Source organism: Rhinolophus hipposideros, assembly GCF_964194185.1.
Source record: "Rhinolophus hipposideros genome assembly, chromosome: 5".
Lineage (NCBI taxonomy): Eukaryota > Metazoa > Chordata > Mammalia > Chiroptera > Rhinolophidae > Rhinolophus > Rhinolophus hipposideros.
Window position 1 is genome coordinate 58,079,430 of NC_138051.1, and position 142,737 is coordinate 58,222,166.

General features: G+C 50.4%; 1 protein-coding gene across 1 annotated transcript; it reads left to right on the plus strand.

Moving 5' to 3' along the window:
- Window positions 1–4,065: 4,065 nt before the first annotated feature.
- On the plus strand, window positions 4,066–77,617 carry SMAD6 (SMAD family member 6). Its single transcript, XM_081050554.1, has 4 exons — window positions 4,066–5,120; window positions 12,547–12,603; window positions 16,422–16,499; window positions 75,793–77,617. The coding sequence occupies exons 1-4, from the start codon at window positions 4,307–4,309 to the stop codon at window positions 76,332–76,334; spliced, it is 1,491 nt and encodes a 496-aa protein (XP_080906680.1). The 5' UTR covers window positions 4,066–4,306; the 3' UTR covers window positions 76,335–77,617.
- The last annotated feature ends 65,120 nt before the right edge of the window (window positions 77,618–142,737 follow it).

Below are 142,737 nucleotides of genomic sequence, written 5' to 3' on the forward strand. Positions count from 1 at the left end.
CATCTCTACCCACGTTGGGCTTACATTCCAGAGGTAGAGGAGAACCACAAGGAGTTGTACAGTTACAAACTGTGAGGAGTGCTGTCAAGGGGAAATGCAGGGTGCTTTGGGGGAAATTGGAATAATGGGGAGGGGTTAGATTTGAATCTGAGGGGTTAGACTTACTTCTTTGTGCTTCTACGCCCCGAAGAAACTGGAGCTTGTTTTCCAGGGGCTGTAGCTCCACGGCCCTGTCCTGCTGGGCCCCACCGCACACACCCTCTTGTGGTCACAGTGCAGGCTGGTACTAGGCTGCATGGGCCCTGGGAATCCAAGGACAGTGGGATTGACTGTCACCACCCTTCCCTTCCTGATACTCTTTCCCCTCAGAAGAAGTCTTCCCGTAAGGAGGGATGACTCTGGGTCCTCATGTCCCAGTTTTGGCAACCACCTCAAGCATGATTCCTCCTCCCATTTCACAGATGAGAACCCCGAGGTTTACAGAGCTGAGAAAGGTTAAGTAGGGTCAGTGTGGAACTCAGGCCTAGCAGACTCTGGGTTTACTGCTCTTCAGGTTCATCCAACTAGCCCCTAATGGCACCCCACCCCCAATACCACATCTCTCAATGAGCAAGAGCCGAAGCCAAACTTGGTCCAAATTACTGCTCAGGAAAGAAGGTAGCCCTCCTCGGAAGTCCACTGCTTCAGTCTCTCCTAGGCCTGAGGCCCCAACAGAGGCCAGGCATCTCTCACGGTGCTCCCCAGGAACCCTGCAGAAAAGGATGCCATTGTACCTCAGGGAGGTTTGGAGGATGGAAGGGAAAGAGCCCCGGGTCACACAGTTGCCCCCAGGAGTAGGTGCTGAGCATTTGCCTGCTGGCCCATTAGGGAAGCAAAGAGAATGGGACAGGTAAGGGGTATGCATGTGTATTTAACACACATACCCGTTACCCCAGCCATACTGGCTGGGTTCAAATTCCACCTCTGCCACTAAACAAGTTTGTGGAAGTTACTTAATGTCTTTGTGTCTCAGTGTCCTTATCTGTAAATTTGTGGTAACAACCATACCTACTACCCCCAAAGTGCTGTTCTATGGAGTCCCGGGCCTCCCCTCATAATACTTTGATACAGCAGGGCCCAACGGACCACATTTTGAAAATGACTGCTCTGAAGGCTGTGCTCTAGCAACACAGACCCACACTCCACTTTCTAGCTGCTGGGAGTGAGAGCCCAGACTGGTTTATGCCCCTTGGGTTGTAACATTTCAGCACTTCCAATACTGTCTTCATTTCAATGGCAAATTGAAAGGCAAGATCCTGTGCCTCAGTTTCCTTATCTGTAAAATGGAGGTAATACCTATCTGGGTTGTTGTGAGAACTAAATGACTAAATCTTTGTAATGCTTGGAACATTGCCTTGCCCATAGTAAGGACTCAATACCATGAACTATCGTTGTAATCCACAGCCAAACCAGCAAATACCCTGATAAAAGAAAATACATTACATTAAATTTCTCCTTGTATTTAAAGATGCATTAATTTCCCTGGGGGCGAGAAGTGACTAAAAGAGGCCACAAGAGAGGCTTCTGGGGTGCAGGTCACGTTGTCTCCTGGGTACTGGTTACACAGGTGTGGGTTCACTTGTGAAAATCCATCCTGCCGATCACTTGGGATTTGCCCTCTTAAAATGCACTCTCTCCTAGGGTCTATATGGTTCTGTGAACAACGCAGGGCAGGCATCATCATTCCCATTTTCAAACACAAAACTGAGCCAAAGACAACTATTTTGATTTAGCCAAAGTAGTAGGGGATGAGGGTGGGGAAGCCTCTCAGCTCAATCTTCCATTCGGGAGAGCAACTGCCTCCCCCAGGGAGCGCAGCACGAGCACTACCTGGCTCCAGGTAAAGCTCAAATGGTTCCGAATCCTTCCTGCAAATACTGCTCTTCCCCCAGCGCACACAGACTCAGGGCCGGGGACTCGCACCGCCGCACACTCGGAAGGCCATGCCCACACGTGGGCACCCGGAGGAAGACCCGCTCGCCCGAGCCCCTGCGGCCCCGGCGGGGGGAATGGCGCCCAGCCCCGGGCCAATCGGAGTAGCGGAATTTCTTTCATTCAGCAAGGGGCCGAACTCCGGCTCCTGCCCGGAAAGGGGCGGGGCGCCGTGCCGGGGGCGGGACCGCCGCGCGCAGGGGAGAGGGCGGTGCCCGCCCCGTGGCCCCGCCAATCGGCGCCGCGCCCGGGGGGGAAGGGGGGACCGGGCCTTTTTTCCCTCCGCGCGGGACCAATCCGGACTTTACAAGCTTGAACTTTTGCCACCCTCGGCTGAGCGAGCGCGCCCGAGGAGGTACCCCGCCGCGCCGGCTCCAGGGCCTGGACCGGCCTTAACCCTTCCCGCGCCGAACGGCCTGCTGCTGCCGCCGCGCCCCCCAGCTCGTCCCAGACCCGGAGGGACCCCGTCCCCAAGCCTACCCCTATTTCCGTTGCGAAACGTGGCTGGGGAAAGCACGACCCCCTACCCACATCCCTTTCCGTGGTTCAGAGAACAAATTGGGGAAGGGGGAAGAGGAAGCATCTGCCTGAGGGGGCCCGGGACGGCTGGCGGCCCGCCTGGCTCCCAGGGAAGGCTGTGGCGACTAAGCAATCGGAGAGGAGACACTCCCCGCCTCTACCCCACCCTCTGTAACTCCCTACCTCGGGCAAGCCTGGAGTCCCCGTGCGCGAAGCGTCCCACGCCCTGGGTTTGGCCCAGCAGAGCGACCCCTGACTTTGCGCAGGGGATGTGGAGACCTCGTGCCATCACGGAAGATCCCGCTACCCCAACAAACCAGCTGCCCCCTGCTCCCAAGAGACGCAAGCCAGTAAGGCTCACACGCACACCCATTTTTATTAGCCTTCCTTGCGATGGGGGTTTGGACCAATCTAAAATGCAATGTGTGTTTGTAAGTTTGTGCCCCAGCCAGAGAGAGGCAAGATTCGGTTTGCGTCTGAGTCTCAGTGGGTCCGTGGACCCTTGCGCCGCGAACCCCTGGTTTGTGTAACCGTGTGTTGTGTGTGTGCGCGCGCGCGCGTGTGCTCGCTCGCATCTGTGCCCGCGGCGCAACGCGAGCGGGAGAGCGGGTTGTGGGCGCTGTCAGGTCCCGGGAGGGGGTGCCGTGGCGAGCGCAGGGCGGGAGCCAGGGCTCGGCCCGCCCCGGGAGCCAGCCCCTCGGAGCCGCGGGCCTTGCAATGGGACGTGTTCTCCTTTAAGAGTTAAGAAACTTGAAACCTTGTTTGCGCAACAATCAGCGCCGCGGAGCCGCCAAAGTGTCTAGACTGGCATATGATGGGAGGCAGCCAATGACTCCGCGGCGCTCCTCCGGGGGCCCTCAGTGTGCGTTTGAGGAGAACAAAAAAGAGAGAGAGAGAGCCGAGCGGGGGAGCGAGCGAGGGAGCCGAGCAGAGAGAAAGAGCCGCCGGGCGCTGCCTCGCCAGACCTCGCCGGGACCGCGGGGCCACCGGGAGGCACTTTTTGTGAAGGGGGAGGGGGGCGACCTCTGCAGCCGCGGCGCCCTGGGCGTCCGAGCGCAGCGTGGGGAGGGCTGTGACCTCTACCTTGGTGGATTGCATTTTTAATTAAGGATTCCCAGCGGCTCTTTGGGATTTTTACAGTTTCCACTCATGTGTTGTCACCCGCGTTCGGGAGAAACTCGCTCCAAGTGCATCTAGCGCCTGAGACCTGAGACGGAGTTGGCCTTTCGTGCATGCAATTGCAGGGATTTTGGTTTTGTTTGGGGTTTCTTTTTTCCTTTTTCCTTTTTTTTCTTTTCCAGGGAGTAAGGAAGCTGGGGGTATCAACAAGCCTGTCTTTCGGATCCTGCAGGAAAAGTCCATGTAGTTAAGCGCTTGGGTTTTACAGGCAGGGCTTCCCAGACACATTTGGGGGGTTCGGCGCGAGCGCTTTGTGCTCATGGGCCAGCCGCGCAACTTTTGAAGGGTCGCCGGCCCATGCGGGGACTTTCTGGCGGCGCGTCGCCCGCGGTACCCCTCAAGCGCTGGGGCTGGAGTTGCTGAGTAGCCCGGCCGCCGGGGTCCATGTAGCCGCTGGCCGGGCGCGGACTGTGGCTCGGCGTGCGAGTGTTCCCCGCCGGCCCGCCCCGGCGAGCTCCCTCATGTTGCAGCCCTGCGGCGCCCCTTCGACGATAGGCTGTGCGCGGTCTGCACGGCGCCCGGCGGCGGAGCTTCATGTGGGGCTGCGGCCCGCGCAGCCGGCGCCTCGCTGAAGGAACTGACCCCCGGTAACCGGAGACCGCCTCCCCCCCCCACCCCCGGCGCCAAAGGATATCGTATGTTCAGGTCCAAACGCTCGGGGCTGGTGCGGCGACTTTGGCGAAGTCGTGTGGTCCCTGACCGGGAGGAAGTCAGCGGCGGCGGCGGCGGCGGCGACGAGGATGGGAGCTTGGGCAGCCGAGCTGAGCCGGCCCCGCGGGCACGAGAAGGCGGAGGCTGCGGCCGCTCCGAAGTCCGCCCGGTAGCCCCGCGGCGGCCCCGGGACACAGTGGAACAGCGAGGCGCCCAGGGCGCGGGGAGGCGCCGGCGTGCAGGGGGCCCCCCGAGGCCCATGTCGGAGCCAGGGGCGGGCGCTGGGGGCTCCCCGCTGGATGTGGCGGAGCCGGGAGGCCCGGGCTGGCTGCCGGAAAGTGACTGCGAGACTGTGACTTGCTGTCTCTTCTCGGAGCGGGACGCCGCGGGCGCACCCCAGGACGCCGGCGACCCCCTGGGGGAGGCGGCCCTCGAGCCGGCGGGCAGCGGGCGGAGTCGCGAAGCCCGCTCGCGGCTGCTGCTGCTGGAGCAGGAACTCAAGACGGTCACGTACTCGCTGCTGAAGCGGCTCAAGGAGCGCTCGCTGGACACGCTGTTGGAGGCGGTGGAGTCCCGCGGTGGCGTGCCGGGCGGCTGCGTGCTGGTGCCGCGCGCCGACCTCCGCCTGGGCGGCCAGCCCGCCCCGCCGCAGCTGCTGCTCGGCCGCCTCTTCCGCTGGCCAGACCTGCAGCACGCTGTGGAGCTGAAGCCCCTGTGCGGCTGCCACAGCTTCGCCGCCGCCGCCGACGGCCCTACGGTGTGCTGCAACCCCTACCACTTCAGCCGGCTCTGCGGGCCAGGTGAGCGCGCCGCGCCTGGCGGGGCGCGGGGGGAGGGGGATTGGGGCTCCACCGCCAGCCCCGTTCCGTGGCCGTCTTTCTATCCCAGACACGTAACTAGGGCTGGTGGAACACTGCGGGTGCCCTGGAGGCTGGCAGCCTCACCCTGGTCCTGCCAGGGAGTGGGGATGTGGGCACATACGTCAGATGGCAACTTCATCGAGGCTCCGGCAAACTTAAAAGGCAACACGGTTGAGTTTTCTCTGTGCAGTTTCAGGGACGGAACGTAGGCTCCCAACTTCATAGACAGTGAATGGGAAGGGCAGGCTTAGGAGAAGCCAAAGACTTGTGTGTCCCCCCATCCCCACATTTACCCCCAGTCTGTGCCCAGGCCTGTGGCATTTGTGTGCATGTGCCTATATCTATGTTATACTTTACTATATCCAAGTAGATGTAAGTTGTGAAATTGGGTGGAGACAATCCATGGCTAGAGTCAAAGTGTTTGTAAATTGTTCCTCTTGTTCCTTTTATATTTGGAGCAAAGTTTTTGCAGGGTAACCCGTCTCAAAGTGGAGCCACCCTCTTGCCCTGATTGCGCCCAGCATCCCTTGAGTGTCAAATGCCAGGGCTTTCCGTCATCATCATTCTCAATTCTGTGTCCAGCTTTTGTATAGTTGAGGGTTGTGGGGGCATCTGTGAGTAGGTGAGGAAGCCAGGTATTTTATTACATCTGAGAACTACTCCCCTTCTTTGTTCTCTTCCTGGGACTTCCTGCACACACCCACCCCCAGCCCTGCTTACCTGCGGATGCCCTGGGTTCCTGAGAAGAGGTGAGGACAGGTGGAGGTTCCTGGCAGGCCAGAAGCTTGCAGGAAACACGCTTTAGCTGGCGGCATCTTCGGGGTGTACGTATCTTAGGTGACACGGGGGATTCTGCAGGGGTGTGACAGAGTGTGGGAGGGCTCTGAATTCCTCTAGTGTGGCCCCACTACAGAGAATCAGCACCCAGCGTGGGGGTCCATAGAGGGTCAGATCACAGGTCTGACTCCCGATGTGGAAGTGGAAGGCGGGCCTAGGAGTGTGCGTGGGGTGGTGGCTGCAGTGCAAAGGAAGGTGTCTCTGTGGTGGGTCACCGTTGGGCGCTGGTGGGAGAGGCAGCATTGATCCGCCTGCCCTCTCCCCGCATAGTTACTCCAGGCTGGATTCAGGAGATTTGGGCAGTTCCTGACCAGTGGTGAGCTTTCTGTGCCTCTTGTACCTCTTCCTGACAGTGGTTTCCTCCCGTCTGCCACCCTTTCTCCTTTCTGCCTCTGTGGAAGGAGGCCCGATGTGTGTCCGTAACAGGGTCTCACACACAGGAGCTTGTGGCTCTAACCTGGAGCAAGGCTTTGGAGGGTGGGTAAGGGGGGGTGGGTAAGGGGAGGTGGGTGCTGAGGAGCAGAGGCCACCTGGGAGTCAAGGTGCTAGGGGAACTCAGACATGTGAGTGGGAAGGGGTGGAGTGAAAAAGTTGGAGACCACAGACAGGACCCACTTTTGCCAAGGATGGGTGGGGTCCCTGCTCCTTGGATGAGATGTCAGCTTGGGTGTTGGTTTGAGTTTCTTGCACTTAGGCAGGTACAATTTGAGGAGCAAACCTCAGTAGGATGGTGCTTAACCACAGACTTGATTCTAGGCTCTGCCTGGCCAGTAACACAACTTGACCTTGGACGGGTAACCTCCCTTCTTAGTCTTCCTACTGTCAGTGGCTCCAAGAACATTCTTCATGTCTAATTCTAGATAAAGCATTGGCCCTTGACTCCCTTCCTGCTTCCAGAAGGAGGTGCTATTGCAGGGCCTGTGTCTCTTCTCCCTCTTTGCTAGCCCAGGGGGCCCCCCTTTCAGGTGAGCCTGGGGGCTGTTGGGAGGACTGATGATCTGGGAAGAGTTTCCAGTAGGCTCCAGATTGACCCTCTTGCTTCATTTCCCTGCCTGAGGGTTTGGGCCGTGGGGACTGGGACTGAGAACTGGGGGAGCCCTTTTCTGCCCACCCCACCCCTGCTGCCTGGCTGCCAGCCTGGCCAGCCTGGCTCCCGGAGCTGGGCGGGTACATAGCTGGAGCTCAGCCGTGCGAGTCTTGATAAGGAGACTGCTCCTTCCAGGGCTCTGGGGGAGAGGGCTGGGGCTCTGGGGCAGGCAGGCAGGCAGGCAAGCAGGCAGGCAGACAGACACAGTACACTGGAACCCCCAGAAGGCCAACTGAGGTACACTCACGGGACACCAGTCACCCAGTGCCCCCTGACCTGACCTCAGTGGGAGCCCCAGAGACAGGAGGCCCCTTTCTGGGCCGGGCAGACCCTGTCTGCTCAGAGTAAACCCTGTTTCATCTATGACTTGCTTTGGGGTATTGCGGCCAGTTCCCCTCTTTGGGCCCCTTTCCCCATCTGTAAAGGGGAGGAAGTGGACAGAATCCCCGAGGTCTGCCGGGCATATTCCAGGTTACCAGGCCTGCCTCCCCTCCCCTGCCTTCTCTCTCATGCTTGTCTCAGAAGTGAGGTCCTCTTGCTGTGCCCAGCTCTGCCTCCCACCCATGTGGGAGTCCGGCCCTGGGGCTCCCTCCCTCTGGTGTGTCTTTCTGTCCCAGGAAAAGCCAGTTCGCTGAGCTTGGTGCCTATGTGGACGGAAATGTGGAGAAATACTTTAATCACAGTTCTAACCTGTGTTTATAGAGCTCCTTTCTCCTGAAAGTATCCATTAACTTTGGAATAAATCTCCTGCTCTTTGCTTTACCACTTTTTTTTTTTCTGTAATTATATTCAGTAAATTACTATTATCCAAATTGCGCCAGGGAAAGAGACAGAGTGAGAGAGAACTTCTAAACGACTGGAGGAGGCTGCCTAGGAAAACACAGGGTTCCCAGGCCAGGACTATAGGAATTAGAATGGGCTAGAAAGTTTTCCTTTTATTTGGCCTGGCATTATCCCTTTGAAATGAGATCAATTTCAAGTTGGGCTTCCAAGCCCCCGCCCCACCCCTCTGTCGGCCCCTGGGCCTGGCCTCCCTGCTCCTCCAAGCTCCTCCTTGGAGGTGAGGAAGGGGTGATAATGTGCAGTTTGCCTCTTGCTGGCGCCAGCCGGCTGCGCTGTTTATCTGGCTGCCGGGGGAATCTGGGCAATTAGGCTCAGCCGGTCTTAAAGTGCCAGGAGCTCCTTTTCTGTGTCTCCCACCCTGGGGCCTGGGGTTGAGCCTTCAGGTTCTGGACGTGGAGGGGACCGGAGTCCAGGGAGGCCCCCTCCCCACCCACAGCCAGCCCTTGGTAGGGTGGAAACTGGGAGGCCCGGGGAGGTGAGTAGAGCCTTGCCTAAGCAAGATGCTGGGCTGTGAGGATGGGGGTGGAAGGTAATGTCCCAGACTGAAATTACCCGGCACTGGGAGAGGCTGTGAACTCTTCTGGCTTTAGAATTAGGTCTCAAAAGGCTAAGTAGCCCCTGGAGGCTAACCAGAGGCAGTTGGGGCTGAGTTGAACTGAGCATTAGCCTTCTGGTACACTCAGCCCCTGGCTGACTGCTCTCACTTCTGGAGGAAGTTGGAGGAGATTCCTGAAGTTGATGCCTGAGGCTGGATGTCTGAGGGGACTGGAATTTGTGATGTCTCTTCTCTCCCTCTCTGTGTGTGTGTCTCTCTCTCTGTCACCTTCTCCCTCTCTCCCCTTCTCCCCCCTCCCCCTCTTCTTCTCCCCCTCTCCTTCTCCCCTCTCCCTTTCTCCCTCTCTCCCTTCCACTTTCTGCCTTCCTCTCTCTCCCCCACCCCCCCCATGTTCCTTTCTCTCAGAGGGCCCGGCAGGGTTCTTGTTGTCCCCTTAAAGTTTAGAAAACATCAGTTATTTTAAAATGAACATAACTTCTGCAAGCCCTAAGATAACTTCTAAAAGGGGAGTGAACAGAGGGCCTGGACGCCGCTCACACATTTCTTACGACCTTTTGTCTCACACATGAGTGTCCCACCTGGGTGCCCACCTTGCCCACCTGACTTAGTGTCCTCTGGCTCCATTCGTTCTCCCAGATCCATGGGGCCTGGATATGCAGGAGTGGAGGGGAGGTACCAGTTAAAGGTTCCCCATTGTTGTTTATAGCAGCAGTATTCCTACTAGCCCCAAAGTGGGAATAACCCAAATGTCCATTAGCTGATGAATGGATAAACAAAATGTTGTCTCTTCATCCAGCAGAATATCATTCAGCCATAAAAAAGAACGGTACTCTAATACGGCCTGGATGACCCTTGAAAACATTATGCTAAGGAGCCAGACACAAAGGCAACATTATGTGAATCCATGTGTGTAAAATGTCCAGAATAGGCAAATCCATACAGAGAGAAAGTAGATGTGTGGTTGCTGTAGGGTTTGGGGGTTGGGGAAAATAGGAACTGACAGCTAATGGGGTGACAGGGTTTCTTTTGAGGTGATGCAAATGTCCTGTAATTAGCTGATGGTGTTGGTCTCCCAGCTCTGACTATACTAAAAACCACTGACTTGTACACTTCAGAAGAGAGAATCTCAGCGTATGTGAATGATGACTCAATTTTTTTTTTTTAAAAAGGTAACTTGGTATTGGCCCTCAACTGGCCACCTCCCCCTTTGTTTAGTTGAAATAGGATAACATCTGTCTTCCTGTGTGGCCTTGGGCAGGTCCTTTACCTGGCTGGACCTCAGATACCCCATCGGTGAAAAGAAGTTGGCTTGGGTAAACCTCTGACATTCTAAATCCGCGTGTTGATGGTGAAGTTTATGGGCCCTCAGACTTTTTTACTTGCCTGGAATGGAAGTTAGTGATTAGCTTTTAGTCTCCCCACAGTTGTTAAACAGTCCTGGGCAAAGCCTTTTGCTGGAGCAAATGGGGGCCTGCGAAGCTGTCTCCTAGGAGCTTTGCAGTGTGTCTGACATTTCAAGTTTGTAGATTTGCTTTCTGTGTCACTCACGACCGTAGAACCCAGCCCTCCACCTCCCACCCAGCTCAGGTGTGGCCATGGCTAGTGTGTGTCACAATTCTAAGGCCTACGTGCCACCTGTTGGGGGCACTTCCTGAGCCCTTCCCCGCCTCCACCTTTTGGGTCGCAGGTAAATGGCCACTGAAGGAGATGCCAAGGTTGATTGCAGTACAGTGAGTGGCTTGACTCCAGCCACCACTGCCCATTGCTGCCAAGTTTCACTTTTGAGGACAGATCTGGGGGGCAGATGTCCAGAGCTCCCCACCTTGTGTGGCCTGGGCCTCTGCCAGTCAGATTTTGCCAAAGGAACCCTAACAAAGGAATTGTAGGCCTCCTGATAAATTCGTGGGTGAGTGGAAAGGGCACGAGGCTGGGGGTCAGGAGACCTGGCTTCTGGTTCTGGCTCCGGAACCAGTTCTCTGTCTGGCCCTGAGGGAGTCACTTCCACTGTCCAGGCGTCAGCGTTCTCCGTACAGTGGAGAGCTGGCCTCAATTCTCCCTCCCTGTGGAGCTCTAGCCCTACCTGTGTGCTGCCTCTTGTTCTGAGAGGCTATTCCTCACTCACGTCTGGTCTCTCGCCATGCCAAGGCCTGAGGACTGGTGAATAGGGGGAGTCCTACTGAAGCAAATAGCTCCCCTCCTTGAGTCTTGTTTGGGGTCCCCTGTGGGTCATTCCTTTGGCTCCCCACTTCCTCTTGCTCCACACCTCTTGTCTGCAGATGCCTTCAACGTGACCATCACTATTGTCTGTCCACAAATTTCCTGTGCCCGTGATGGACTGGACCCAGCAGGGATGAAGGGGTGGAAGACGGGGGCCTCTTCATTGCCTATCTCCTTGGCATAGAGCAGAGTCAGGCCTGGGCTGAAATCCCAGCTCCACCATGGTTGGCTGGTGGACACTGGGCAAGTCCGTTTCCTCATCTGTAAAATGAGAATAGTATCGGCCATCTTTTTTTTTTTTTTTTTTGAGAAAGGATGAATTCAAAATAGGTGCCCCATGAGCGTAATTAACCACTCTATACCTAAGGTCCAAGAGAATAAAATACAATCAATGAAACTGAAAATGCCTGGCATGGAGAGAGACAGAGAGGATAGGCGTTCAGCAAATGTGTGCTTCTCTCCAGTGGCTACTCCATGATTCACTTTTCCTTCTCCCTAAATACTGTCCACAAAAGAGTCCCTGTTCCTAGACCTCAGAGCCTTCACTTTGTTGGTAATTTCTGGCTGGAAAAGCCAGGGTGGGGAAGAGCTGAAGTTGCGCTGGGTGTATAGAGCAAAACAAATGCTCCTACAACTAATTGCGCCTTATTATAATTGCGAAAAACACTTATTACCCCTTGTGTCATTACTGATACCTGCCTAATAATAGTTATTACCACTTTACTACCACTGAGAGTTTGTTTTAGTTTGCGATTTGATGGTGTTTAGTTTCATTTAGGGAAAATGAAGGGTCATTTCATTCATGCAAATTGTTACTTAGTTTAGCAAATTGTTACTTCCCCTAAAGCAAGAGGCTAAGGAATTCTTCTGAAGACAAAGTATATGTTTTTAAGGAGGAGTATTTTAGGCAAATGAAAGGAAACCAAAAGAAAAATACCATAGACAATAGGGAATCACAGAGGGTCTGAGCTGGAAGGCAGTGAGAGCACCCCTTCTCCTTACAAAGGAGGAGACAGGCTGAGAGCTGGCAGTGGCTGCTTTAAGGACTCCCATCTCCAGTAGGTAGCTGGGTTTGGCTTCCTGGGGCTCAATGAATCTTGCCCTCCCCATTGCCCCAAAGAATGCTAGTTCTAATGCAGCTTGTTAATGGAAATGAGCTTCTCTGTCTGAGCCTCTGCATTCACACTTTACTACCAAATTTAGCAACTGAAAACACAGAATGCCCAGTTAAGTTTGAATTTCAGGTAAACAGCACATAACTCGTTTAGTATGAGTATGTTCCAAAAATTATAAGGGATATACTTGTATACCAAAAAATTATGCCATGTATGCCCAGAATTCAAATTTACCTGAGCATCTGGTATTTTTTTCAGGCAACCCTGGCTCTGACTTTCTCTGCACCTGTATTTCTTTTGTTATAATAAAAATAGTTACTGTTTGTGGAGGTATTTTTCCACACTACCAAGAGCTGTACTAAGCATTTTACATACATTATCTTCTTTTGCCCTCCTGGCAAACCCTGGAGGTCCATATGATTATTTCCCCCATTTTAGAGCTGAGGTAACGGGCTCAGAGAGGTGAAGTAACTTGCCCAAGTTCACACAACCAAAGAGCAGGGTTTGATCCCAAGTCTGGACCCCAGGCCTGCGGCCTTACTGTTGGGCCATGATGTTCTAGTGGGTCTGAGTAGCAGAGGTAGTGGGAGAAAAAGAGGGCTTCCTGGGGGCTGGGTTATTAGTGGAGAAAACCAATAATCAAAAGCATGTAGAACCCCTAGGTGTGAACTTGCCCACCCTGGTAGTGACATGCTGTCTCCTGTCTTCCAGAATCACCACCACCCCCCTACTCTCGGCTGTCTCCTCGGGACGAGTACAAGCCACTGGGTAAGTGTGTCCTCCTCCTGACCCTTGGGGAGGTGTGTTCATCCTGGGCTCCCCTTTCAGTCCAGAGCTGGTGCCTGCCCGCCCAGCCTCTGTGCTGAAGGGCTGGAGGGGAGGGGGGCCAGCCGCCGGCCTGGTTGCCTTTGAAATGGGTGAAGTTTTACAAGCACACCCTCCGTTGGGCCAAAGCAGACCCAGCCTCTGCAGCAGGCTATTTACATCTTGAAATTCCTCAGCTCATCATTAACCTCTCTGTGACCTTTAAACATGGGCCTGTGGGAGATGAATGGGTTTCGACTTAAGCGTCTCATTGGAGGTGGGTTGGTATTTGTCTCTTTTCCTTTCTCTCCCTCCCTAGCCTTAGATTGTTCTCCGTTAGTGTGTATTAATTATGACTATGGTAAATAGGTTGAGCAAGAAGTCTGTTGAGAGGAACTGAATGTTCCCCCCCTTTTTAAGCCACGAAGTTCACCTGGGCGAGAACACTTACACAGTTTGGTGGAGGTGGGAATGTCATTTTCGACAGGTCCCATTCAGAAGTAGAATGTGCTGTCTGTAAACTTTCTATAAACCTCGGGGCTACAGAAACAGCTCATGTTCCGGAGTAGATGCATGTGGTTTTAGAAGTAGATGTGGCCTGTGTCCTGGCCCTCCTGTTGCCTCTAGGGGAGAATCCTGGTGGTGGGCTGAGTTAGTTTGGCCTCAGTAGGACCAGGAGAGAAGCTTTGTGACCTAGGCCGTTCCCGTGGGACTCAAGCTTTAAAAGTCAGATGGCGTGGCAGTGATGCTAACACATTCCATCAAGCGACCACAAAAAGTGGGTTTTGTTTTGTTTTGGGTAAAGGCCTCTTCCCAGTAGCATGTGTCAGCATCACATGGGAGGTCCCGTCTAAGTGTTGTCGACTCGCAGGCATCCAGTCCAGTTTGCCTTCCAGGCCCCCTGTGGAGTCAGAAGTGCCCATCCGCTCCCTCCAGGAGTTTGACCTCAGTCTAGGCGGACAGAGGCTGTCGTATGACAGGGTGTGAGTCAGAGGGCAGCTTCCTCATTGTTCTTCCCGATGCATGAGCCTCCGTGGATAGAGGAGATGTATTTAGTTCTCTGGGGAACTGGAGAGGTCATCTAGTGGGACCATGTCACTTCGTAGATGAGGAATCAGACCGAGGGACAGGGAGGGACCCCAACTAACCAGCAGCAGGGCTGAGGCAGAAACCCAGAGCAACCCCCTATTCAATGTCCGGTTCTCCATCTTTCCCTCATAGGCCTGTCTCAGCATTTCATAAGTCAGCATTGTTCCACTAGTCATTTAGAAGATCCCTATTTCCATTGGGGGGGGGGACACAAAAAACCCCCTTCAAATATTCTTAGCAAATGTAGCACCTCAGTTTGAATGTCAAGGACCATTGCCCTGAGGAATTATGGGTCAGCCTGTGATAAAGCAGCAAAAATCCAGACACCTTGCAGCCCTGCAGAGTGACCATTTGGAAATCAACAGGTGTCCTGGTGATCTTGTGATTGGGACAACTGAGGCCATAGAAAGAGGAAGTGACATTTGCTGGTGATCATACAGCTCAGGGGTCTGCAACTCCAGACCACCATCTGTTTTTGTACGGCTCGTGAGCTAAGAATGATTTTCACTTTCTTAGAGGCTTAAAAAAAAAATCAAGAGAAGACGAATATTTCATGACATGTGACAATTATATGAAATTCACATTTCCGTGCCTGTAGTAAAGTTCTGCTGGAACGCAGCCACGGTCACCGGTTTCCATATTGTCTGTGGCGGCTCCCACACCACTGTGCAGACTTGAATAATTGCAGCAGAGATTGTATGGCTCGCGAGGCTGCAAATACTTACTATTGGGCCCTTTGCAAAAAATGTTGGTAACTCCTGATTTTGCTAAGAGTGGAGGTAGGATGGACTTGAACCTGGGGCTCCCCAACTTCCAGATGGGGTCCCTTCTTGGGGCTTACGCAGTGATCAAGGTAGGGAGTGTTCTTTTTCTATAACACCCCGAAGACACTTCAGACTTCGAGGGCCTCCCTAGAAGCTCCAATGTGTGAGGGTTTGGAGAGTGCATGGTAGGGACTTACTGTTAGGCTGGTGCAAAAGTAATTGCGGTTTTTGTAATTGTTTTTCACCTTTTAAACCACAATTGCTTTTGCACCAACCTAATAGCTGTGAGAGGTGGAAACTGCCTGTTGTTCCCACTCCTGGGAACCTTACAAAGCTGCCTGTGTTGGCTCCACAGTCTTTCACTGAGAAATAGGGTCCAGCCTGTGATGTTGCTACTTCAAACAAGAAGTGGCAGTGATACTCGGGGTGCTGAACACTTGGGGAACATTAGTTATTAAAAGCAACAATCTTTAAAGAAGTTCCCACGGAGTCATTGAGGTTGTTCCTTTTTTTTTTTTTTTTTTTGAAGAGATTTTTCCATCTGTCCTTATTTTCCTCCAAACACGTTTTAACAGCCGATAACTTTTTCGTGCCCTGATAAATAGTCTGAGTTCTTTTTTGTAGTATTTTCTTTTCCTTGCATTGTTGCTTTCTCATAAACAACAAGTCAGTGCCCTTCTAAGCCTCAGTGATCACATGAGACCAAAAAACAAAATAAAACCCAGAACACCCAGTCAGCATCTGGCAAGTGGGAAATGAAAAAAAAAAAAAAAAAGGCCAAATTGGTTAATGTTTCATCTTCCCGCTCCCGAAGCCATGTGGTAAAAGGGGAAAAACAAAAAATCCTGCAGGATGGAATGGAATTCTAGCTGGTAAAAGCGTAGGCTAACGGTTTTTACCCCAGGAATCCCCAGCCTGGGGTGCCTCTCGGGAGCCAGGTGTGGGACCTGCTGAGCCATACCTGGGTTGTGGTGGGTGAGAAGATGAGACGAAAATGGTGCAGGCCTCCCAGGACATGCCTTGCGACTCCTGGACAGGCCTGTCCCTTCACAGGAATAACACCCCATGGCTGGTGGCAGGAGGCACGGGCCCAGGAAACATTTTCCAAGTCGGCTTGCCCCAAAAGGCATCAGCTTGTCAAGCTAGCAGCTCAGGGTTCAAGAAAAAAACCTGCGAAAGCTTTTCCTTTCCCCATCGAACTGCACTGTAGAGAGGGGAAAACAGATAATGCACGCCATGTGAAGTACTTAAAACTACTTACAAAAAATAAACGCCTTAAAAAAAAACACAACACAACACAAAAAAACAGTCCAGGCATTGAAAGTTGCTCTGTGAACAGGTTTAGATGTGAGGGAGTGGAGGAGAAGAGAGAGAAGAAAAGTTACTCTGGGAGCAAATGCTTGAGCCCTTAATTAGAGGGGTGTAAGCGGGACAGAGTGAGGATGGCTGATAACTTGTTAAAACAGAGTTTCCCCAGCTCCAGCGAGAGGAAGGAAGGAAGGAAGGAAGCAAGAAGGAACAACTTCAAGAATTTTAATGGTTGTAATTAAGTACAGCAACTATGAATTGTTTAGGGGCTTAATTTAACCTTACCCAAGGAGGCTCCAAGTTGCTACTTGCTCAGTCCCCTGAACTTGGGTTATTTCTGTGGTCAGAGCAATTGCAACTTTTTCAGGTGCCAGGGCTGCAGTAGTCAGCATTTTCCAGAAGAGTTCCAGGGCTGGCTGGCCTGGCCTGGTATGATCATGGAACAGAGTTACAGAGTGGCATCAGAAAGTTGGGAGGGACATGCTGCCCTTTGCAAGCACTTGTGTGCACACACGTGCACGTGCACACACGCCCACACAGATGCATGAGAAAGCAGGAAAGGGAGGTGCCCTCCCTGCCCCCCCTCCCCAACTAAATTCTCTTTCTCTTTCCTCCCCATAGATCTATCTGATTCCACATTGTCTTACACTGAAACGGAGGCCACCAACTCCCTCATCACTGCTCCTGGTGAATTCTCAGGTTGGCATTGGTTTTTCTCTGCACGTTGTTGGGGCCATGTTGAGTTTACAGGAGAGGACGGATGGGGGTGGTCCTTGATAGAGGCCTTTTTGATATTCCCCCTCTTTTTCTTTCCCCTTTTCCTCCCACCCCTTCCTGACTGGTGGTGCTGGGGTTAAGAGTCTGTATGAATGAGACCTAACGAGGATAGCTTAAAGTATATGTCAATCCGTGTTTTAACCAGTTGTCTCTACCATGTCTCTTGTAGAAATGAGTAAAGCCCGGCATAATTCTTCATCTCTCATTTTAGCAAGGGGTCTTCTTTTGCCAGCTGCTGGCAGGCAGCAAATAGATGTGCGTGTATACATTTCTCTCGTCATGGGTTTCTCTTCCTGTCCTCACTCTGGGAAGGGTCAGAAGAGGGGGAAATGGAGTGGGTAGACTGGTAAACGGGGTTTGACAGAGGCCAGAGGTTTCTATATCTCTCCCTGAGCAGTAGATGCTGGGCTAGGGAGCAGAAAGAACCCCGGTTTGGAGCTCCCCAATCCCTGCAATTAAATGTTGGCCATAGGGGCATTCCGGGAATACCTAAATCATACTTACCTGAAGAAATGAGACGTTGGTGGTGACCTGGGGGCATCGAGGACTGGGCGGGACTTGGGTGCCAAGGTCTGTGGGGCCCTTTGGGAGCATGGAAGGTTCTGTGCTATGAGAAGAGCGGGGGCTTGTGGCCTGGCTCCTGGAGCACAGTGACAGCCCCTTGGGCTGCAGGTGCTGCCCGAGTGGGCAGGGCTGGATGTCGGGGTGAAGACTTCTGTCTGCATCGCAACTGTCTTTCCCCTGCTGCAGGCCTGTGCCATGAGCAGAGCTGTCGAGTGTTTACTTGGGGCCATGTTGAGTGTTTACTTCGGCCCCTTTACATGCATCTCAGAAGAACGGTGAAGGAACTTCCCCAGGGGCACGTAGTAGCATAGCCATTTGCCACTCTGCTCCTCCATCACCACTGTTTTGCCCTGTACTTTGCAAGGGCTGAGTGTACCTCCTATAAACTTATTTCGCACAGAGTTCGGACTGTCCTCACCATACTCTCCCGGTGACTACACGATGCCGGCTTCTCGTGGTGCCTGGCCATTTCCCACGTCCAGAGCCCTTCGCCATTCATTGTCTATCCCGTCACAGCCGTGGGAGGTGACAGGAGTACATCTGTTTCAAAGACGGAGAAACGAGAAGCAGGAGCAGGAATTGTCTTGTACAGGGTCTCATAGGGGGGCTCATGGCACAGCTGTACTGGGGTCCAGGTCCTCTGGGTCCTACTTACCTTCTCGTCTCGGATGGCCCCTCTACTGGGCTACTTTGTTTTCTTCTCTGCCTTTTGGCCTACTTGGTTATAGTGTCTTTCCCTGAAAGATCTAACCAGATGGACACAAGAAGTGAACATTTTAATCCATTCTTTTTCTTCTGTGCCTATGGGGATGGAAGCCACATATAATCTTGTAGAAGGGGATTGAAAGTATTTCTGAATGCACGATTCTGTGTTCTTGCCAACCCTAAAGGTATTTAATTTAGATGGATCTCATTTGACATTGGTTGGGTGGGTGGGTAAGTTTTTGACATCCCCTTTCCCCCGTCATTAATTGTGGAAACTTCCATGTGTGGAGATGCCTTACGGTTTCACAGTGTGTTCACGGACAGAGTCTCTTTTGATCTCTGTCATCCCATCGTGGGCGTGGTGTGTGGCCCAGGTGGGAAGGAGCAGACCCCAAAGCACCTGTAGGAGGTCCAACCCCCATCTGGTTCCCAGGAGAGAGCATCGTCTGGAGGCTGGGAGCCACGGGGTCTGGCTGCTTTGGGGGCTGTTTGGGATTCCCGCCCAGTTATCCCCGAGCAGTCTTTGGTCCTGGCCACGGAGGAGGCTCTGGTTGATCTACGAGGACTGTGTGGTTCTCGTGAGGAAATTTGGCATCTAGTGGCTTGGCATTCTAAGGGGCTGAAGGAACTCGGAGCAAGTTTGGGATTTTCTGTGGGGAGGAGATTGAATGGCGTCTAGTGGGCTTTGGTCTGAGTGCCAGGAGGTCCTGGTAGGTGAGTGTCATTCCTCGTTGTCGCCACCCCGGCACGACATGCATCTCCTCCTGCTCCAGACGTTCACTGTTCAGGTTTCCCCGTTTACTCGTGCCTGGGGGTCTGAGGACCAATGGGCTGGCACTGCCCCTGCCTCCTGGGAGCTCACAGACCTGGGGTCTTGGTGGCCGTCACACTGGAGGACAGGCTCCGGCAGGGAGCCCCCCTCGGGTGGGGAAAAGGCCCAGAGGGATGGAGGTCTGTGTGGATGAGGAAGGCAGGACTCATCCTGCGCGGATGGAATGCAGGGCTGTGCCTGAGGCCCGGGTGGGAGGTGAGGGCCAGACCATGCCATTGGGTGTTGTAGGACGGATAATGCTGCTGTTGACGACAACAGTTGACATTTTTGACACTCACTACTTAGCGCTTTGCTAAGTGCTGGTCATTCTGCATCTCAGTTAATCTTTATCACAACCCAGTGACATAGACGTGATTCCCCCTATTTCACAGGTGAGGAAACTGAGGCTCATGGCTGGGCCAGCTGCCCAGATTACAAACTGGCAGTGCCAGGTTGAGGATGGGAGCCTGAGCAGTGTGACTGTCCAGCTCTCTCCCCTGTGGGCCCTGCCAGCCTTCCACAGCAAGGGGTCCCATCCCCCACCTGGAGGCACACCCTGGGGGCCAACCTAGAGTGATCAAAAGGAGCCTGGGGGCGGCTGATCCCAATTTAAGTACCAAGGATAGGGGTGGGGGGCTGGCGAGAGACGCTGGCCTCCGTGCTTGTCCACACCACATCAGGCAGAACTTGCAGACCAGACGAGACCACAGCAGACAGCCGCCCCAGGCCTCTCCAGAGCCCCCCCCTTCTCAGTGCCTTGGGATGGGTGACCTGCTAGACCAGCGTGTCTGCAGCCCCAGGACGGAGACCGCCCTTGTTTGTCTTGTACAATGACAATCCCAGCACCCCGCCTGGGGCTGTCTATTTTTATCCAGCTCCAAGGTCTCTGCTTCACTTTCCTGTCCTGTTGTTGAGGCCACTTCAGAAGGAATGGTGGGAATTTTGAGGCTCAGTCACAGCTGGGCAGTCAAGAACATATCGGGGGTGGCAGACAGGGGACTGTCTTATTTCAGCTCTCTTCGGAATGGTTGACACAACATTCATCTGCTCCCTACACCAGCTCCAAATCTAGATACGTGATCCCCTCTGAACAGCCCAGAAAACTGAAGCTCAGAGGGGGCAAGTGACTTCACCAGATCCCTCAGCAAGGAGCAGAGCCTGACACTCTGGGTTCCTGGCTTAACTCAGGGCCTGACGCACTGTCCCCTGACTGTCTAAAGCCCCCCTTGGGCCATCTTCTTCCTCTTCCTCTCTGCAACATCTCCACCTCTCTGCCAGTCCCTGGATTTCAGTTTAGTTTGGGGATGAAAGCAAGATTAGCTGTTTAAATTCATACTAAGGTGTGAGTGGCTGGTAGGATGAAGGGCCACATGGGAATGGCCATCTGAGGAGGGCTGAGGGAAGAGAGCAGGGTTCTCTCTGCTCTACAGTACTCTAGGCTAGTGGAAGAGAATGAGCAGGACACAAGGAGCTTTGTGCCCTGGGTGAGACAAGGAGCAGCCAGGTCAGGCTCGGTACTGGGTGCTGAGTGAGCTCTGGACCATTTAACAAGAGCTTGAGGTGGTGGGGCTGCTTTAGAAGCTGGCTCTGCCTGACTCCGTGCTGTGGGGTTGGGGATGCAGCACTGAGCAGGCCTCTTCAGGAACCAGTGACTCCCCTCTGGTACCCTATTCTAGTGCCTACTGGGTAACTGTTCCAGTGCTTTATTAAGCACCCACTGTATGCAAGGCATGGCATAAGCTGCCTGTCATGGGGACAGGGCTGTCCCTTTTGCTGACCTTGGATGTATGTTCTGGCTTCTCAGTCCTCAGAGCTTGCTGGTTTCTTTCGAGCTCCATCAGCTAGGACAGGCCCCTCATTTTAAAGAGGAGAAGGCCTGGGGAAGAAAGGGAGCTACCCAGCACCACGTGGAGAGTTGGGGGTTCAGCAGGATGTGGGTGTCTTTCCTCCACCAACCAGACTACACTCCTTGAAGGCGTATATCCTTCTCTAGGACCCTTGCATTCTGCAGATTGACAGAGTTTGGGAACAGAGGCTCTGAGAGGTTAGGAGAGTGGCTGAGGGCCACACAGCAAGCATAAGCAAGTAGAGCTAGTTTACAGCCTCAGTGGCTCCCTGCTGCCCACCCACCTGCTTCCTTTCCTCAGTGGTCCCTGTCAGGGTTGGTGCTGTGTGATGTTCACCGTTGGTGCCCACAGACACGGGGAGACGAGTGTGTTGATGCAGTATTGTCTCCCGCCGCTTGCTCATTCCAGGCCCCGATCCTGCCCTCAGATGCCCTCGTCTGACACAGACCCTTGAGCCCCTTGTTCTCCAGAGCGCCCAACCAGTCCAGCCAGTGTTTGCAGAGCCTCTGTAGTAAGGTGGGCAGAAGAGCATGGGCTGTGCACCAATGTACCCTGGGATCAAGTCCCAGCTGTGCCATTTCCTACTTGGACTTTGGGGAATCCACATAACCACACTGTCCCTCAGTTTTCTCACCTGTAAAATGGGGATGATAACACTCTTATCTTATGGTGAGGCTTAAATTAGATGATGCCTGTGAATCAGCCAAGGCCATTACAGTATGTCAGCCTCTGTGCTTAGGTCTGGGGGCACAGAGATAAAAATGACATCATCTGTGCCCTCAAGGAACTCACAGACAGGTAAAGACACAAACAGTAGAAATGAGTAGTGTAAGAGGCAGACTAGAGAAAGAAAGGATTAGTGATCAACTCTTGTTGTGGTGGGGAGATGACCCAGGAAGACTCCCTGGAAGAGGTGATATCCATGTTGAGTTTTACAGGATGAATAGGAGTCTACCAAAGAGATAAGATGTGGGGATAGGAGATGAGTTCAAGGTATAAGGAACAGCAGGTGCAAAGACTTGGAGGTGTGAAGACAGCCTAATGCGTTGGGAAGCGAAAGGAGGTCAGAGGCGTCGGGAAGCAAAGCACCAGGCTTTGGTGGGAGATGAGGCAGAGTGAAGCCAGGGCCTGGATAATGTGTTTTTTTTTAAACTTTGTACTATAATATACAGAGTGCATAGGTAGGTGTCTAGCTCAGTGAAGTTTTGCAAACTGATCACACCTGGGTGACAGGCCTGGATGACATTGCCGTACATGACAGTGCTGAATCCTGACACACGATAATGCATATGCCTCGTGAATGGGCAGAGGGTAACGTTTTAGCTGAAAAGAGGGTTTTATTTGGCTTTGGAGAACAGGAAGGACGTCTTACCTGCTGTCCTGACACAATTAGACTTGAACTTAGATCAGTCTCCATGGTAAGAGCTGGCCCTTGCGTGTGGCCACACCCACTCTGCCTACCCCCGCGGTCAGGCTGCAGCCTGGAGGTGGCAGACAGGTTTCGGGAGGGACCCTGAGCTCCCAGACCAGGACCAGCTTGCCATTTCCAATTCAGAAATGGCCTCAGACTCCTTGCCTTCTCTGCCGGTGGGGGTGACGGAGAAGGAGCACTCACTTCCGCTTTCCAAATCAGCAGCATTTGGAACTTACATTAAGCCTCTGCCTTGCATTTTTTTAGCTTTGACCGAAGACTAAAAAGAGCCTCTTCCCTCCTTAGAACCTCCGGGGTATCTCACAGGGGGACCCATTCTTTCTGGGTTGCTTGTTTGAGGCTGGAGAAGAGGTAGTGAGGGGTGAAGGGTGAGTGACAGAGGTGGCTTCAGCAGCCCTGGGTGTACTGGGCAGTGGTGGAAGGGTTCTGGGCATCCTGGTTGGCCACGAAGCCAGAGTGGGTTCCAGACTTGGCTGTGTCCCTTACCCTGCCGTGTGACCTCAGGCGCTCCTTACATCCCAGTCTCAGTTTGCTCAGCGGTACCTTAGGGCCATTGGGCCCCTGATCTCTGGGACCCCTGGATGCTGATGTGTTCCAGGCAGAAGGTACCAGCTCCTGGGCCGTGAGGGGTTGTGTGGAGAGCTGGGGCTTCTGGCCCACAGAATCTGAGCTTCTCATGATTGTCCCAAAGCAAAATGAAGGCCTCGGACAGCACCACGTGGAGGGAGGTCATCAGTGTCCTGGATACGCCACACCCCAATCCCAGAGCACTAAAGCTTGGGGACTGCAGTGAGAGTATACTTGACCAGTAAAGAACCCAAGGCCCAGAGAGGGCGACTGACTCGCCAGAGATCACCAGCTTTTATACCCTCTGCAGAAGACCCCAGGGCTGGTATGTTTCCTGACTATAGGCTTTGGAGTAACAAGTCAATGTACTGAACATTTATTAAGAATTTACTGCAGGCCAGTATCAGGTAGTACAAAATGATGAAAGCCCGGACCTTCCCGTTGAGGAGCTGATGGTCAGGAGAGGAAGACGTCAAGCAAAGCATGGGGAGTGATTTTGCTAAGTGCTGTGGTACTGTGGGCACGGCTTAGCACTGGCTCAGAAACAGGAGCCAGAAGACTCTTAGGGTGGGAATGGGGTGTTCAGGAAAGCTTCAAGGAGAAAGTGATTCTGAGTTAGGTTTTGTAGGATGACTAGGAGTTCACTGAGAAGCTAACAGGACATAGACAGCCTGTAGAAGGAACAGCTTGTGCAGAACGCTGTGTCTGAGTTTGTTTGTGATGAGAAGGTTAATATGTGAGAGATGGGAGAATAGGGAAAGGTGAATCCGGAGAGGGTGTCTTGAATTTGCAGGAATGGACTGGAACGGACGGACTGTTGTCACTGGGGCAGGGGACCCCTGTGGTACACTTGGTCCTGAAGGGGCTCTGGACCTTGTCTGGCATCCAGCACAGGGCCTAGCCCATAGCCAGAGGTCATTGTGGAATGAATGAATGAATGAATGAATGAATTTTTGCCTGGGAGAAAGATATCCAGAGAGAGAGAACACGTAAAGATAAAAACAAATATCCAAACACATATTTAAGAATCACAGCTAACACAGAGCTCTGCGAGGCACTCTCTAAGTTCTGTGTACATATTCATTCATGGAATCCTCCCCACAACTCTTATGCGGTAGCCATTTTTATTAGCCAAATTAAAGAAGTAACAGAGGCTCAGAGAGGTTAAGTAATTTGCCCAAGATCACCCAGCAAGAAAGCAGTATAACTGGGATCAGTACACAGGCAGTCTGGCCCCTTGGGTTCCCCAGTGTCTGGCACGGTGCCTTCTCTGCCCCCTGGAAGATGTAGGAGTCACATAGTTCTGGCTCCTCGGGGGCCTCTGTGACCCTGGGCATCCAAGATTCGGCATGAACAACTGTCACCAGGCCCCAGAGCAGCTCTGCTCAGGATGGTTGCTGGATGAAGAAAGGAATGACCAGTGAGATGGAGGGTAGATGGGCTTCTGAGAGGAGGCTTGGGCGAAGGGGAGTCCTGTGCTTATCTAGCACTGCTTGACTCAGAGCTAGTGGCACGTGGCCCCTACCCTCACCGTGCCTCGGGTGGCCTGCATCACCGAGGGGAACCGGCAGGTTTTCTCAGAGACCTGAAATTCCAGAAAGTAAACTTGCTTGTATATAGCCTAATCACAACCATGTGTCTGCTGGGTCCCATGGCTCGCTCTCCTCCTAGACTTGCTGGCATGCTTTCTCCGGGCGCCTGCAACAATCGGGAGCCGTGCTCGAAAGTTTCCTGGTCAGGGGAGAGTGGCTGTTGCCAAGAGCTCCTTCTTTGATGCAAAAAATATATCCTGAAGGTACTTTGTCAGATGTTTTTATATTAAACATTCTCCTTCTGTGGCCCTTGGCTGCCAAGGGAAGCAGAGATGCGTGGCTTTTCTAGTTGCCCTGATGGAAAGAATTCCTGAGGTTCACAGGCTTTTCTACGTGCCCCTCGCCCCCACTCAGGGCCTGGTACCCTCAGCCACAGAAGGTCAGGCCTTGGGGGCTGGCACGTGTGCAGAGCAAGGACGCTACCCTCACCTTGGGGTAGAAGTTGTGTGGGTTTGGGAAAGCAGCGGTCTCAGGTCTGGAGTGGACCTCCCAGCCTCTGTCCCAGACTGAGGTGAATCATTGCGGAGACTCAAATTGATCTTTAGAAGGAGAGGTGGGAACTAAGAGATAGGAGCCTAGGAGCCATTTTGATTTCTGAGTTGGCCAGGGTACTGCAAGCACCAGACAGAGCTGGGAGACGGGGCTGTTGGGCCTTCTGGGGCAGGTGGGAGGAGAAGATAGAGATGGGGGCTCCATCACACAAGCTGAAATCAGGAAGAGTGGGGCAGAGCTGGGCTGGGGGCTCCTCAGCCTGGGAAGCAGCTGAGGGAGGGACATTGCTTGGCAGATGTGTTCAGTGGGCATGTTGGGAGAGGGACGGGGGCATAGTACAGCTGTCTGGCTCTGGCTCCAGCTCTGGCCTCTTGGGTTGAATGGGTTGAAATGGGGCATCCCATGGGCACCCTGGTAGACAGGCTGTCCACATCAGCCCATCAGCATGCGTGCGCCCCAGAATGTCCAGACTGTGTATCCCCACCCCTCCACCCTCCTGTCCACAGCCTTATGTTCAGCCCTGAGGCACGACGCTCCTCAGCCCTAGCCGTCCACTCAGTGGCTGTGTGGTCTCCCACCGACCACACGTCCTCTCTGGGCCTCAGGGTCTGCCCTGCTGGGCCAAGGGATGGGCAGGGTCCCTCCCAGGCCTGCCTGCAAGGTCACAGGAGAAGAGGGGCATTGTTTCCCAAGCAAGGACTCTAGGCTTTTCTCAGATGTTGGGAATGGGGCTCAGGGACCTTAATCCTGAGGGCAGGGTCTTTTCCACTGAGCGTCCAGCTCAGGGCCTGGCGTGCTGGCCAGTGGATGTCGGGATTGTGTTTGTGAGTCATAGAGGCTTCTCCACACAACGGGACTCACTCAGTTCATGTTGTCTGTCTCAGGCTCAGAGACCCTGACTTGGGGTGGGGGCGCCCTGCCTTTGGGGCCTCCGCTGCTGTCTGACCCGAGAGAGGAGGGGAGAGCGGGCCCAGGCACTTGGGGAGACAGACCTCGTCTCCTCCTACCTGGCTGCCCGGCTGTGTGTAACTGCCAGCCCTCTTCCTCACGAGACAAAGTCTGGAGAGAGCCCCAGGGGCTTCCTCTGAGTGCAGAGGTAGTGCCGCACCTGGCCTGGGGGTCAAGAGACGCAGCTCCCATCCTGGCTCTCTCCCACATCTCTTGGTAGTCAGCTTCTCCAGCTGTAAAATGGGCCACTGGTCTACCTCATTGGTTCTCAACCCTCTTTTCACAGAGTCCCGTGAAGGCTTTTTAAATAGCTCAGACCCCATTCCAGAAGTGTTTGGGGAGCAACTGGGTATTAGGATTTTTAAAAATTCCCAGCAGATTCGGATATGCAGCCAGAGCTAATGACCCAGGTCTGGATGGACCTAGAAGGGACCTAGCGCATCTAGCCATCTTCTCAAGGCAGGAGCCTTTTCTGTATCTGGGCCCCCAGCCTGTATTTGGTCACTTCTGGGGACAGGCACACATATCCTTTTAAAACAACCTGTTATGTTTGTGAGCTGCCCCCGACTCCAGTCCCTGTAGCTTTGATGTGTATTCTGAGAGCACCAGGGAGGTCACATCTGAATGTCCCTCTGGAGTCACCAGGTGCCTACACACCAGGTCTCTCCATAACCTGATGGAGTGGGTGTTGTAACTTCCAGTTTTCAGGTGAGAAATCTGAGTTTGGGAGGTTAAGTGACTTGCTCTGAGACGCTCAGCGGAAGGCAAGTATCTGGTTGGTTCCATGTGGATGTCGCAGCTTCCGTCCTCAGGAAGGTGGGTTCTCTGTGATTGCTCAAGAAAGCCGGGGGCAGCCCTTCCTGGGTCCTCATGCCTCCCTTGGGTCTGAATAGCTTTACTGAAAAATAAAATGAGCCACTCAGCTCTGTCCACGCTTGCTTTTAGACCTCAGAGTCGGGTGTGGAGTGAGGGGTGTAGATGACACGGGGGTGCTGGGGACCCAAGAAGGCAGGGGTGAAAAGCGCAGGCTTGGAGGCCAGACAGACCTATGCTCTACATGAGGTAGCCTCTGTTTTGCAGCCTTACTTAACTCCACTTCTGACAAGTGGGCTGGGCAACACCATCGACTCCATGGAGATGCCCTGTGTATCATAGGTGGCACAGTGCGTGGCGCACATTGGATTTGTAGAAAATGGTAATGAAGTGAATTGGTCACCACGTAGTAGCATGAGGGATAGCGTAGCAGGAAGGGGAAGATAGTCAAGGGAGGGCCTTCTCAGGGAACTGGGAATCTCATCTCGGCCTAGAGAGGCAGGGCGAGTGCGGTTTCCTGAGTGGGCAGTGTGGGCTGAGACACAGCGCTGCCCAGGGTGGCTGCAGGGATGGAGGGATGCTGGGAGCAGAGCTGGGCGTGAAGGAAGCCGAGGGTTTCACTAGGCTGGAGAGGAAAGGGCACCCAGGCCTGGGGACCTGCTGGGCAAAAGAAAGACGGTGTGAGGATGCCTGTTCTGGGAAGACGAGTGGTCCTGGCAGGGAAGGGAGAAGTGGGGAGGACCTGGAATGGCATTTCAGGGAGGGCAGGACTTTCCTCTGTGGTGGGCCGTGGCTGCAGGCCCCGAAATACTTCTGACTGATAGATGGATTGACTGCAACCTTTGAGGATAGGCTAGTATGGCCCAGGAGTGTAGAGTTTTGTTTGCTTGATGTAAACTTTTTACTGATGTATATAATATGTGTGCAGAAAAGCACATACAAGTGAACAATATTTCCAAACTTCATGTATTTGTGTAACTACTGCCCAGATCAAGAAATAGAAGGTGACATCCAAAGTCCCCTCAGGGGTCTTTCCAGTCACCCTTCACCCCTCACAGGCAACTAAGCTCCATCCTGACTGGGAACAGCACGGACTCCTTTTCCTGGTTTTGAGCCTGGTGCAAATGGAAGTACATAAACACCGGGGCTCTTCTTTTTTGTTTTAATTGATACATAACATTGTATTAATTCAAGGTGGACAACATCATGGTTTGATATATGAATATATCGTGACACGATTACCAGTCTAGTTAACATTATCACTACACAATTAAAATTTTTTTTTCTTGTGATGAGAACTCTTAGGATTTACTCTCTTAACAACGTTTCCGTGTACCATACAGCAGTGTTAACTAAGTCGGGGTGCTGTACATTACATCCCCAGGTCTTATTTATCTTATAACTGGAAGTTTGTATCTTTTGACATCCGCCTTCCCCTCCCCCATGCCCCTCCCCCCAACCTTTGGCAACCCCTAATCCTGTGGGCTCTTCTTTAACTCAACAGAATGTTTGCAAGGCCCATTCATGTTGTTGTGACACCTGTGATCACTCATTCGTTGGATTATTACTATCGCTGGATAATAATTTCTGGGCATAGACCTCGGTTCTCCTAGTCTAATGTATCCATTCCACCACTAATGGGTAGTTCCCAGTTGCTGGCTCCTACCGATGATATACAGTAAATATTCTTGGACAAGCCTTTCTGTGGATATAAGGACATACTTCACCTGGGTATAGACCTGGGAGTGGAATTGCTGGGCTCTATGTTAGTCTGTGGGCAGCTTTATTCCACGCCCTGCCCGACTGCTGTCCGAGGCCACAGCATTCAGTCAGAAACAGTTCAGGGGGCGTTTCGTTCATTCCACCCATTTTACTGAGATCCCGAGAGGGGCAGTGCTTGTCCTTGGTCCCACAACTCCCAAGTGGTAGAGCTCGGTCTAGACCTGAAGTCTCCCCACTTGGTGTCCAGAGCCTCTGCCCACACAGGAATTCAGGTCCCGTACCCCGTCTCCCCCCTTCACCCCTGAGGCAGGATTTTAGCTCAGTATCCTTTTTGAAGGCCCTGGGCAGTGCACTCTGGGAAAAAACAAAACAGAGAAAAGAGTGAAAGGAAACCAAACATTGGAAAAGAAGTGTGTTTCCAATAAACTGGGCCTTTCACCAGTAGCCAAAACATTACATTCCTGGACCCCGGGCGCAGCCGGCTGGCTTTGCCTCTCTGGGCTGTAAATCTTGCTGGGCATTTGGTTGGGACTCTTGCATGGTCCCCGGGACACACAGACAGGCAGTGTCCTTCGGGCTTTGGATCCCTGGACTTGGGGGTGGCATGTCATTTTTTCATTGGGCTGGCTCAGCCCCAGCGGGGCCTCTGACAACAGGCCTCCAAGGCCTTCTGAGGGAGCAGTGTGTGAGTTACCGTCAGAGATTTTCTTCACATGCCCACCCCCTCCCTTTCTTGGGTGCTTTGATCGGTTTGAGGTGTTTATAGGCTTGATTCACAACCGAGTTACCAGGGTTTTCCACGGAAATAACTTATTAAAGGGGCCGTGCACACAGCGACATTGAAGTCTGGGGAGGGGAGCGCATCAAAGTGGTTCACTGGCCTGGCGCTGCAGACCGGCCAGAAGGGGCAGGGAGGGGCGGGCCTGGGCTGCAGGAAAAACACTTGGGCTTAAGAAAACACTCCCAGACAAACCCAAATTCAGGTCCATGGGAAAAAAGGGGGAAAGTGAAAACCCAGCATCCTGGGCCAGCCCTCCGTGGGACCCTCCAGCCCAGATGTGGGGACACATGTGGGTACCCGGCTGACGCATGGTGCCCGGCTTTCTGTTGTCATGCCTGCCCTTCCCCTTGGCCCAGGTCTGTTCCTTGGAAGGAAATTCTAAGGCTTCGGGCTTTCTGCTGCCTTTTGCCAGGGATGGATGGGGGAGAAGTTAGGGGTAGTGGGATTTTCTGGTTCCCTGCCTTCCTGATAGCTTCTTTTCTTTGATTTAATTACATCTGATTTGGCGTTTGAAGCTCACTACAAGCCTTCATTTCCCAGGAAAACTTCAGGGCTTGTTGCACAGCCCACAGTGGCTTTGGTATTTTCTGAACTTTCAGTAGTTTTTATCTCTACCGCTCCCTTGCTGAGAGTTGACTTTGCATTTAGTTTATCCATTGTCCCCACCAGATGGAATGAATGCCTTCTGGGCAGGGTCTGGGTCTGCCTCTGCCCCTCAGGAAAACTGGTGGCCCTGGTACCTGGCATTGTCCACCTCGTGCAGGAAGACATGGATGGAAGTTGGTCTCTGCAACTCAATCCTGGGACCAGCTCACAACTAAATGTGAGTGCATGTTTTGCACTCACATTTTAGCCATTATTGTTACTGCTTCTCCCGCTCTTTTCCAATAATAACGACAAGAGCAGGAGAAGCATTAATAATGACTAAAATGTGAGTGCAAAACATGTGACAGACACTGTGTTTCCTACTCCTTAAGCTCATTCGGTCCCAATAATGTAGGTTCTGTTGTTACTTACCCCCATTTTTCGGATGAGAAAACAGGCTCAGAAGGAAGAAGTAATTTGCCAGGGGCAACAAGCTAATAAGTGGAAGAGGTGGGATTTGAACCCAGATTTACCTGACTCCAGAGCCGTGGGTCCTTGCATAAGTCAGTTTACCTCTCTGGGCGGGAATCATCCCGCATTCTATCAGTGAGGTCACAGGCTGGTTGGAGAAACAAGACAGGTCTTCATGAGGCTGCATAGGGTTTCTTGTTTGTTTTGGTTTATTAAGATACAACATTTTTGGAAAGTGTACTGTTCTGTGAAATTTGTCAGTTGTGTAACCACTTCAGTCAAGATACAGAACACTTCCATTGCCCCAAAAAGTTTCTTGGTGACTCTTTATGGTCAGCCTTTACCCCAGCCCCCAGCTGCTAGCAATCACCCATCTGATTTCTCTCTCTTTGGTTTTGCCTTTTCTAGAATATGCTGTAATCATACAGCAAGTAATCTTTTGTACCTTTTTTTTTTTAAACTCAGAATAATTCTTTGAGATTTATCCATGTTGTTGCATGGATGGACATTTGGGTTATTTCCAGCGTTTTTGGTGATAGACATTTGTGTTAAGGTTTTTGTGTGAATGTAAATTTTCAGTTCACTTGGGTAAATACTAGGAATAGGATTGCTGGGTGTATGGTTAAGGTATGCTTAACTTTATGTTAAAAAACTATCAAATAGTTTTCCAAAGTGGTTGTACCGTTTTGCAATCTCCAGCAATGTAAGACATTTATCCCACGTCCTCACCAGCACTTAGTATGGGCAGCTTAGTTTTCTTTGGGTTATTCTAATAGATGCGTGTTGGTATTTCATTGTGGTTTTAATCCACATTTTACTAATGACTAATGATGTTGAATATCTTTTCATGTGCTTATTTGGTGTCTGTACTGTATATCTTTGGTAAAGTGCCCTTTCAGATCTTTTCACTTCTTTTTTTATATTAGGTTGGTTGCTTTCTTATTAAATTTTGAGAATTCTTTACATACTCCGGCTATCCGTCCTTTAAAAGATATGTATTTTGTAACTATTTTCCCCTAGTCTGTGGCTTGTCTTTTCATTTTCATAATGGAGTCTTTTGAAAAACAGAAGTTCTTAATTTTTCTGAAGTCCAATTTATCAGTTGTGTTTTTATGCTTTTTGTATTATATGAAGAACTCTGCCAAACCCATGGACGCAAAGATTTTCTCCGGTTTTCTTCTGGAAATTTTACAGTTTTAGGTTCTATCTTTAGGTTTATAATGATGTCGAGTTAATTTTTGTGTAAGGTATGAGATAAGGGTTTGGGTTCTTGCCTTTTTTTTTTTTTTTTTTTTTTTTTTTGCATTTGGAGGTACAATTGTTCTAGTACCATTTGTTGAAAAGACTACCCTTCTCTTTCAAGTTATGTTGGTCCTTTTGTCAAAAATCAATTGATCGTATATGTGTGTTCTCTTTCTGGATTCTATTCTGTTTCATTGTCTGTGTGTCTATCCTTTTACCAATACTGCACTGTTTTGAGTATGGTAGCTTCACAGTTTCAAAATCTGGTAGTGTGAGTCCCCTGACTTTGTTCTTTTTCCAAGTTTTTTTGGCTCTTCCAGGCATTTGCATTTATATATTAATTTTAGAATCAGCTGTTAGTTTCTACATAAAGGCCTACTGGGATTTTGATTGGGATTGCGTTAAATCTATAAATCAAGTTTGAGCAGAATTGACATCTTGACAACATCGAGTCTTCCAATCAATCAATATGGCATATCTCTATACCTTTAGGTCTTTGATTTCTCTCTTCAGAAAATACAGATCTTGCCCATTGTTGTTAAATTTATACCAGTGTAGTTCACGTTTCTTGGTTGTATTGTAAATTGTAAAAGATTTTACAATTATTTATTACTAGTATATAGAAATACAATTAATTTTTATATGTTGACCTCATATACATAGGATTTGAATGGCTCCAGTGCTTGGCATGGGCTGCTGTGTTTCAAAGGAAGAGTTGCAAAGTGGAGGATTTTTAGTCCTGGACTTAGACACACTACCTCTGCCCCATGCCATTCCCTAAGATAATCAAGTGTCGGTTTATCCCACTGAGATAGAGGTGACATCTTGGGCAAGTTGCCTAAGCCCTTGGGTGTCAGTTTCCTGTCTGTACAATGGAAGGCAATGGCGAGAACTGGATCAGATGACCTGTGAGATCCCTTCCAGCTCTGAGCCTGCTGTTCATATAAACTACAGGATAGGAGATTTGGGAGAGAGCTGAGGCCTTATCTTAGGGAACCCTTATTTCTCAGAACTGAGAGGGGAGGATACTTGCCTGGGCTTGCACAGTCCTAGCTGCTGAGAGGACAGGACCCCTGATTTGGACAGGGAAAGACAGCCCAGCATGGTGACTGGGAGGTGACACCACGGCCACAGCAGGAGGGAGGGAGGGAGAGAGAAGCTGGAGAGGCCACCATCAGTTCAGAAGTGGCCAGTTTACATTTGGCTGTTTTCAAAGTGTAAAAGCACCATGCTTGGAAATGCGGGTTTTGGCTGACCTTGCCTGGAGTGGGGAGTTTAAAGGCCTTTGTAACTCTGGTTTGGAACAGGGTCTGGGCATGGCTAGGGGAAAACACTGGAACCCATTAGTTCTTGTTCCTGTTGCTCTGCTTCTGGAGGGGGAAGCAACCTCCCCTCCACCTAGTCACTGCAGATGGTGCAGGAACCTGAAAGGGACGGAGCAGGGAGGAGAGGAGAAGGAAGGGAAAGAGCCTCCTCAGCCACAGGGGCTCATGTGGCCTTTACTTAATAGAGCCAGGAGCAGCTCTTAGCATTTAATGTCCATTGGCTTTGATTTTCATGGCACCTCTGTGAGTTATCATACCATTTTACAGATGAAGACACTGAGACTCAGTGTCTTATCTTCTTCACTTATCTACCAGGTAGCAAGGGAGGGAGCTGTGATTCAAAAAGTTGTCTCTGATCTCAAAAGCTGGTGTGATGTGGAGGAGTTACTAATGGGCACATGGTTTCCGTTGGGATGATGAGAAAGTTCTGGAACTCGATAGTGGTAATGGCTGCGCAACATTATAAGTGTATTTAATTCCACTGAACTGTACATTTAAAAATGGTTAATTTTATATACTGTGTATTTCACTACAATTGAAAAAAAGCTGGTGTGCCCTTTCCCCTATCCGTGGCACCTGCCACCAAGTAGGTTCTTTGGCATGGAGATGCCTCCTGGTGGGTGGGACTGCCCAGGGTCCAAGCAGAAGGGTGGGCAGGGGCTTTGGCCAGGGGACAGTCACGCTGGGTCCGCCTTTCCACATCATTCCCCTCTTTAAGGATAGAGAGAAACTTAGACTCTGGCAGCGTCCCCCAAAAGGATGTTGGAACACTGTCCCAGAGCTCTCGGTCCACACGAAAGAGGTGGGACCTGGAGTGCCCACGGCCTGCAGGCCACCAAAGCCTTGCCCTAGCTCAGGGCTGGGCTGGAGCCAGAGTGGGTAGCCTGGTGCCTGCCTGGTTGGCCTCTGGTCTCTTCCCCTTGGAACTGCTCGGAGTTATGACTTTCCCCCACAAGAGCTTTCCCCTTTGGGAGAGCAATCAGAGAGGGAAGTGAAAACCTAAGTGCCCATATTTTTTTCAGAGATGTATAATGAAGGATGTAGAGGGAAATGATATGAGGTACTCTGGCCAAAACAAACAAGCAAATAACGAAACACAGGGGGCTGAATGAAGCCATCTTGGTCATTGTTGAATTGAGTGAGAGTTAGCTGGGCCGGCTTCTTAGAAGCAGAGCCTGAGATGAGGATTTGGATGCATGTGGTTTATTAGGGGATGGGGGGAAGGTGTGCTCAGGAGAAGCTAGTGAGGGAAGCAGGATGGGGCGGAGGATGTGGTCTCAGCTGGAGTCCAGCCTCTGCCTGCCCCACAGCAGCTCCAGCTCTCCTCTTAGGCCTGCACTGCCCCGCAGAGGTGGTCACACCTGGAGGCAAGGGTCAGCCTTTTGTTCCCATGGCAGTTAATCACTGGTTGTTGGCGCGCGCGCGCACACACACACACACACACACACACACACACACACACACACCCATGTTGGGGGGGGTGGCTATAATCACCTGACCCAGGACAATTCTCTCATCAAAGGGCATCTGTGAACCACTGGGAACCAAACCTCGTAGCTGAGGGTAAAGAGGACCTGGGGTGGGGGGGAGGGCCCTGTAACAGCATCTACTACATGGATCGATGGTTTATTGTTACTGTTCTTTTTACTTTTGGTGTAGGCTTGAATTTTTCATAATGAAAAAAATCTCTACTGAAACTAGGTTCTGAGAAGGAAGGAAGGAGAGGGAACTTCACCCACTGGGTGCTGGCTTTATGCCAGGCAGCTCCCTGCCTTCTTTTACCTGGGTTACTTCCCTGAGGCAGATGGGGAAGTTGAGGCTCAGAGAAGTTAAATAACTAGCCCTAGGTCTAAGATTGCCAGATTTAGCAAATAAAAACACAGGGTGTCAGCTATATTTGAATGTCAGATAAACAACAAGAACATTTTAGTCTAAGTGTGTTCCACGTAGTGTTTGGGAAGTACTTATACTAAAACGTTATTCACCATTTAGCGGAAATTTAGATTTTAACAGTGCGTCCTGTATTTTACCTGAGAAACCCCCTGCCCAGGGCATTTGTCTTGTAAGTGGCGGAGTTAAGATTCATACTCAGTTGGGGCTGACACCAAAGCTTATGTTTTCCAACCCCAGTGGGTGCAGCACTCACAAAGGGTTTCTGGAGGCAGTGTCTCCCCAGAGCCTCATTAAGGTGCTGCCTGAGAGCAGCTTCGAAAAATACTGATGCCGGGGCCCCACCCCAGCCCAATGAAATGAGAGCCTCTGTAGGATAACCCCACTCTTCCCCCCAGGAGTTTTTATAGCTTCCGCGGGTGAATCTGACATGTAACCACGGCCAAGGATCATTGGCCCAGCACCGCCCCCCGCCCCCCAGCCCTCATTGTTCGTGAATGTGGGAAGTTGTCCACCAGAGACCAAGAGGGAACCCTCTGGCACCTGGAAAGCACCCAGAGCCTCTGCCTGGCCCGGGCCCAGGACTGGGTGAGGGAGAGGCGGGGAGCCCTTGCTTCGCCCTCCGCAGTTCAGCATCCTCCCACGGCAGGCAGGCGAGAGTTTAGGCCGGTGCAGGCGCTGCCCCAAACCGCCAGCCTGCTGGGCGCTCTCATAGCCCCCAAGCCTTTGCTCCCGCCTCTACTTGGAATGCCTGTCAGGCTGCTTTGTCCACCTGGCCCACTCTTCCTATTCCTGCTAGAGGTCCAGCTCATGTCACCTCCTCTTGGAGCCTGTCCTGCCCCCCACAGCAGAGCTGGCCACCCCATCCTCCATTGCCTCATGGTACAGACTCAACAATAGCAGCTCACTTCTTAGCAGGAATGAGTGAGGGGTCTGCTGCCTCCCTACTTCTCCATGTCTGAAGGTGGGGCCTGGCATGGCGAGGCTTGGGAAATGGGAATTGAACTGAGGGAGAAGGAAGGATTTTGATGTGAGAGTGGGGTCCCATCTTTCCTCCTCACCCTATTGTCTCCAGGAAGGTCCCCTATTCCCACCCCTCCTCTTCTAGGCTGGCACCCCAGTTCATGTACCTGGAGTTTAGGCCCTGTGCAGCCCAAAGGTAAATAGGCTTATAATGACTTGAGGGAAGAAAAAAGCAAGTGAGTCAGGAAGTCGTGCAGTGCCAGCTCTGAGCCTGGGTAGATGGAAAAAGGCCCCTGTGGCAAATCCAGAGCCTTGGAGCCAGGCCCCAGCCAGCCTGGCCGGATCCTCTGCTTCCCAGAACTCCACTCTGGATAAACACGGAAGTGAGGAGCGAAGCCTCCCCCCTTTTGAAAGGGCCCGTGGCTCAGAAGGAGGCCGAGGGGTTGGGGAGGAGAGCTCGGGGACTTGCTGTTCAGGTATTAAAAGAATGTTTTGGTGTTTTTTTTAAATTGTGGTAAATACACATAACACAAAGTTGACCACTTTAACCATTTTTTTAATTGCACAGCTCCGTGGCATCAGGTTCATTTGCATTGTAGTGTAACCATCACCACCACCCATCCACAGAACTCTCTTCATCTTGCAAAAGAATGGCTTTTTAAAGCTTTATATTCAATTTTGTTGAAAATATACACTGAGAGGCTATTTTTACATCCCTGACTGGGAACACAGATAAGTAAAATAGGCCCCTGCCCTCATTCTCGTGGGGAGATAGGGCCAACGAGCCAGGGAAGGTTGGACACAAGAGAACGGGGCTCGGCTGGATGTGTGCAGTGGGGGCGCCTTGCTGGGCTTGGCCCCCACATGGGACGTGGGATGCTGGTGTCCATGGACCACTTATAAATCTATCTGTTTGTGTCATCGCCATGAAAACGGGGCGTCGTGGTGCACGAAACGTGTCACAATGATCCAGGACGTTCAGAAAAGAGAAAAAAATGGCCCGTTACACACTGCCACGCTCGGTTTCCTCTCTTCCTTCACTGTCTTGGCTCATGCGAATTTTCGTGCGGCTGCAATGCAGTGGCATAGACGATAGCATTTTCCTTTCTGCCCTCCTCCTTAGTATTGTATTAGCACCACGTTTCCATGTTGCACCCCCAAGCTTCCCATTGTTCATGAATAAACCTACTTTGTTCAGGGAGCAGTCCTACCATTAACCCTTCCAAGGGGTGGGGCCGGCTGCACTGGGGGAAGAGAACAGGTTCAGCTGGGTGGGCTGACAGGTAGAAGGAGTAGGCCAGATGCTTCTGGCAGCTTGTGGGGCACCTCCTTTTCTGAGAAAAGTTGGGGACAGTGGATGCTGGGGATACTTGTGTGGCGCCTTTGAGTCTATGCATGACATTCACAGGCAGCCCTCTCTCGGTCCTGCATCACCTGTCGGAGCTAAGGCTCTCACCTGGCTGCAAAGGGAACCCAGGTGTGCATTGCTCGACCCGACAGTCTTCCAGACACTGAAGATGGACAGTGCATGTCTGATATACGTGTCTGTCTTTCTGGGGCTTTGTACTGGCACTCCCAGAGCCTCCTGGAGAGAGAGCCTTACCCAGGCCATCTGTTTCCCCGTGGGGTTCCCTCATCCTCCGCACAGATGGTGGGGGAAGCTGGTGGGGAGCTGCTCCAGGACACAGGTGTGCAGTGCTCAGGACCCTTGGAGAGAGACAGGGCACCAGCAGTGGCATCGTTTTGGTTAGCTTAAAACACACCTATTTGCTTTTGTTTCTCAAAGAAGCATGTGGCTCATGATGGAAAATTTGGAAAGCATAGCAAAGTGCAAAAAGATGCAAAGAAGAAACCCATAATCCGACCCTCCAGAGAGAACCACTGTTAACATTTTGGCTTATTCTGTTTAAAAAATTTGTTTTCTGTTAAAAAATACAGTTTTGTATCCTGCCCTTCTCCCTCAGCATTACATAAATATTTTCCCATGTCATTAACGCTCTCCATAAACAGTTTTTGATGGCTGCATTCTATTCTGGCCTATGGATCGACCAGGGCTGACTTACGAGCTCATAAGTGGGACACCTGGCCTCCCAGGTGGGAAGATGGACCCCAGCCATGAGGAGGGCTCGGACCCGGGGCAGGCAGTGGCTCTGGCTCCTTCAGTCCTCCCTGACCTGTCCTCTGGGCTGTTGTGCTCCTGCCTGAGCCTGGCAGGGAGGTGGACACCCGGCATGTGGGCTATAACCACTCCCACCTTTGAGCTTTGGCAGCTCTGGGCATGAATGGGATGGCTCTTCCAGGAAGCCTTCTCTGCTCACTCCAGCTTGGGGTGGCAAGTGGGTGTTTGCCCTCTTCTCTGAGCTCGCATGTACGAAGGACGAGCCTTCCCACGTACTGCCTAGATTCTGTGTGCTCAAGGGTAAGCATCGTCCCTGCCACGCTTAGCCTCCTGGTTTTGCTTGCTTCGCAAAGGACTGGCTTTAAAGGAAGGCCTTGACATTCGTTAGCTGTGTGAATTCTGGCAAGTTCCTTAAACTCTCTGAATCTTGGTATCTGTGAAATGTGAGTGATAAGAATGTCCTGGGTGCTGGTTTATTGTGTAAATGAGAAGAGATCGTCTAGGCCAGGAGCCTAGTACTGTCCATGGACGTGGTGGTGCTTTGTAAGTGGTGGGGGTTACTCCGAGTGTCAACAGCGAGAGTGTCCTATCTGTCATCTCCCCTTTCACTCACAGAAATGAACAACCCAGTAGGGAATGGTTGACCCGAACTAACTCTAGTTGATTCAGCTACAAGTGAATGAACTATCTTTGCTCCCTTTTCTTCTGCCCACACTTTGGTTGGGGAAACTGAGGCCACCCTGAAGGTCCGCCTACACTCTGTGACTCTTGGCAGATCCCTGGAGGGTGGTGTAGGAAACGTCTTTGGAGATTCAGTAACACACTGGATACATCAGTTGGTGAGCCAAGGAAATTAGCAGTAAAGAGCTCATTTCGATAGCAATGAGCTGAGTCTCCCTCCAGCTGCCAGACATTTACGAGGCTGGCTGGGTGCCGACGGCCAGAGGCCTCCAATGGCCCTCATCCCTCTGCCTTCCGGCTGGAAATAATTCGTATTTAAAAAATAACAATAATAATAATAAAAAATCTCCATCTACTCTGACTTTCTGGTTCCTTCAGTCCCAGGTGGGGAGGTGGTGGATGTCCCTGCCCTGTGAACTCCGTATGGGGCCGTCAGACAGGAAGGGTATCCCCTTTCTCAGGGACGAGAAGGTTGGTCCACTCTACCCTCTCTGCAGGATGACCAAGGGTTTTCTTCGCAGGGACCCTCCAGAGCAGAAGGATTTGGGGAATTTCAGTAGGATCCTGCAAGAGCTTTGGGTCCTTTTCCTACTCTGGGTCTCAGTTTCCCCATCTGCAAAATGAGGGAGGAAATTGATGGGAGGATGTGTAACTTTAAGACCCAGCGTTGTGTGGAAACCAGGATCCAGGGTTGAGGGTTTCCAGTGGTGGCAGGGAACCAAGTGTTAAATGCCGATGCCCAGACCTAATGAACTACAATCTCCAGGCCAGAGTCTAGCAGTGAACATTTTGGGGGCAATTTTTTAAATTGACATTAAATTCACATAACATAGACTTCACTGTTTTTAAGTGTATGGTTTAGTGGTTCTTGGTACAGTCTCAGTGTTATGCACCCATCACCACTATGGAATTCCAGAAGGGATGTCCATTATTAACAAATGCCCCAAGAGATTCTGAGGCTCTCCGTTCCTCTGGGGACCTCTGCAAGAGAGTGTCCCTGAGGCATTTGACTGGGATGGACCCCTGGTTACTAGGCAGTGAGGCTGCTCCCTGCTAGAGTTCCCTGCTGAAAGAATCGGGTGTTTGGGACCTCAGTGAATGGAGAGGAGGAGTCTCTGAGAGGAGACTGTTTGGGAGAGGTGGGAGAGGTGATTCTGTTTCCTCACAACTAACCAGGGAAGCAGACACACTTCCCACACTCTGCAAGCCGGTTAGCGGTCACTTACTCAAATCTGGTGACTCTTTAGCCCCCAGCCTGGGATTCTGGGAGCAGCTTGAGCAGCTTTGGGCTCACAGCCAGGATACATGCACAGTAATGGCCCCTCAGGCTCCCACCCTCAGGGATGCCTTTCTCCCCTTTCTCAGCCCAACCCTGGTGGGTGTCAGTGTTCTCTTGCTGCCCTGATCAAGCAACCCTGTTCCAGCCACCACTGGTGAAGTCCTTGTAATCCCACGGATGTCCCACCTTCCTTGAATTCCCCTCTAAGGCACTTGGGGCACTTGCAAATTTCACCCCCTAGCAGAAAGGCCTTTGTGAGTGTCACCGAGTCTGGGTGGGAGGGACAAGTTACTTTATTTCCCGCCTTGTCCATCAGGGAACAAGTTCTTTCCTAGTGTTTCCTCACCTCCTTGCAGATGACCCTGGCGGAGGGTGTGTCCAGTGGTCTTGAGCAGGCTACTCCCCTTCGGGTGCCCTCAGGCGGGGAGACCCTGCACAAGGCCCCCTGCAGCCTCAGTACTTGTGGCCTCAGGTCCAGCCAGCCCACTGGACAGTAATCGGTAGCCACAGAAGGGGACGCAGCCATACCGCTATTGCTGGTTGACCCTTCTCCCACGGAAGCCATGGCTGGTTGGCTCCCTGTCGCTCCTGATGTAGCTCTTGGCTCTCAGGGTCACCACTGGCCTTTCTGACCCCTTCCCAAGCCCCCAGGCTTACTTACGGAGCCCGGTAGGACAGTGGGTATGGCCTTTGCTTTGGATTGCCCAGTGGGCTCCCTGGCCTGCGACCTGCCTTTGCTTCTGGGCTCGGGTGCTTCTCCCGAATTCTTGCCTCAATCCTGGTCCTGAAATTCTTCTCCTTGGATCCGCCCACCTGGAGGTCTGGCATTCCAGAGCTACTGCCTCTCCAACGTCAGCATGTGGTAGGCCATGCCCTGGCTGTGTGGCCTTTCCCTCTTCGGGCCTCAGTTTCCACATCAAGACATACTGGTTCTGTCTAGCCCTGTACTTGGCATGAGTCACCTCTACCCTGGATGTGGCAGCTTCCCAGGGAAGGCTGAGTGATGGCTGGGTACACCTACCTGCCAGAGACTCTGCAGTGCCTCATTCCCGTAGGATTCTAAGAGTCCCCTGCAGTTTGCAGTGAGAATGTAGCAATTGGGAGTTTGCTTTACTAGAAGGGTTAGTGGGTCTGTAACGGGGCAGTTTTCTCCCAGAGTCCCACCCAACCCTCATGACTCCCAGCCAATCCCACTAGATTGATGTGGGCTGTGTTCTCTTGGAGTTGCTGGTGGTGGGGCTTGGATGCTGAGCAGAGGCCTCTGGGCTGGCATGGAGTCAGTTTCTGCATCTGTAAAATGGGTATCTACCCGAAAGGGCTTTTGTGACTGAAATGAAATGATGTATGCTAACACCTGTGCAGGTATTACCTTTCTGGCTGTCAACAGATGAATGAAGGGGGCTACCAAAGACATTAAATAGCTTGTTGATACAGCCAGTTAATGAAGGAGCTAAGCCTCGCCCTAATAGCATTTCTTCTTTTTTTCTAAAGTATTACGTGATTAACACAGAACATTTAGAAAACAAGAAAAGCACAAAGGAAAAACAAATTACCCTCATGTCTACCATTCTGAAAGGAAATCATTATTTTTTGGTTAGCTTAGAATACTAATTTTCTTGTCATCCTCTTAACAAAAGATGGGATGTAGAAATCTGCTCTCTCTCTCAAAATGAAAAGAAGGGAGCTATAAAAAGTACATCTAGCTGTTTTTAGCTCCCTTTTTTCTCTTAGCAGTATTGAGAACATGTCCTCAATTTAAGACACATTCTGTGTGATTTTTAATGGCTGCTTAGTATTCCATTTCATGGATGTGCCATCTTCACTTACCACTGCCCCAGGCCCGGACATTTAGATTTTAACTCTGCCAAACGCTTATGCTTGCTTGGCGAGTATCCTCATGCATACATCTTTGAGCTCATCACTGCTTATTTCCTCAGGATAAATTCCTAGAAGTGGGGCTGCTAGGTCAAAGGCCATGCACACTTAAGGTCGGAGTGCCTCCGGAAAGGCTGTATCCGTTTTCTCTCCCAGTAGCCATGTAAGAGAAGGCCCGGATCTTGTAACTCACAACCCTTGGCTATTTCCAAACCACGAGCCCAGAAAGAGTTGGAAAAAATAAAAAATAAAAACCACCGTGCTGGGAGCAACTTCCTGCCAGAGGAAGGGAGGCATTTGGTAAATAGTCCACTCCTAGTTTCTGAGTGGATGCTCTGCGGCCTGCCTCAGGCCGGGCCATGTGGGAACGTACAGGAGAGAGAGAGCGGAGGCCTGGTCCGTGTCCCTGGCTCCCTCCCGCCTCCTGGATGGGGAGGAGGATGGACACCTGAAAGGCCGCAGGAGCGTGAGCCCGGGGTATGCAGCCAATTCAGGCTATGGGCAGGGCCACGTCTCTTCAGCCACCTCGGCCACCGCTGTCCCTGGCATCTGGTTCAGTGCTCAAGGCACTAGAAGGGCTGTGGATATTTGTTGAATAACAAAAAGCGATTGTGACCAGTGGAGGCCAAAGTGAGCTCTTTGAAGTAGGGTCTGAGTCGTGGACACATCTGGCTGTACCCCGAGCCTAGCACAGTGTACCTTCTCCGTAAATACTGACTGGGAAAATATAGGCTCCATGGGACAAATAAATCCAAGGAAGTGGTGAGGGAGTGGCCCAGATCACCACAAGGACGTGGGATGTGCAGCTTGTGCAGCCTCCACCCCTCGCGTGGGTACTAGAACTGGATACGGAGTCCGGCTGTCAATTTTGTGCCCCTGCTCCTGTAGTTGCCTCACTGTCTGACTCTCAATTTTCTTAAGGGACTATATTTTGTTCTCAGGTCCCCCTTTTTGGCTCTCAGGCCAAGAATCTGGGTGCCTGTGGTCAGGATGGGACCAGGGAGGGTGTCATTTGGCCAGACTCTGGCCCCCACATCCAGCAAGATGCCCCCCACCCCTCCTGTGACCTCTGGACCCAGGGCAGCTGCTGCCCAACCCTGGTCCCTGCTACCGCCTCTCACCCTGCCCCTCAGCTGGGCCCTCAGAGGTGGTTGGTGGCACTGCCCTAGGGAGGGGATATGGAAATAAGGTGATCCAGCTTTTCCCCAGGGTGACCCTCTGTTTTATTATAAGGTTGCAGATTGATTATTTGAGAGGAGAGGCCCCAAACATCCTGCTTTTAAAATCTAGAGCTCCAGCCTCAGTCTCTCCATCCCCTCCCCCTTACTCCCTATCTGCAAGGCCCCTCTTTTGCAGCCCCTGGGCTGGCATGCAGCTTGACTCCTCCACCCCCACCCCACTTCCTGGGCCCCACAATAAAACAGCTCTGATGGCTCCCTTCTACTCATTTTCCTAAACTTTCACTCTGCTTAGAGAAGAAGGGCTTTGTACTCTAGGAGGGCACTTTTACTTTGTCAAAAGACTTTCCCATCTTGAACTTGTATCCTTAGGATCTGAGTGCTGAATCCGTTTTTCAGTGAGGACACTAAGCATCAGAAAAGTTAAGTTAGTTGCCCAGGGGGCATGGCGCAGCAGAGGCCTACCATAGGAAAGTGGGGGCTCCAGCCCCGCCTCTGCCTCCAGCTTGCTGTGTGACCTTTGTCAAATCCCATTTCCTCTCTGGGCCTCAGTGTGCTCATCCACAGAGTGAGTGGGTGGGTGGTGGAGGGTCTTTTGAGTTCCTTTCCTTCCCCCCTCTTTTTCTCTCTCTGGGTGAGGACCGTGAGGCATCGGGTGGCGCAGCCCCTTGCAGTGCCTCCAGGGCCCTCTGGCACCCCCAGCCCTCCCTTGAGCCCCACTATCCGCAGCCAGTTTGGAGCCAGAGACAAAGCCTTGCTCTGGGCGGAAGGTGCGGCCAGCGGGGATGTGTGCTGGTGCCTGGTTGGCGGGCCCTGATAAGAGGCCGAGGCTCCCTGTGAATCAGCTGGAGGTGCTGGGGCCATGGGGAGATAGGGCAAGCTGGCACCAGTCTCACCAGCCTCTGCCCGCCCCAGCTGGGGCCTCCCCAAGCTCTGTCATCCAGGTGAGAGGAGGTTTTGTGCCTGACAAATGCTGGACTTGTAGAGAGAAAGGGACGCAGCAGCTGTGCAACTTCGGTGACTCCTGACCTATTACATGTTTGCAAGGTGCGGGGCGGGGGTGGGGGTGGGGGATGGTTTCTGGCCCCAGCAAACCTGGGACGTTCAAAAGGCCATATGACCCTGAGGCTCCCTCTCGGAATGTGGGACGTGTGCGGTGGGACGTGTGTGATTTCTGGAAGTTAAAGGTCTCCCTTCCCTGCGAGCCAGCTCTTTGTTGCACGTCCTCAAGGACCCTGACTTCAGCCTATTGTTCCTGCTGCTGACACAGAGGCTCCCAGTTCCTCTCTGGATTCACACTGGAGAGGGGGTTCCTGGTGTTGGCAGTGGGGACCTGGGGGTTGGGATCTGTGCAGACCTGCTATGAGCAGTCATTCGCTCGTTCAGGGAAAATGTCACTTTGGGACGCCCTCTCGCTGTATGGGAGGCTTAGGCAGGCAGTGACTGCTACTTCTGGCTGTGGCTGATTTCATGCCCTTGGTGGGCGTGATAATTAAACTACTCAGGTAGCCAGTCAAGGATAAGGTTCGATTTGACGGTAGATGAGAGAGAGAATGCAGAGAGGATTTGCTTCCGATGTGAATGGTTACGAGGACCCACGAGTGAATCCAGGAAGTACCCCCAGTGTGGATTCACAGGACATTGGAGTCAGAGTTAAGTGTGAAGACTCGAATTCCCCAGAGTTAGGGGGATGATCGAAGACACTGGCTCTGAGGGTGACTCTTGTTAAATCATAAATAAGGGAAAGGCGTATGTAAGCTACTCTCTGAGAGATGCTATGCATTTGGACATTTCATATGTCAGTCATTGGTGTGACAACACTAATACCCAAAATTCCTTCTGACCTGATTTTCAGTTTACAAAAAACAGTGCAAATGATCCAGTTGCCCTTCCACAAGAGGACCCAGCCGGGAAGACAGAAATACTTAGCCCCACTTGGCAGGTGGGAAGACTGAGGCTTGGCTGAGATTGCATGGCTCACCCCGCTCATGAGTCACTGACATGTGACTGGGCCTTCTGCCTCTGGCTCCCGAGACCTGGCCCCTGACCCTCACCTGCCCTTCACCTGAGAGACTCGTCTGCCCCTGCTAAGAAGCCCGTCCTTGGTTTGGGTCCCTGTGGTCAGCTCCTCAGGTGCCCTGTAGGGAAGCTAGCCTGTCAGTCCTAGCTCATCTTTGAGGGTCTCTTGTGTGTTCCCTGGGGGATTGAAGGGCTAATGATTAGAGGGGCTGGAGACGCTATTTATAGAGCCCACGGGGCCATTTCATTGGCATCTCCCCATTTCCCCACCAGCATTGTTTCTTCACCTGAAGATTGCTCCTAGATAGTTCTTAATTCCAGGTTATCTTTCTCCCGACGTCACGGTTTCCCCCTTAGTCACATAGTTAAAAAGTGAGCAGTGCAAATGTAATAGAGGTTGAACTAAACACCCCATCTTAGAATGCAAGGCAAAAACAGGTGACTGGGGATCACTGGACATTGGAAGCTATCTGGGGTGGTCACTTCTGCTCCCGCCAGTTTCCTCAGAGGATACTGCAGCCATCTGTGCTGTGTAGGCACTACTACCTCACCCCTCTCACCCCTGCAGAGATGGCCTCCAGTTTTCCCCGAGAGCCCTTCGCCAGAGTGTGAGGCAGTGTTTGGTGGGTACACACAGCCACCCCCCCATCGTAACTTGCCCCCTTGCAACCAGACCCCTCCCTGTAGGATGAATCCTGCCTGGGCTCCATAAATCACCCTAAGAGCACATTCCTTGGGGGATTTGTAAAATAATCAAAATATTTGGGGAAAAGACCTTAAGATTACTTATGGCTATTACTGGGATCCATATATTTTGGCACCAAACATGGCTTAATTGGAAAAATATGTGTGCTTGGTGATTTCTTTCTTTTTTTTTCTTTCTTTTTCTTTCTTTCTTTCTTTTTTAAATAAGGAGTAGGCCCAGAGAGAAAAGTAGTTAGGGAAAAAGCAGGGAGGAATTGAGTATCCAAAGGATTTGTGTGAGGACCTGTTTACAGAATTGTGGAAAATATAATGCTAAATGGAAAGTAAGCCCTGCCTATATAGTCCGAGATTATTAATAGAACGGACTAACCATGCACATAATGAACCTTTTAAGAGACCTGGGACAACTTTCCCCGTTGCAAAACAAGTTTCCTTCGAATAGCACCATTCACGCTGCTAAGGGCATTGGGTTACAACAATAAATAAAAATGAACAGTGCCCTGAGAAATTCAAGGAATGCACAAACGTTTCAGTGATTTAGTATGAGAAAACACTACTTAAACATTTAATTGAATCGCATACTTTCATCTTTAAAATGTGATCGTTTGAACTGCCACCTGAATCCGTCTCTTCGCTTCATTAGACCCCAAGGCTCCTGGGGGAGGGGTCACGCTCCTGCCCCTGCCCAGGTTTTTCCCCCTTCCCTGCTGCGACCTAACTCCCTTTTCCCGGAGATGTCAGGAAAAGGCAACTGAACTAGACTGGAGTTTCCTTGTATAGCTATCAGGAGAGGCCTGCACGAGATGTGCATTTCCAAATGTATTTGCCAGGATATGGCGTGAGCTTTGGAACCCTGAGTTGGTCACCGCCCCTCCCTGAGACTCAGTTTCTCCCCTGGGAAATGAGGGGCTTGGAGGAGAGCCTCAGGCGAACTTTGTCACAGCACACATGCCTGGTGCCCAGTCTGATTCAGCGGGTTCCCCAGGTGCCAATGTTGTGCCTTCCTAGTTAAAAATTACTGGAGTAGGTGTTCCCAGGGGCTCTTCCGGCTCTAGCAATCCAGAGGGCAGGGACACAGTGACCACTGGGCTCCTCCTGGGGCCCGGCCATGTGCTCAGGGCTCCCTGCAAGTTGCCTCGTTGAATCCTCTTGGGTCTAGGGACTTTGTGATTCTAGTCCTGGGGGGTGGGCTGGGGTACCTGTTGAAGGTTGTAGGGGGCCCAGCCCCATGCCACGTCCCGGAATTAAGTCTGTGTGTGTGGACAATGGTTCCGCGCTGCCTAGACAGTAGAGCCTGCAAGGGCTGGCTCACAGGTTGGATTTGGCATCTGAGAGAAAGGGAAGATCATGGGTCTGCAGAGTATTTTCCAGACTTGGCCAGGGGCTGTTCTTCGAGGTTAATGTGTACACATGGGAAGCACACACAGGCACTCCCTCGAAGGTTCACCGAGGCCAGGGCTCCGGGTCTTTCCTCAAAGATTAACCAGTGGCCCTTTATTGATTGCCTGCCCTGTCCAGGGCACGCTGTGAGCTGCTGTGGGGGACACGGAGGGACTCCTCTCAACCCTGCCCTTGAGGGGCTTGTGATCTGTTTTCGCACATAAGACAGAAGAGCCATGGGACCTTGGGCACATCACCTCAGTAAGACTCATGTCCTTTATCTAGACGCCTAGGAAAAACCTCTGGTACCAAATACCTCTCTTTTGTGTGTGAGTCTCTTCCTGAACTGTTTTATGTCTTATCTCCTGCTAGACTGGGGACTCCTCAGGACCAGGATGAGTGTTCCAGTGACTAACAGTGAATGAGGCATCTTAAGTTCATTTGGCTCCATTTACGGGCACCTCCCAGGAGCAGGCACGTGCCTGGTACAGGGGCACAAGCAGAGAAGACCCAGGCCCCTTTGTGGCACTTGCTGTCTCTCTAGGAGCTGGGCTTAGGAACAGCTGCTGTAAGCTACAATTTGTTTGGTGCTAGGGCAAGGTGTTCTTAGTTTGGGTGTTCCCAGAAACAGACCTTGAGACAAAAAATTCGGGTGCACAGTTTAATGGGGCAGGGGGTGGACCCAGGAAACAGCAGGGGTAGAGTGGGGAAGGGAGGGAGGCCAGTGCAGGCACTTTAGAGCTGAACCCTGCTGGGAACTTTGGAAAACAATATCAAGCTCACCTCAGAGATTTCCCACCTGAGTGTGAGGGGAAAGGGAGCTGGGGCATTCATCCCTGGCCCTTCCCGAACTCAGCATGTCCTTGGACAAAAGCAGGTGCTGGCATTTGGAAGCTAGGCCATGCACTGAATTGGCGAGCGCTGCGGGGATGTGGGCAGAGCACCCATAGAGGTGTTCCTTCAGTCCACTCAATCCACCAGTGTGCATTGAGCACCTTCCATGTGCCAGACCACGGGTGGCCCCGAGACCCTGCCACCGATGTCCTAGAGCAGTAGTTTGTTCTAAGCGAAGGAGAGCCTGACAAGCCCCTGCCCTTTGCAGAATGAGGTTGAGAAAGGCCTGTGTTTGAGGTTCTCTGGGTGAAAGTGCTTTGTGAATTGCTGAGTTCCGTTCTGCGGGTGGTCGGAGGATGGTGGTGGTGACCTCAGCTCTGAGGGCACAGAGGGCTCAGACCTGGAGGCTGTTACCATCGTGCTCCAGAATCAGAAGACAGGGCCAGTCAGTAGCCTGTGGCCTTGGGGAACCTACCTTGCTGGTTTATTGACCCTTAAATTAAAGGATAGTCCAAGTACAAGGCTTAGCCTGATGCCTGGCATATAGGCGCTCAAAAAATGGTCCCTCCCATTCCCAGGCCTTCTAGGCTGATGACGCACGCACTTCTTTTTTTTTTTTCTTTTTTTTAATTAATTTTATTGGGGTGACAATTGTTAGTAAATTTACATAGATTTCAGGTGTACAATTCTGTATTACATCGTCTTTAAATCCCATTGTGTGATCACCACCCAGAGTCAGTTCTCCTTCCATCACCATATATTTGATCCCCTTTACCCTCCTCACCCACCCCCCACCCCCTTACCCTCTGGTAACCACTAAATTATTGTCTGTGTCTATGAGTTTTTGTTTCTCATTTGTTTGTCTTGTTCTTTTTGGTTTATATACCACATATCAGTGAAATCATAGGGTTCTCTGCTTTTTCTGTCTGACTTATTTCACTTAGCATTATTCTCTCGAGATCCATCCATGTTGTCACAAATGTTCCTATATCATCTTTCCTTAACGCCGAATAGTATTCCATTGTGTATATGTACCACAACTTCTTTATCCATTCATCAATCGAAGGACATTTTGGTTGTTTCCATGTCTTGGCCACTGTAAACAAAGCTGCAATGAACATTGGCGTACACGTGTCTCTATAGAGAAATGCTTTTATATTTTTGGGGTAGATACCCAGGAGAGCGATTGCTGGGTCATATGGTAATTCTATTCGTAATTTCTTGAGGAACCTCCACACTGCCTTCCATAGCGGCTGCACCAGTCTGCATTCCCACCAACAGTGTATGAGAGTTCCTTTTTCTCCACAGCCTCTCCAACACTTGTTACTATTTGTTTTGTTGATGAAAGCCATTCTGACTGGGGTGAGGTGACATCTCATTGTGGTTTTCATTGACGCACGCACTTCTGTTACCCTCCGGACAGGCTCTGCAGTGGCAGGTGGGACACGGTCAGTTTCACAATAGGAAACTGAGGCTCATAGGAACTAAGACCAAAACCGGGTCTCCCGAGCTCCTGGGCCACACTGCTTTCCTGCTATGGCAGGTGTAGGTCAAGGGCAAAGCGAATTGCAAAGCCAGCCTGGGACAGGGAGGAGGGGAAGCCCTGCTAGAGTGGGCTGGACGGGCCGTGCGCTCTGGCTGTGACTGACTGACACTCACCGCCTTGAGCGGGTTGTTGCAGCAGGATATTTACTGTCTAGAATGTGAGCTCCTGATTTGTGCCCTCTCTATCCTCAGTGCCTAGACAGTGCTGGGCATGAAACAAGATACCAGTGCTAGTGGGGCTGTGGCGGTCACCAGCCCAAACCTTTGTTTTGTTGAGAAGAAGAAACTGTCCCAGAGACACCAGTGCCTTCCCCAAGTCACACCGTTACTTACAACCGGAAGTGCAGCCAGGCCCCTGCTGGCCAGCTTGCTTTTCTTCCTGCTTCTTCCATGGGAGGCTGCTATGTAGAGTATGTTTGAATTATAGTTGCTTATAAACAGAATAAGAAGCCTTTCGGTTCAACGGTGCCTTTTTCAAAGAGCAGTTTACAACCCAGCTTTTCCCTTGCTCCTTAGGAAAACCATTGAAGGGACCGGGGTATCCCCCATTTTCAGGCTAGAGTAACTGAGGTCCGGGAAGCTTGCCTGGGTCTTGGAACTCCCAGGGCTGTCACCTTTCTGCCATAAGGGGACTCGCATGGGTTGTTCAAGGCCACCTCTGGCTCTGGCTCGCTGGTTACTACAGGGAGTCGCATCACTCTTGTGCTTTGAGCTCTTTCATTGGGACGGATGGTCTTTCATCATCTTACCAGCTCGACCCTCTTCTCTCAGAATGCTCACAGTTTATTGGAAGCAGATACCTAATTAAAAATTATGTACAGAAATCTATAATCAAGATCTGAACAGATTGCTGTGGGATCCCAGCAGGGGTCACCAAGGTGAGTGTGGGAAGGCTTCATGGAGGAGGTGGCGTGTAGCCCTGGGCAGGGAACAGTGAGGGACACTCCAGGGAGAAGGGGCAAAGGGATGACAGTAGCATGTGCCAAACACATGCCATGTGCACTGTGCTTTACATGTGTTGTCTAATTGCGTTCTCACAACGGACAGCCCTAGGAAGGTTGTTTCATTATTGCCATTTTGCAGATGGGGTCATGGGGCTCCAGAGAGGGGACACGGCTTGTTTGGAGACTCATGGATCAAGAGGGTTTTAAAGCCTCTTGTCTTCTGTCTACCTCTCCGAAGCCTGCCGTGCCACTGCCACAAATGCTACAAGGCCTGAGCAGACCTTTCCAGCACTTGGAAGATCTGAGATTTGTGCAAAAGGTGATGGGCTGCACAGTCCTGTAGAGGTGGTGCCCAGGGTGGGCGGTCTCAGTGCCCACCTCAGTGCCAGTCTGCCCTCCTGTCATTCCAGCCGTGGGCTCTGGGTAGAGTTGGGTCTTGTGTGACGTGGACATCTCCAAGGATCCTCAGGGGCTCCTTCACAGCGTCTTTTAGGCACCACCCCCTCCTCTCCCTCCTCCTGCCTTGGCTCCCTCGGGAGGCCTCTGACATGCCCCAAGCCAGGGCGCCTCAGCGTGCCTGCTCCTCTCCCAAACCGCTGGGCCGCCTGTGACATCGGGGTCACTCAGCGCAAGCTTTCACTCCACGGATTGGGTAACACAGATGCTCTGAGAGGGAAAATGACTTGCTCACAGTCACACTGCATTAGGGACTGGGCCAGAACTCTTGATGATCACTGGCTAGGAGTGACCGTGGGGGACCCTCTGGCCTCTGCCGTGATGGGATGGTTAACGGGATCCAATACTCGTTCTTGCCCTTGCACAACTCGGGTCCCCCCCGCCCCACCAAAGATCCTCAAACTTGAGGAGGAATTTATAAAAACATTTTCTTCTCTTCTTGCAAGCACTTGCTTCATCACTGTTTTGGAGATTTGTGGGGACAGGGTCTTGCTGAGGGAAGGAGCCCCAGGGGGTGACGCTGAAGCTTCATTTCCTGGCCCAGCTTCCTGGCACTGCCTGCCTTCACCCACACAGGCCCCAAAAGGCAGCGTGTGGGAGGCTGGGAGGCTCCAGCTCTGGGGTCAGATGTCAGCCCCACCACACTCACCACAGGTGGTCACGGGCTCATCTGTCCCCCTTTGTAAAAGTGCAGGTAATGGTAGGCCTACCTCAGGGGAGCGAGTTAATAACGCACATACAGTAAGGGTGCCATACGTGGGTGAAGCCGTCTGGCCCTAACAGACACGGGGGCACTTCTTATCCCTCCTCTCTCCCCATGTGACTCTGTGTGTCCTCAGCCACCGCCATTCTTATGAGCAGGCTGGCTGCCGGCTTGCTCTCTCCTTACATTAAAGGCAGGGCTTGACTTCACACTCATACTCTCAGAGTCCAAGTTTGCCAGGCTCCAGGTACACTGCCTGGGTCTCATGCTGCAGAAAGATGTGGCTGCCGTCGGCAGTTGGCAGGGGTCACGTCCACTTCTCCCTGACTGCCTTCCACTCGCACGTGAACATACGCAGTTCACGCAGATCCCTCGTGTACAGTATGACTGGTGGTACTTGGTAGGAGCTCAGTAAATGCACGTGTCCATTTTATTTTCTGTCCCTCTGCAGTGATGCTACCAGGTGGGTGCCTTCTGTGGTGAGCATTGTAGGGTGGAGTATAGTAAGTGCCTACTAGCCATTCCACAGAGTTTGGGCATTTTACAAAGAGCATCTCCCATAATCCTCATAGCCATGGTGGCGGTGGGGTGGTGGTGTCGGGAGTATAGTTAATTATAATCCCCATTTTACAGGTGGGTCCACTGAGGCTCAGAGAAAAGTCCCTTGTCAACTTAAGGTAACAGTGCAGGGCTTAAAAGTCCATTTCAGAGAACAGTGCAAGGGACCAGATGAGGCCTATGGCTCCCTGCAGAAGCAGCTTGGGGAACTGGGGGGCAGGGTAGACTCTGTAGTTTGGGGTACAGTATATCTCACCTCAACAAGGAGGTAAGACTTCAGTTGGGGCTACGAATGGGCTGCTTTATTCTTGTCTCCAGTCCTCCCTCTGCCGCTTAACTTGCTATTAAGCTGGTGCAAAAGTAATTGCGGTTTAAAAAGTTCAAAATTGCAAAAACCGCAATTACCTTTGCACCAATCTGATACGTGACTTGACGCAAGTTCCTTTCCCTCTCCTGGTCTATTAGACTGCACACTCATTCAGCCCATCTTTGGATTTTCTGGAAACTCCGGCAGCGGATCAGTTGTGTGCAGAAATGAGCTGTCTCTTTATTGATTCCAGCACTGCCCTTACTTTTCCAAAGCTTCTTAGGGGTGTGGGGGTTACCTTTCCTGTTGAGCAGTCCCCACCGGGCTGGGGACCTGACAGAAATTCCTGTTTGCTCACAGGAAGGTACCAGGTAGACCCCTCATGTGAGTGCAGGGCCACACTTCCCAGACCCAGCCTGCCCTGAAACTAGCAAACCACGGCCACTTCCCGTTCCTGGGCCTCACTTTCCCCTTTTGTGGCAGGAGAGGGGAGGAGACAGCTTGGATCCGTAGTTGTCAGACTTTCTCAGGTACTGCTGCAATGCATGAGGCGTGGAGCGGCTGTGCTTTCCCGTTTTAGATCCTGCGTCTAATGGTAAGATTCTCCATGGGAGAGAAAGGGGAATAGGTGTTCCACTGCTAAATAAAGAGAACAAATTTCAAGCACCAAGTAGATGATTCCTTTTAGCTCCAGTCTCTTTATAATGAGGACGTTATTATGCTAAGGTCATCCTTGGGTGACCCCAGGGAACCCCAGAGGGGAAGGATGAGCTGCTGACTAGAGGATATAAAGCAGGGTTCTGGGCATTAAAGGCTATGTCTGTGAGTACTTACCAGGCCATGAAGTTGTCACTGCGGCCATCTGCTTGCTTGCAGACATGGCCCTACCTGGGCTCAAGGTAGAAGAGCCCACAGTGTGTCCCAGAACTTTGGGGGTGCTTCGCGTTTTACAAGGCGCTCACCACGGCTCTCCTAGCACTCCCTTGGTGGGGCAGCCACTGTTACCACCCCATTTTAGGGATGAGGAACTGAGGCTCAGAGAAGGAGGAGCCCTGCCTGAGGTGGGGGGCTGAAGCAGTGGCAGGACCATGCAGGGGGGGTGGCGGGGGGGGGTAATCTCCCCCATCCCTGGGCAAGGCTGGGCTTGGCCCCTACCTCCAAATGGGGCATCAAGCCAGGGGAACCCACAGTGGGGTTAAACTGAAAGGCCTCCTGGAGGAAGGAAAAGATTCCCAGAGTTCTGTGCTTCAAGCCATTTTGGTAAAAAAACCTAATTAGAGGTGACAATGGTGACTTTGTCTGTATGCTCACTTTTTCCTCCCTCGTCCCCACACCTCCCCCTTCTCTCTGTCCCTCATTTGTTATATCCATGGGAAAACTAGGTAACATTATAATTACTGAAAATATTGTGGGTCTGTGGAAGCTAGGGGGAGGGGCAGGCCTGGGAGTGCAGGAGGCCCTTTAAAAATTTTTTTTTTATTTTTTAGGTTTTATTTTTTTCCTTTCATTTGGAAATGGAGCTCTTTGCAGTCATGCTGTCACAGTTAAAATAAGGTTTAAATTACAGGCCAGCCCGTGGCTTTTCCCCTTTCTTTCAGAATTTTTGCCAACTTGCAATTTACTTAATGAAATCCTGCTATTCCGTTTAACGGGGATATTTTTTGCAGATGTTGATTTAACTTAGCTTTGCAAAATATGTGAACTGTACCGTTTCTTTTCCTATTTTTAACGGTTTCAGGATTCTAGTTCAGCAACTCCACCGGCTCTGCCATGCCAACAGCGGTGTTTACTCCCATCCCTTGAACATATTTGTTTTCCATTGCTCTGTCTGCCCTCCCCTGCATCCCACAGACCCGCAAGGGGGAGGGTTCCCGTACACTGCAGAATCTTCCAGTAGGGACTTAAGCAGGTTTGGTAATGGGTGGAATTGGGCTTATGGAGCTGGAAGGGACACCAGAGTTTCTTATAGTTCCACCCACTTGTTTTGGAAATGGGGGGTCAAAGTGGAGGAGTGACTTGCTTAAAGTCACATAGCCACGTAGGAGCAGAGTGGCCTGAGGCCAAAGCGGGGTCCTCTGGACAGAGGTGAGCGTCAAGGGTTGGGGGTATTTTGGCTGTTTCTTCTCCCTAGGAAGATCCTCCCGGGTTGGGAGGGAAGTTCTGCTTCATGTCTACCTGAGGCAGCTATGGCATAATGGAAAACCGCCACCGAGAGTCCTGAGACCTGGGGTGGTAGGGAAGGGCTCTGCTGCTGGCTAGCTTCTGTGACCTGGGTAAATTGTGTGAGCTCCCTGAACATCCATTTCCCCATCTGTACAGCATAGGTGATAGTCCTTGTGTATTGTAAGGAGCTGTTGGGGGCAGGTGGTGGGAGAAGGGCTAGCAATGAGCACAGCAGATGTCCAGGGAATGCTTTTGTCAAATTCTCACAAACTGCCCACTCTGACACCCAGGTTGGGACATGGGAGGAGAGGTGTGACATGTGAGCAAAGCTGGTGTCTGGGTGCCCCAGACCCAGGTCAGACGTAGCAGGAAATGCCCCTTCCCTCTCAGTTAGGGACCTACCTCCTCCAGCCACCCTTCCCTTAATGAGGAGTCACCCAGAATGACAGGGTCTGGAGTGGAGTCAGGAAAGAGTGGACAAATTATTTAGCTTAGCGGGGCAGAGGCCCAGAGATGGCAGGGGACTTGCCAGGGGCAGAGCTTGAACCTAAGACGTCATTCCTGATGGTTCCTCAGGATGGGTCTCTCCTGATTCCCCAGGCTGGGGGGCTAGTCCATCTTGATTCCAGCCCCTTTCAGGGCCTTGCCCCCGTCTCTTGGAGGTCTTGCTTGGCTCTCTCATTCTGGAAAGGGCTAAAGGAAATTCTGGTGGTGGGGCCAGCAGGGAGTGCCCAGGGGTGGGGGTGGGGGTGGGATTCGGTGCAGGAGGGCGCCCTGGCCAGGCCTGCCCTGAGGGCCGCATTCCTTGCACACACGCCCTGGATGCTGGAATGTCCACAGAGCTGTGAAGGAAGTGCTGGCAGGACAACAGAGCCGCTGGTGGAACGCGATGGGCCTGGGCACTGGGGATTAGGCCCTCTGTAAACGTGGAGCTGGCCTGGCTGGGGCCAGGGAGGGAGAGCGGCTGCCTGGGCGCGCTTGGTGACCTCAAGAAGCAGTTTCCCGTGGCCAGAGGGGCTGGTTTCGGGTTAATCTTACCGAGAGGGCTGGGACACTCCTTGAAGCAAACTCCACATTATATAAACTCTATTTATATAAAGTTGTTGTTGTCTTTGTGTGTGTCTGCCGGTGGAGGTGGTAGGAAGGAAAGTGTGACGAGAATGTTTGTTGACTGAAGAACTCATCTCACAGATCCTTATTTATCCATGAGTCTTGGTTCGTTAAAATTCTCCTCTTCAGTATTAAATATAAAGTACTATGTTGTTACACAAATGATATAATTATATTCTCTTTCTGTAAAATTCAAAATATACTGAAAAAGCAGAAGTCTCCTTTTCTTACCCATCCCACTTTCCTCCTGAGTATTAACTACCCTAAAACTCGGTAGGATGGAAAACAACAATACATGGTAGATTTAAAAATATGTATGTATATGTATATATATATATACAGAATAATATGGCAAGTCCAAACACTAGTGACAATACATGTGACAAAAGCTCTCAGACTGTTTTTATAATCCACTACATGCTGGATTTCCAGAAGAGAGACACCTAAACATAATTATATAGGAAGATTGAAACAAAAGAAAATTGGAAAATATATATTAGTTGATGCTAAACAAAAAGACAGATATGCAGCAATAGTAATAGGAGATAAAATAATTTCAGGCAAAGGAGCACTAAAAGGAACAAAGGAAAAAAAAAAGGAACGAAGAGGCAAATTTTACGTAGATCAAGGTTGGCAGACTTTTCTGTAAAGGGCCAGGTAGTAAATAAATATTTTCAGCTTTGCAGGCTGTACAGTTTCTGTCCCAACTGCTCAACATACATTGTGGCATGCACAGACAACGCATAAAACAAGGAGCATGACTGTGTCCCACTAAAACTTTATTTACAAGAACAGTGGCAGGCTGAATTTAGCTTTTGCTGACCCCTGACATAGATTAAAGCTAAAATGATCAGCAAGATAGAATAATCAAGGAGCTTTACACACCTAACAATATAGCATTGAAATATCTAAATCAAAGATGGATAGAAATAAATAGAGAACTTGAGAAACCCCCAGAAGAATGGGACTTGATAACACGTGCTTTCAGACGTTGACAGATCGGAGAGACAGAGAATTAGAAACCCCAGTGTGAAGCTGCTGATACATACATACTTATTGATGCTTGTCCCACTGAACTGTCAGGTCTTTGGTCATCCTTGGGTTTTATTTATTTATTTGCTTTTAACTAGAGGGGTCTGTCTCTACGTGGGCTTGATAAATAAAGATGGGGATGGGGTGAACCTGAGTCTTCAGGGTTGAGTGCTTTGCACTGTCCTAGAGTTGCCGCTCCGAAGACCCACCTGTCACACCCAGTGGTAGGCAGGGTCCCCGCCCTTAATGAGCTAATGGGCACTTGGGGCATGGGGTGTGCACAGTGGAGAATTGGTCGGGCCCTGACCGCCTTTGCCCACCACCTTCCTGTGCCTCCCTGTCCCCAGAACACAGCACACGTGCTCAGCCGCAGTCAGAGAGTCAAGGTCTGGCCGTAGCCAACCTCTGTAGACCCTTCTTTCTCCACAAACCCTTCCGTGTCCTGTGAGCTGGCCACAGGAGACCATTTTCGCCTTGTCTTTTCCTCCCTGTGTGTCTTTGCCGAGGCTGTTCCTAGAGCACCACTTTCCGTCCCCATCCCTGCCACCCCCTCCGTCATGGCACTCAGCCACCCTCCTTTCCTAGATGGATTTGGTGGCCGGCTCTTCCTTGCCTCGCTGCCCCTCATTTGTAACGCTCTTTTGTAATTGTGTCCTTTCTTTCCCTGGACGAGGAGCTCTTGAGGGCAGAAGTGTGTCTGGTCCCCTGGCACCCAGGGGGACAGAGTCGTGTGCAGCTTAGGTTTTAGGCAGTGCCCGTGGAAGGAAGGCAGCATCCGTGGGGAGGCTCCCCAAGTGCAGCACACGTGCCGGGAGCAGAAGGTGGGACTGAATGTTTGGGAACTCCAGCACCACCCCTTTATCAGTGGGTAAGCTTGGATTGGTCAGGAGGCCTCAGGTTTCCTGCTCATCTGTAAAATGGGACAATTAACAATATCCACCAGCTGGGTTGTTGTGGGAACTAGATGTTTCTTTTCCATGGTGAGCTTGCAGAACGTGACAGCTCTCAGCAGGGTAGTCTCCATCCAATGAGTTTTTGTTATGGGTGCTTTTGATCCCATTCCACAGACGGAGAACCCGAGGCCCAGAGAGGCGAAGGCCATTCTTCCCAGACACACAGCTAGAAAGTGGCAGAGTTGGGATTTGAACTGAGGCCCTTGATTCCATGCAGAGGGGCACACTGACCGAAGGGCCTGTCCTCAATCACACCCAGACACACTGAGTCAGGGCCATCCGCGGTGGCTCCAGAGTGTCGCCTTCCCTGCCGGTCTCCTGGCCTGGCGCTGGGACTGCCACGTCCGTCTCATGCTAGGAAGTCGATTTGGTTTGGTCTCCTTCCTTCCCCTGTCATTCCTCCCTCGAGGAAGCCAACCCTTTCGCTAATGTGCCAGGCCGTTGAACTCTCCACTCGTGGGATCGTGGCATATCAGAGCCAGAAAAGGGGCCTCTTAAATCTTGTTAAAAACAGAGATTCCTGGGCTCCACCCAGGACCCATGAATCAGAATCTCCAGGGGTGGGGCCTGGGAATCTGGACTTGAGGGCCCCGAGTAGGGGAATCACTGGTTCTTTTAACCCTTTTTATCTTTCTGTTGAAGAAGCCGGGCCTCAGAGAGGGGTCTGCATTGCGGGCGGCCCAGGGAGTCTGGCCTCTGGAAAGCCCTCTCTGGAATCTCACCTGGGATGTGGCTGCTGCCCCTTCCCAGCACTGGCCCCCACCCTTTGGTCCCTACCCCCCCAGCCTCAAATCTCTAGAAACCCTGTACAATGGAAGTGGTTGCGAATGGGTGTGCAGAGACCTTCTGGAAACACAGGCTCTGCTCGCAGACTTCCTGTGTCTTACAATGTTATCTTCAGAATAGGAAACTTTGCCCCATTTTTGCAACGCACATCCTTTGCCTGAGAGTCTGTGGTGGTGCCGGCCAGCCTGGGCGGGTCACTTCTCAGGCGGAGGCAGGGAGTCGTTCCGACAGCGATGGAGGAAGGACTCTCTCTCTGCTACCCACAAGAACAAACAAACAGACCCTGTTGCAAAAATAATTCATGTTGGCCGGTCTCATCAGGATTATTTGTTCCTTGAGCCCCGTGGTATCGAGGACCAACTCATTCCTCAGAGACAGGAGCCCGAGCCGTGAGGCCCGGCCCTGCTGCCTGAGCTCTGGCAAATGGTTTCTGTTCTCTAAGCCTCAGTTTCCTTTCTTACACAGGGAGGAGGCTGGGCTGAGTGATCTCTAGCCCTGACATTTAGCAATTTCCCAAGAATCCTTTAGATTTCCCTGGCTTCCTGCAAGTTTCTCTTGGAAAGAAACATCATGTTGCTTAGTGTGTTCCACAGCACCCTATAATTTTCAGAGTTTCCACCAATCCAAGAGTGACATCCCCACCCCCACACTCGGAGACATGCACATGACCCACTGTGGGTGGTGGGTGGATTCCCCAGGTGACAGAGTCCCTTCTGACTGGAGAGTCGGGAAATGACCGTCAGAGCTCCCAGGCGTGGGGCTTTCCACAGACTTGCAGTTAGCGACAGGCCCGGGCTCGCGTTGGGCTATAGGCTGCAAAGAATGTTTATGCTGTTTCTTTCATTTCCCTCCGAGTGGAAGTCTCAGGAAGGACTATTTTGGTTTGAGGGAGAAAATGTGTGTGTACAGCCCACTAAAGAACTTGGAACTGACCAGAAGGAATGGTGTTTACAAAAACAAGAGTCTCTCTGATTTCCTTTGACATCTCCGTTACTTTCTCCTGACTTTAGCCTCCGGCACTTCCCTTGCCACAGGATTAACTCCTCCAGGGAGCCTGTGTTGGTTGGTGTATCCCTGCACATAGTAGGCACTTACTGAGCAGGAGAGAGGTGCCTCCTAAGCAAATGTTCTTCTTGCATCTCAGTGGCACGTCTGTTGGCTGGACCCCAAACCCACAATGAGTGGTTCTTGAAAACATCCTACCCACTCTTTCCCTTCAGGGAATTGGCTTTCAGGGTTTCAGGGTGGAGCTCCACATGTTCAAGGCTGAGGCAGAGTAGTTGTTGCAGCTGGGAGGGAGCCATCAGGAGGGGGCGCTTCGGGAAGGTAGAGATGGTCCGAGTCTGAAGTGAGTGACCTGCTAGGATGTGGTTCTTCGTGCGTCTTTATAAATAAGTGAGTCAGTCTGCCTGTTTCACGGTGGAGGCCATGAGGAGGGAGAGGGTTGAACCCAGTGGGTGCTCAGAGTCCATATATGTGGAGAAGCTCCATTTAATCAAACTGCGGGGCAACTCCAGAATTCATGGTGTCTATGGCGGTGCGTCCTTCTGGTCGTGAGAGGCACGTGTATGGCCAGCCCCGGCCTCAGTGTCTTTGTTGGTCTTATCCAACAAAGCGGGAGGGGGTTGGGGAAGGAGAAAAAGCATCCTCCAGAAGACCTGCCTTCTCTGCCTCAAAAAAGTGAACCTCCCCCAAAAGACACAGCAGAGAGGCCTCTGCTAGCCTTGGGGTCATTTCTATCACCAGAGGGTGCTCTCAGGATCTTGGGAATACAGAAGATGTCTGAAATGCTCATAGGGGCAGTAGCAGCAGGCCTCGAGTGGGCTGTGGTCTCGGGGGGCTCTGCCGAACACTCTGAAACTAGGAGATGGAAGGTGGAAGGAGAACAGTCTTCTGGCCTGGAGGCAGGGCCCGGCTCCCTGCCCAAGGTCAGCACCCCTCAGAGAGGCTCCGCATTCATCAGGGGCCTTAGGCCGGGGTGCTGCGGGGTAGCGCCAGGACAGAGGCACCCCGGGGAGACTGGCGGCTCTGGGTCTCCCTGGCACAGCTCCAGCCCCCACGTGCCCAGAGACACAGGCGGTTGCCCCTGACTCGGTGGCCTTGGGGATCCGCCCGGCCGGAACCTGCCATTCCCCTGTCAGTGCCGCCTCCCCAACTTGGCAGGGCCTTCTCCTCGAGCTGGAGCAGCCCTCGGTATTTCCAGCTTGGCCCACTGCCCACCTCACTGGGGCCCTGCAGTCTGTTTCTCACAGGCCAGGACCAACACACCCTCTCAGCTTGGTAGTTGGCTTTCCAACCTCGCCCCAGGACCTCTTCCTGCCACCCTCCACTCCCCACGCTTATCTGTGGGCTCCTCACCTTGCCTGCTGCTCCAAAAATATTATGGATCCCCTGGAGTTGACAGTGTCTCTTCCTCCCTGGGAGAAAACATGGGGCCTGGCTAATTTGTAAATCATCAAGGAGGCCATAAACGTCCTTGGTTCACCTACTGCAGTTGACGCCTGAGGGGGCTCTCACGTGGACACACCCCAGTTGGCTGGATCTCCTGGCCGAAGGCCCTGGGAAACACTTTTTTTAAGGTGGGCATGGAGATGCCTGGGTGGCATGTTAATGTGCCATAGGCCACCACCCTTTCCTGGGCAGCCACTGAAGGATCTGGGAGTCCTGGGGTCGCTGGAGGGTCAGCCATCCAGGTGGCTTCCTTTCCAGATATGCTGAAAGGGAGCTCTGACAACTCGGGGATTCCTCACCAATGCAGGTAAATTCAGTGGGTGATTGGAAAGAAGACTGTGTGAAAAACCAAGTTTTGTGATTTTCAAATACCATAGACGGTGATGCTAATCGGATAATGTTTCCCGTTAGAGGTCATTGGGAGCTGTGCTTTAGTGAACAGATAAGAGCGATTTGGAGTTGGTATGCCAGTTGTTTATATACAGCACTCGTAGGATAAACAGTTCTCTTGAACCTTATTTATATTTTGCATTTGTTTATCGAAACTTTTTTTTTTTTAACTTCAACGCAGCTGCTTTCGGAATTATTACAAACTCTGGATTTATGAGTCCTAATTAATGGTACTTTATTGTATGTGCACAAAAATTTATCTTGGCAGTATGCGCGCTTTATCCGAAAGCCTGAGCGCTTTGGATAAGGGAAGCCAGAAGTGTCCCTTCCGCCCCAGAGCCAATGTTACACGAAGACGTGGGGGAGAAGTCATTTGTCTTACCAGATCAAAAGCAGACGTGGTGGAGTAAATAAAGCATGAGATTTCTAAGATCTTTCCTGGGCTGTAAGGTGTTGAGTCCCGGGGGCTTGACTGGCTCAGTGGACACTGGGTGAGGTTGACAAACTGTGGGGTGTGTGTGGGGCCCATGGCGGGAGGAGGAGAGGCGGAAGAGGACCAAAGGATACTTGATGGAAATTTCCAGCAACAACAAATGTGTATTCCTTTTTATAATCTGATATGTTCCCTCTGTCATGTTTGCCCTACACTGGTCTATGGCTTCTTTTTGACATTCAGCCAGCTAGCATGGGTACCCACCATTCAGCGTTATTTCTAATTGGGAATTAAAGATCCAACTTCACCTAAGCGTTAGACAGTGAAGTTAGAATTGTGCTCTGATTTCACAAGTGGTTCTCACTGTCACGGGAGCTACGTTTCACACCAAGGTTGGTCACTTTGTTCTGTTGATCCCCAAATTTCTTGGGGTGTTTGTCCATGCAAAGGCCTCCCAAAGACTTGACCCAGACCAAGAGAGGCTCACACTTCCATCGTCCCCCTCATTATCCCTAAAGATACTGAATGATTTTAATAAACCTGAACACTCAGCTATGGCCTCTCCTGCCCCCCCCACCCCCCACCCCCACCCTGCTGCCTGTCATTTCCTTCATCCAGTGAGGATGAAGTGAACAGATAAAGTTAGAGGCAGCACCTTTCCTACACACACACACACACACACACACACACACACACACACGCCTTGCATGTTGGGGGAATGTATCCCCATGTCACTGACTGAGACAGGTTGTGGTTTTATGATGATGGCGGCACACAGGTTGGGTTGGTGCTGTGGGAGGTAGGTGGGAAAAGGGGCTTCTGGGTGTTGGGTTTTCTGCAGTTATTTTAAGCTCTGGGTTTAAGTGTCCTTTCTTGCAGCTATGGCCACAAGATAGGCCTGGGATGTTGTGAGACGCTTGATATAACCAAAAGGGCCTGGCCTGCGAGCCCCCCCCCCCCCCAGGAGGAAGTGGTTAGGTGGCCAGGAATGCAACCTGCGCCTCCCAGATTAATTAATAATTGAGAGCTGGCCCCCAGCCAGGCGGAGCTGTGAGAGATACAGTGAACAAAGAGTGGTTAACTAGAGTGGGGGAAGGAAAAGTTTGACTTTGCCTGTGGCTAAAAGGGAAATTCACAATGGCCATGATTTATGGGCTGAATTACTTGGGATCCTCCTTAGTGGCCCCAAGTTGGGCATGTGCTCCAGGAATGCAGACTGGCGGCCTGCAGGGCCATTTGTGCCCACGGGGAAGGGAGGAGGAAGGGGTGGGGGCAGCATGGCAGGCGCCAGCCTCAGTGGAGGAGGTGCGAGTCACACCCGGGGGAGACGTGGGAGATGGCAGGGAGAGGACCTGCACGGACCGCCTGCTGGAAGTAGGTATAGGGTAGAAGTTGTGTGCCCACCAGGACATACTCTGCAAGGAGGAGTAGAAGGAAGAGTGGATGTGGAGTCTGGCTGCCTTGAGTGCAAATTCTGGCTAATTGGCTGTGTGGACTTGGGCAAGGGACTTAACATCCCTGAGCCTTCATTTCCGCCTCTGTAGGATTGTACTTGCCTCCTAGGATAGTTAAATGAGATGGGGTGTATGGACAGAGGTGCTCAGTGGCAGCTGGATTTCCATAGGGTGACTGGAAAGGCCCCTGCAGCAACTCTAAGCAGGGTCATTACTTAGCAAATCTCTGCTGTGTTTGCTAGGCCCATGCATGCCAGGTGTGCAGCTCACCAGGGTCGGCACCCCGTCCCCAAGAGCCTCTTCACCCCAAGCTCCCCTTCAGGCTTCCCGGCGAGTCAGGAAAGGCACTCCTTTCCCCCTCTATCACATGAGGCCCTGTGGCTGCAAACAACCCTCCAGAGGGGGAGGCAGTTCTGGAAGGCACTTGGGCATGGCTGTCAGTTGGGTTCAGCCCAGATGTCTTCCTGGGCCCCCTTGTCTTTTCTAGAAGATATCAAGGATGATGAACTGGATAATGAAAAACAAGCCACATGCCTGTCCTTGCGGAAAACTTAGCCTTGGGAATAGAAGACCAACTAGAAGCACAGCTGACAGTTGTGAGCTTCACGCACATGCTGTGTCACTGACGTGAGTCATGCAGTGTGAGCCCAAGTGTACCCAGACCCAGGCCGAAGAATTGCTTCGAGAAATAGGAAACTGTTACTGAGGGCGTGGTTCACCTTCCCAAGATCTTGGGAGGGGGCAGTGAGAGCGGCAGGGGCATCTCCTACCTCAGAGCACATGGATGGTTCCTACTCCTGCTCCCTCATTAGCCCTGTGGGCCACGGGGCAGTCACCCAGCCTCTCTGAGCTTTCTATGCCATAACCTAAAACAGGGTCATTTATGAATGGACTTCGAGAATGGGAAAATCCTCCACAGATAAAGACAGCCTCCCGCTGTTTGATGGTATGATGGTGACTGGACCACCTTCTTGGCTTAGGCTATAGGTGCTGTGAGAACCCAGCTTGGCCTCCTCCGGCTTTGGAAACCGGTCTTGGACTTGGGGTTGAGGCATGGGGCTCAGGTGTGTGGAGCTGTGTCCACCTGTTAGCCCGGTGGGGTGAATGGACTGGCTGGTTCCGTCCCTCCTCTGCACCTCCCGCTGCAGGTCAAACATGCCGTCCCTTTCCAGGCGTCTTGGAACTTGGGCAAGAGTGGCACTGAGCAGTTGAGGCTGCTTCAACTGTGCACAGTAGCACAGCCACAAACAGGAGACCGGGTCACAGGGGTGAGCTTCTGCCAAGCTGGTGGGTCATTTTGCAACAGTTATGCAGGGAACATTTAAATCTCACGTTACTGCGTTCTTTACAGCAAATATTAGTGTTTGATTGTGGCTTAATGATGTCTCCAGTCAATATTAGCTTTTTTGCTTATTCTAAAGCACTCCTGTTTGTTCCAGAAATACACAAGAATGATCCAGGCAACCCTATTTTCGGAAGATGAAGTATCTAGGACTCTGCATTTGCTAAAGAGGCCTGGATTATGTACCTTTGTAGTATATATAAAAGGAGATTTTAAAGGAAAGGATTTAATGCAAGGTGTATTTTAAAACTGAATGCCCTCACCTCTGGGACTCTAATTTGGGGGTGTTTATCCCAAAGGGCTTCCTGTTCCCTTCACCCTCATAGACTTAGCAAGCCAGAGAAATGAAATCCACCCCCGCCCCCTCCTTGCCAGGTAGGAGTATTTGACTTACAAAGCTCACATGACACTGTCTCCTTGGTAAATAACAACAGGCTGGTGTTAGATGAGGCTTATTTTTGAGAGCTTTGCTAGTAAGAAAACCAGTGCCCCCTCTCTCCGCCACTCTATTCTTTGGCTTTTCCATTCAGAACCATGCTGCCCGTTCCCTTCACCCTCATAGGCTTAGCAAGCCAGAGAAACGAAATCCACCCCCATTGCTGGATGAGATGACTGTAGGCTTTAGATGATTTTTTCTGAGCCACTGAAACAAGCCTCACACATAGTAAGCTTGTCTGGCCCCATTGGCCAGGCTCTATCATGAGAATCAGCACATAGGGACATCGCTCCTTTCTCCCTGCCTCAATGTCCAGGCTTCCGAGCATCAGTGGTGTCACCTGTTAAATGGGAACAGCACTGTCGCTGCACCTTTTTCAGACCCAGGGCAAACCCGACGGTTTCCCAACTGCCCTCCCAGCTCTCAAATGTAAAATTCCATCAGCACCCCACTGTTGAAAGCACCCTTGTCTGGTGGCACAGTGCCAGGTCGCAGGGGAGGAGGGGCAGAGATGAGAGCAGCGTCATCCTAGGTTAGCCTGCTCACAGGTGAATGGGGTGGAGATACACGTCCCCCAATGACATTCATTAGTGTCACAGAGGAGGTTCAGACCCAGGGACTGGGGAAGGCATCAGAGTCTTGACAGTTGAGCCTGGACTCTGGAAACATTGGGGAACGGGAGGACTGTCATATGGCGTCCTCACTAACCCCCTCCACATCCCTCTGAGTGAGCTGTGAAGCGAGAGGAAACCAGTGCTCAGGCCCAGCCTTGTGGGCGTGCGGCCTGTGCCTCGCTCGGGCCCCTGCTCAGAAGGGGCTTCTGCTCAGTTGAATGCTCTGCTTTCACTATGGAAATTCTGGATAAAGTTTGGAGGAGCACTGCGTTTTCATTTTGCTTTGGGCCCCTAAATCAGTAGCTGGTTCTGGTACTCAGAGATACAGTCACCTGTCCACGGTAACAGCCGTTGGTGTTTGCACCAGTTCATCTCTCTGCTGCCTGTGCTCCAGGGAACCTTCCAGATCAACAGAGTGAGGTGGACAGGTACACACAGCGTGGAGCTGTTCGAGGTGCAGAGAGCTAAGGGACCCTGATAGCGGGAAATGGTGAGGCCAGGGCTTTGAGGGGCCCCGGGCTGTGGGGGCCTCATCTGGTCATCCTCTGGGGTGTTTGTGCACCAATGTGGGTTCCTGCCCCTGAAAGTTAAGACAGGCTGATTGAGGGCAATTTTAAGGTACTTTGCTTTTACAGCTTTGTATTGGGTCCAAGTAGAAGTCTGAGGCAGGAGGTTTGCCAATAAAACTCAAGTTGTATTTGGGAAATAAAAGGAAAATGGAGGTACTGCAAATTCTCCCAGCTCTGGGAACCTGCACGTCGGGAATATTCCGTGAAGCACACTGCCATCTGCCACAGACCTGCATCCCTGCCCCTCTGACACGCGCCCAGGCTGCCCCCATCTGAACCCCTAAAGGGCCAGTTTTGTTCTCGGTGGTCTCGGAGTCAACAGCGAGGTCAAGGTTGGGTTGAATCAGCCAACTTGGGTACTTAAAGCCTAAGATGAAAACCCAGACTCGGCTAAGACGCACCCCAAAGACCCGCGAGGGGCCTGGTTTGTCTGTAAACTCAAGAAACCGGTCATTAGCAGTGCAGACGTGCGGGCAGGGAGGATCTGGGGCCCCTTCCCCTCTCCCAGCTGCCACCTCTTTCCTGGGGAGCCAGGTACCCAGCTTCATTATCTTGCACAAATAGTGTTGTTTTAGAATCTTTCCAGGGCCAATATGAAGAGCCAGGCTTTCCCACCCCGGGGGGATCTCTGGGTAAGAAAACAAACAAACACACTGAGTCTGACTTTGCAATTAAACAAAAGAGGACTTGGAATGGGCGCAAAGTTCACAGCCTTTTGTTGCAGAAATGGGTTCCTTCTGCGTATTGCTGTCTCTCCCCACCACATACTCATCACCCTCCCCTCCCAGGACACAGGAACCAGAATTCTCCCACCCAGCTCACCTCCCTGCCAGAGATCTGAGGGGTTTCCCTGCCCTGCTTCCCTGGGTGTCTTGTTCTTTCTGGCGTAGGCTGTGGGGTTTCCCTTACGAGGGCCGGCCAGGCAGGCACACCAGGGTTTCTGGTGTGAAGTCCCCTCCGTCAGCTCTGATGGGGAGATCAGGCTGATGGTGACCTCACGGTAGCTCTGCGAAGCTGTAACTGCCTGCGAGTGGAGATAAGAGGGGAGCATTGAGGCCGAGGGAGACAAGCCACTGCTCCCTGGGCCCAGGAAACGTGGAACAGTCTTGCCAGGGCAGCAGGGCGAGATGAAGGCTCATGGAAGCAGAACCTCGGGTTTCTTCCTCTGGAGGGTCCCCCGCCCACCGGTACAGTCGGCTCTGAGGGAGAGACGCTGAGCAGGCCTGTATGTTAGAGCCTGGGCAAAAGCTTGTTTTATGTCGGTTGCAAGATAAGTTTATCTTTTCAGGATTTGTTTGAATGCTACATGAGATAAAAGAATGGAAACCTTACCCACCTTGGCCCAGGCTGCCACTTGGTTCCACTGGAGACCTGGGGCCGAGCAGGCCGGGCTTAGGGTGCCAAGGCTGAAAGAAAGGTCTTCCTGCGGGGCCCAGCAGGCCTCTCCCAGAGAAGGGCAGTTATGGCTCAGCCAGGCAACCACTGGCTCTCCTTATACCCGTATCCTTCCTAAGCCTCTCGCAGCCCAGGGGCTCTAAGGACTCCCCAAAATAACCTCAGGAGCAGATGAGGCAGCACAAAGGGCCCGAGGAGAGTCAGGCTAGCCGGTTGGGATTCCTACACCGCACTGCTGTGTGGCCTCCACTTTGGAGGCTGTCCTCAGAATGCTGATTCCACCTCCCGGACAACAGGAGTTTGGAAGGGAGAACTGATGACGAGCACAGAACACCCAGCACCTCCCACCCTCCAGCAACTCAGCCAGGGTTAGCAGCCCGGTCCCAAAGATCACTATTCATTATGGCAGCACTTCTAGAAAATGCTCCTTGTGTTTTGGAGGGGTGCTGGGAGTGCATGGGAGAAACTGAAAAACGAAAAAAGAATGTGTTTATAGGGCTGCATAGCTGTGGATAGCTGTGAAAGGCATGCTATTTGAAAACCCCTCTGCCCTCCCGGGAAGGCGGGCAGCGTGCGGTGGGGCAGGGGCCCTACATTGCCCCTTCCAAGGACCCCTTTTAATGTCCAGTCTTTATAGAGCCTCCACATGCTGGCGTGGAATGGGTATGGCTGGGCTATTCTAGCACAGTCCCTGTGCCCTTACCCTGTGTCCTCGGGGGTGGTGTAGCCCACTGGTTGCACCCAGGGGAGTAATGCAGAGCCCCATCTCTAAGCCTAGATAGCCGTGAGATTGAATCCCCGCTTTGCAACTTCCTAGCTGAGGACTGTGGACAAAGCCTGAGCTCTTTGGTCTTAAATGGGAATGACCGAGAGGATTCACAGTAAGTCAAGACAGTGCGTGTAAAGTGCTTCGTATTCTGCCTGGCATTTGGGACAGGTTCATTAAATGTTGGCTGATTTTTATTATTATTGACTGCTCTACCACTGCTACGACTATTGTGATTTCCCCTTGATTCTCAACTCCATTGGCGCTTAATATTTTTGCAGGTATTAGTACCTAATATGAATACTGAGTCAATCTACTAAATAATTTACACATAATATATAGAGGTAAGACTGTACAGTGGTAATAATATTAGTAAAAATAATAATAGCTTTTACTTATGGAGTGCTTATTTTGAACCAGGCATTATTAGACACACTTGAAATGAATCCCAACAGCCCGATGAAGTAAAGCACTGATTGCATCTCCATTTTACAGATTAGGAAACTGAGGTCCAGGGGAGTAAAGTCACTTGCCTAAGAATTCAGAGCTGGTTAGTGGCACAGCTCACATTCATATGCAGGCAGATTTGCTCCTGGGCCCATGCTCTTAAGCCAGCCCTGTGTAGGAGACAATTGACCAGTCCTAGCCATATGGCTAATTTCCACTGTGACCTTGGCAAGTCACTTTAGCTCTTTGGGCCTCAGTTTTTACATCTGCAAAATCGTGAATTTTGGCCTCATGGACTGAGTGTTTCCTGACCTCCCTCCTCTGTTCTCTGTCATTCTCCCTTTGCATTCCTGTCCACTCCCTGTCTTGGGGGTTATTCCCCCAGCAGAGCAGCTGATGGTCTGTCTGGTAAGCACAGTCTTTGGCCTCAGAGACTAGCGGCCGAAAGAGCCCGCGAGGTGGACCCTGTGTAGGCCTTGGTGGTGGCCAGACCGCCCGTGATGTAATGACCGATTAGGAACTTCCTCTTGGAAGCCAGGCTTCCTCTAGGAGCCAAAGGTGCTGGAGCTGAGGTGGGGGCTGGGGAGGGGGGGCGAATAAGAGGAAACTCCTGTCAGCTGGGCTCTGCTCTTGGAAAGAGTTCAGCAGAGAGGCTCCGTCTAAGCGGTTGACCATTAACACGGCCCGTGCACATTCCTTCTCTGCTTTTACTGCCCCGGCCCAGTGGATAAAGGGTTGTTCTCCCCTCCTTAACAAAGGGGGAAAAAGAGCCTCTAATTAATGCTGCATCTCTGGACTTGCTGCAAAACCTGGAGCCATTTCTGCAGCTTAAAATGACAAAGGAAGGTTAAGTGGAAACTCCCCCCCCCCCTTAAGTTTGATAACAAAAACTACTTATCTAATGGGCAAACAAGGCTTTTAAAGGGGTGTTAGGTTAACCAGATGCAGGGCTACATAATTATTCCCAGGCCTGGGAGCCGCAGATGAAAAAGCTGCCGGTTGGACTGGAACTTGAAGCCACAGGAATGACATGGGACAAAAGAAAGGCATTTTCCAGGAGGGCCGGAGGCCCCAGTGTGGCCCTGCTGAAAAGGGGATTAGAAAAGCCAGCCCTGAGCTCCCCTCTGATTCTGCCACCAACTTGCTGGGTGACCCTGGGCAAGTCACTTTACCTCTGCGGGCCTCTGTGTCTCTTGAGTCTCCTTTCCCAGCTCTCATTGGGGTTTGGGGCTGGCTCTGTCTGCCTTTACTTTTTGCTCACTGAGGTGTGCCTGGGCTGGCCCCTTCCATCTAGCCCTAGGAGAGGCAGGAAGGCTGCTGTGGCCCAAGGGGACGTGAAGCAACAGCAGAGGCTTTGAACACATAGGAGCACAGGTGCCCTGGCCAGGCCCCTGGAGACCAAGAGGGTCCCGGACCAGCCTCCTGCAAATGCTCTGAGCCTTCACACCCAGGTCCCTTGGAGTCTAAGGGACCAGAAACGTTTAATCTGGGTATATCTCCGGTTCCCTTAACAGGGTTGCCGAGTCCAAGGCAGTCTGGCCAAATGGAAAGAGGGGAATCACGAGGAAAACAAGCTGCATTGCGTGTGCTCAGGATTTTGGAGCGTGCGGCCCACGGGGGAGCACACAGGAACGTTCCTGCCTTTTGTTTTGACAGAAAACTGCTGATTCGAAGAAGCTAAAGGCTTTTCTTGGGATTTAAGCTCTCCCTTCCTCCCGCAGACTGCAGTTGGCCTCTTTGGTGCCCCAGCACCCCCACAAAATTACACGTTGGGTTCACAGCACCCTCCCTGGGCAGAGAGGCCAAGAGGAAGGAATGCCAACCATTGGAGGGCCTGGCTCCTCCTCCCTCTGGTGGCAGGAATGTGGGCACCACCAGGAGGCCAGGCCATCCCTGTGGGGCCTGGAAACACTGGGGCGGTCCCCTGGGTCACCACCGAGCCCCGCTGAGGCCACTCCAGGACAGCTGCGGGAACCTGGCCTGGCAGCACCTTCCTCCTGCCTTCATTTTAATTCTTTCGAGGCCTCACACCTGCACTGAAATCCACAGCTCTTACGCGTGTAGGTCATGAGTTTTGACCACGTGTACACCCGAGTTCCCATTATACCAGTCAAACTTCTCCATGGCCCCAGAAAGTTCCCTTGTGCCCCTTTCCAGACATCCCCATTCCCCAGAAGTAATTCCTGTTCTGATTTCTATCACTGTAGGTTCGTTTTATCTACTCAAGAATTTCATGTAGCACACGTCTTCTGTGGGCCTCTTGGCAGCTCAGGCTTCTTTCATTCCGCATGATGTATGTTGTTGTGTGTTTGAGTAGTTTGTTCCTTTTTCTTGGTGAGTCATATTCCATCGTATGGATGTACCTTATTCTTGTTTATTCACTGTCTTAGTCCATTTGGGCTGCTACAGCAAAATGCCACAGACGAGGTGGCTTACGTGACACATTTATTTCTCTGGAGGCTGGGAAGTCCAAGATCAAGGTGCCGGCAGATTTGGTGTCTAGTGAGAGCCCATTTCTCGTTTACAGATGGCATCTTCTTGCCGTGTCCTGACATGCTGCAAGGGTTAGAGAGCTCGCTGAGGTCTCTTCTATAAGGGCACTAATCCCGTTCATGAGGGCTCTACCCTCATGACCTAATCACCTGCCAAAGGCCCCACCTACCAGTGCCATCACATTGGGGGTTAGGATTTCAACACAGAACATCTGAAGGTCTATAACATCCATTCTCCTGTTGATGGACATGTGGGCGGTTTTCCAAGATTGGGTGATTATGAGTAGAGCTGCTGTGAACATTCACTAAATCACAGAAATTTAGAGCTCATTGTTTGGATGCGAAGATGAAGGCCAGGAGATGGGAGGTGACCGGCCTTATCAGGGCCCGGAGGAAGGACACCTGCCAGATCAGCGCCAGACTGCGCCTCTCCTCCCCTCCTCCCCCCGGAACCCTCCCAGCCGCAACCCAGAGTCTGGCTGGGAACTAGGCCAGGCCCCAAGCAGGGGGGAGTGAGCAGGAGTTTCGGTCAGAGCGCGGTCATCTTTGATGTTGTTCACTCGGGTCTGACTCGTGGGCATTTATTTGCAATTAAGGAGCTGGTTCCTAATTAGGCTGATGGCAGGACCACAGCCTTGGAGCCACAGAGAGAAAAAGATTCCGCAAGAGACTGTCCCCTCGCACCCTGAGTGGCAGCTCAGGCTGCAGACGAGAGGCATGGTGGGTGGAGTGGGGCTCTGCAACTGCGTGAAGTACAGAGGAGACCTGGGTTTGGGGGTGCCTGCCTTCTCACTGGCAGACAGCGTGTCAGCTTGTTTCAGGCACTGCATGAGATTCAGATATACGTATATACATGTGTGTGTAAATAGTGCCATGGCAGTACTTGTCTTTGTTCTAGACGTTCAGTTATTCGTTGCTTCATTCATTCCTTCACTTCCTGGACACCTCTTTCACCTCAGGTTCCAGGCTAGGAAATAAACCATAACATTCATAAAGTGCTTTACCGTTTGCAAAGGGCATTGCCATCCTTTGTCCTATTGTAACCTTGCATGGTGGTGACCCTGGGTCATGACCCCAACATCCCTAAAGAAACCTAAAGATGGACTGTGTAAGCGAGGCACTCAATTATGATTAAGCCCCATTTCACAGATGGGGAGACTGAGGCTTGAGGACATTCAGTGGCTTGTCCATGGCCACACATCCAGTTAGTGGTGAGAGCCTTAGGTCTGTCTCAGCTCTGAAACCTTTAGATCACATGACAAGCATTAGATTAGAATTCTAAGGTCTCAAGTTCTGGTCCCCGTTCTGCCACCCACGACTGGGTGTCCCTGGGTGAGTCACCCTGTATACCCAGGGCTCCATCTGGGGCACAAGGACATTGGACTCAATTGGTGGTTCCCACAGGCCGGTCTCAGGGCTAAGTTTTCATTGGTCCATGATGAAAGAAATGAGAAAATTTCTTATAATCTAAATGGATTAACTTTTAAATTTCTGGTTTTGTTACTGTATCAGATTATACTTTTCTTGTAATTTTGTTAGTGTCAAATTATACTTCCTTTTGTGCTAGTGATAGTGGATGGTTTAGGGGGTTTGAATAAGTCCGTACATGACAAAATAAATAGTGGTAACCCTGTGGCATTCCCAACCCCTCTGTTAAACATCATATTGGTTTGCAAAAGCGCAGTGTTGGAGCTCCCTAGAGGACGTGCTGTTAGGGAGATCCCTCTCAAGCTCTGGAGTACCCAGACCCTGAGAGCTGCGTGGGGGTGGGGAGGCCCCAGAGCATGGTGATGGCTCACCTGCTGGCTTGCTCTGGGGGTCAGACCTGACACCTAAGTCTTTGCCCACCATTGTCTCGGTCGTGAGGCCATCAGCCCCACCTGCCAGATAGGATTCTGATGCGGGATGGGGTGAGGACAGTGTGCCAACACTTGGGATGTGTCTTAGTTCCTTCCTCCTTCTCTGTTACCGTGTTCCGAAAGCACCGTAGGGATACAGGCAGCACCGTAGGGATACAGGGATACAGGATACAGAGAGGACTGAGACCCGCCCCTTCTTCCTGGATAGGGCCAGCCAGTGGCACTTACTGACCAACTGCACAGACACCTGCTCAGGCCAAGGGAGAGGTTGCATTTAAGGCTGTAGGCGCCCAGGAGGGAGGGGTCAGAGAGGGCTTTTCTGAGGCAGCAGTCCATCTCCTGGAATTTGGAAGACTTGGCCGGGAGCCCAGGCCTGATGAGGTGTTACCCAGGCTGCTCAACCAAAGAGGCCGCAGGAGGCGAGGCCTGGCCCAGGCAGGTCCCTGAGCCAGACATCTGGGCCAGCTGGGCCCTAGGGCAGCTCTGTGGGGTTCGTCCCCAAGCACAGGATACCATACCCAGGAGGGGCACTGAGGGAAGGCTGGGGACACAGGTGTTGATTGGGGGGGCATTTGGCTTGGCCCGAGTGAGAGTAGGGGGACAGGAAGTCCTATCTGGCCTTGGATTAAAAGGCTTATGGGAGCATGGAGAGAGGAACCCTCTACCTCAGTCCCATTACCATCACCCCACCCTCCACAATGGCGTGGCTATACCCTGGGGCAGAGCTGCCACTTAAAGACTAGGCGGCCTTCTATGAACCTTATCTGTGAAAAGGGGATAGCCCTAAGACCTCACTTGGTGGCACTGTGCAACGAGTCCTTAGGGAGTAAAGCCTTTTCGTTTGCGGGGTGGGAATGACTCACCAGCTTGTGGGTAAGCACCTTGAGACTCACAGAAAAGGAAAGCGGTTGTGATTACAGATAGAGGCGTAGAGAAGGGAAGGAGCTAGCTTTGTGCGTGGGTTTTACGGGGGAGTCTTCCCGAAGTATGGAGAAGCGCTCCCCTCTGGAGTGTGGCCTGGCACTGACGCTGGCTCCAGCACTCACTAGTGTGTGCCGTCGCCCAGTTAGGGCACCACCCTGGGCCTCAGTTTCTGCACCTGTGAAATGAGGTGAACCAAGGCTGCTGTGAAGAAGGCACCTAACTCATGCAAGGTACTCGGGCTGCCTGTTGCCTGTCCTGTTGCCCAGTGTTCTCCAGGCTCAGCGTCTTTGCTTCCCCACCTCTGTGCTGAGAGCACTGTTGGAATTCTGTTTGCTTGGTGAGAAGGTTGGTGCTGGAGTTTTGTGGCCCGGCTGGGATAATGCTGTTTTCCTGGCTCTTGGGAACCCCCAGACCAGTGCCAGATGGATGGATGGCAGGAGGGGCTTGGGTGTTCCTGGCTGCCCACATGCTGGGACTGGTCTAGTGCCTGCAGTTGGTCACCCACCCCTTAGGCAGCTGTCTCTCTGCCCGCTGCCTAAGGGGCAAGTCTGGGAGGACAGAGAGTAGTGCCTCTTCTCTCCCCACCGGACGAGCATGAGGGCGCTGGATAGATAGTGACGTGAGGCCAAATGATAGTTCCTCAGGAGCTGGCCTGGGGGCCTGTGGCTGGGATCTAAAGGCAGGCGGAGGGTAAGGGGCGTGCCCGTTGGGGTGTGCCCCCCCCCAAAGCCTCAGCAGAGCCCGCAGCCCACAGGACACCCACAGGATGCCCCTCACACAGACAGTTCCTGCTGGGTGGCAAGGCAGGCCTCCAAGCAGTGCAGAGGATGTCGGGGACCTGTCACCTGCTGCTCTGGGGCTTCTACGTGGTGCCAAGCTGAAGGCAGACAGAGCTGACCTCACCCAGGCTCCCGAATGAACGTGTTCGCAGTGTTTCTTCCCTCGGATTTCGCTGGACTTTGATCGGTTTCTCTTGGAGAACAGGAGCCATAAAGTGCCTTGCTTGCTGTGTTCTTGTCAGGCCGTCTGCAGAATTCTCCCTCTGTGCAAAAGCCCCAGCCGGGGCCTGTGGGAGAACATATCACCTGTCTGGACAGTCATGGGTGTTCACCTGCTCCTCAGAGCTGTGAGCTCAAAGGAAAGAGCAGAATGTCCAAAGGCTTCCGAATCTGAGAAGCCGCCCCCACACGAGAGCAGTGAGCGTGGTGCTGCCCTTTAAGGCAGGCCCCAGCCTGTGTGTTGGGTCTTCGGTCTGGTCTCAGAAAATTGTTAAATTCATCCAGACACACAGAGATGCCCCAAGCCAGAGTGAGAAGGGATTCCAGTAATCCTCTAGGCCACCCCTTTGCTGTCTGTGGGGAAACTGAGGCCCGGAGAGGTGCAGCACCCAATTGTGAGAGCTGGTAAACTCTGAATCCGTTGAGGAGCGGTTTTCTTTAGCTTTAGAGACTTTCAACTTCTCTGTCTCACAGAGGTGGCTGCAGTTCTGGTGAAAACCTACCCTTCCTGCCAAGAGCCAACTCGAGGTGCAGGGGCTAGGAGACTCAGCATAATGCCCCAGGCCAAGGCTGGGAGCAGTCAGTCAGGCAGCCATGATTCCGGGCTGCAAGGGAGCCTGCGGCCAACTCCCCCACCCCCTACCTTCCTAGGCCTGAGTCCCCCAGTGGTGATTACGCGCCCTCTAGCTTAACCTGGCTCTGCTCAGGGGGAGGCTTGGACTGACTGGGTTCAAATGCTGGCCGTGCCCCTCAGTACCTGTGTGGCTTTGGGCAGGTGCTGGTGTCTGGTAAGTCTTGGATCCTCCTCTAAAAGGAGGAAAAAGGAGGTGGCCTCTTCACAGAGTGAGGCCCGCGGCAGTAAGAAGTGCAGTGCCGGGCGCCTGGAGTGCTGTAGCCCCTCAGCGTTGTCAGTGCCGCCTTTGGGGCTGTGGGTTTTCGTCAGGCCCCTAGCTTGTGAAATTCTCTTGCCAGGAGCCGGCTCTGCTTCACGTTTGTGTTCCCACAGAACATAGCACACAGTAGGTGCCTTGCCTTCTCTGCAGGTTCATAGCTTGTTTTCTCTTGTGTGTGTGTGTGTGGGGGGGGGTCCTGCTGTATGTTAAATTTCCTGAGTCCAACCTGGCACCCAGTAGGTGCTGGCATGCGTGTTGATGGCTAGAAACACCAGCGCACCCCTGCCAAGCAGGCAGCAGTGCCACCTGTGCTCCCGTGTGCCACCCGCCTCCCCACCCGGCGTAAACACCCTGTGCCCTGTGCTTGCTCTGCAGACGCCAGCATGTCTCCAGATGCCACCAAGCCGAGCCACTGGTGCAGCGTGGCGTACTGGGAGCACCGGACGCGTGTGGGCCGCCTCTACGCGGTGTACGAGCAGGCCGTCAGCATCTTCTACGACCTACCTCAGGGCAGCGGCTTCTGCCTGGGCCAGCTCCACCTGGAGCCGCGCAGCGAGTCGGTGCGGCGGACGCGCAGCAAGATCGGCTTCGGCATCCTTCTCAGCAAGGAGCCGGACGGCGTGTGGGCCTACAACCGGGGCGAGCACCCCATCTTCGTCAACTCCCCGACGCTGGACGCGCCCGGCGGCCGCACCCTCGTTGTGCGCAAGGTGCCCCCCGGCTACTCCCTCAAGGTGTTCGACTTCGAGCGCTCGGGCCTGCTCCAGCACGGGCCCGAGGCGGACGCTGCCGACGGGCCCTACGACCCCAACAGCGTCCGCATCAGCTTCGCCAAGGGCTGGGGGCCCTGCTACTCCCGGCAGTTTATCACCTCCTGCCCCTGCTGGCTGGAGATTCTGCTCAACAACCACAGATAGCGGCCGCCGAGCAGCCAGCGGCCCACCGGCCGCCCCACCTCCGGGGGAGGCCGTGCCCAGAGACACAGCCCCCACGGACGCAACCCCCCAAATATCATCTACCTAGATTTAATATAAAGTTTTATATATTATATGGAAATATATATTATACTTGTAATTATGGAGTCATTTTTACAATGTAATTATTTATGTATGGTGCAATGTGTGTATATGGACAAAACAAGAAAGACGCACTTTGGCTTATAATTCTTTCAATACAGATATATTTTCTTTCTTTTCCTCCTCCCTCTTTATGTTTTTTTTTTTTTTAAAAGAAAATGATACAGCAGAGCTAGGTGGAAAAGCCTGGGTTTGGTGTATGATTTTAAAAATATTCATGCCCAGCCAAAAAGCTAATACCAGTCACTCGATAATAAAGTATTCGCATTATGGTTTTTTTTTTTTTTTTTAACTGTCTTCTTTTTAACAAAGAGGGACGTGGAGTGCTTCAGTGAGTTTCTGACTCAGGCACCCTACACCTGGTTTCAGTCCTTTGCCAGATAAAGACTAGAGGGAAGAAATTGCAAAGGGAGGAAGGACATATGTTTACTGTTAAGGCCACAGGAGGTTCTGCTGTTCCTTCCTCGCTATGGCTGCAGTGTGTCCCCAGGATGGGGAAGAGGAGGGATGAGTGCATGGCCCACCCATCCTGGGTGAGCTTTCCCGTCTGATGGCTCATGCTCTGTCTCTCCTGAAGGAAGTCAGTCTGACGGTGGAGACTCAGGTCCACGCCTCCCATCTCTAAGCTGTACACAAGCTAGAAGAAGACACTGTTTCTTACCACTTTAGGGAAATGGCCTGAGGAAGAAAGATTGGGAGGCTGGACCTTCGGCTCACCTACCATAGTGTAGAACCCACAGTGAAGTCCTTCTGGCCTCGCCAAGCTACCCTCCCATCCCCCACCAAATAGCTCAGAACCTGTACATCTGGGGCTGCATTTGTGATTTATGCAAAATCCAGTGGTTTCTTTCTACTCTATAAAAGGGAAGAGTTGAGGTTCTGGAAGGGTAAATGGCTAGCTCGTGACAAATCTAGATTAGAAGTTATATTTAATTGTAGGACCAGAGCCATATTAAATCAGTTTTCTCTCGAGAAAACTCAAAAAAGGAGGCCTCGTTGGCCAAATAACTAAGGGGAATGTTACATTATATATCTTCTTTCTTGGAGGTTTATATCAACAGAGTAAATGCCCTGAGAAGTCCTGTGGATTATCTACTGCTGCATAATAAATTATCCTAAAAGTTAGCAGTTTGAAACAACTCACATTTATTATCTCACAGTTTCTGCATTCAGGAATGCAGGAGCAGCTTAGCTGGGTGGTTCTGGTGCAGGGTTTCATGCGGCTGCAGCCAAGCTGTTGGCCAGGGCTGCAGTCACCTGAGGCTTAACGGGGACTGCAGGACCCCAAGCTCACTCCTGGGGCTGTTGGCAGGAGGCCTTAGTTCCTCACTACGGAGGCCTACTCATGACATGGCTTCCCCCGTAGCACATGATGCAAAAGAGGGACACCAAGAACGAAGCTGCCACCTTACGTGACCTTACCTCCGAAGTGACAGGCCATCACTTGTGCCCTATTCTGTTGCTCACACAAACCATTCTTGCTACAATGTGGGAGGAACTACACACTAGTGTGAATGCCAGGAGGTGGGGATCATGGCCGCCATATCCTAGAAATACACCGTTTCATTTTGTTTCTCAAAGTTATTTGTCAATAGACTCTTTCCCCACCTCTGCTCCTTCTCCATACTAAGGTGCATTGGTGCCTGCAGGCTGGCCCCTGCTGACTGCTGGACATGCCAGGGCACTCCAGGCTGAGGCTCTGCTCTGAAGATGCTCATCTGGCATGCCCGCCTCGCTGGTTACTCTTGGGGTGGAGTCTGTGTGGCAGCCCCTCGGGCTCAGGCAGTCAGTGGGGTGTCCAGGAAGGATGGACTCAGGAGCCACTTCTGTGGGAGTGCTGAGGTGAGGAATCGGGAGGCCTCCCAGGAAGGCTCAGTGCTTCAGCTGCGGTCCTCGCAATGAGTGAATGGCACACTGACTGGCTAGAAGTGGTGGAGGGGGCAGGAGTAAAGGGGCAAGGCCATGGGAGTCACAGAAACCAGGAGGTATCCTGTGTGTGGCATACCCAGGAGGCAGGAGAGGGGACACTCGTGCTCTGGATCCAGGCTGCGTGCAAACCCCAGCTTTGCCACTCATAGACTTAGAGATTTCTTAATGTGCCTCAGTGTTAAGAGGATAAAATTGTTCCCACCTGAGAAATAGGTGTGGCCTGGAGAACTAAGCACACACAGCCTGGTCCATCATCAGTGCCTATCGCTGTTATTAATACCGGGCCAGACTGGAAAGGGAGGTTGGGAGCCCTCACGTGCCAAGCTGAGCTGGGGTGACATCCAGCAGGCAGTGGGGAAGGTGGGCTTGTTTCTGAGTGAGAGGAGATCAGATCTGGACTTTAAAGAAGCGACGTGTAGGGGCTTTGTGGTGGGGGGCAGGCTGCAGGAAGGAATGAGTCACCAGAGCCCTGAACCCATCTTGGCTCCCCAGAGCACGGTGGGTGCCCACCAATACCAGCCTCCTGACAGACTCCCTGCCCTTAGAAGAAGCAGCCAGTGTCTGGGTGTGGAAGTGGTGGTCACAATCCCCCTTCATCAGGGAGCAAGAGTGATAGGGATTGACACTCCCATTTGATAGAGATCATAGAGGATGGGATATGATCAGGTTTCCCACCTTCCCCCACAGGGCCTATTCCATGCAGACCAGATGGTGACGTCCTTTCCCTATCTCCCAGATTCTCAGAGGGTGTCCACTTAGGCAGAATACACGGATTCCCTCTAGAGTTAAGCCTCACGAGCTACACTGTCCTGCGGGAAGGAAAACTCGCCTGGTTTCCCTGCCGGTCCAGATTCTTTCACTTCTTCACTCTGCCAGTCTCAGGCCTGACCCTCCAGGGAGACCAGCTCCCTCTGTGGCCCTGCACCTCCCAGGCCCTTGTCCTGTAGCGCAACGAGCAGAGCTGGGCTGCGCTGCAGAAGGATGAGCTGGCAGTAACTGCGTTTTTCTTTTCAAGGCAATCACTAACAACACTTTACTCACCGCTGGTGAGCCTTTCCTGTACCCTAAGTGGTGTTCATGCGTCTAATCTTCACGAGAATCTCTGTGCAGTGTTCTCAGTTATGACATGAATGCTGTCCTTTGCCCAAACTCCCTGGGGGAAAGGAACAAGCCCTCTGTCTCAGATGCCAGCTGGGGGCTCCTCCCATGGGTTGGCTGTGATTGGCTCAGCTGGCATGGGCTTGGCCCTCAGGGAAAGTCGGCAAGCTGGAAGGGCTGAACTCTGGGGACCCAGGGCCATCAATCCCTGACCCACCCTGGCCTGAGGCTGCGGACCTCCCTGAGGAGGAGGGAGGCCCTGTGGGTGCCTTTCTTCATCGGGGTCTGAAATCCAGTTCCTGCCCCGCAGTTTACAGATGGAGAAACCGAGTCCTAGACAGGAAAGGCTGAATTGCTGTCACAAGTGGCAGCAGGACCTGCCATCCTCCTCTCTCTCCCAGTCACGGTACCCCCGTCTTTGTGGTTTCCCCCAGACCACCCAGGGATCTGGTGACTCAGGCTCCAAAGGAGACACTTTCTAAACAAAGCCTGGTCCCTGGAGAGTGTGATGCGAGCCAGGTCCCTGCAGTCCCAGGAAGTGAGGTGGGTGGGGCTTACTGCCCCCAAACCCAAGCTCAGGCCTGGAGAGGGGGAGGGGGCAGCAGGCAGGATTTCCTGCAATTGACTAGGTTTGGAAATAGGTCAGTTCCTCTGGTGCCCACTCTTCTCCATTCCATAGCCCACCCCCATCCCTAGCTCTTCTTCTGCCTCAGTCTCTGGGAGAGTCTGGTGGTATGGGGGTGGAGGGACATGATCTAAGAGTGGGAAGAGTCGAACAGGGAGAGACGGGGCACCCTGGAGATCTTGTGTTCATGCTTCAGGTGAGAAAACCCTAGGCCCAGAGAGGGGTTTGAGTAGCCCAAGGTCACCCAGTAAGTTCAGGGCAGAGCTGAGCCAAAAACTCAGGTGTCAGGATTTCTGGTCTAGCTGCTTCCTCTGTGTCTGGGCACAGATTCCGTCAGTGTTTTGGAGGGTGAGCACACACCTCTATTCACCTCCGGGGACTCCCCCCTCCCTTTTCCTTCTGTCCTGGAAGCTCCCAACCCACACACATATTTCAGGAGGCTTAAAAGTTCCAGCCACCTCTGGCTGCAGCTGCTGAGTTCTAATCCTGATTCTGCCACGTACCAGCTATGTGATCTTAGGCAAATCACTTACCATCTCTGTGCCTCCGTTTCCTCATCTGGATAATAAGAGTCTACCTCCTAAGGTTGTTGGGAAGCAAATGAATTAATGCATGTCAGGCCCTCAGAACTGGCCTGTATGAAGTGCTCAGCAGATGCTCACTAGTATTATTTGGGGCCTGGAAGACAGCTCAAGGAGGTGAGAAAAGCTTTGGTCAGAGACTCAGCAAACACGAGGACTCAAATCCAGATCTCTTAACTGGCTAATGACTTTGGTCAATCTCCTGACCTGTATAAACCTCAGTTTCCTCAGGGGGACAGGAGAGTCGGTGATCTGCTGGGATCACCCAGTCTGCACACGAGGGCCTCCCCCTGCCAGCTGCTGTGGCTTCTTCCCTGGGCCTCCTGCCCCTGTCCTGTCTCCTCTGATTCACTCTCCTCCACCCAGAGTGGGGGTCTGCACCCAAATCGGACAGTGTGCTTCCTCTCTGACATCTCCCTCTACCCTCAGGATAAAGAACTACCTCTTAGGGTGGCCTGTGAAGCCTTGCGGGAGTCTAGCTCTGCCCCATCTCCACCGGGCCAACCCCCTTCAAACACTACGCTCCAAACCTGTCTGTCTTTCTCTTCCAGGTCTTTGTCCAAACTGCACCTACTCTGGACCATGTCCCAGCCTGCTCAGTCCACGCTCTGACCACATCGCTGGCCTTCTCCCACTCCGGGGAATCTCCTGGAAACCAGCGATGTCTCATGTTCCATTCGCTCCCATGGTCCTGGGCCCCTGGATGTTTGTAGAATGAAAGGGTCACAGAGGTAATGGATGTGGGTGTGTTTTATAAATGCTAAAGGACTAAGCAGGCATCAGAGGGGGTGTGTTTATTAGTATCATGTGTCTCCATGACAATCCCCAGCTGGCTTCTCCTTACACGCCCCTAGGAAGCCTCCACCCCTTCCCTATCTTCAGTCCTTGGGCTCTGGGGGCTCCTGTCCTCCAGCCTTATTCTAACCTCTGTGGAGTGTGGTAGCAAGAATTTTGGGGGAGGGTTGAAGGGCGGGGGGAGGTGTCCCTTTGATAATGTAGAGCACAGACTCAGAACGTCGAAGCTGGGAAGGTTCTTAGAGTGCATTTAGTTCTATGAACTATCATAGAGCTGAGGCCCAGAGAGGGCAGGTGCTAACCAGAGTCACACAGCAAGGCAGTGGCCGATGGGAGCCACACCCATGACTTGGGGCTCTCAGTGGTGCTGCAGAGGCTTCTGTGAAGCCATCAGGCCTGAGCAAAGCAGTGAGAAGAAATAAGGGTAGGGGTGCAGATCATTTTTGGTGTTTTTGTTTGTTTGTTTGTTTGTTTTTAATTGTGGTAAAATACATATAACATAACATTGACTGGTTTAACCATTTTTATGTGTACAGCTCCATGGCATTAAGTACATTCCCATTGTTGTACAACCATCACCACCATCCGTCTCTAGAGCCTTTTCTTTTTCCCTATGCTTTTTAAATGTTATTGCGATAAAATAGTCACAACATAAAATTGGCCATTTTAACCCTTTCTAAGGGAACAGTTCTGTGGCAGGACGTGCATTCTCATTGTTGTGTCTGTCCCGTATACTTTGTAATAAAAGGCAAATGCAGACAAAATTTTAAAATTCTTCATTCTTAGATTTTGAGGCCTTTGCTGACTTCCGGCAGCTCTGAGAGCCCAGAGGAAGCTGTGTGTCACGCTGGCCCGGTTGGGCGGTTGGCAGAGGGCGCTAGGGAAGGGGGTGTCCAGTCTAAGCTGACCATCACTGGGGATACAGGCTGGAACAGCCTCTTAGCCTCCCTGACTGTTCTCAAAGCAGGTCACAGTAAGGCGAGCGGGGTGTCGATAAAAGGTCCAGAATTTCTGAACATGAACCCAGGAGGGAGCCCATGGGCTGAGCAACAGAGAGAGATGGTTTTCCATGTGACTTTTTTGGACTTTCTGGGGGCACCGTGGAGACCTGGCTGAGTGATGCTGGGGGAGGCCCCTCCCTTTCTAGGCCTCAATTTCCCCTAAAAAATGAAAGATCTGAACCAGATGGCTACGTGGTGCCTACTGAGAGAGCCTGGGGGCTCTAGAGAGCTCCTGCCCCTTCCCCAAAGGTCTATGTCCCAAGAGAGTGGACTTTCATATTGGACCTGCGGCGGGGAGCCGGGACAATCACTAGCAATAGAACTCGTACTTTGTTTAGCAAAAACAAGAGCAGTTATTTTCCTGAGGGACTTGTATACAGTAGTCCTTCTTGTCCACATTTTCACTTTCCATGATTCCGGTTACCAGCAGTCAACGGTGGTCCAAAAATATTAAATACAAAATTCCAGAATAAACAATTCATCTGTTTAAATGCGAGCTGTTCTGAGTGGCGTGCTGAAATCTCGCAAGTCCTCCTCTGTCCTGCCCGGGACGTGAAGCATCCATTTATCCAGCATCTTCACGCTATAGACGCTTCACTCCCAGTTAGTCACTTAGTCGCCATCTTGGTTACCAGGTTGACTGTTGTGGTATCGCAGTGCTTGTGTTTAAGTAACCCTTATTTTACTTAATAATGGCCCCAAAGGGCAATGTAGTGATGCTAGCAATTTGGATACGCCAAAGAGAAGCTGTAAAGTGCTTGTTACGGATTGTCAGAAGGGCGCTAGTAGCCTCTCCTTAGTGACAATGCTGCGTCATTCACCTCCTTTCAGCTCGCCGTGTAGGCATTGTATCATCTCACACCATCACAAGAAGGGTGAGTACAGTGCAATGAGACATTTTGAGAGAGACCAACATTCACGGAACTTTTATTACAGTATATTGTTCTTAATTGTTCTATTTTTTATTAGTTATCATTTTTAATCTCTTACTGTGCCAAATTTATAAGTTCAACTTTATCATAGGTATGTATGGATAGGAAAAAACATAGGGTTTGGTACCATCTGCAGTTTCAGGCATCTACTGGGGGTCTTGGAACATATTCCCTGTGGATAAGGGGGACTATTGTACGAGGTACCTTGGATCATCTCATTTAGTCCTTATCCTTGTTGTACAGACAAGGCTCAGAGAAGTTCAGCGAGTTGCCCAAGGTCACACAACTACTAAGTATCAGAACTACGATTCCCACCCGGGTCTCTCTGGTTCCAGAACTGGTGTTCCTACCCCACACCCCGCAGGTGGTAGCATTTCTAAACTTGACTTTCCATGGCTTTGGAGGCAACTCCAGGGTCTCCAGGCCCAGTTCTGCCTTTAGCTAAGAGACCCTGGGCAAGATACTTAAAGTCTCTGAGCCTCAGTTTCCTCATTTGGGTGTAAGAATAGAGTGGTTAGGAAGATTAAATTAAATGGGTATATATTTGTGAAGTATTTGAACCCTGGCCTGACTAGTAGTGAGTAACATTTAGCATTTGTTGAATTTGAAAAATATTATGTTGTTGACAAGCTTTAGTTTTATTTTGTTTTGGTCAGTTTTGTTTGAAGCAGCAAATTAATTGGAAAATTGTTTTTAAAGTTTCGCTTTCTATTTCTCATTATTGAGCAATGAACAAAACGGAGCTTTAGGAATGCCTAGAAAAAACACACACAAACAACACTGTATACTTGCACTCCAAGAAGCACTTTCCTTAACATGTTGAGAGAAACATAACTAATCACTAGATTTTTAGAGGACAGAAAACAAATCTCTTGCATCGGCCATTCAGTGTTGGCCAAATGCGTTAAGTTGTCTAAAATGGGCAGCATTTTGATGTTTCCTAAGTCTGTGTATTGGAAACAGACGCTTTGGAAATGACTATGCCACCGCGACCCCTGCCCCTTTTCTTTCCTGCTCTACCCATAGAACGAGGATGGTTAGCATTCCTGATGACAACTATTTTGACTCTTTAAGAATCTCCTGCTTTATGCTACCCAAAATATAACATCAATGAACGTCATAAACCACATCTGATCCCCAGAAAGCTGAGTGGCACCTGGTCTGCCTTGGTGGCAGGCCTTGGCTGGCTCCTGGGCTCTCCTCACTGTGGGGCTGAGGGGCTCCATCCAGGCCTACAGCCAGCATCTCTGCCACACCTGGCCAGCTGTGCTGAGAGAGTCCCCACCACAGCTTGCAGGGAAGAAAAAACACCTTGAGACACAAAGGGTTTTAAATTGCGGAATTGTCAGTCTATGTGTTTGGGTTCCCATTCTGAGTTGGAGTCTGGCGATTCCTAGGGTACTCGGCTAGGGGTGAGGGCTCTGGCTGGCCTGGCTCTAACCCAGATGGGCAATATCATCAGAGTCTTCTGTGACAGTTTCTAGGCCATAGAAATTATCTAATGGGACACTCACAAGGGACACTCACACTAACACTTTTAGTCCCACTTTACAGATATGGAAAAACGAGGCTCAGAGGAGCTCAGTTTTTGCCCAAGTTCTCATGGGAGATAAGGAACAGAGACAGGGTTTGGATGAGATCACTCTTGCCTCAGAGTCTTGTTGCCTTTGAATTCCTTGGTTTTCTATACCTTTGGCTTTCATTCCAGAGAAGCCAAGCACGCTGAGGCTGTGGCCTGGGCAAGGGGCCCCTGGAATCCTGCCCTATGGGTGGGATCCCAAAGTGACCAAAGGCCAGGTGCACATAGGCTGACTTTCTTCCAGGAGAGGCTTCTAGACTGGAAGGCACAGCCCCAGCCCAGATGGCTCTGGGGACATCATCATCGTTCTTTGGTTGTCACAGCTGCTTCATAATGGGTCCCTCCACCTGCCTCCAGGAGCTCCTTTTGTTCTCTCTACTTTGCAGCCAGATGGATCTTCCTAAAATGTAGCCCTGGCCAAGTCATTCCCTGGTATAAAGCCACCAGTTGGCCTCCCATAAGAGGACATATAAGGCGCTCCTTAGTCTGCAGCCCCCACCCACCTAGGCCAAACCAGTCCCCACCCACGTAGGTCCAACGGATTTGTGACTCCTCCAAGCCTTTGCTTTTGCTGTTCCCTCTTTTTAGATGCCCTTCACCCACCCCGTTACTTAATTGTAAAACTCCTTTCTGTTCATTTAAAGGAGTGATCCTTGTGAATATTTAATGTATTTATTACATGCATGTGGCATAAAATGGCATATAGTGACAATTGTCTCCTCCCATCCAGGCCCCAGCCACCCAGACCCCCTTGTGCTCCCTGTGTGATGGGTGTGTTTGTGTCTTTTCATATGTTCATTTCTCAGTCTTCTAGCTTACCTGTCTGTTCCCCTGGGACCCACCCCCTAACAACTGTCTCCTTACCTGGCCCAGGTGAATCCCGCCCGCTGAGTCTCACACAGCATCCAGATGTCCTTCCTTGTTTAAGCCTTTGACACATGTGTGGTGATTGTCTGTTGACTGGCCTATTTTCTCTCTAGCAGGGTGGTCACCGTTGTGTTGATTTCTATGTCCCCAGTGAGAGACAGAGGGCCCTAGTGCATGGTAAATACATGTCAAAGGTATTGCTGGGGGACTGGGGTGTCTTCAGATGGAGCGGGCACACAGTGCCTGGGGCTGCTGCATGTCACAGGGTCCCCTAGAAGGGAAGGTTTGCTTAGTGAGTGGTGCTAGGGAAACCAAGGAGATGGTGGGGGTGGCGGAGGGGAAAAATAGCTACATCTTCACCTCACATTATAGAACAGAATAAATTCCAGATGGATGAGACTGTAAAATGTGAAAACAATGAAACCATGAAATAACTAGAATAAAATATTCGTGATTTTGATCTCTGGATGGACGGGCCTCTCTAAGCACAGCAGTTATGAAAGAAATTATAGAGAAAAAAATGTATATAGGTATTTATATACTTATGAGTGGAAACTTCTGTACATCAAAACGTACCATAAATAGAATTAAATAAAAACAAATATGTGAAGAACACTTGCAAATCAAAAAGAAAAAAAAAAAACTAAAAGCCTCGGGAGAGAAAAATGGGCAGTGGACACACAAAGAAGATTAACAAAAAGGAAATGTAAGTGTGTAAGTATATGAAAACCTGTTTAACCTCAGTAGAAAACAAAAAATTCAATTAAAATAGTGAGATGTTATTTCTCACTTATTACTTTGGCCAAACTATTTTTTTTTTTTTAAAGTAGTGCTTCAGTGGGGCTGAGATAAAGTGAGATGAGCGAGATAACGTTCTCCTTCCGTGCTGATGACTGTAAATGAGGACAGCTTTCAGAGGAACTCAGTTTCTCAGTCGGGATCAAAAGCCTTTAAAACGTTTATTCCCTTTGTTCCAGCCATTTTGCCTCTGGGGATCTTTCCTGAGAAATATTAGCTTTTTATAACAGCAAAATTCTGCAACAGTCTAAGCATCCAATAATGGGGAATTACACAAATGATGGCACATCAATGTGGTAAAATATTATGCAGCCTTTAAAAATCGTGTTTAGTTCATGGCAATTGCTCCTTGGAGAATGGAAGAGGCTATCAAGGTGCAAGTGGGTTTTTTTTGTGTGTGTGTTTTTTTCTTTCCACTTTCTATTTTTCTAGACTATTTACCTTACCATAAGCATGTGTTATTTGTATAAAGAAAAATATCATGTTTTAGGATATTTTAAATTGTAGGTGTCCCCCACCATTGGAAAGGAGAGCATTCCGATGAAATCTTTCTTAAGCTAAAATGGTGTAAAACAAAGAAGCAATTACCATTAATTTATATGGAAATTTTTTGAGTGTTCTTAGACCTGAAATTCAAGGTATGCACAGTATCTTTATTTTTGTTCACCATGATCAAAATACTTAATTACATCCAGTTTTACACTAAGCATCACCCCCTGACGAGCTCTTGTGGACTTTTCTGAGACCTTAGGACACATCTTGCTCATGTATGCACAAAACAAATCGAGGTAAAGCAGAGATGCTCGCAGACCCAGTTCAAAGCTCTGGGGCTGATGCTGAGGGTGGCTCCCAGGGAAGGAGCGCGGCGGGCCACTGTGGCGGCTCTGGGTACCACTGCTTTTATAACGCTTGCGGCAAAACGAATGCTGATCACTATTTTGGCTTTTCACCTTTTTTGATAAAAGTGAAAATCCTCTTCAAATTTCTTTTAGTTAGTGAGAACAAGTACTAATGTAGGTCTTTCATAGAAGTGAACTGGAATAAAGCGAACTTTCAAAAAGAAGGGGATTCTTGTGTATGAAACAGTTATCACGGGATACTTGTGTATGAAAAAGATAATTTAAGCATACACACACACACACACACACACACACACCTACCTACACACACACCTATTATGACCTTGGGTGACTCACCGTCCTCCAGGGCTCCAGTCTCACCTTTAGAGGACTAGGCCATAGCATGGCTTTCTAACTCGGCTTCCTGCCTCTTCAGGGGCCGGTAGGCATAGGTGGGAGTTGGCAGGGCAGGAGGGGAGTTGGGGAGCACGTCCAGTCGTCGAGAGGTGATGGAGCGCATCTCGTCTCTCATTTGGCTTTCAGACTGCTGTCCCTGGAAGACCCCACCCTGACTAGAGAGGCTCCTGCCCTTCCTGATGCCCACAGACCTGCCCTTCTCAGCCCCAAAGTGGGTTTGGCAAAGAGGTGACCTTTCCTTGGAAGAACAAAAGAGAAGGCCATGTCCTGCAAATGCTTCCAGGTAACTGCGTTCTGATCTTTCAGTCATTGGCTTCATGTGTGATTTGTTTCTGGGGTGCTCGGGATACAGCCTCAGGGCAGTTCACAGGTAAACTAAGAAATCCTTGGTGGTGGGGGGAAGAGGACATCGTCAGCAAGATTATGGGGGCAGTTCTGCACTGGACATGTGGGTCATATACACTGGAGGCCAGGTCATAGAAGAGAGTTTAGAAAGAGAATAATAACAATAACAACAATAATAAAATAACTATCATTTATTGAGCACCTATTATGTGCCATCTATTATCTCATTGAAATATCCCATCAGCCCTGTGAAGTAGCTAATGTTATGTTCATTTTACAGATGATGAAACTAAGACTCAGGTAAAATAACCTGTCCAGATACCTGGCAAGTAAACGGCAGAGTTGAAATTCAAATAGGAGGGGTGGTTCTCCCTCCCAAACTAATGTCCAGAACTTACCTGGAATATGGTATTCTCAGGAGAAGTTGTTTGAAATGGATAGATTTAATGAGGACCTACTGAATACAAACCCCTGGCTTCAGTGATCTTTATATGGTATCTTATTTAATCTTCAGAACAGCCTTTGTGGGTATGTGTAATTTATTCTCATTTTACAAATGAGAAAATGGAGGCTCAGAGGTTTGTCCAAGGTCACATTGAGCCAAATAAAGGCCTTTTTAGGGAAGTACTGATGGGGAGAATGAATCTAGAACAACCTGGACCCTGGATCAGAGCCCCAGAGCCGGAAAGGACTAGGGAAAGGATGGGGCAACTGGGTGGGTACTTCTCCACTCACAGGAGGCAGCAGAGGGGCCGGGGATAACTATGATTTTGGACAAGCCACCGCCCCAGCCTCGATTTCCTCATCTGAAAAAGATGGCTGTTGCTACCTATTGTGAAGGGTTGTCACAAGGATGACACGGGATGATGGACATGACCTTTTTAAAGCGATACCAAGCTCACAGGAGATGCCTGACAAATGTGAAGTTTCTCTCCTCACTTTCCCTTCCCTACTGGTCTCTGTCAGTTGGTCAGCGCTGCTAGGGCTCTGTAGAACCAGTCTGGCATTCCACCCTTGCCCTCCCCATCCCTGACCCAGCACTAATGTGTCATAAGCATTTATGGAACAAGAGCCAGTTGAGCTGCTCCCTGGCTCAACTTGCGCAGCTCCCTTACATTCTGGGTCTCAGTCTGCACTGCCTGGGTGGGCTGAGCAGGGGATGCCTATTGGGCCATCTCTGGGCGCCTCTCCATACTACCCAAGTGAGCCCCCTACCCCTGGCCCATGCTTCCTTAGCCTGTACTGGCTGAACCTGCCCGAAAATGATCCAGGACCTGAGGCCGCTGCCCACTGCCTCAGGTACTGTCCCTCAAAGCTTCTCCAGAGGGTTCCTCCTCAACACATTCCAGGTGACAAACCCATCCTTCTTTCTCCCACATCCCCTGGTAGGGTACCTCCCACTCCAGCAGGGGACAGGAAAGTGACTCAACCCCCACAACCCCCTCTTCAGACTCACTCACAGTCTTGCTTTGGAAAAGGGGTGGTTTTCATTTCTTTCCTTTTTTTTTTCTTTTTTTCCCTTCAAGCACTCTTACTTGTCTGTCCCTGAGCTGTCTCTCCCACGGATCTCTGTGGTCTGGGCCAGGAATCTATGGCCACCCCTTTTCTGTCCTCTCCTGGTGGAGGTCCCACCATGAGGGCAGGCTGTGTGGCCCTACTGTGCGTGGTGGGAAAGAGGCCGGCCTCTGAAGGCCCCAGCTGGCCCCCTATTATATTGGCTTCTATTAAATTGAAACACATAGCACATCTATTACACAATAAACCACAGCTATTTCATGGATCAAATTAAGTTTTATTTGGGCAAATTACAACCTTTCCTACAGTCGTGCCTTTGTGAGGCCATTCCTTTTTAATAAAAGCAAGCATTTCTGGGGCTGGCCCTCCTGGACCAAAGCTCCATGGTGGGTTGGGGGCTCAGGCTGAGGCTCGCAAGAAGGTTGGGGGTGTGTGTGTGCAAGTGTGTGTGTGAGTGTGTGGGAGATGGGAATTCTTGGGGCCCCTCTTGGGAATGGATTTGTCCACCTTCTCCTCCTACCTCCCCATCCTAAGGTTGCCATGGAAGTCTGCAGAGAACTTCTCATTACACAAGAAAAAAGCAGCAGCAACAGCAGCAGCAGCAGGAAAGCATTTCCCGGAATCTGGGAGGAAGTGTGAGTCACCAGCCTGCTAAGTGAGCCCTGCGTGGCCACTGCAGCCCTGGCTCGGGAGGGCTGGCGCACAGCGCCTGCCAGCATAGACATGCCTGCTGCCCAGGCTGACGCAGGCGCCAGGAATGCAAACAAAGCTGGGTGGAGGGGCCTTCTGAGAGCTGGGGCGCTGGGCCAGGCAGGGGGGAGCAGGCTTGGAGGAGAGGCCTGTGGCGGGGTCTCTGCCTCAGACAGGCCCCTCTCTGGAGTCCTTGGAGGCCCGGCTGCTGGGAGGACTCCTGCCTCATGTGTGACCTGGCCTCTAGGCTCTGCCTCATGAGGCAGCGGCAGGGCAGGGGCAGGGGTTCCCTAGATCAGAGGTTCTCAGGACTGGTCCCTGGACCAGCAGCCTAAACATCAGCCTCAGCTGGGAACTGGTTCTAAAGGAAGCTCCTCAGGCCCCCTGCCCAGACTATACCAGAAACACCAGGGGTGGAGGTCAGAGATCTGTGTGTCAACAAGCCCTCCAGGCCATTCGGATGGCACACTCAAGTCTGAGGACCCCCGCATTTAATGAACTTTAAGGCAGCTTCACTCACATCTGCTGGCTGTCCGTTCAGAAAACTCGGAGGTAATACTTAAGCGGCGCTTACTGGGTGCTGGGTGCCGAGCTCACTGCTTTCCAGGAGCTGATTCATTTCATCCTCACGTCCACCCTGAGGTCGGATTCTGTGATCATTTCTCCATTGTGACGCGTGACGTAAGTGGTGTTTTTCAGCCAGAAGCCAGCATTCTAGGACTTTGAAAGTGGAGAAAGATGCTGGGCCCAACTCATAGATATGGCCCATGCTGGTTAATTGATTCACGTGGCTGACCTTTCGCTGGGCAGCTTTTCCTAAATGCCTTTCAGAGGCTGCGCTGACCCCTGAGAAGTGGCAGTGGAAAGACTTCTGACTGCAGAACTGGGCTGAGGCATTCAGGCAGGTGGAGTCAGAGATAAAAGAAGAGACCAAAAGAAGCTGGGCCTGAGAGAATCTGGGTCCTGTAGAACCTTGTTTCTCCAAATGTAATCCCTGGACTAGCAGCATCCACCTTACCTAGGAGCCTATTAGAAATTTAGGATTTTGTGCCGGATCCAGACAGACTGAATCTGAATCTGCGTTTTAACGTGGTCATGTGCACTTTCAAGTTCGGGAAGCACGGGGCGGGGCAGGGTCACGGGATCTGGGGTCTGCAGCAGCCGCAGCCCAGCCCCCTGGGGCTTCCACTTCCATGCTAGCACAAACATCCCCTTAGTAAACCCTGGAACCCAGAGCCCTGGAGGGGAAGTCCAGCCCATAAAACCTGCAGTCAAACTAATACAGTGGGAGGGACTCTCCGTGTGCCAGCTTCCCTCTTCCCAAGGTAAAGGATCTCCACTGCCCTTACCTTCTCCCTAGAATGTGGGCTTTGGGGTCAAACTCAAGTTCTGCTGCTTATTGACGATTCTAGTTGTAAGCTTCTTGGTGCCTCAATTTTTCTTTTCTGCAAAGCAGGGCAACAATATTGACTACTAGATCATACATTTTGGGGGGCAGATTAAATCAGTGAATACACATAAAGCCCTTAGAATAGTGGGGTGGGATAGAAAAAAGGCAGTCCTGACCTGTGAAGAGTTGGTGCCAAGTGGGGCTACTGAACTGGATTCCAGAGGTAACAGGCGCTCCTGCTGGGAGAAGAAGGAAATGTGTTTATGTGATACCTGTGATATGCAGGCTCAGTACCAGGGATTTTCCTCTTATCCACAGCTGTACCAGGAAAGCACTTTCATTTTCAGAGCTTGCAGAGGAGAATTGAGGTCTCAGAATTACGGTGACCTGCCCAAGGTCATAGTTAATGAGGGTAGAATTGGTGTTTGCTGGGTCTGCCTGGTCAGCCTGACCTCCACCCACACCTGCTTCACATGACCCCATGCTTTGCTGCCACTGCAGTCCAACCCTTTCCCTAAGGAGACAGAGGGCTCCAGAAGGCCAGAGCTGCCAGAGGAGTGCAGAGTCTCCTGAGGATGTGATCCATGGCTCGTTCCCTTAGGCCTCAGTTTCCCTTGGGTGACGCTTCCTTCTTGCAGGTTGCAGGGCAGGTATGCTGAATGGACCTGAAGTGGGTTTAGCTGCTCCTGGCCTTGTTTTCCCAACAGAGTTTGCCCATCCTTCTGTCCCACAACGGGAAGGCAGGCCTTTGGTAGATGTGTTAACACCCTAGCAAGGGGGGGCCTTCCTGTTTCAGCTCTAATGCATAAAGATCTTAGAAGTTATCACGTCATACACACCACAAGAAAAAGCTAAGCAACCTGAAAGTCAACAGCTTTTCTTAGATGTATCAGAGAGTTAAGATTACAGGGCAAACTGCCACTCTGAAATCTGAAGAAATAGGTGAATACAGAGACTCAGCCAAGATCAGCTTACTGAAGCAGAAGCCACCAGAAGCCACTGTTAGGAACACTTACATGGTAATTTTTAAGACTACATTATTAAGGTATGATTGACATACAAGAAGTTGTACATATTTAATGTTTATAACTTCATGAGGTTACACGTAAGTATATTCTTGTGACACCATCATTACAATCTATGCCATAAATACATCCATCACTTCCAAAAGTTTCTTCCCATACTCTTTATTTATTTATTTATTATTATTATTATTATTAAATGATAATTTTGATGAACTTCTGGAAGCTGAGTGTGAACTAGTTTGAAAGTTAAAAGCTTCTGGGGACCCAGTCTTAAGCCCCTCACACTTTCATGGGCTTTACCCCCCAGCAACTGCACAAGGTTCACATGGTAAATAGTAAAGATCAGAGGGAAAAACACCTCTGTTTTGGGCAGGAAGAGAAGAAAAATAAACATTTTAAAATATGCCCAGAGCTTTCTTCATAACAAAGACCTATCCTTCAGGAGAAACTATTTTACCAGAGTCTTGTCTGACCTGGGGAAGGGCAATTAGATAACTCCAGCCCTCTCTAACCTTCCTGTCTCATTTAAGGGGAGAAACAAAGGGCTAAGCTATGCTTCTGAAAGTCACAGCCCAGGGACTCAGGCCAACTGAAACTCTGAGAAGTAATGAGGAGTATAGAACGCTTCCCCTCCCCAGCGTCTTACCACCAATAACAGGTCTTCAGTAGAATAACAGTGGATTATAACTGAAAGAGCTGTAAGACACAGACTCTTTTTAAGAAGTAGTTCTTAGGGAAACCCAAAGATAATAGGGGAGGAAAATAAACAAACAGGGAGATTCTAGGCAACTGAAGTCTCTGGTACTTGCAGCCACAGCAAACCTTAAACACAGCCCAGCTTCTAGCCAAATTAACATAAAATCTCATGGTCAAAGCCTAATTACCCATAACCAAATATATCATACCTAGCTTTCAACAAAAAATTAAAAGACATGCTAAAAGGAAAGAAAAAACACAGTCTAAGGAGACAAAGCAAACATTAGAACCTGACTCAGATATCACAAAGATTTTTGGAATTAAACAAATGATTTACAATGAGTATGATTAATATTCCAAAGGAAAAGGTAAAAATGTAAATGTAAAAAAAAGTAAAAAAAGTAAACATGTAAAAATACATGGGTAATGTAAGCAGAGAGATGGAAACTAAGAAAAAAATCGAAAGGAAATGTGAGAAATCAAAAACATTGTAACAAAATTGAAGAATGCCTTTGATGGGGCCATCAGTAGACCAGACATGGCCAAGGAGAGAATCAGTGAGCATGAAGATATAGCAATAAACTTCCCAAATGGAAACCAAGAAGTACGGGACAATTACAAAAGGTGTGACATATGTGTAATAGGAATACCAGAGGAAGAAGGAGAGGAAGCAGAAGAAATATTTGAAGTGATAATGGCTGGGAATTTTCCAAAATCAATGACAGACACCAAACCATAGATCTAGGAAGCTCATAGAAAACTGAGCAGGATAAATATAAAAATACCTACACCTAAGCACATCACGTTCAAATCTCAGGAAACCAAAAACAAAGACAATTTTGAAAGAAACCAGAGGAAAAATACATTTTACCCACAGAGGAACAAGGATAAGAATTATATCAGACTTCTCGTTAGAAACCATGCAAAGAAGAGAATGGAGTAAAACTTTTAAAATATTGAAAGAAAAGTACCCATCAACCTAGAATTCTATATCCAGCAAAATTATACTTGAAAGTGAAAGAGAAATAAAGACTTTCTCAGAAGCAAAATTTGAGAGAATTTGTCACTAGCAGGACTGCCTTCCAAAAAATGTTAAAAGGAGTTCTTTGGACAGAAAGAAAATGATGTAGGTCAAAAACTTGAATGTACATAGAGAAAGGAAGAGTATCAGAGGAGCAATACTAAAGACAAAATAAAATCTCTTTTCTTATTCTTAATTGATCTAATAGATAACTGTTTGTTCAAAGTCATAATAGCACGATTATAAAAAAAAAAGTATTGGGTGATTATAGCACGTGGATAAGTGAAATGAATACCACCAATGTTATAAGGGATGGGAAGGAGGAATTGGGAATACGCTGCTGTAAGTTACCATGAAATGGTATAGAGTTATTGGAAGTGGACTTAGGTTAGTTGTAAATGTATATTGCAAACAGTAGGGCAACAACTGAAATTTTTTAAAAGAAATTTAATTGAGATGCTATGAGGGGGGAGAAAATGGAATCATATAAAACCAGATAAGGCAGGAAAAGGGAAAACTTAAAAAAAGAAACAAGTGCAACATATAAAAAACAGTTACAAACATGGTAGGTATGAATCCAACTATTAGTAATCACCTTAAAAATGAATGATGTAAAATACACCAATTAAAAAACAGAGACTACCAGAGAGATTTAAAAAGCAAGACTCAGCTATCTGTTGGCTATCAGAAACCCACTTTAAAAATAAAGACACAGATAGATTAAAAGTAAAGGGATAGAGAAAGATATGCCATGCTAACACTAATCAGAGAAAGCTGAAATAGCTACACTAATTTCAGAAAAGGCAGACTTCCAAACAAGGAAAATTATCTGGGATAAAGTGGGGCATGACATATGATAAAGGGATGAAGTTTCTGAGAAGATATGATAATGCTTAATGTGTATGCATCTAACAAGGAAACATCAAAGCACATGAGGCCAAACCCTGATAGAACTGAAAGGACAAATAGACAAAACCACTATTGTATCTGGAGACTTCAACATCCCCTACCAGAAACTGACAGGTCCTGCGGGCAGAAAATCTGTATGGACATAGATGAACTAAACAGTACCATCATCAACTGGATCTAATTTTTAGACTATATCATCCAACAACAGCAAAATAACACAGTTCTTCTCCAGGTCACATGGAACCTTCATCAAGATAGACTGTGTTCACAAACTGAAAATAACAGAAGTCATACAACGTATGTTCTCAGATCACAAAGAAATAGAACGAGAAATCAGTAACAGAAAGATAGCAGGTCTGTTGGTCTGTTGCAAAATGAAAAAGAAATATACTGATTCATATATATATATATAAGATATATATGATTGTGTGTGTACATGCATATGTGTGTGTATGTGTGTGTGCATGTTTGATTGCAATATAATTGTAGGAGTTTTGGCAATTTACTTTACCAATTTTCTTAATATTTCTAGTTTTGTTTCAGAAGCATAATGGGGAAAAACGAAAAATACATAGCCAAAGGTTTAGAAGAGTTCATTTTAGGCTGGGTCAGGTACCTGAGGACTTTCTTAAAGGCTCCTGTGATGCCGCAGGGAGCCCACATCATTCTGTGCTCCTGAGATGCGACCTGAGCGGCGTAATGTCAAGATTTCCTGATCCTGTTATTCTCTGTTTTGTGCTTTCAGGAGTTTGAGGACGTTTTTATTTCCTCCCTCCCTCCCTCCCTCCCTCCCTCCCTCCCTCCCTCCCTCCCTCCCTCCCTTCCTTCCTTCCTTCTTTTCCTCTTCCTTTTTTATTCTCTTTTTCTTTCTTCCTCTCACTTTCTTTCTTTTTGGGGTGTGCTTGGGAAAGTGGGAGAAGACTCAGCTCTGAAAATATACCCCTTTCTTTCTTGTTTATATAGTACTTTGTTGTGAAGTCTTCTCGGGGTCCAAAGAACAGGCAGACAAACAAAATCAGCTGGCAAGCATTCTGCTGTCTGCCCCTCACCCAGCTGGATCCCAGTGGGGCCCCAGGACAAAGGTCTGGGGTGGGGAGCATTAGGAAGCAGGTGCCCCCCACATGCCCTGGCTTAGGCTCAGAGGTGGAGAGAAGCAGTCAGACTCCTCCCACCCCAGCACAGGTTCCATGCTCAGAGAAGGGAAGCCCAGTGCCCTCTTCTATGAAATGGGACTGCTGTGAGAGCCCGCCAGGATGACACCTGGGCCCCGTGGAAGGAGAATCAGGCTCAGGCCAGGAACTCAGGCAGTGTGGGTGGACCCCACGGTGCACAGATGGGCCTGGGGTGGGGAGAAGCTTTTGCAGGTAAAAAAACATATGTTTTGAGAAACCCTCGTTCTGTTTCTGGCTTGGGAATTCATGCCTTCTGAGAATCATTTCTTCTCCTTGCAGCATTGGTGTTTTCCCCACTCGTCTCAAAGTCATGTGAACCCATAGTGCCAGTTTCTGCTTCTTCCTGGGCTGGCGGCCAGTAGCTGGTGTGAGTGCTGCTGTGAGGCAGCTGAGGGACAGAGGCTGAGGGCCACTGTCCCCCTCCTGGGAGAAGGCCCTGCCCTGGACTTGCCAGGCTTTAAGCATCCGGCATGAGGCAGCAGAAAGAACTTTGGTGTCAGAAGCCCCAAATGCCTCCTGGTTCTGCCTGTGCCACCGCACTTCAGCTTCCACACTAACATACAGGACGTCTGACCTGAATGTCTCAAAGGGCTTCTCACCTTTGTGGTCCTAAGGGAAGGGCTGAGATGGGTGGAGGAAGGCCAGCAGGGAGCTGAGCCCTCTCCTTCAGGGTCCTTCCTCAAGGTCCCCCTGACCTGGCCCTGATCCCCAACAGGGTTTGAGGCAGGGGCAGCTACTGGTTAGCAGACCAGACACAGCCCTTTCCCCAGGCATGCTCAGTGCTCTTCCTCCTGGGAGGCCTTGGGGGTATTTGAAACTCCATGGAGTTTGGCTTCAGAGCCGAGTGGAAAACACAGCTCTGTTACATGGTCACATATAATATCCCTGGGAGGAGAGGGGCAACTGGCCTCAGAAAATGAGAGGCAAGTCAGAGGCTACTGCTCTACGGAGAACACTTGGATAATGTGTGGGAGCCCCAGAAAGGGCAAGTCCAGCATGCTTGGCCAGAAGCAGGGAGTGACCTCAGCGGCTATGGGCCCCCTAATACCAGAGGATGGGAGCAAAGGCCAGGGGCCTTTAGAGAGGAGACTTGAGTCCTGTATGAAAGCTAGACATCCACCAAGGGGCCATTCTACCTTCCCCATAATATGATCACGGATTTTGAAAGCATTTTGTCTGCCCGGCAAATCCTTGAAGAACAATTCCATTGAAAGGAAACAACCCCCTGCGCCTCCCCATCCCCAGGGCAGACCCAGCAACTAAGTTTGCACAAAGGAGTAGGAAATGATCCCAAAGTCACTGACAGTTAAGATACCCCCACTTCTACCTACTTGGGTAACTTTGGGCCAACAATTTAATATCTCCAGCCTCAGATTCCCATTTGCCCAGTGGAAATAATTAGCCTCACCTGGGATGTGGGGGTGTGCCACAGGTATGCATAAAGGGGCCAGGCCAAGCCTCAGGAGAGGCAAGTCAGTGTTATTCCCAAATAATATTGAGTAAATCTTTAGTTCCTGTTTAGAAATAATCCAAGACCATCATAACTGCCCATCAGCACTGTGGTCAGCAGAAATCACCGAGACACCACCTGGGGATGGCCAGTCCGAGGGCTTCATGAGGGCAACACCTCTCGGCTTGTGTGGTGGGCTGGGCTGGGCACTTTAAATACTGCTGACATGACTTTCGCTTTTTTAATTGAGAACACTGATGTACAACATTATGTATGTTAATTATAATGCACCATCTACATGCCGTACTTCGTACTCACCACCAAAAGTCTGGTTTCCATCCATCACCTTGCAGTTGACCCCCTTTACCCATTTTGCCCTCTCTTCACCCCCCGCATCCCCTCTGGTCACCAATGATCTTTTGTTTACATATGGGAGTTTGTTTTGGTTTTGTGTTTAGATTCCACATATGAGTGAAATCATACAATAGTAGTCTTTCTCCACCTGACCTATTTCACGCAGCATAATAACCTCAAGGTCTGTCCACGTTGTTGCAATGGCAAGATTCCGTCTTTTTTTATGTTTAAGTAGTATTCCATTGTGTGTGTGTGTGAATACATACGACTTGTATGTATGATAAGTGATGTGGAGCATCTTGTCATGTGCCTGTTGGCCACATGTGTGTCTGCTTTAGAAAAATGTCTATTCGGATTCTCTGTCCATTTTCTAATCCAGTAGGGTTTTTTTTGTTATTGTTGTGGAGTTGCATGTGTTCTATTTTTTTTTCAGTCTTTTTTTTTTATTAGTTTCAGGTGCACAAGACAAAGTAATACTTAGATGTTTATCTTTGCACGAGTTCTTTATATAATTTGGATATTAGCCCCTTATCAGATATATAATTTGCAAATAGCTTTTCCCATTCGGTGGGTTGCCTTTTTGTTTTGTTGATGGTTTCCTTTGCTGTGCAGAAGCTTTTCAGTTTGATGTAGTCCCATTTGTTTATTTTTGCTTTTGTTCCCATTCCTGTTGGAGTCAAATCCACAAAAACATCGCTAAGACCAACGTCAAGGAGCTTACTGCCTATGTATTTTATGGTTTCTGGTCTGACACTCAAGTCCTTAATCCTTTTTGAGTTAATTTTTGTGTATCTGACATGACTCTTAAGGGCAAACTGGGACTGAGACCATGTCTGCTGGCCCTTCTAGCCTGAGGTGAAGGCTCACGAAGGGGGGTATATCCCTAAGCTTTGGTTCTGCTCAGTGTCCATTCACGTGGGGTGCTCTCAGGTGTCCATTTCTGTGAGGTGCAGAACTGACTTGCTTGGTCCCTTAGCAACCCCACTTTCCTACTCCATGAGATGGGAACAACAGCCGTGTTAGCTCCCTGTTGTGAGGGGTAGAGGGACTGGCAGTGGGTTTGGTAATGTGATCCTTCCCACTATGGGAGAGACCGCAGGCTCAGGGCTCCCAGGAGTGAGAATGCAGAGCGGCCAGCTGCCTTCCATGACCAACATGGAAAGGTGCATTCTCTGCCACAGGGTTTCGGAGTGACTGGAGCAGGTTCCCTTTCAATTTAAGATCAGTGGATGGAAAGAGATTGGACTTGGTAATGGACCTTGAAATGGGCCACCCTGGCCAAAGATAATGAAGCTTTTTCTACCCCTGCCAGATGCCCAAGTGCGTCTCCATCCATGCCCTCTCTCATCCATCTGTTCATTCACGCAGCCACTTGTTCCACAAATACTTCATAAGCACCCTCTTTGTGTCTGGTGCTGGGGATACAGCGCTGAGCTGAGCGTGGTGCCTTCCTTCAAGGAGCTTTCACTTCCCGTGCGGGGGGGAAGACCTTAAGTAACTGCACACATCAATGCAACATTGCGTTGAACAAGTGTCAGGAAGGAAAAGAACGCGGTACTGCAAGAGTGCATAATAAAGGCCAACTCCTCTTGAAGGCCAGCACTTCCTTAAGCCCTCGATGTTGACTCCCTGGATCCTTGCCACGTCCCTATGGGACCTGTGGGGTGTACCCATTGCATCTCTATTTTACAGATGAGGAAACTGGGCAGAGCTCAGATCTCAAATGTTCTCCCTAATTCTGTGTCATAGGAGGGCAGGCTTCTCTCTTCCTTTTTTCATAAATGAGGAAACAGAGACTTTGAGGGCAAGTCAGTGTTTTTCTCAAGGTCACAGAGGTAGGAATGGCTGACGTTCCTGGCCCTTTTTCTCCTACCAAAATCCAACCAATCTGGGGCAGAAAAGATAATCAGCCCTTGAGAAATAAATGCGTGGCCTAGTGGAGAAGATGGGCCTTGTGGAAGATCAGTTGTAGTCATGGCCCTACAATTCTTCACCCCTCCCTGTATCCACATCCGTTTCCAGTAGCTCTGCTATGCCCTCCTGGGGTAGAATGTTCTGCCCAATCCTTGGCTCTGGGCTCAGCTCTGGGCTCAGCTCCGTGATTTGCTTTTGCTGACAGGACGTTAGCAGACTTGGTTCAGAGGCTTGACGACGTACTCACACATTTCCCTTTTTGCTCTTTCTCTTCTGCCACCGTCATAGGAACATAGCAGCCAGCTTGCTGAAGGACTAGATATGTGTCCCCGAGCAAGTCACCCTCGTCATCCCAGTGAGAGACCCCACCCCAGATCCGCTGCTCTCCACAAACTTGTAAGCTAGACCAGTGTTTGCCACTGAGGTCGGGGCGCTTGTCATGTGGCATTATCACGGCAATCAATGACATAAGCAGATGTGTATGCAACCAACTGGACTGTAGATTGCAGGTAATAAGGGCTCTATGGGGGCGTCCGAAAGAAGCAGGGGAAGAACAATGAGTTCCGAGCTGAGACGTCAGGGAATGAGTCACAGAATAAATAGTAACACAGCGCGGAATCTTGAAGAAGAAGGTGTCCCAGGCAGATGAAGCAGGCACAAGCCTGGAGATGTACTCCCACCAGGTGTGTTTGGGGATGGTCACCCAGTATGACTGGCACTGTGGGAAACGAGACTGGACTGCTCCATCAAGGAGCCTGATGGCGGCAAACTCTGAATGCCAGGCTCTGTAAATGGGCAACAGAGAGCCATTCAAGGTTGATTAGCTGGGAGGGAGTGCATGTCCCCTCAAAATTCGTATGTTGAAATCCTAACCCCCACTGTGACAGTACTAGTATGTGGAGCCTTTGGGAGGTGATTAGGTCATGGCGGTGGAGGCCTCATGAATGGGTTTAGTTCCCTTATAAAAGAGGCTCCAGAGAACTGTCACACTCTCCTTCTGCCGTACAGGGATACAGTGAGAAGTTGATAGTCTGCAACCCAGAAGAAAGCTCTCACCAGAGCCCAGCCATACTGGCACCCTGGTCTCGGACTTCCAGCCCCCAAAACTGTGAGAAATAAATTTCTGTTGTTTTTCAGTCCCCCACTCTATACTTCTTATAGCAGCTCAGACCCGCTGAAAGAGGGGGGTTGACCTTTGTTCTTTTATCTTTCCCTTCTAATCGGGTGCCAAGTCTGTTCCATCCTTTGTGCTCCAGCCCCATCTCCGTACTCTATTCTGACCCTCTCACTGGGGCTTTTGCTCATCCTCCACATGGAAACCCAGACCTATCTCAATAGTTTTTCCTTAGAATAATGATAATTAGAGCCTTTCTAGCATCACAGTCAAGGAAACTATTTCTGAAGTTTCTCTAGACCTTGGCATCTGGGGAGGCTGTGACCTTTGGAACCTGGCTACCTGGGTTCCAAAACCATGTTACCATGTACTGAGGGTATGACCTGGGGGAGCCACATCCCCCTTTAGAGCTCCCCTATCCTGCACTGTCTCGGATCCTCACTGTACCCTGTGAGGTTAGGATCCCTGAGCCTTAGAGGCTTGGTGGGGGACGGGGTGGGGGGGCTGCCTTCCTAGAGTCACAGGGCTAGAATGTGCCCCAGGCAGGATGGAAACCAGTCTGTCCAACAGAGGGAAATCTTGTCTGTCCTGCACCAATCTGTCCAAGTGCCATGTCCTTTTGGGACCACTTTAGAAAATCTTGTGAGGTAGGATGGCACATTTATTCCAAAGGTGGTTGCCAACAATTTCTCTGTACCTGAACCCACATGATGCTCTTCCCAGAAAGGGGAGGAGCTGTTTCCCCTCCCCTTGAATCTTCACTGGCCTTGTGACTTTCTTTGATGAAGAGAATATGGCAGAAGTGATTCTGTGCCAGTTCCAGGCATAGCCTTAAATGGCCTAGGGCCTTCTGCTCTCTCTCCGCCACCCCCCCTCCTGAGGCCAGCTGCCATGAACAGAAGCTTGGGCAGACTGGCCAGTGATGAGGAACCGCACAGACAGACAGACCAGGGAGAGGAGAGCCGAGGAGTAGCAGCACAGGCACGTGAGGAGTCCCCTCGGATGGTCCAGCCCAGCTGAGCTCCCAGCTGGACACAGCCGCGCTGATCCCACATGGAGCAGAGGACCCGCACAGCGGACCCACGCAACTGGGAGAAGTACTACAGCACTGTTATTTCAAGCCACTAAGTTGTGGTTTGGTTTGTTACACAGCATAGATAACGGAAACAGATGGCCTGGCAAATGCCTAGGGTCTAGTCCCTGGGACCGCTAACCTCCCTGAGTCCTGGTTCCCATGGTTACTGAACAACTGGCAAGGGCTTTCCTTCTTTTTTAATCCCCTTGTGCTGGGGAAGAATAAGGGGCTCATGTAGTTCCCCCACCTCCCATTTTGAAGGCACTCCTAAGACAAGTTAACGGAGCTCAAACGGCAAGAATGATAAGCTAAGAGCTCAGACTCTGGGGTCAGATCCCTGGGATTTAAGTCCAGCTCTGCCAAATTCTAGCTGTGTGACCTTGGGCAACTTACTTAACCTTTCTGTGCATCAGTTTCTTCATCTGTAAAATGAAGTTAATGCTTGTGCCTATCACATGGAGTTACTTGAGGATTAAATGAGGCAATATGTACAAATTCTTAAAATAGTACCTGACTCGTGGTAGGTGCTCAGTAAATCTGATCTAGTTCCATTACTACTATTACCCTTCTTTCTCTGCCACTACTTTTACTAAGTTCCGAGCTGGATGTTTCAGTGTTCTTCACCTGAGGGAGCTCACAGTCTCACAAACTAGAAGGATAACTGACATATAAACAGGTAAGGTGCAATACAGAGGGATCAAAATAAAAATAAGAGAATGGTCAAGTCTGGAAGCAGTTTACTGTCTGGGAATTAGGAAGGCTTCCTGAGGGAGGTGACAACTGAGCTGGGTTTTCAAGACTGACTAGGTGTTTGCTGGCTTTTCCCCTTCGGTTTACATTTGGCACTGAGTCAAAGCAACACCACTATCACCAAACAAAAACCGTAAGTACAAAAATAAAAGCTTAAACAAGCAGACACCTGGGGGTGGAAGGCCCAGGGCTCGTAGGGTGCTCTGCAGGGCATGGCACAAAGTAGTTGCAGGAGCTCCAGCTGTTTTGTCTCTTTAAGGATTCTCCTGGAAGTTGTACTACTTATAAGCCATTGTCAGGACTTTATCCCATGGCCAGTTAACTTCGAGGGAGACTGAGAAGCATATTCTTTATTTTGGGTGGCCCTGTGGCCAGCCAGCTAAGAATTGGGGGTTCTGCTACCAAGGAGGACTTGGGGAATGGAGTCTGGAGGTCATAACTGGCCAAGTTTGCACACTCAGCACTGATGATAGGAAAGGTGTTCCCAGTAGGAAGAATTTGGAATGGCCAGTTCTGTCTCCACACAGCCTTCACTCTTCCCTCCTGAGGTTCAGCTTGGCTACTTCTGTGGTGTGGGGACAAAACCCCAAAAAACAGTTTCCAGGCTCTCGGCCTCACATAGAAAGGTGCTGGCTCGGGTAGTAAATGGCCATCAACTGTGATCAGATGCCAGCAGCTGTGGCTAGTTGGCCGTCAGCTGTAACCCGTAGGCCATTGGCCACTAATATAACGGCTGTGGCTACGCTAGCAAAAAGAAAGGAATGGGGGCTAGCAAGAAGATGGTGGCTGGCAAGCGCGGACTGCTGTTAGGCAGATTATGTAGATCCTGCTTCCTGTGTCTCCAGCCAAGCCTCCAGCGAGAATATATTGGTTTGACTCCCCTATCTATGGCTCCGTGGGTGTTCCTGTTTGGCCTTACCGTGTCCTGCGTTCTTGGGCGGGGAGTGGGAGCTGAGACCCTGCACGACAAATGGCGCAGCGAGCAGGGTCCCCCGCGTGACACATGGCGTAGTCGGCAGGATACGGTGCTGGCCAAAGCTTTCCGAAGGGCAGTGGAGCAGTTTGTGCGTATGAAAGCTCAGTCTGAGGAAGACCAGGAGGAGCAGCTGCCGGAGAGCTCGATTCCCGTGGAGGGGTGGAAAGACGTGGATGGTTCCCCAACCAGCAGAGGCCAGAGAAAGCGGAGAAAGCGAAGGTTGTTGCCGCCCTGTGGGCTGGGAACTGCTTGTTGAGGCAGCCCGGATGCAGGACTTTTAGTCCCAGGAGGAAATGCTTGCTGAGTCCTCCGTGGGAGATGAGGGTGAGGTCAAGGTTATCCCTCACCCCCAGGACAGCCCTGGCGAATGACTATGGACTATGGGGAATTGCCTTCTATCCCTAATTTAATGGACGCTTGACTGTTTGGGAACATACCACCATGTAGTGGGACTGGCGAGAATGTTTGCTTTTGTGTCTTGACTGGCCGCCATTGATAATATGTAAGCACCTTGATGTGAGCCGCTGTTGTTCCAGCACGGTACCCCGAGAGGCACAGAGAGAGAGTGGCAGTGCCCTGAGAGCCCTGGCTGTGTCCAGGAAGTCTGGCTGTGTCCAGAGAGAGTGGCAGTGCCCTGAGGCCCTGGCTGTGTCCAGGAAGTCTGGCTGTGTCCAGAGAGTGGCAGTGCCCTGAGAGGCCCTGGCTGTGTCCAGGAAGTCTGGCTGTGCCCAGAGAGAGTGGCAGTGCCCTGAGGCCCTGGCTGAGTCCAGGAAGTCTGGCTGTGTCCAGAGAGAGTGGCAGTGCCCTGAGAAACTCTGGCTGTGCCCGGGGAGACAGGTGGTACCCTAAGAAGCCCAGGAAGTCTGGCTGTGACCAGAAGTACTGTGGTGGTCCCCTGAGAAAACCTGGCTGTGCCCGGGGAGACAGGTGGTACCCTAAGAAGCCCAGGATGTCTGGCTGTGCCCAGAAGTACTGTGGTGGTGCCCTGAGAAACCCTGGCTGTGCCCAGAGAGCCTGGCTGTGTTCAGGATAGTGCATTCACCTCCAGGCTCCTTGCACAGGGCCCCTCGCAGAAGACGCTTGTCGCGTAGATTGTGAGGCGAGACCCTGTAGGGGTGGAGTGTGGGGACAAAACCCCAAAAAACAGTTTCCAGGCTCTCGGCCTCACATAGAAAGGTGCTGGCTCGGGTAGTAAATGGCCATCAACTGTGATCAGATGCCAGCAGCTGTGGCTAGTTGGCCGTCAGCTGTAACCCGTAGGCCATTGGCCACTAATATAACGGCTGTGGCTACGCTAGCAAAAAGAAAGGAATGGGGGCTAGCAAGAAGATGGTGGCTGGCAAGCGCGGACTGCTGTTAGGCAGATTATGTAGATCCTGCTTCCTGTGTCTCCAGCCAAGCCTCCAGCGAGAATATATTGGTTTGACTCCCCTATCTATGGCTCCGTGGGTGTTCCTGTTTGGCCTTACCGTGTCCTGCGTTCTTGGGCGGGGAGTGGGAGCTGAGACCCTGCACGACAAATGGCGCAGCGAGCAGGGTCCCCCGCGTGACATGTGGACTTGCCTCTCGTCAGGCAAACACGTCCCATTCTCAACTCTCCTGTTGCTCATGAGGCTCTCTCCTACCCAGTACCTCCATGGGAGAAAGCGAGGTGCTGGGTAGCTCCCTGTTCTTGAGGAGCTGGGGGTCACTGAGGAGGTGATGCTGCTGAGTGATGGGACCACAGAGAGAGCTCTCATCGGGCTTCTGACCTAGGTCTGGACAGCTACAGCAGGGGTTTGAGAGGGCCGCCCAGGTCAGGGGAATGCTGAAACCAGGCCAGCAGGTGAGGCTCTTAGAAGGCCTTTGAGGAGAGCTGTCCTGTCAGTTCTGGGCACCTGAGGCCTGACGGGGTCAGATGCTTGAGGGATGAGAGCCCACACACCCCTACAGATCACATCGCACCAATAAGCTGGTTGTGGCGGCCTGGGACCATGGAGTCCATGCTGGTGGAGAAGAAAGGGAGCCACACGGAGGATGGGACCTTGGAGTAGGCAATGGGAAATGTAGGCCCCACTTTGAGCCCCACTCTGGGTTTGGTGGCAGAAGAGTGGAAGATTCACCTGGCACAAGGTCTTGGTGTAGAATTCCAGTTCTGTTTTGGACATGCTAGGTGGCTTGAAGCCTTAGTTTTCCCATCTATAAAATGGTGGTCTGCTTCTAAAGGTCATAATGAGGGTTGCAGATGATGGATGGGAAAGGCCTTTGCAAGCGCTCAGGTGCTATGCATACATGTCTGTTATTGTGGAGATTTCTAAAGAAAGGCCTCCCACAGGACATCTCTTCAGAATCCTCGCAGGCCTGTGTTTTCAACGAGGCAGTATGGCCTGGCCTATAAGGCCCAGCTGGGGCCTGAGCTACTCATGGATCTGCCCTTGGCCACATGTGAACACCTTCACTCACCACCCAGACTTTCCTATCCTCTGGCTGCAGCAGGCCCAGCCCTTGGTCAGAGCTCCGAAAGCAGACTCTAGCCAGCGGCCTGGCCCCTGCTACCAGGCCAGCACTCCATGAGCCTGGAGACTTGGGCTGAGGGCTAGAAAGCCCAAGTGCTAGAGCGGATACTCACCCAGGTAGGACCCACAGGCAGCAGGCAGACAGCCAATGTGGAGACTGGCTCAGGGGGTGGCAGCCTGAGGTGTTCTACTACTTATAAGCCAATTCAAACCAAGTGTTTTTACACACTGTTCTCAAAGTACCTGTATTAGGAAGCAGAACTGCAAGTTGGAGGCCTTGTGATTTGGTTTCCCAATCACAGATATCTGCCCTGGCTGTGTGTGTGTTTGGGGGGGGGGGTGTATATTTTTCTCTAAACCGATAAAATCAGCCAGGCTAAAGAGAGAAATGCTCGTCTGCTTTGCTTCTGTGATGGAAGGTGGCGGTGGGAGTCCAGGGTCTGGTTGGGTGGGTAGAAGCCAAAGTATACAAGAGACACCTATTGTTTTCTTTGCTCAGCATCACCCACTTTGTGGGAACAGCTCCCCACTGTCACCAGCCACAGTTTTCCAGTAGATTTACCACATTTATTCTCCCTAGGTGGTGAGCATGTGACCCGAGCTGAGAAAATCAGTGTCTTCTGCGGAGAATTTGGACCTGGAACCAAAAGACTTTAGCTCAGGCTGGCTGTCTTCACATCTAGAGGCCACCCCAGCCCAGGAGCTGTTGACAGCCATACTTTCCACCTCCGATTGGAAGAGTGGACAGAACCGGAGCTGTGCGAGGAAGAGGAAGAGACAGCAGAAAGCAGCAAGGTGAGAGAAGGAGGGGAGCCCAGCTGGGCACCCACAGGGCTCCCAGCCCTAACTGCACCCTCTCCTTAAGCCGACTGGGTCCTGGTCTGAGATTCCAGAAGCTACCCCAGGCTCCTTTCAATATCTTCCTTGTCCCCCGACCCTCCAAAAAAAAAAAAAAAAAAAAAAAAAAAAAGGCCTTTTCTTTTACTTGCTATCGTTAGTATAGTTAGTTTAAATAGGTGTTTGTTGTAACGAAAATAGTCACACCTGATATATAGAAAAGGCACAGTGAGATCTTGTTTTGTGTGACTGCCACTGCCTGAGCCAGCAGCTTCTCCTGCATTATTTCATTAAATCCTGAGGCTAACTCTGTGAGGTAGGGATGGTCATTATTTGCATTTGGCAGATGAGAAAACTGAGGCCCAGAGAGGATAAGCAACTTGCCGAGCATCACCCAGCTGACAGTAAATTGAGCCCGGGCTGGCTGATTCTGGAGGCTGAGTAGCAATTTTCCTGTGCACTTACCCACCCTGCTGTAGGGGTTGCATTGGAAAGTCACTGGCCTGGGGGTTCTGTTGGGCTTCGTGGAGAGCCCATGATTCTCTGGGTTTATTTGACTCTGTTCTATTAAATAGGTTTGTACATCTTGAGAAAGAGCCAAGCTGGTTGGGCTTTATGTTTTCAGTACTGGGCTGGAGGTGGCCTTCTTGGGGAGCCCAGCCAGGGCCTGGCCGAGCCCCCAGACCAAGCTGGCCAGCCGAGGAGGCTGACATCACATCCTGCCACAGCTCTGAAGCCTTCCTGTGAGTCATGGGTCCAGATAGCCTGGGGCAGAAATTGTCCTCCCTTAGGCCCCAAACTGAAACCACCCCCTCTAGGAGACTTTCAGGGCCCAGGTGACCATCTTTTCTCTGTTCTCCCTGACACTCGCTTTGGTGTGGCCCCCACCTCAGGACTCTGCTTGGAGCCTCTGGCTGGATTTCCCTACTGAATAGCCATGCGGGACAAAGCTGAGACCTGGGACAAACTTGGTCTCCATCCAACACAGGGGTGGGCGAATGTCCTTGGAGGATCACATGGAGAGAGAAGACCCAACATTGGCTGAGCCATGGGAAGCCATGGGGTCCCAGGGAAAATAGAGAACCTGGCTATTCATCTGCAAAATGAAGTAGGGTGAAAGTTACAACCTGTTGCATTACAATGGAAAAACCCTGGCAGACACAATCCCCAAATTTAATGTCACTAGTAGTGGGGAAAACCCACCTGAGAAGCACACCGCACCAAGCTTCCTGCTGAAACATTGAACCTGAAACTAGTCACTAGGAAACAAATAGAGTGACATTGTGCAAAGCACCTGGCCTGGCCTTTTCAAAAATGACAATGGCATAAAAGCAATAAAGAAAAAAAGTCTGGAGAACTATTCTAGATAAAATGGTGCAAATGGTGATTCTGTGCAGGATGGGAAAGCTATAAAGAACATTATTGAGACCATCAGAGAAACTTGCATATGGACAGTGTGGGGACAGAGTCCCAGAGAGCAGTTTCCAGGCTCTCGGCCTCACGTGGAAAGGTGCTGGTTCAGTTATTAGATGGACATCAGCTGTGATCAGATGGCCATCTGCTGTGGCTGCGTGGCCATCAGTTGTTACCTGTTATCCATTAGCCACTAATATAACTGCCAGGGGGTGGTTGGAAGAGAAGCGGCCTGCGCATTGAGGCTAGCAAGTGCAGTTAGCAAGCGGATTACGTTGTGGATTGTGTTGATCCTACTTCCTGTGTCTCGCCCGGTGCCAGCGAGACTGGGGTGCAGGAAGGCCCCTCGTTGGGGACTAGCAGATGTTTGCTTTTGTCTCAACCAGCCGCCGTCGAGAATATAGTGGTACGACTCCCCTACCTATGGCTCCATGGGTGTTCCTCTTTGGCCTCACCATGTCCTGCGTTCTTGAGTGGGGAGTGGGAGCTGAGTCTCTGCATGACACCTAGTACACGATATAATAGTATGGCCTTGTTACATTTCCTGAGTGTCTTCACTGTAAAGAGATTGTGTAGGAAAATGTCCTCATTCTTAAGAGAGAGTTGCTGAAATACTTAGGGGAAAACACCATGTCTGCAACTAACTCTCCAATGGTTCAGAGATAAAGTAAATGTAACAAAAATTAAATGAAATGCTCCGTACAGGGAAGACTTCACTAATCACAAGCCACTCCTTCTGGCCTAGACCTGCTTCTTCCCTGCCTCCTCCCTAGAAGACTCTTTTTTCTTTCCAACCCCTCTCCTGAGCCCCCTTTCCCAAAGGGAAGGCTCTGGGAGAATAGCAGGAATCAGGCCACAGCCATCTCCCCAGAAGTCAAGGCTTTCCCAGACTCATTCTCCAAACAGCCTCATCCCCACCTCCGTCCACGTCCCCGGGACCCTCATTCATTACACAACAAATATGAGTTTCCCCTCCTCCAATTTGCTCACACAGGTCCCTTGGTCTAGAATGCCAGCCTTCCCTTTCCTGTCATTAATTCAACGTACCCCTCAAAGAAAGCCCACTTCCCTGCTCAAAGACCGACCTCGCTCCAGCCCACAGAAGAAGTAGCCTTTGCAGGAAAGACTCTTGTCCACTCTGCAGCCCATTAGACATCCTGTCATCTCCATGAGCCCGGAAGCTCCAATTCACACCAACCAGGTCACAAGCACCCCTGTACCTCTGGTACCTCTGTACCTCTCATGTGCTGCCTGCCTGAGCTGTAGCAGACACTCTGTACACGTTCATTGACAAAAGTTTATGGGCTAATACTAACCTGCCATTTTGGAGACTAGTTAAACATATGTCGATATAGTCATATAATAGAATACTATGCAGATGTAAAAAGAATGACATGGGTTGGTATGGAAGAATCCAAGATATAACAATAAATGAAAAAAACAAGGTACACTACCGTGAATGCACTAAGCTACGGTTTGTGTACGAAGGAAAAGCATTAAGCTTGTACCAGCAAAGCTGCCTGACTGACGGGAGGGGTGTGGGCGCTAGGACAACGAGGAGGGAGGGAGAGTGGTTGAGTTTGTGCCCTGTGGATGTGAACGTATTTAACAAGTGGCATGATTTATATTTACAGTAGAGTCCCACTGTTTGGGAAAGGCTGAAGGAAAGCCAGAGGTTGGGTGCTGAGGAAAGAGGGGAGAAACAGGTGAGTGTCGCCCCTGGGGCGATGAGCAGCCTGGGCCGCATGCCTGTGGCTCTGGCTGGACGACGCTGACACTTAGTCCCTGGTAGTTGAGGGGTACAGCAGACTCCCCAAATCCTCAGCACTGCAGGCATTTCCCACTTATGTCATGCGCCACCCTCTGGACCCTGCAGCTCCTCGTGCCACCCACTTCTGTGCCTCTGCCAGGCTTGTGACTTCACTGGTAATGCCCTGTCTCCGTGTGCATGTACTGAGTCCTACTCAGCTTGCCAAGCCCCATACAATTCCTGCCTCTGCCCAGTGTTCCCCTGACCCCGTCAGAGGCATGTCACACACCATCTTGCTCCCTGAGCCCTCAGGCCTTGCTCTAAAGATATCATAGCTGAGCGGGAGAAGGTGGGAAGGGGTCCTGCTGGCCTTTCTCAGCCCCAAGGCCTCCTGCTGCCCAGCTCTTTTCCTTGTTTCTGGTGTTGGGACAAAGGGCTGCTCATTCCAAGCCTACCCTCTTCTTTCCCCACCCAGAGAGCAGTGGGAGTGTTGTGCCTCCTGGGACCCCTTTGCACGGGGAAGGGACTGCAATATACACACACCATGGTGCCAAAAAAATGTATACACATTTTAAGAAAAAAAACTAAATACATACCGATAACAAAAGACGAATACAAGGGGCCGGCCCGGTGGCTCAGGCTGTTAGAGCTCCGTGCTCCTAACTCCGAAGGCTGCCGGTTCAATTCCCACATGAGCCAGTCGGCTCTCAACCACAAGGCTGCCGGTTCAATTCCTCAAGTCCCGCAAGGGATGGTGGGCTCCGCCCCCTGCAACTAAAATTGAACACGGCACCTTGAGCTGAGCTGCCGCTGAGCTCCCAGATGGCTCAGTTGGTTGGAGCTCGTCTTCTCAACCACAAGGTTGCTGGTTGCCAGTTCAACTCCTGCAAGGGATGGTGGGCTGTGCCCCCTACAACTAGCAATGGCAACTGGACCTGAAGCTGAGCTGCACCCTCCACAACTAAGATTGAAAGGACAACAACTTGACTCGGAAAAAAGTCCTGGAAGTACACACTGTTCCCCAATAAAGTCCTGTTCCCCTTCCCCAATAAAATCTTTAAAAAAAAAAAAAAAGGCGAATACAAGTCACGTCTGACTTCTGCAATTACAAGAGGTGTTCGAGGTGGTTACCATCAGTGTCCAGACACTTCTGTATACGGCGAGCTACTGCTTGAGCAACACTGACCAAACTGTTAACATCTCTTGAAATGTGCATACATTTTTTTTTTGGCATCTCCGGTATATCTCTATCTATATATCTCTATCTATATATTAGGATGTATGTGTTAAAGAAAAAATTATCCTGACACTTGTTAAAACAGTAAACAAGCAAGACTTAATTCAGAACTATTGCGATAGAGGTCAAGACTATCAGAAAAGCAGGGAGAGATTGGGCTCTGGCTACAGCAAAGACAGTTGGGGATTTACAGCCAACAAGCAGAACAAGTGGGTCAGTAGATGGAAAATTACTAAGAGGTGACATCAAGGGTAGGGGGATTCTTGCTGAAGGCAGGCCAAGGTGATCAGATATTAGGATAGAGGGATTCTTGCTAAACTGACATAAGAGTCTTGCTAAAACGGGGCTAGGGAGGCGCAAGCCGAGGCCCAAGGGCTAGGCCTAGTTGAGAAATGGGCTCAGAGGAGCCTGTCTGCAGTTTGATCAAGGAGAGAGTCTTTGTCATATGTTACGGGATGTTGGGAAAGCTCCCCTTTTTATAGGTGAGGAAATGGAGACTCAGAGAAATAGTTATTTGCCTGAGGTCTGCTTTAGTTCACCTCACCCCAGAAGGCACAGCCCCTAGTCTCCTGCTGCACCTGCCCCTTGCCCACAGCTATGAGTAAAAGGACCTGGGCTCCAGCCCCTACATTGCCACCGACTCCTTGCTGTGTGGCCTGGGCCTTTCAATATGACCCAGGAACAAAGCCATGAGAGTCCTCTGGCCAAGCCCTGGGAGCTCAGGGGAGCCGGGTGGTCCAGGCCTGGGCCGGCAAGGCAATAATTAGCTGAGAGCTCCTCTGGAATGTTAAGTACCCAGCCCTGGAATGCAGCTCCTGCTGGCTGCAAATAACCGACCCCTCAACCCCCCATCAGACAGGCCCTGCAGTAAAGATAAAAATCAGGGTGGGCAGGCACTGGGGACCCTATCTTAGGAGGTCCTCCATAAGGCAACACATTTCTCTGGCCTCTCCCAGGATCTCCCTCTATTCAGAGTTCCTTCCATCTTAGGGCTGTGCTTGGAACTCGGTTTTTCATGTGTGGTAGGGAGTTTCTAAGATAACCCCCAGTCACCCTGCTTCCTGGTATTAACGCCCGTGTATAATCCCTTCTCCTTCAGTGTGGGCTGCGCTTAGTGACCGCTTCTAGCAAATAGAATACAGCAAAAGTGATGGAATGCCACTTCTGATATTAGGTTACAAAAAGACCATGGCTTTCATCTTAAGTACCCTTTTGCTCTCTCTGAGTGAAGCCAAGCTGCCCCCTGTGAGCTGCCCAGTAGAGAAGCCCCTGTGGGAAGGAGCTGAGGGAGGCCTCTGGCCAACAGCCCGCGACAGCAAGGCCAGTGGGTACTGAGGTCTGCAGTGCAGCACACACGAGGCACCAAATCCTGCCGACAAGGGTGTGAGTGAGCTCGGACACATCCATCCCCAGTTGAGCTCAGAGGTCAGTCTCTACCTCTAGCTGGGACCTGGGACTGACAGCTTTTTGGGGCTTGTGCCCAGGGAGAAAGATGGGTGACATAAACAACCTCTCAGAGCACTCACCAGCTCCAGATGTGTGGCTGGCCCAGATGTGCATCCTTCTCAGACTACAGAGAGCCCATGTTTGGGCAGGGCTGCTGGGGCCTCATCCCAGGCCAGGACACTCCAGGGTCTTATGTGACCCTACTTCCCACATTCCTGTCACCAGAACCCTTTGGAGTGGGAGCATTTCTCTCCAAAGAAGACAACATTCCCTGCTTCAAGACCGCCTTCGCAGCAGTCAGGTCAGGAGATCACGGACCATGAGCCAGGGAAGCTCCCAAAGCCAACCCCACCAATTTATACCTAAAGACGCTAAGGCCAACGGACGGTCCCTGACTGGCCAAGGTCCCAGAGCCTGGGGCTGCTGGGGCCAGGATTCAAATCACAGTGTTCTTTCTGATGCTCAGCCCTGTGTGCAGGGCTCTAGGCCAGGGCTCCTCAAACCTCAGCCTGTATCAGAATCATCTGGAGGGCTTGTGAAAACACAGGTAGCTGGGCCCCACCCTTGGAGTTTCTGATTCTGTAGGCCTGGGTGGGGCCTGAGAATTTGCATTTCTGATCATTTCCAGGTGTTGCTGATACATCTAGGGGAGGGCCACACTTTGAGAATCAGTGCTTTAGACTGTTTCCCAAATCCATCTCCTGGTGGTCCCCAAAGCATGGACTGAGGGCGATTCGCAGTGGCCCTGAGTGCCTGTGTAGGCACGGTCTCCTTTGAGGGAGTGGGGTGTGGCTGAAAGAACCATGAAGGGCAGTGCCCTGTCTTGTTCATCTTTGCAACTATTTGCCCAGCAGCTCCCATATTTGCTGACCCATAAAACCCACAGATATAAATGACACACCTCAATTTTATAAGGAGACATTTTTGAAAAAAATGAATTTTTTTTATCACAGCCATACTGAAAGTATCTTATTTTGTTCAGGTAAATCGAATGTTATAGACAGGAATATTTTTGTTGGGAAAACTACCCATAGGATAGTAGTTAATAGGAAGTGAAATGATGATCTCTTCAGTAATGTTTTCTGTTTCCAGGCTTCGCCACTAGGGGTTGGTTTCATCCATCATTGTATTTCACCTTTTTGGCACCAAGAGTTCTATCCTTAAAGCTGCTGCCTTGGATGCTGGGTGACTGGTGCGGTTATTGACAGAGGCACAGATTCTCATGTGGATGTGGATTCAGGTACAGATACAGCTGCAGATACAGATACAGACGCAGACGTGATGTTCCCTAGCCCTCCGTCCCCTTTCTTTTGCCCGATATGTAGACGTGTAGCGGAGCCAATGTGGACATATTGCAGCGGCAGAACAACAGGTGGAAGGGGTCTGGGTGTGGGATCACCATTCCAGTCCTGAGCAATCCACCCCTGGGTCAGCAGAGGGGAGAAAAGTAAACTCTACGCTGACGTGGCTCTGACCAGTACAGCACACACACTTTCCCCAGCAGGCAGCAAGTTCCTGGAGGGGAGGGACGTGGCCTCCCTTCTCGCTGTAGCTCCTAGAACAGGGCCTACCTAGCACGTTTCAATTCTGGTTCTGCCCCTTATGAGCAGGTGATCTGGGGCAAATGACCTCCTTGGCCTGTTTCCTCTTCTATAAAATGGAACTAAGAAACGTTCTCACTAGATTGTCATCAAGCTTAGTGAGATGTTGTGTATAAAACATTTAGGGCTGGCACATAATAGGAGCTTTAAACCACTGCTGCCTATTTCCCTTAAGATAAAGTCTACAGTCCTTCCCAGGACCCATAAGACCCTTTATGCTCCAATCCTGCCCACCTCCCCAGTCTTACAGCTCATATTTAGAGCAGTGCCACTAGATAGAATTGCTTCAGCTTCCTGTCTTTTCCAGGGAGTTGTCCTAAAGTCAAAGTGAAAGGTGAGAAATGTACTAAGTCCAAAGGGCCCTTGAAAATCCCTTAAACTGCCCATGAGTACGGTATCCAGACCTAGGACCTCTAAGTCCAAAACAGTTTTCCTCCAGTGTAGAAACAGGTGGTATTATCTTCAACTGATTACCAGACAAAGTAGGTGGCTTGTGTTTAGTGGCCTCATGGCACCAAAAATACGTGTCTTTAATCAGTGGAGTCACGTGCAGAATGAAAAGTTCATGTGATCCTTCTCTACTGTACTTTCAGTTCTTGTAATATGCGCTGTCCTCTTACCTCCAAGCCTTTGCACATGCGGCTCCTTCCATACCCCACACACTTCCTGCCTTCCCCTCCTCTTGGCCTGACCAATCCTCACTCCTCTTTCAGGCCTCTGCGCAGGTGCCACTTCCTTGAGGAAGGCTTCCCCAATCCTCCCCACCTGTCTCTGGGCAAGCATAGCCCCCGAAACTCACCTGCCTGGTGCAGTGGTCCCCCACTGCTTATCATTGCATGGCTGCTTGTCACGTCTTTTCTACCGAAGCCCTGTTTCCTTCAATGCTCAGTCCCCAGTGCCTGGCACAGAATTTAGCGCATAAGAGGTACTGAATAAGTACTTGGAATGAGTAAGTGCCATGAATGAACGGTGGACAGGGTCAGGGACGCCTTTGTTTCCATTAGCTGGCATGGTGGGGAGGACAGGAAGGGGACAGGGAGCGTTGTGGGGGCCTCTCCTTCCCCATCATCCTCCCAGACCCTTTCCCTGCCCAACAGGGCGCCACTAGGCTGTCCCACACCCTCTCTGCCGCCTGCCCAGTGACCTAATTATTGTTTTTTCTTCCAGCCCCGCGGAGGGGAAAACTGAAATTCCTGGTGGATGACACAGGCTAGGCAGCCGCCTGAGAGCCGAGCACGGGACCGGCTGGGCCGGCTTCGCCCGCAGCCCGCCCCGCCATTAGGGCCAAGGGAACCCGTCATCAGGCTAAGTACAGAGCGGGTGCGGGCCGGGCGGCCGGGAAATTGCTGGTTCCCGCTGACCCGCGGGGCCTGCGGGCGCCCAGAGTCTGGGGGTCAGGAGCGGCCCGTGGCCAGTTCGCGGGTCATTACCACCCTGCCGGTGCTGCGAGAGAAGCAGCCCTGGCGGCGCAGGGCGCGCTTGGCGGTGGGACTGCAGGGCGGTGCAACGTGGGGCGGGGCGGGAGGCGTTCGGAGCCAGCACGGACCCAGGACCGAGCGTGAGAGCTCTGGGGGCCTTGGGCACTTCTTCCCCTTTCTGGGCGCTGCTCCCACTTTTAGAAGGGGCACAGGGCTTGGAGCCAGCTCGCCATGAGATTTAATGCCCCAGCCCTAATGGAGGGGTTGATCTGTCATTCACCATCTATGGGCCTTTGATGCTGGAGGGAGCCTCAGTTCCCCCATCTGTGAAATGGGTTAACAGCAACTACAGATGAAATGGGATGTGCTTGGGTCAACCCTCTACTCCATGCCTAGCACATAATAGGTGCTTCTTTCATTTACTAGGGAAAAGGACGCTCATGCCTTCTGTCTACAGCTATTGGTTGCACACCTACTGTGTGCTAGGCATTTCATTAAGCCTTGGGTTATAGTGATGAATAAGACAGATAAAACCTTACATTCTCAGAGAAAACCAATAATACACAGACACACACATTAGATAACAGTGCTTCAGAGGGTGATAGGAGTTAGGGAGCAAAGTAATGGGTAAGGGTGAAAGCCTTGTGGGAGTGAGAAGGGTTTTATTTTAGACTCAGTGGTCCAGGAAGGAAGGCCTTTGTGGCAAAGTGCCCTTTGAGCTGAGGAGACCTGAGTGAAGTGTGGCAGTGAGTATGGCGATTATCTAGGGGAAGGTCTTGGATAAAGCAAATGGCAGGTGCAAAGGCTCTGGCTCCTCCCCTTCCCTTGCTGGCAGAATTAATCTCTCAGGCTCCTGGGCTCCTGAAGCACAAGATCATTCCCCTTTCTCCACCAATCTACAGGAAGGAAGCACACAGAGTAGATCTGGAATTAGACAGACCTGGATTTTTAAGTTCTGGCCGTGCTACTCACTGGGTGTGTGACATTGCACAAGTCACTTAACCTCTCTGAGTGGTCATTCTATCATCTGTCAACTGGAGAGAATGATGGCATGTTCCTTATAGGGTTGTGTGAGGCTTCAATGAGGTGACACCAACATGTTGCAAGCCCAGACTTGGGTGTACTTATGTGCTCAAACGAATGGGCTGTGGGGTCCCTAGGAAGACCTTGGTTTTCTTCATCCAAATATTGGGTCTCTCTTTGACTTGGAGTAAAAAGTGGACTTACCCTCCCCCCCTTGGTAGTGATGGGAAGGTGGCAGAGTTCTGACTGAGCAGCTTGGACAAACTCTGGAAAATGGTTCCCAGTTGTGGTCTGGTGGTGGTCACTCTCTGGGACTCAGAGCCCTGTTTATAGAAAGAAAAGCAGAAGGACAGAGCTCCTTTCCCCCCCCTCTATCCGACCAGATGTCCGTGTCTCAGCCAGGCATTCAGTGGGCTTCAGAGAGGAAACCGCCAGCTAGTCCAGGTCAGGGCAAAGCTAAGACATTGGTGAAGTTCGCATTTCATGTCTCATCCTTTTCCCATCCCTTGGTTCCCTCTCCCTACCTCCCTGGCTAAACCTGCCCTTTTTTGGGAAAGGACAGGAGGTCACTTCACTCACACCCAAGAAAGGATTTCAGTCCTTGGAGATAGTTCTGCCACACTCCCTCATTTGACATGTGGGGAATCTGAAGCCCAGAGAGGGCAGGACTTTGCCAGAGAACACACAGCAGTCCTGAGCTATGATAACTCATGCCAGCAGACCTTTGATCTAGGGCTGTTTCTTTACTGTATTTTGTGGTCAAGTTCCACCTGTTTTACAGATGAAGAAACTGAGGCCCAGAGGCATAACATGAATCAGAAAAGGCTTCCCAGATGAGCAAGTGGCAGTGGGGAATGAAGAATGTATTCTAAGCTGGGTGGAACAGAGATGGCAATCTTCCTGGACCCCTCAAATCATTCCTAGGACCACCCGTTTTAAAGATGATCTCTGAGAACACTGAAGGGAAAAGTCATTTGGGGAAATCTGTGGCCTTTGGCTCACCCTCCTTACCCAGAAATCCTAAATCTCCCCCCTCCTGAAGGGCCAGCCCAGCAGTACCCAGAGGCACTGTCTGGCTGCATTGAGAACCAGCTATGACGGTTGAATTGCAGCCGTGCCTGGAGGCCATCGTGGTGAGGCTGGGTAACACCTCAGCCTGCCCCAGGGCTCTAGACCGATGTGGGAACTTCATCTCAGCGACTTGTTTTTTGGCTTATTATTTCTGTTGCTTTGCTTTGTGATGAGAAATTATTGTTTTTATCTCTCAATGTGGCAACTTGCTAGTGCTCAGGTCCACAGGCCTGATGTGCAGTGGAGACCCCCAGAGTGGGGAGCACTCAGCTTTCCTGGCCTGGGGCCTAGGAAATGGCATTGAGAGCAGCACCCTCTCTTTGCAGATGGGCAAGATTCCCCAGAGAGGGAGGCTTGAGGACACTAGATTCAGCAAGTGGCAGAGACCCACCCCTTCTACCTCCCATTAGCCCACATCCAAAATGCTCCCAGAATCAACTGGCTGGGGAAAACTATACCACTTCCACCTTTCCACCCTGTCCTAAAGTCACTGTCCCAAGCCCGGAGAAGGGAGGGACTTCCCAAAGGCCACACAGGAAGTCTGCAGTAGAGCCGGCCAGACCATGGGCAGAGGGCAGAGTTAGAGGTTACAGGCCTGGGCTGCCAGCCAAGCTTCCCCCTCATGCCCATGGGGGCAAGACTCCTTCTGAGCAAAGACTGGAGTGTGTGTTCCCTCCTGCTCTAAAGAGGGAGGGCATCTGTAGGATTAAAGGTTGGGGGAGCACTTACAGTATCAACTCGGCATGGGGGGCTGGGCTTCTCTACCAGGTAGTGGACAGGGTGAACCCCATCATCTAAGCTCCTCCTGTCTCAGGCTCACAATCTAGCATTCACCTCCCCTTTGTGCCACTCCTTCCCTTGCTCCCCATAGAAATATCACAGCTACCCATGTTTCCAAGCTGCATGATCTTGGTTTGAATCTGCTTGGCACTGCACTAGGTGTGAGGTAGGGGTGGCCTGAGGTGAATGTGACTCAGCCCGAGACCAGTACAGACACTGATCTCTCCCTTCTCACCTGCCCAGGTGTCAGTTTCAGTGTCACCTCCTTGGAAAGACCTCCCCTGATTCTTGGCCCTCCACCCCGATCCTCTCTCATAGCTTGTTCTGTTTCTGCGCCACCTGCATCCCTCACTTTTCGTTGTCTGATTATTGGCCTGCCTTTCCCCACAAGACTAGAAGCTTCTTGAAGACAGGAACTGTGTCTGTTTTAGTCACCACTGGGCCTCTGGTGCCTGGCACAAAGAAGATCTTGGAAGGAAGGATGAATGAATAAGAACTGCTCTGGAGTCCACTTAGGCTGAGCCTGGTGGTTGCTTAGCTTTCAGAGGGAGCTGGCTGAAGGGCAGTAGATGGCAAGAGGCCTCTCTGGAAGCCTATACACCTGGGACCTCAGGCCTCTCATTTCTGAGCCAGAGGCCTGCCTATGAAACTGTGTAAGGTCCCTGCATTGGTGAAAGGCAGCCAGCTCCTGAGTCCACAGATGCTGGAAAACTGGGTCCCCGCTCTCCACAGTACTCCAAGGGGAGCCAGGAAGATACTCCTTCTGAGGAGGGAGGCCGCTGGCCTTGTCCCTCCAGGCACAGTGGCCCTCCGACAGGGACTCTCCTGGGGCTTCTGTCCCCACCAGGTCCTGGAGAACCTCTAGCTCAGGCCTCAGAGAGCCCAGAGGTCGGCCCTGGGTCCCACAGCGAGGAGAAGCAGAGCAAGGACTCACTCCATGCTCGGGGCCTCCACCCCCACCCCTGTGCTCTCTGTGGTTAAACTGGGAGCCCAGTGTCCCCATGCAGTCTAGGGCAGCAGGGTGGGGGAATTTTCTCTTGGCAATGCTCATAGCCCATACCTGCTTACCAGAACCATGCTCAGGACACTGTGAGAACTGACTTCAGAAATAATGCGTACTCTCTGGGCCTTGGCAAAGGTGTCTTCTGACTCTTCCCTGAGCAGCAGACAAGATCTTCCCCAGAGCAGGGCCTGTGTCTTTTCTCTCACACTGGAGCCTACTCCTGGGCGCCTCAGGTCTCAGCTGTGCAGCCCTTTGGCACTGAGGCTCACCCCAGGACCCCCATGGCGGACTAGGTACTCCCTCATATACTGCCTACTCAGGCCACGCCACCTGTAGACCTGGGGTGGAGGCCTGGGTCAGAGCAGAGCAGGTAGATCTTCAGTGCCCTCTTCCTGGAAGCTTCTGTGGACATGGACCATGTCTTATTTGTTCCTGTGTCCCTGTGCCCACCCTAAAGGCATGGCATAGGGTGGGCTCTTGTGACGCAAAAGAGGTGACTCAGAATGTCACCTCAGAATTTGAGGGCCTCTATAATAGAAAGAGATTCCACCCTCCACCCCATCTCCTCAGGAACCACAGCCTGGAATTCCACTGAAAGAGGCATATTCTCTGACATTCTCTTCCAGGAAATAAATCAGGATTAGTTTATTCCGCTCTTGGGCCAAGAGTCCTGAGGACCTTTGAGAGGGCTCTGCCAGCCTGTGCCTCAGCCTCTGGAAGAGAAGGGCTGAGACCCCTGGGAGGGGCTGACCTCTGGAGACAGGCTGGGCTGCCGGGGCCCTTGGGGCTGGTGGGAACAGCGGGGCTTGTCTGGGAGAGAGCCTCCAACAGACACGTTATCAGGCTCTGTCGCCGGTGTTATCTGTGGCTTCTCAGCAAAGAAGGAGCCACAGTCCTCAACCACCCTCCGACCACTCGAGGACTGGAACAAAGCAGCCGAGTCAGCTGGCAGCCCCGTGGCTCCACGGTTCAGACCGTGGGCTCCACAGCCCCAGGGCCCGGTGGGGTGTCTGGGGATGGCTGGCCCAGCCTGGCGACGGCTGTCTGCTGGGACTCCCCCGCTGAGTGCCCACTGCCACAGGGACCACCCCCCTGGGGCCTGTCTACAGAATGAGGATGGGGCACCGGGTCACCCCAGCCCCTCCAGGGCCCGGCTGAAATGTCAGCCACAAAGAATGGGACACAGAGGAGCCTGTCCAGGAACAAGGGCCAAGTGTTGGTGTGGGATGAGGGCTGGGGCTGTGCTGGTCAAATGTTTACTTGGAATGGTTTGAGTCTGCACCCTCAGGCCACGGGGGCAGCTGGCGCCTGGCAAGGGGCCCCTCGGCCCACCACCATAGGGCACTGCAAGGGTTCAGACCCATCCCAGATGGGCACAAATCCAAAAGCACCCAGAAGGAACTGCCAGCCACGGCTTTGGTCACCCCTCCCAGTCCCTGCCCACTGTTAGGGAGAGAAAGAGCCGGGAGGGCTGGCTTAGTCTCTCATTCTGGAAGCACCTGCTTCTCTGGCTTCCTGCAGAACTTCCAAGAATGGTTGGGCAGGTTGTACACTATAAAAGTCACCTGGCCATTGAAGCAAGTGGGCCTGAAATCCTTGCAACTGGACAAGGAGCTGCATCAGCCCAGAGGGTGCTTTTTTGCAACTATCTGCTAGAAGGCGGCACCTTTGGTAGACACTGGGAACATTGAGATGACAGTAGGTTCTTCCGGTCGGTGTTCATAGTCTGTTAGGGGTAGGTCGCTAGATGTAATACAGGATGTCCAACTGGATTTGAATTCAGATAAACAATGACAAAAATCGTATAATTATGTCCCATGCAACATTGCAATGTCTGAGGTCTTGTCAAATCGGAACTCTCCACACACCCCCCACCTCCCAGCACAAAAGGCCTTAGGGACCATGGAGGAGACTGAGAGAGGCTGACGTGTGGCCAGCGAGGAGCTGGAGAGGTAAAGGGGTGAGATGTAATGTGGGCTTGCAGACGGGGTTACTCAGTTGAGACCCGGCCTGGGGAGGGTTTCAGCGTGGGACTCCCGTTGTGGTAGGCTCCCTCTGGCGGCCGTGTTGAGAATAAGCTGAAGGGGCATGGCTCAGGTTGGCAGACCTGGGAGGTGGTTGTAGCTTCCAGGCCAGAGGAGCAGGGCAATGAGCATGCAGCTGGGGAGGAATGGCTGATTCTGGATAGATGAACTTTTTATTACGGAAAATGTCAAACGTGCAGATAGGACATGGAACTCCCTTGTCCCCGTCACACACTTCAGCCATCATTAGTTCACAGCCAACAGTGTTTCATGGAAACCTTTCACCCCTCCTGGAAACTGACTTATTTTGAAGCAAATCCTAGATATTGTCTTAACTCATTCATAAATTGGTCAGTATGTGTCACTAAAAGATAAGGGCTGAATAGATTTTGAAGCAGGAGCCACCAAGAATTTGCCCCAAGAACTCAAGCAGCTACTACTAAGAGAGGGGGGCCCCTGACCCCACGCAGCCCATTGCCATACATTCTGAGTTAGTTCCCCCATCTTAGGATCACCTCTCCTAAAGCTTCATAGTGTTTTCCTTCTCAGGCCCCCACTTTTCCACCTTCCTATCTGCACCCTCTTCCAGCTGATGCTCCTCAGGCTGGGGTATTGGGATGCTGGAATGACTCCTTGTTGGACATTCCTGCCTCCTCCCCAAACCTCACAGTAGCACCCAAACCTCTCCTCTTTCTGGTCTCTTGATAACAGGGTTGTCCAGTGTCTGGCCTAGAGGCTCCCTAAGCCCTCAAAGACCATCATTCCCTGGGATCTCAGGAAATGCAGGCGTCCTGGGGGAATGTGAGAGAAGCATGTGGGAAGTCACAGAATGAGGTACAAGGACACAGATTCAGACATAAAAACCTTAATAAGTGGAGGGAGGCTCTTTGCTTTCCAGAGGGCCACCCCCTCCAGGAAGCAGCCTGGCTCTGCCTCTGATTTCCTGAGACACGTTGGAGAGGTCCCTTCCTCCCTGGGTCCTGCAGGGCTTCTATCTGCACTCCCCTCCTTTCAGACTCTGCCTCCACAAAGTTCCTGGGATGGGAGGAGCTGAAAGGCAAAGCCGGACTGGGGAGAGGCTACTGGGAACATGCTAACTTCTGAACCAGCCATATATACACACTGATCACCATGGTGCAAGTTCAGTATCCCCACTTTACAGAAGAGAAAAGTGAGGTGCAGAGAAGTAAAGACACTTGACTAGAGTTCCCTAGTTTGTAGGCAGTGCAACCAGGACTTGGGTCCAAGGCTAAATTCTCAGTTTGGGTGTCCAGGTGTCTCCATGTTTTTTGAGGCCCTGACCACCCCCCCCCCGCCCCGGGCAAGGCCCTCCTCAGCGGGCCCAGTCCTGTCAGTGCAGTCCAGATTCTAGCCATTCTGCCACCTCAGAGCCTCCTCACCATGGCTCTGGGAAGCTGGCTCACCATCCTGTTCTGTGCACTTTCACTCACCGAGGCCCTCCGGGGGGCTGAGCTCAGGAGGCACCAGGCACACCAATGCATTCCTCTCATTAATCCTCACAGCAGCTGCGTAAAGTGCAACGACCATTTTACAGGTACAGAAACTGACACTCAGAGAGGTGTAGTGATCTGCCCAATGCCACATTGCTCTGCAGTAGGGAAGACAAGGTTGAAACCAGACATCTCTGACTCCAGGTGCTCCTTCCACTGCATTGCAAGAACTGGCTTACACCAGTAACGTGTCTAATGACCCAATGCCATTTGGTTGACCTGGCTGCAGGCATCCTTTTTTGTACATAACTCCTCTGTCCTGTTTCACCTACGTGATACATTTGATCTTTCTAATAACCATGGGAGGCAAGTATGACGACCTTTTGGCTTTTACAAGTCAAGTGCCACACATGCCCCTGGGGAGACAGTGTTTCAAAACTTCTGAAACTTTCCCCAGGCTTGAGTCCTCCCTTGAGTGGCCCATGGATGCTTACGTTCTTCTAGCGCCCCCTACAGCCCTTCAATGACATTGACTCACCATGCTGGATCATTTAGAAGTTTTTCTTGGAGTTTTCTTCCCCCCGCCTTTTTTATTTAAGATTTTATTGGGGAAAGGGAACAGGACTTTATTGGGGAACAGTGTGTACTTCTAGGACTCTTTTCCAAGTCAAGTTGTTGTCCTTTCAATCTTAGTTGCAAGGGGCGGAGCCCACCATCTCTTGTGGGACTAGAGGAATTGAGTTGTGGGGCTCAACTGGCAATCTTGTGGTTGACAGCCCACTGGTCCATATGGGAATCGAACCGGCAGCCTTCGAAGTTAGGAGCACGGAGCTCTAACCGCCTGAGCCACCAGGCCGGCCCCTTCTTTCCCTTTTTAACCCCAGAACTCCCTTAGTCGCCATACTTGGGCCTTACACTCAGAAGTTTTGATCCACCTTGCTCCATACTTAGCAATAGTTAAAACACGTTTGTCTCTAACTTTGTCCTCAAGAAACTATGACATTATTAAGGCTCAACAAATTGGGGAGATAGTCAAGCTTGAGAACCACAAGAATGAGTCAGGGTTTCTTCCAGCCGCTTTCTTCCAGCCACTTCCTCTTGGGGTGAGGTCAGGGTTACCCATTAGATTAGACTAAGGGTCTTCCAGGAAAGGGACTGTGTCCCCTCATGGCCCCCACACACTGGGACGAGGCAGTGAGTGGGGGAGAGGTGGCTCTGGGCTCTGCCCACCAGTGAGCAGGCTTCAGCAACGACCCACTCAAGATATTGTTTGTCACCCACCCCCCACCCCCCGACAACGACCAAATTCTTCTTGAAGCAAATCCCAGCTGTCGTATCATTTCATTCATAAATATTCAATATTATTTCTAAAAGATAGGGATTATTTTCCCCTTATCATGCCTGAAATGTGTGCCATTGTCACAGCTAATAGCATCAAATATCTAGTAAGTTCACATTTCCCTGATTGTCTCATGAATGGCATCATTTTGTTTTTACAACTTGTTTGAATCAGGATGCAAATAAGGCCCACACATTGTGATTGTTTTATGTGTCTTCCGGTAACTTTGCTTGGAAGTCACGTGGGACAAGTCTTCTCTTTGTGGTTCTATCACTAACACAGTGCATAGATTTATTTGCTTTATCTTGCTTGCGGGCTTTATGAATTTACTTAAAATTCTTTCATGTATGGTTCCAAAGTCTATCATATAAAATGAAGTATATTTAGAAAGATCTGACTTTTATTTGTGTTCCCCTCATTCAGTCTCCCTGCCTCACAACTGTTCATTGAGAAAAATCATGCTTTATCCTTCCATTGATTTATATATCTATTACATACATACATATATATTTGTATCCTTCCCTTCTTAGGTAAACGTCACTTTCCTCCACTTTGCTTTATTCATGGTACAGCCTCGTTCTGTGATCTTGCCTGCAGCAGTCTGTTCAGATTTTCCTTCTTCTCCTTTACCACCAGTCCTCCATTGTGCTTGATAACCAGTCTCTACTGAGAAACATTTTCCTTGTTCCCAGTCTTTTGCTATTACACATTGAGTTGCAAGAAAAAACCTTGTGCTTACATCTTTTGGTATACCTGTGGGGTAGATTTCCAGCAATGGGACTCCGTAGTCACAGGTTGAAGACGCCCACAATTTTGCTAGCTTTTGCCAAATCCCTCTGCGGAGGAATCGCACCATTTTGCATTCCCATCAACTGCACCGGAGCGCACTGGTTACCCCACTGCTTCCCCAGCGAACACATTGCCAAACTTTTGCATTTTTGCCAATCTGATAGGTGGAAAATGGTGTCTCTGGTAGTTTCAATTTGCATTTCTTTTATTTGAGCAATGTTGATCGTCTTTCCAATGGCTAAGGTCCGCGTGCATTTCTTTTTCTGTGAATTGCCTGGTAGTATTTTCAGGCCATTTTTCTAGGAGGTTGTTGGTTTTTTTCTTTCCCTACTTTTAGAAGCTCTTTATAAATGAGAGGCATGAATTCCTTGTCTGTGGTAAAGGTTTAGGTATATTCACCCCGTTGGTCATTTGTCTTATTTGTTTGTTTGTTCATTTAATTATTTACTCATTCATCTCAAGTCGCTGGATGCTGGGGATACAGCTAAGAACGGGGTGGCCCTGAGGGGCTCCACTACCTTGCACTGGTCCTGGACGCGCCCCCCACGCCCCCCGGGGCCTTTCTGCCCCTGCCTCTTCTGCTGCCCGGTGACTTTCTTCTGGTCTGAGCTCAGAGAGGGACACAAAAAGGTCCGATTATCTCTGTGTCTCCTCCCACGTGCCTGGCATGGGAATGAATGAATGAATGAATGAATGAATCAATCAATCAATCAATCAATCAATCAATCTTATGAGGATAAAACAGCCTCTCTGCCTGGGAAGCCAAATCAGAGGGGAGTTTGGAAAAGCACATTCAAGATCAAGGTTTCTTTACCCCTCACATTCTCTTCAGACCTAACGCGGGTCAGAATTGTTCTTTTAAATTGCTTGCAGATAATATGTGATGCCTGCTTCATAGCACAATTTAAAAGGGCATCTGCTTATTGCAGAAAATGTGGAAAATACAGAGAGATACAAAGAAGAAAATAGAAATAACCCATTACCCTGGGTAAACTACTGGGGGAATTTGGTGTATTTTTATTCAACTTTCTTTTTACAAACTTATTTTTTTATATTCTATTTTATACATACATATGCATGTGTGCCTGTTAACATTATAACATACATATTTTCTCATGGCATTAAATTTCAGCACATAATTTTAAATGATTGTATAATATGCCATTAAATGAGTGTATCTTATCCTAGCCCTACCAGTTAACCTCTCAATGCCTCAGTTTCCTCATCTGTAAAATGGAGATAATAGTGTCTCCTTGTAAGTTCCTTGCAGAGTTAATTGTGAATCATATGTATGGTAAGCACTCAGTGAGTGTCAGGCATTGTCATTATTATTATTACTATTTTTCCTAATCGTGGGCATTTAAATTCTAACTTTATTCTATTGCAAATAACACTGAAATGAACCTCTCTGCTCGTGGGAGTTTTGTGGGGGCATTAGAGGGTGTGTCTACTCCCACCCCCAAACTAAGCACATGGTCGGCAACAGAATGAGAAAAGTGTGCTAGGGAGACCCCTTCGCTGAGTTAGGACAGCAGGTGTTTGCCACTGGAAGCCTGGGAAGAAGGCCGTCCAGGCAGGGGAACAACATCTGCCAGGGCTCAGAAGCCTGAAAGAACATGGGAACTCTGATACACTTGGTGGGGCAGCAGCTCTTGTCCCTGTTTTACTAACAGGGTAGTTGAGGCCCAAGTGACTTGTCTGATGACAGGGGTGGGAACCAGCTTTGTACCTCCTGACTCCCAGGCCAGTGCTCCACCCGCCTGAGAAGCATCTGGGTGCTGGATGGGAGGAAGAGGAGGAGATGAGAAAAGGAAGAGCAGGAGGAAGAATTTGGGGTTCATGAAGGCCTCACACCTGTGAACCCCTGCTTAGTGGAAGCTCAGCTGTCCTGCAAGGAGATTGAGACCAGACCCAGCTCTGTTTGCCTCCAAGTCTTCTCCCTTAGGTCTCCCAAATGCAGGCCCTCAGGCTGGAGGCTGGCTGTTCTCCGGAGGACGCACGCTCACCTCCCATCTCTTCAACGTCGCCTCTTGCAGACAAAGACTGGAAAGCCATAGGCCCATTTCCAATTATTCTCCAGAGCACGTGATTAGGCAGTAGCTTGACTGTGTTCATTTTAAAAAAAGGGTGTGACCATGGATGGCATCAGTATTTCTGCCAGGAGGGAGGAGCCTGAGGAGGCCTAGAAAGAGTTGGGGGCTTGGGCAACATGGAGGTTCAGGACCTTCAAGGTCAAGCCAGCCTGAGGTGTAGGCACTGACAAGTAAAGTTTGAGGGCTCCTGAAAGTTTTCCAAAATCTTCCCTCTGGCCAGTTACCATTCAATATCCACCATTAAAATAGATTCTATAGAATCTCAAAGGCTTTCTAAGCATCAAAAAATTCAAATTAATAATTCTTGGAATGATGGGTCTGAATTTGAGAGCATTGTCTGCAATAACAGCAGCCTCATTGCTGCTCTAGTCCAAGCCCGGCTGTGTAATTCCATCCCTTTCACGTACTGAAGAGCTCCCGCCCCCTGCTGTTTGCAGAAGAGAGTTCCAGGAATGGGAGATGGCCGACCCACAATGGCGGAAGGGCCACACTCTAGGCCTTGGGAATTGTCTACGATTATAGCAGGACCTGATTTCTCTGAAGGGTCATTATATGCTCAACCTCAGATTCAGAACCTATGAGGGTGAAGGATCCCAGGGATGCCTAGGCCATTCCTCTGAAGGGGCAGAAAGAATGTAAGGAGACCTTGGGGGGGAGAGGGGACTTATATATACCTTTGTGGCAGAACTGGGACTAGAGCACAGGTCTCCTGATTTCAGTCCCAACTCTCTGGGACCATGTTGTCTCCTTCCATCAAAGAGCAGCGAGGAAACATGCAGCAGCAGGTGGAGGGGGCCAGGCTCTGAGCCAGGCACCAGGGTCACTCTCCTTACCCTTGAGGGGCTCCCAAAGGCCGAGGCTGAGGACAGGTACTCATCTGAATTGGGGTGAGTCCAGAGAGCTGTGGAAAACAGGGTGGAGAGAAACATTAGAAAGTTTCCGGAGGGAGTTACATAGGAGGATGAAGGATGAAGGGCCCTCGCTATCAGAAGAGGTAGAGAAGGGGCAACATCCTGGAAAAAGGAGGAGGATTCCTCCCACTCCCAGCTTGCAGTGTGTTCCCGGGGGCTGTGGGAACCCAGTGTCAGTGCAGACCTCCCACCTCAGGGCCCTTATGGGGACATACACATTTACAGAGATTCGCAGGACATGGTGTATTTTAATCTAAAAGAGTGACCCTTTCCACCATTAGGTGGAAAGACAGGCACTGTGGCAGCTAGTGAGGAAAACCCTTTCTGGGACGGTGGCGATGTGAATGCTGTATGTGCCGGCATGGGGGTGAGGTGGGGGGAGCGGAGGCCTCTTTCTCAGTCTTAATTCTGTTGACTTTCAAATTGCAACTTAAGAACCATCTGCTCATGTCCAACTGTTGAGGTGGCCACTCCCTCCTCCCTCACTTTGACCACGTCACCTTGCTTGCTTTACGTGTGCCTCGGTTTCCCCACATGTAAAATGAGGCAGGTGGACTTACTGGTCTCTAAGGTGCCTTCTGCTTAGGGCCTGTTCTCACTCCAGTGTCAGGCTCTCTCCTTGCTGGGATGTTGGGCGCGCCCTCTAGTGGCCAACATGGGCCATGCAAACTGGAAATGGGCTTGGCAACCTGCATGACTGGGAACGTGTACGTGTGTGTCTGTGTATTGGGAGTGGTTACATAGGGGATGTGTGACAGGCTCATGACACATAGAATGCATAGCTTCCCTAACTCTCAGCCCCTGATTAAAACACAGACAGAGAGGTGGGGTCATTTAAAACAAAGGCAAAGGCTGGCAAAACCTTTCTGGTCTGCCTGGGATACCCAGGGTTGCAAAATTCCCTGGGCTACCCATCTTGCTAACACACATTGAGAACGTTCTTCCTCTGCTCAAAATATTATCCTTTTTGCCCTCCTGCTGACAGGGTGAATATCAAACTCTTGGCCAGTGCATTTAGGGCCTTCCAGAAGCTGATCCCTGCTTGGTCACTCCATGGCCTCATTTTTGACTCTTCTCCTTTTCTGTCCCACTCCAGGTGGACTTTATCCCATCCTATCCGATCTTAGGAGATGCTCATGCTGGTTCTTTTCCCAAAGTGTCCTACCGTCTCCTCTAGTCCTTGCAATATCTTTCAAGAGTTGGCGAAATGCACTTCCTTCAGTAAGACTTACTTGATTTTTCGATTGGGTCTGAGCTCTCCTTCCTCTAAATCTCCCAGTCACTTTGTCTACATTTGTCTCTGGGATGTAGAGAGTTTAGCCGGGTGACTCGGGGCGCAGATGTCCAGTTCGGCAGCCCATCCCTGAGGACTTGTTCTATGTCTACTTTCTATCTAAGTCCTTCCAAACACTGAGCCCTCTCCGTGGGTGTCCAGGTCATCCTCTGTAGGGCCCTGATCCCCACTCTTCCTTTCCACCTCCTCCTTGCCCTCGGCTTTAGCCAGTAGGGGCTGCTTTCACGGAAGGAGGTCTGGTGGTAGAGGAGAAAGACATGAGCCTTGGGCCAGACTCTTGTTGGGTCCTGTCCTTCAGCAGGCAAATGGCTGTCCATAACACAGGCTCCAGCTGCTGAGCTGTGTGTAGGAGGCTGGTCACTGGGTGCCCGGAATGAAGTGTCACTGCCTGGCTCTTTCATTCAGGGACAGAAGTAATGACTGCAGCCCTAACAGTATGACTCTGACTATTTGTAGAAATCTGTGATTGTTGGTTTGTTGTGCTCTGTAACATGAAATTCTCATACAACCCATTTATAAATGAAGAAATGGGATCAGAGAGGCTAAGTAACTTGCTCAAAGTCACACAGCTCTAAGTGGGAATGCTCAAACTCAGACTTTCTTTTTGAAGCATATTCAAATCTTGTGCAGTTTCTGGAGTACTCTGCTGTCACTGTGCCTTGCACATAGTAGGCACTTGATGAATTCCTGGATAATAAAACAGATGTAAATGAACATATAACTATCATTTTCTGCTAGACTTCCAGGCCCACACTTTCACTTCCATGTGTGGAAAGAGTCCCAGAACTGGGATTGTCTGAAAAGGAAAGGGATACCTGGGTCCCGGCAGGGGTGAATTCTCTCAGTCTGGGTGTTAGGGGGTAATGGGTCCTGGGCATCACGAGGACTGGCACTCACTGGCCCACCATCCCAGTTGGTATGTGGACCATGGATGTCCCATAACTTCAGGAACCACAGAGTGGTCCCATTGCCAGGACTGGCCTGCAAAGTGAGGACTGGAATTAATCCAAATTCTCTGAGAAGCAGACGCTAAAATGGGATTAGATGTACAAGAGATTAATTAGAGAACATATTTGTGAAAGTGAGTAAGGAAGGGTCTAGGGAGGCTGGGAGAAGTGTCAGACCAAGATGCTGATCTGAACGAGGTGAAAGAGAGAGGGGAGGAAGGGAGGCTGAGCGAAAGCATTTTTGACTGTAGAGCAGTTCTAAGAAGGTTAGGCAAGGCCAGTGGGAGCGTTCTGGCCGAGGTGCCTGTCAGAAACTCCCACCTCCCTTGGGAATGTGTGGGCTTCATATTCCTGCTGTGCCCGTCACTGACTGGAAGGAACCTGTGGGAAGTGCGGCCTCTGCACACACAGGACGCGGTGGTGTGCAAGCACTGTGACTGATGGTGAGAACACCCTTCTGGAATAGTGGCGATGTGAATGCTGGGTCAGGCATGGGGTGGCGGGGTGCCTCTTGCTCAGTCTTAATTCTGTTGACTTTCAAATTCAACCATCTGCTCATGGCCAACTGTTGAGATGGCCACTCCCTTCTCCCTCACCTCGACCACGTCACCCTCTCTCCGAGCCTCAGTTTCCCCACACATAAAATGACGCAGGTGGACTTACTTATCTTCAAGGCCCAGAACACAGCTGCTGAAGCTGTTGGTCAGTTCTGCTCCCCACAGTCGGAGATCTGAGGGTGTCTTGTCACGGCCATCAAAAGCCGCCTGTCTGGCAGGGCCCTCTCTCACCATCCTGGTCTGGAGGACCATCATGAGGTCCGCAGCTGGAAAGAAGGAAAATCTGGGTCTCTGTAAAATCAGGAGAGAAAGAAGTTGATTGGCCTAGCCTGGGTCAGGTGTCCAGCTCTGGTCCAATCAGCTATGGCCAGCGGGCAGAGCCACGTGCTTGGCGCCCACTCAGCAGGGCCTGAGCCTGCTCTCGAAAGTGCAGGTGAGCACGTGGGCTGTGGGCCCTGGCAGGGGAGGTGAGGTGGTGTGAGGTGGGGGTGGCACTCTGTTGTGGCGTGTGTCCTCTCAGGGCGACACATCTGGTAGATCCTCAAGGCCAGGAGCTGGACTCTTGTTTGTCTCCATGCCGGGGCATGCATGCTGCCTGGCCTGGAGGGGTATCCACCTGGGCCTGCCCTGCTATTGCCCACCCTGAAAGGCTGACCTCTGCTGGCCAGGACTGGCACTATGCCTACTGATGGCTGCCACCCCAGGGTAGGAACACTCAGACCTGTCTTCCCATTAGCCTGGAAGCCTCAAGTAGGCAGGGACCACTGAGGTTAAATAGCCCGGACTCTAGTCTTGGGTTTGGGTCCAGCTTCTCCATTAACTTGAGCAGATTATTTCTCTCCTCTGGCCTCAGTTCCCTCATCTGTCAAGTGGGTATTGTGACACAGAGCTGGTGGAGAAGAAGCTGTGTGATGTGGAGGTTTGGGGCTCACCGCTTGAGCTAATTTGAATCCAGCTTCTCCAGTTACTAGTTGTATGACTTTGGGCAAGTTGCTCAATCTCTTGAAGCCTCGATTTCTCCATCTATAAAATGGGAATGAAGAAGAATCTCACTTTCGTTCCCCAAACAGTAATGTGAGGAATCAGTAAGAGAACATGTGGAAAGCTCTGAGCCCAGCAGCTGGCATGACACCTTTGTGACGTGGCTGTGCTATGCAGCGTGCGGGGGTACACTCCTTCACCTCTTAGCCTCCATCTCTTCCCCTGCCCCACCTCTCAACCTCTCTGGCTAATGGGTCAAGGAGTGATCCCTGTCAGGCCACACTGGGGACTCAACCACGTGTGACACTGCGTGCCTCCTGTCTGGGTGCCATCAACCTCATCCATTAGTGGTTATGGAATGCTTCCTGCGGGGCAGGGAAGTCCCTGCCTGAGGGGTTCCCTGGCACTTCTGTACAGGGCGGATGCGTCCTGCTGTGCGAACACTTCCTGCACGTTTGGAAGGAGCCTGTCCAGCCTGTCTAGACATCTGGATTTGAATCCAGTCTTTGCTACGCGCACCTTAAGTGGCCCCCAGACCAAATAAAGATTCCTTGGGCTAGGGAGGGAGGAGACGCAGAGAGGAAGGGAGAGGAAAAAACTGGATCTCCCAGATGAGTCTGAGGATTTAAGCATGGAGAAGTCCGGGCCCCTGGTGCAGCCGGGGAGGTGGGAGGAGCCCGAGCTCCTTGTGCTGTGACAGGTACCAGAGCAGCAGTGGAAGTTGTCCAGTGGGCACGTCCAGGCAGACGGGCCTGATGCGCCCTCACAGAGCTCCCAGGAGCAGCAGGGGGCTCTTGTGTGCCTAACAGGGTTTCCCACAGCCTGGAGTGAGGTAGACGGAACAGTATGTTTCTAATGTGCCCGAGAGTGGCACAGACAAGGCACAGAGACCTGGAGGACCTGAAGACACTGAGGTGGGCCTAGAGAGTGGGTGGCCACGAGTGTTCAGTGGCCACCAATGTCTGTCCAGGTATCTTGGGGGAGCACCTCTGATAGCACGTCAGAGACCAAGGGCTGGGTCCTCCTGTGCTCTCCCCGCCTCTCCCCTGAGTACCACACAATCCCTACCCCCACCCAAGAACTAAGATGTAGCCTTCACTAAAATGAGGTATTCCCCATCTAAGGGAAAGGAGGGCTCCAAATAGAAATACACTTCAGTTAGCTAAGGCAAGTTCTATTTCTCGTATACCTCCGTTTGTGGTCTGAGATTCGTACCTTCCACCCGAAGATAAAGGGCACATCACACACGTTCATACAGGTGCGAAGCGGTGGCTTTCAAAGAGAAGCAAACTAACATTATCTTCACATCTGCGATACTGGGCGACAACATTTCCACAGACTATTGGGGAAAAGATTTGTGATCCAAGAGTCTTAATCCCAGTTAAGACACCATTAATTCTGTCAGGGCATTCTGGACTGACATAAGGACTAAACAAAGTACTCAAGGAAATACTCAAACCAAATGAAAACTGGGTTAGAAGAGAGATTTCAAGATAGGGATGAAAAAGTATACAGGAAACAGTAGGAAGGAACGGATACATATAATTCAATCTCAATGAATGATGACAGTGTGATTAATAATTTGTAGTTTTAAATAGGGATTCTTGAAACAAAGCCATGCTGTAAGGGGAAACCTATCATGAGTCAGAAATGAAATAATAAAAGTCTGCTCTGTTCAGTGTGGTAGCCACCAGTCACATGTGGCTCCTGACATTCAAATTAATGAAAATAAAATATTCAGTTCCTTAGCGGCAAGAGCCACTTTCAAGTGTTTAATGGCTGCATGTGGCTGGTCTCTACTGTATTGGACAGAAGATATATGGAACATTTCCCTCATTGCAGCAAGTTATTTTGGATAGTGCTGGTCTAAATTATCAGCAAGGGGAAAGTATGTTTTGGAGAGTAGAGAATTGAAGTATTCTAAAGATCTTCTAAAAGGGTAGGGGAGAAGTGACCAGGCAAAATCTGTACAGCAAAATTGAAAGGCAGAGTAGAATTTCTAAATAAGTAAGGAATGATGGTGGTGGTGATGGGATTTTAAATAAGGAATAAAGAGAAACTTGACCAAGCCAGCAGAGGAAAGGGAGAAAAAGGGATGAAAACATAATTAGTAATAAACACAAAATTAGGTGGGAAAAATAAAACTAAGTTTATTAACTATCACAATAACTAATCTGAATGAACTCCCCTATCAGAAGTCAAAGATGCCATTTCCAGTAGATAGATAAAGAAATATCCCCTGGACAGAACACCTAGAATGCTGATAACTTTTAAAATATATATATTTTGAAAACATAGCTTAGATGACAGCAAATAAGGAAAATGTCAGTGTTCAGAAGCATCAAGAAATCATGAGTCCACAGAGGTAAATAAGTTTTGGAGCCAGAGTTTACCTAAAGGATATCTGTCTATCTTTGGTGACCCAAAGTCTGTGTTTAACAGGCTACACAGCTCATGGCATAGATGAGAATTCCTGGGGTCCAAGCAAGGTGGGAAATAGGTTTGAAGACCCCTGCATAAAGCTAGGATCCCAAAGGGCTAGAGAAAAAAAAATGTCCATAGAGATTTGTCTGTCTTTGTCTTCACTGGGGTTGGAGCAGAGGAAAGAAAGGTTTTCCATGAGAATCTCTAGGACAAGTCCAGATTTAAGTGGGTGTGGCACCAGAATTCACCAGAATTCATATTACTCCTCATGCTCCCCGCTCCAAAAAACTAGCTAAAAATGCAGTTTAAAGTGTTCCCTGGATGCCTGATAAAACAATTGCAAATGCTCCCCAGAGGAACAAACTTTAAATCTAGGCTCCAAAGAATTATCACAGATAATCTTCCATGAAACAGGAGGCCATACTAAAAAAAAAAAATCATTAAACAGAAGAGGAAATAAGCTACAGAAATGAGAGTCAGCAGAAACAACATTGCTGAATAATCAGACCCACAACAGCTAAAGATATTGGAATTATCTGTTATAGAATATAAAATAATTATGTGTGGTTTCTTAAGGAAACCAAAGAGGTAGTTGAATGTATGACAAAAAATTAGAGTATCAAAACCGATCAGATGAATTTGAAAAAGAACCAAATACAATTTCTAGAAATAGCAAATATAATTGAAATTAAAATCCAATGGATGAGGTATTGGTTCTGGGAAAGATGGAGCAAACAGACGTCTCCTACGGAACGCATTTATGAAACCGGACAGAATGTATGGACCCGCTGTCTGACCACTTGAAAAGTGAATAGTAGCCAATAGATTGGACAAGGAAACAAGGATTTAACGTACAACTGAACTGGGGTGAGTTTCCGTTTTTTCCGCTCCAGAATTGGCTGGTCTGTACTCAAAGGCAGCCTAAAACCTAGAAGGGTGCCCCAAGTACAGGCGGAAGGAGCTTCAATCTTGCAGTGGTGGCAGTGGCAACGGTGATGGCATCATCAGCCAAGTAGGTGCCTAAAATTCTGAGGGAAAGAAAATCTTCTATCAGAGGAGCTGTGAAACCAAGAGCATGGGCAGATTCTAGTTGCTTCCCCCGACCAGCCCCGTCTTCCCACTGCTTAGCCCTCAACATAAGTGCAGTCATAAGAAGTGCACAACAACGCTGGGAAATGGAAGCACCAGGTTTCTGGCTAGGGGACTGGGAAGGGAGACCTCAGGGAGCCTGAAAGTGTTGGGATGATCATGGAGAGGAGACAGCATAAGAGAGTGACCCCATCACTTTGTGTGTGAACTTCTGGGATTAATTCCAAACTACAAATGCATGGATCTGACCCCAAACAGGACAGGAAAGGCTTTGAGAACGGAACCATGGGGCAGACCACCACCCAGGTCCCAGACTACCCACTGGTGTTGCACATGTAGGATCCATTTGAATAGCACTAAAAAAGGCTTTGAAAATGGAACTGATATTGGAAGCAGAGCCCACAGAAAGTGGGTTGAAACTTGCAACTGCATCTAGCCTAGGTCCATTGTCTGATAACATAAAAAAGAAAAAATTCTTTTTAGTATTTAAACAAGACTCAGAGTCACATAACATGATATTCAAAATATCCAGGATACAACCTAAAATGACTCGGAACATGAGGAACTAGAAAAATCTCAACTCAGTAAAAAGGCAAACAGTGTCAACCCTGAGATAACACAGATGTTGAAATTATCAGAAAAATATTTTAAAGCAGCTATTGGAACTATAAGAATTAAGGGTGAACACTCTTGCAATGAATGAAAAGACAGAAATTCTCAACAAAGAAATAGAAGATATAAAGAAGAACCAAATAGAAATTGTATAACTAAAAAAATACAATATCCCCAATTTAAAAATAATTGAATGGGCTCAATAGCAGGATGGAAATGACGAAGGAAAGAGTAGGTGAACTTGAAGATAGGTTAGGGGAAATTATCCAGTCTAAACAATGGAGAGAAAAAAGAACGAAAAAATTGAACGGAGTCTCAGGGATCTTTGGGACAGTAACAAAATGTTACTAGATTACAAAATGTTATTTTAAAAAAACAGAATTAAAATTCAAAACATACAATAAAACTTTTTGGACCTAAAATTAGACATGAATCTATGTGTTCAAAGGCTTACTCTGTACATGGGAAAATAGACCTGGAACAGTCAATTCCAAGACATTTCACTTTAGAGATAAAGAACTAAATCCTCTGGCCTTGAATTTAAAAAGACAAATTTCCTAATAATGGAAAGACAATCAGTTTGTCATCAGACTTCTTAATAGCAACATATGAAGAAAGACCACAGTGAAACAACATTTTCAAAAACTCCAGGAAAGAAAGTATAAACCAACAATTTTCAGATCCAGAAAAACATAAAGACTATAGACCAGTTTTAAACATGCAAGGACTCAGAATACCTTACTCACACATCATTACTGAGGAATTTACCTGAAGACCCTTATCATTCTTTTTAATAACAAGGAGGCCTGGGCTCTAGCCTTTCTTGGGCCACTCTTTTGTGTGACCTGGGCAAGTCACATCCTCTCTCTGGACTGGTGACCTGAACATCTTTGTGGTCCTTTTTAGCTTTAACTAAGTTGGTTTTACTTGGTCTTAATAAAAATCCTAGGACTGCAGACTTGGTAAAATGGAATAGAAAGAGCAGGGACCTAGGGTCCTAGGGACTTGGGTTGGAATATTCTCTCTGCCCATACATTTATCTAACCATCCATACACCCATCGATCTATCCAACTATACATCTAACCATCCATTGTCCATCTATTAATTCTTCCATCCATCCATCCATCCATCCATCCATCCATCCATCCATCCATCCAACCATCCACCAAGTATCTGAGAATCCTTCATGTACTGGGAACACTGCTAGGCTCTGTAGATATAGTGGTGAGCTAAGCAAACCCAGAGAGCTTACATTCTAGTGGGGAAGGTAGACATTTAGCTAATCATATAAAATGGTGGTAAGAGATATGAGGAAAATATTCAGAATTCTCTGAGCATGGATTGAAACTGGGAATGGGAGAGGCCAAGGCAGGCTTCCCTGAGAAGATGACATTTGGGCTGACCCTGAAAGGATGCAGGGAGTCTCCCAGGAGAAGAGGGTGGGGTTGGGTATTGTTGGCAGAGGGGACAGCATGAATGGAGAGTTCTGTGAATGGAGGAAGTACAGACCTTTGAGGGCAAGGTGGCAGAAGCAAATGGCCAAATGACATGGGAAAGATAGGGGCCAGGTACCAGAATGAGGATGTGGTCTGTCTATAATAGCAGCAGGAACACACTGAAGGGGTTGAAACAGAGAGGTGGGATTGGAAACATGTATTAAAAAGATCGTTCTGACTGCATTGGGGAGAATGACTCAGTTGTGGGGGCAGACAAGAAGGGATGTGGGCAAATCAGGTCTCCGCTGTGTGGTTTGGGTTATGTCACTGAATTCCTCTGAGCTGTAATCTCCTTAACTGGAATATTGAAATAATAATGCTAAGCTACAGGACTGCTCTGAGGATAAGATGAAATCAAGGGTGCAAAATGCTTGGCATGGAAGCAACAACTGTGGCTGTATTTTATATTATCTTAGACAATGTAGAGTCTCTAAAAACAGTTTATGGTGTCTTCTTTTCCTCTCTTCTCCCTCCCAATTTGGGCCTTCTGCTCCCCATGTCACTTTAAGAATGTCTGTGATGGGACTTGAACATACCTTGAGTTTTAGGGTGGCAAATTCAGCCTCTGAATCAGAAACACCTGTGGGAAGTAGGAGCCCCCCCACCTTCCGCCATGAAGTGGACAGGAGCAGGATTCCTGGGATCTGTTGTCCTCTCCTCCTTTCCCTTATCAACAGTTTTGAGGCTAAAGCTCAGAGCTTTCCAGATCTTTTAGAACAAGAACAAATCCTTTCTTGCAGGACTATCATTTTGAAAGGAAGCCCAACAACTGTTCTACAACAGCGATTCTCTCTCTCTCTCTCTTTCCTTTTTCTTTTTCACTACTCTCCATGTCAATTATTCTGACTTCTGTGACCATTGATTAGTTTTGTTCTTAAATTTCACAGAGAGGGAACCTACAGTATGTACTCTTTTACTCCGCCTAATGTCTGTGAGATTCAATCACATTGTTGCATAAACCTGTGGATTGTTTATTCTCATTGCTGTGAAGCACTGCATCGTATGGATATACCACATTTGTTTATCCATTATCCTGTTGGTGGATGTTTGGGTTGTTTCCATTTGGGACTGTTAGGAATGGAGCTGCTTTGAATACTTTCTAGCACAAGTATTTATTGTACACGTGCACTCATTTCTGTTGGGCATATGCTGGAGGGTGGAATGGCTGGTTGATAGGCTATGCACATGTTCAGCTTTCATAGATGCTACTGAACAGTTTTCCTAAGTGGTTGAACCATATTGCATTCCCACCGGAAGTTAAGTGACAGAAATCCAATTCAAAGTATCTTAGTAGAGAAGTGTATAGGGTCACACAACTAAACCATGGGACAAGGGAGGGTGAAGCTGCCTCAGGGGTCGGGGAGACCCTGCAAGGCTCTTTCTGCATGTCAACACCATCCTGTCTACAGACTGGTTTCCTCCACGTGTCAACCTGACCTCACATTTTGTAGCTCCACCAATTGGTCCAACTTGGATTCTGCACCAACCCTTGAGAACCTGTGATTGGCAGCCTCCATTAGAACCACAGAGTTGGAGGAGGGAATGAGCAGTTCTCTTAGAGGACAGGTAGAGCTGTCCCTAGACTGCATGGGAGCTGTCTGCTGCAAGGGTAGTGCAGTGCAGTGGAGAGAGCAGAGTGGTGATGTCAGAGGTCTGGATTCCATTCCCAGCTCTGTGGCACCCTCCTCCTAGCCACGTGACCCTGTACAACTTCTATAGACTAAATGTTTGTGTCCCCCAAAAAATTTGTATGTTGAAACCTAATCCCCAGTGTCATTGTATTTGGAGGTAATTAAGTCATGAGGGTGGAACTCTCATGAATGGGATTAGTGCCCTTGTAAAAGAGACCCCAGAGAGCTTCCCTCACTCCTCACAGTGAGCAGACACCGACCGTGCACTAGAAAGTGGTCTCTAACAGATGCCAAATCTGCTGGCACCTTGATCTTGGACTTCCCAGCCTCCAGAACTGAGAAATAAATTTCTGTTGTTTATAAGCCATTCAGTGTATAATACTTCGTTATAACAGCCTGAATGGACTAAGACAGCAATTAATTTAGCTTTTTAGAACCTCAGTTTCCTATGGATAGAATGGAACAAACACCTATCTTGTAAGGTTTTTCTGAGTATTAAATAAGTCAGGACAGCTGAAGCCTCTTGCCCATAACAGCTGCTTCTCTTCATGTCCCATCAGAGTGGATTTCCTGCAGGGTTGGGATGTGAGTCCCCCCTCCTTATGATCCTAGAACTGTGGTTGGAATCCAAGGGCTGTTGCTGCTTGTAACTGGTTGAGAAAACAATGTCTGGGGACAGGGGATGTGTCACTGCCCTGGACGGTATACTACATATGCTCCGGGTGGCTCCATCCAATTACCCTGCACTAGATTCAGTGAGATGGGCAAGATTAGATGCTGAATCAGTCAGGAATAATTTTCTGGGAGATTCCCCAAACAGCAACTTCAACAAATTAGAATTTCATTTCCTTCCTTTGAGTAAAAGAAATATGGAGACTGGCAACCTAGTGCTGGCAGAGTGGGTCCTTGATGTCATCAGAGGCCCAGAATCCTGCATGTCACTCACAGTCCAAGATGGCTGCTCTGCCTCTCCCTGCGTAATTACAGTCCTGGAGAAGGAAGGGTCCACCGGCATTGGGTGGCTGAGCCTGCCCCATTTTCAGGGTCTTTCCTAAAAGTTTCACTCAACAATCTACCCTCACATCTCATTGGCTGTGTCACATGGCCACCCAAGTGAAGAGTGCAAGGAAGCTATAAATGTTCTGAAAGGGCTCCATAAATTTTTGCTGGTATGGTCCTGAGGAGGTGCCAGCTCCACATCGGCAGAGGCTGGCAGCTTCTTCAGAGTAATTCTGGGAATGTGGTCTCAGAGTGGAGAAGAATGATCACTATGGAAGACATAGTTTCCTTTCCAGAATACCTGGCTAAGTGGGCCTGGAGAGCAGCTTGCAGTAATGGAGCTGAGACCATCAATGTCTAATGGGCAATCAGTAGAGAGAAGAGCTCCCTGGAGGAGGAGTCACTGAGGCCTGGCAGCAGCTGTGTGCTCACTGGGCCAGGGCCACTAGTCAGTGACCACTGAGGCCATAGCCACAGCTCCTCCTAAGGAAATTGCCCATGTGTTCCAGGAGGCCATGTTCTGTCCCAAGTGACCATGTGCCACCCCTTGCCCCTTGGTCTCAACTGATTAGACTAAAGGCTGGCACCTAACCCATGAGCAGCCAATCCATAGGCTGGCCAGTCACCCCCATCATTGCTCCAAAAATTGGTCTATCCATTCAGATTTCCTCGTTCATGAACTTGACCTGACTGCATGGAAAGAACTTGCAGGTGGGAGCAGAATAAAATGAAGCAGACATAGGGGAAATGTCCTGCCATTGGGTGCATGGGCTTTTCCTAGATACCATATGGTCTCTCAGCAACCTGGCCCATGGGGCCCAGCTCAGCTCTGCCTGAGCTTCTCTCCCAGCTCATGGTGGAATCATCCCTATCACAAAATCCCCCAATCTGAGCTAGTTCAAGAGGGCCTCTGTTCTTTGCAACCAAACATACCGGCCCGCAGCAGTTTTAAATCAAGGTTATCAGGTGCTTCAGACAGAAATTCAGTTGATTTTCATAATGAAATCAAAGTCAGGCTTTTGAAAATTCATTCTGAGTGTGAAACATCCAACATTGTTGTATACATTCTTATAAATTCATTTACAAAGTTCAGTATTGAAGACAGAATTATTTGTGCTTGCAAATATGAATATAAATTTTAGCAGAACACAGCAGCGTGGTAAAAGCAATATTCATATCCAATTAGGAAATCCATGGAGCAGAAATGAACTTGGAATTGGTGGTGGCGCACATATAATTGGAAATGGAAATAAAACAAGCTGCAATGGTATATCAATGGAAACAAACACTAGTTGTTTGTATATACACACACACTTATGCATAAAGAGTAATTACACTATGGTATTTTTGTGGCAAAAATGATGTTGAATATAAAACATACTTCAGCATGGCAGCACAGCCAGAATGATGGTGAGGACCGTGAAGCACCCACCTCCGGTACATGGTCTAAGGGGGCACCAAAACACTCAGTAATGAATAGGAATAGTATTTTAATTATTTTTAAAAAAAATCAAAATTAATGCGAAAATCCATGATGAACAAAGTATCAAAATTTTAGATAAAGACTGGATCAATTTTACCAATTTTTCTTTTTGCCTTGGGCTCCAATATGACTTGGCAGAGCAATGCACAGCAGTGTGTGTTCTGTTTTAGCTGTCTGCCATTGGTCGAATTT

Bases quoted from the DNA above. Each gene is read 5' to 3' on its own strand.
- SMAD6 (XM_081050554.1), top strand. From the start codon at position 4,307: ATGTTCAGGTCCAAACGCTCGGGGCTGGTGCGGCGACTTTGGCGAAGT. The intron at 5,121-12,546 runs GTGAGCGCGCCG...CCTGTCTTCCAG, and splicing joins CAGCCGGCTCTGCGGGCCAG to AATCACCACCACCCCCCTAC. The intron at 16,500-75,792 runs GTTGGCATTGGT...CTTGCTCTGCAG, and splicing joins TGCTCCTGGTGAATTCTCAG to ACGCCAGCATGTCTCCAGAT.